The sequence below is a fragment of the Lissotriton vulgaris genome, chromosome 2_1 (genome assembly GCF_964263255.1).
Source record: "Lissotriton vulgaris chromosome 2_1, aLisVul1.2, whole genome shotgun sequence".
Classification (NCBI taxonomy): domain Eukaryota; kingdom Metazoa; phylum Chordata; class Amphibia; order Caudata; family Salamandridae; genus Lissotriton; species Lissotriton vulgaris.
Window position 1 is genome coordinate 1,946,808,718 of NC_141687.1, and position 144,179 is coordinate 1,946,952,896.

Here is a 144,179-nt window from a genome sequence, read left to right on the forward strand (position 1 = left end):
TTGTTGATCAAAACTGAAGGCCGAATTCAGAGTTCATGGGAACGCTGTGCGCCGGAATGCTTTTCCAAAAAATCATTGTTGTTGTTCAGGGGAGAACATCATATCAGACAGGCTCTTAAAGAATAGGTCTACATATTCAGGTGACAGCTCGACCAAGTTCTATAATGCTGTAACTTGGCAGGTGTGACAATGATTGCTATCATCGATGTCTGGATCAGCAATGCTTACAGAAGGCCGTACCTGGGTGATGTTGCTTTCATGTATCGCTTCACTGCCGCCACCTAGTCGTAGCGCAGGAGTCTCAACGAATGCAGTCATCAGGATTGGTAGCCGCTGGGGATAACACGATGTATGAGCCATTACAGGACTTAGCAAAGTATCGATATCCATTGGTACTGCTGATGGTAGTGCAAGACAGGTGTCTAACACGCATTCTTCTCCGCATAGCATACATCGAAGCACAGGTAAGATGCAGGTCTTCCATATAGGTCTGAATGAAAGAAACCAGGTCATGTTCAGATCTCTCAGCCTGGCCAATCCAAGGACTCTAGTTATGCAGTCCCTGTAGCGTACTGCTAGGATTGTTTCTTCCATCCTTGCCGGAGTCATGTCTGTGTTTTGGCTTGCCATATCGGAGCAGGAGGGTCAAAAATAAAATGCCTGCTACAAGTCCCAAAGTTAGGGGTATGTTGCCAAAGACTGAATGGACAAAATTAGGAATAATTCCCAGAATTGCTTTGAATGGTGTTAACAGTCCCGAAAAAATACATTTGAGATACCTACAGCATCCGACATATTTAGAATTTGGATAAGCATTTCTGTGAAATGCACGGGGCAATTGGTTGATAAAAGGTCATGTATCTCTGATGTTGTCCTTGCAACTTGGAGATCATACGTCTCTTTTGATGACGTTATGGGCACTGTTGTCTGTAAAAGCACAGACTTCATTCTGCTTAAAGTATCAATTCGTATAGAAGAGACATTCAAAGGAGGCCAAATCGGCGTCTCCGAATCTCCAGGGCCGTTTGGAAACAATGCTTGCATACAGCAAGTGACCATAGAAGTTATGCTTAGGAGATATGCTTTCCCTGGCACCAAGCACACAATTAATTAATTAATTAATTAATTAAAAGCCACAACAGCTGTGATCCGTTATTAGAATGTAACTCCCATTAGAAAGCTGCCTAAATAAGGGCTCTATCTGCGTTGCAGGTGTGACATGTTGGTGGCATGAAAGGTTGTTTGAAGTTCCTTCACAGGCCCCGTGTAAATTAATACCCTGGCACAAAAGTATACAGCTTAGTGAATGTTTGCAATTTTCACCACTAAGAAATACATTTTTGTTGCGGTCACTATAGCATGTGTGTGTATATGGTAATTTCCATGCTGGCTTAATGTACCCTTTACCCAATCGTTCATACTGGCCAGTCGGTATATACTCAAGGCAATTTTTAAATTGGAAAGTTTTTATCGGAATTGTGATAATCCCGTGTATTATCCATTCAATGACAGGTCTTTCTGCATTGTCAATGGTAATCTCTCAAGTTTTTCGATGCTCAGGATTGTATAGTCTGCTCCTTTCTGTGCCAAGCTGATTTGTTTATCAGTAAGGTTAAAGATGGAAAACAATGACGTTGTGGTGATTAAACGCCATGGCACATAGCCTGAACGAAGATTTTGCAGCGTCCAGCCTAGCTGTACAATATAACGTAATTGGGACTGGCCATGTTGTAACATTAGCAAGTCTTTATCTATTATATCGATGGCAGATGATACAATACTGTCCAGTGAATATATTCTGGAGGGCAGAGTCATTAACCCATTGTCCACAACAGAAAGTGATTTTTCCAAATTAATACGATCAATTTCTCATATTTTTTTTGCTGTTTCAATTTGTGTTACTTTCCATGCCTCGTTGTAAGCCGCATATACACTTGAAATGTTTTTGACGCTGCTTGCGTGGTCCCATAATGAAATCGCACAAATCAGCACCATCTTTAAGTAAGTTTAAGTGTTGCTTAATCTCTGCCAGTGTGGATGATTCTAGCCATTCAAGGCACAGTTTCCCTACACCATATGTTGTTACTATCCCTGGATGTTGTCTCTGGGGGTATCTAGGGTCTGGTCTGGTCATTTTTAACCCCTGTGTTTTGTTCAGGAATCTATCTTGACAGTTATTTGTGTCAGTAGGTCAGATTAACCACTTTTTCCAATCAGGATGTGTTCTGTTTAGATGTAAAATTTTTGATACGTCTATTTCAACTTCTGTTGTTGCATTATCAGGTATTGGCTTTGGAATAGACGGTTTGTTAAGGTATTTAATCTTAGCTAGGCCAAGGCAGGTTGTTTGGTGAATTGTGTCATTTAAGAACATTATTTGTTCTGGGATCATGCAGGCTCGAAATAATGCTTCTAGGCCTTGTACCTGCCAATCTTTCGTACCCCAGATGGTTTTTGTTTCAATGTTGTTTTTCCAGAAAACAAAACCAAATGTCATCATTTTTTCATAAAATGCTTCTGAATATATCAATTTAGAATTTGTCAGCATTGTTTTCAACCCTGTTTTATCCAACAGTTTATAATAAAACGTTTCTGCATCACTTGTGTTAAACCCTGAGAAGTACTGGAATTTCTCATAGAATGTTTTCAAACTACTTTTTGGTGGAGTAGCACAATGTTCCCATTGGTTATATTTAAAAACATTTTTAGGTTGTGCAGATTTATGTAAGTAGTGGTCTGCGTAACGTGAAAAGCAGTACATCTGTTCATAATTAGACAAACCTTGTAAATAATCATGTTCTGTAAATCTTGCTAACAACACTAAATCCGACATCATGTTATTTATACTTTCAAAATCCCAATCATCAGAGAATGTACTTGGTTTTACAAAGTCACTTAATGAAACCTTGAACTGGTGAGGATATTTCAAGATCTCGACCGGGCCATATATTTCATAGTCAGTCTTGTCCCAAACTATCCCGCCGGGTATTGGAATGGCTGTGACATTTACTGATGATAGTTCTCGTTTCTTGACGTGGGATGATCTGTGTGGTTTCAGGACTAAGTTGATGTTCTGACTTGCTGTGTCCATTGAACTGTATTTTCCCTCAATGAATTTTCCCAAACAAAGTACCACGATGAGCCAAAGCAGGAGGAAAAATACACCTAGCCCAAACCAAAACTCTAACCATGGAGAAATAAGGTAAGTTTCCTTGAGTTGATGAAAGAGTTCTGTTGTTTTTTCTTTAAAAGTCTTTGTTTCTGGCGTCACTTCAGGGTCGTTTTGATCTTCAGAAAAGGTATTGAAGTTGATGAAGTAGCCAGAGGCAGTTCTGTCAATTGTTGGAATTGTTTTCTCCATTTGCTTTTCATTAGCACATTCTGATGCCACATCATTGTAGACTGGTGTTTCATGACGAACTGTTTCAATCTGTGTTTCAAGAGGCACGAGTTCCATGGCATTTTTGCATAGTCCCTCTCTGTGCACTGCAGGTTTATCAAATGTGATTAGTCTTTCAGTTTGAACCTCTTGGATTGTTGCAAATTTGGGTATTCTGTTATTTCTTGGAAGTCCACTTGGCCTACTGTTGATTATAGGCCACATGCTTGTGGTTTTACCAGGTCGATTGATACAACTCGGTTCTCCTTTTTACCAGCAAGAGGCGGAAGTACTACTGATCTTGTTCCGTTGATTGCCAAGACAGGTACTGCTTTTCTGTAAGAAGGCCCAAATTCCTTCTTTACCGCTATTTTCTCTCTGACTAGATCCCCAATCTTTGGAATCCAGACAGGTCTTGCTGGGACTGGTGGTGTATCTTCAGTGGTAGTTGGCTGTTGCTTTATTTTTATGTTGCTTAAGGATTTTCTTGTTTCATTGAAGTCCTGTAAAACAGCCAAACGATCTTTGATGTCAAAGTCTTTATTCTTATCTTTTACCACTGAAGCCTGACTATCAAGGTCCTGAACATGCATTCTAGTTCCGAACAATAGTTCGTACGGGCTGAAACCTTTTAGAGAATTTCTTGGCAAATTATTTAGACTAAGTTGGACACTTATTAAATGTTTGACCCACCCATCACCCGAACCTAATACCTTCGCCGTTATAGATTGCTTTATGTCTCGGTTTTTTCTTTCCACTACACTGTTCCCCTCAGGGTGGAATGGACAAGAGAATCGCAACCCAACGCCCATACTGGCCACGGCCTCCTTATAAACTCGAGAGCTGAAACCAGGACCCTGGTCAGAATGGAACATGGCTATTGCGTATGTGCCGATAAAGACTCGCAGATCTTTTGTAACTGTTTTGGCGTCAGCCGAGCGCTGGGGCCACATTTTTTAAGTGAATGTAGTCTTAAACAATTAATAGGACGCTGGATTGCATATAGACCGCATTACCCTGTCCATAAACGGTAACTGGGCAACAGACTGGACCGGTTCATTACTGCGATCTCTGCTGCAGTCTTGACAGTTTTTTACATATTTATAGTAGTGCAGGCTCATCTCCGGCCACCAGTATACTGATTGTAATTCATTCAGAGATTCCTTCATCTGTTTGTGCCTTGGACCTTCACCCATGTGTGCGTCTGCTATTAATAACTTTCTCTGGTTCGTGTTTGGAATTACCCTATCCCCCACTCCAGGGATTCGAGCAAAAGGGACGGAGTTTGCATCAATTACGTATGCATAATTGAGTGGATAGTTCACGGGTAGTGCTGCACAGTCTCTTTTTAAGGACGTTTTTACTGCCAGCATGGTTTCCCCGTCTATGTATTTTTCTGAACGCTTTTTTGTGGCTATGGAAGCCGGTTTAGTTGCTTCCGCTGTGGCTGTAATAGCCAATGAATTCCCTGCAACGTGAACGCCATCACGTTGATGACTCCGAGTGTGTATCACGTGAGTCTTTTGTAGTTTTCTGTAAAAGAACTTCCTGTTTCCAAAGCATTTTATGCTTGATTGTGGCACCTGTGTCATCTTTGTAATCATTTTGAATCCAGCTCTGCAACTCATTATTGTAAGAGTTGCGCAAAAATGCGAATCGCACACGATAAGTGTCGGGAATTCACGTTCTGCATTTTCAAGGGCCACCTTCAAAGATCTGATTTCAGCTCGCTGAGCCGAACATTTTCTCAGTGATTCAGTTTTTGTTATTTTCGGTCTGAATTTACCGCAGAGCCAGCGACCTTTAACAATCGCACAGGCTGCATCGTAGGATTTATTTTCTATATTGTAGTGTTGTACAAATCTGTCTGTGTAGATTATACAGGAGTATTGTTGTAGAGGAAGAATTTCGATTGGCAGAGGATATTCTTTTTCATAAGTTAAATCATTCAGTTTTTTCATGTGCGGGGCGAAGTAGTATTTCACGTCTTACGCAGCAAGAAAATGTTCCCACTGTATCCATTTCGGATCCAGTGACACTGTAGGCAGGTTTACTGGGCTGAATAGTGCCTCGAAAGCGGATTCTGCTGTGAGAACAGTGATCCTTTTGCCTTGTGCTAGTTCTCGTTCTTTAGCTATAGCAGTTTCCACTGCTTTCACAGTATTTTCTGTGAGACTGAATGTTTTTTCTGCTTGTGTGTACAAGTGATATTTGTAAGCTATTGGTACCGTTTCTCCCTCATTAGAGGTCAGGTATGTGAATCCGCATCTTCCTGGGATGACTCGGATTACAAGGTTGATTGTATTGTCACGTGTATCTAATTTCGTTTTTGCTAACATGTCTGTTTGCAATGATCTCAAAATTTCTGTGTGTTTTTGAGTCCAGTTGATTGGTTTAAAATCAGGTTTAGTTAGTTCGTAGAGGTTTAACCCTCTCAGCATAATTTAGAATGTAAGTTCTTCCGAAATTCAGGAAGCCTAGAATCGATTGTAAGTTCTTCCGTGTTTTTGGTGCTTGGAGTACAGCGCACTTCTCTAAGAAGTTGTCCGCTAGGCTTTTTCCTTCACTTGATGATTCGTATCCTAAAAATGATACCTTCAGATGGGCAATTCGAGACTTTTTAAAGTTGAATTTGTAACCCTATGCAGCGAACCCAAGTATTATGGTGTTCACCCTTTTCAAGTGAGTCTCCAAGTCGTCGTCTGTTAGATAGATGTCATCGACGTAAGATAATGCCTCATCATCGTATATTTGTAGTAACTCTGTTACTCTGGCTGAGCATAGTCCTGGGCTGTTCTTGAATCCCTGTGGGAGCCTACAGAAATTTTTCTGTGACCCCATTACTGAGAAAGCGGTAAAGTACCTGCTTTCTGGTGCAATATTTTGACAAAAGAACCCATTAGATATGTCTAATGTTGTTTTATATTTTTTTCGAACTATGTTATTCATTAGTGCAGCACTATGCGAATTTTGTACTGCAAAAGTTTTGCAACATGAGTTTAGTTGTCTGTAGTCCAAGACTAGACGATATGAATCGTCCGGTTTGGAGACAGGAAACAAAGGATTGTTCATTTGAGAGGTGCATGTTTAAATCACCCCCTGGTATTCAAGTTGATCTAAAATCTCCCTGACCTGTTTTTTAGCTTCTTGCTTAATTGGATACTGCCTTTGTGCAGTCGGTTGACCTTTTAACTGGATTTTGTGAGGAGGAGAGTCCTCATCCCATCCTACATGATTTTTATATAATGCTGGTGCCTGGGCTACTGCCCATTTCCTTGCATATATACATTTAGTGTGAATCGGAATGTGATTCAAGAAGGCAGGCATAATCATTTCTTCGCCACGAGGGCACTCCCTGACAAACTCTGGGGGCCAATCTTTTTCAGCTAACAGGATGTCATAGCCTTTTGAGAGTTTATCCCAAAATAGACCCCTTATTTTCCTAGTCTTATCTCCCTCTATACGCAGTGTTATTTTGTATATCTTATGAGGTTCGCTAACTCTGGTGTCGGCAGTTTCTACTTGAAGTATTCATTCGTGTCCACTGTCTCCAGATGACTCATCAGGATCTTACGAGCTATGGTGATTTCTGCTGCACTGTCTAGCATTGTCTGTGCCCACTCCCCGTTTTTCAGCTGTGTCCTCAGTATTCTCGGCATGTTCGATTACTCTAATACTGGCTACCTTCTTCCTTGGAAATTGTTATTTTTTACTTTGAGCAGGTTCCTTGTCTTTGGACTTGGTGTGCTCTCCTGGGTCTGACTGTCCTCTTCTTTCCGATTTCTGCGAAAAAGATCGAGAGGGACGTGTATCAATACTTTGATATCTATCAGGCTTCTTCAAGTTATCCCTATTTCTAAGGTAATACCTTTTCTCAGAGGGCTCCCTCTGGGGAGATTGGTGTTCTCGAGTCGGAGTTCTTTCCCTCCGTCGAGGAGACCTTCCTCTGGACTGGAAAACTTTTTCCTAGGGAGTGGATTGTCTATTTCCATCCCAGCTCTTTTTAGGAGTGTTTAAATTATTTTTAATAAATAATTTTTCAGGATTTTCGAGTAGTTGGGGTTTTACTGGTTTCCCACCCAAACTATCTCTACCTAATTCTTCATAACATTTTTCTATAATTCTGGCAAGCTCAATTGGTTGATCTGTTATATCTGTTTCCTTCAATTTCTGGCGGATCGCCACAGATGCTGCTTCTCCTTTTATATTGGCTAGTAATATAGCTGAGACCTGCTTGAAGTCTTTCAGTAATTTCATACGAAGAGTTAAAGCAAGTTCTGGACCGTATTCATTCTGAAACTGTTTTAGCACATCTTGTATTACCGCCATTGATGGAACACCATGTGTTTTTGTGTAAATGGAAGCAAAAACTGTACCCCAAGTGTCACAGTCCTCCACATGAGGTGCGACCCCCATTGGAAGGCAGATGGTCAGAATTCTGTGTTTCTCAATAGGAGTTGTATTCAGAAATACTGCCTCTATTGGAGTAATTTTCTGCGCTAACCAGAAAGGAATTTGTTCCCGTTTTATGGGTGTTTTAACCAAGACATGATTGTATGTTTTGTGGTGTAATTTTATTTGTGTTCCCCTGATGAGGGGTCAGCTGTGGGACATTAACAGCTGTTTGGACTGTTGCAATCCGCATTACATATTGGACTAATTGTCTATGTATTTTAATTAATGTTTTTAGCTGTGCTAAAAGTTCTTCTTTAGACATTTTATCAATGTCCGGATGTGGTGTGTAGCTGGCTAGAACCGGCCACGTTGCTCCTGGTCTACCTAGTAGACCGAGCCTGGTAATATGATCATTGTGTTTTAGGGCGCCTTTAAACCAGAGCAGATGCTCTTGGTATTTTAATGGGATTTCAATCTCCTTGAAAGGAGCATACTCATCCGGTGGTTCCTCTATTTTGTAATAGTGGAACTTGTGTGTTGCAGCGTTTGCCGCTGGAAATTTTATCCATGAATGGAATACCTCTGTCTGCCGATATTCCTGTGCCTCTATCACGAAAATTACGGTACCACCTTGTGAGGTCAGTCCGTTTTCTATAGGTTTTAACGTTATTGTTTTTCTTAAGTTCACTGGGATGATTTTTGCATCCGGTTATTATTATTATTATTGCATTTATTGAGCGCACAGCTACCCGGAGGTTTCCCGGCGCTTGCCTTGGGAACCCGTCCTGGCTTTTCCCTGTGAGATAGCCCCTACAGGGCACCCCCAAGGTGAAAGCCAGGCATCCCGCCGCAGGGGGGCCGTTGTGGAGATTAAGCAAGCTTAATACCCAGAGTTGCAGAGTGAGAACCCATGATTAGAGCAGGCACCAAAGCGAGAATTATCGAGTCCGTGGACATTTAAGCTCAAGACCCTGCCGCGTCAGGAATTGAACCCTGGTCCCGGGTCTGACCTCAGCTTCTGAGTCTGCCTGCTCTACACCGTGAGCCACACTTCTCCTGTAGGTTCATTCTGTAGGAGACTCGTGTCGTCCTCCATTAGTTGAATTGCTAATATAGTAGCATCCCTTTCTTCATCACTCATTTTACTGTCAGAAAAGGTTTTTGTTGCAGATCAGGTTTCAAGGAAACAAAGATTAGGTGCACAATATTTTGGAACACTGTATCCTTCAACGTTGAATAAACCAGAGCTTTACATAGGAATCTCTTCCTACTAAGTTCGGGCGGATTTTTGCCTTTCACCCACTCCAGACTTCTATTGGAGTATTTACGGGAGAAAGGGTCTGTGTGAAACGTCTTGCGTTAGTTTTATCGCCTTACCAAACGTTGGGCGCCATATAGTGTAGTTCCTATTTTCCCTATAGACCCTGCACATTGGAATAACATAAACAGCAGTGTAGACGTAGAAGTGCGGTCTTCCAGGTCTCTACTGACTATGTTAGACTTAATTGGGTTTGTACCAACTAGCTCAGAGGTCACTGGAAACGTTCTTGACTGAATAGGAAGTGATCAGCTTCCCTGGCTCAGACAAGAAGGGATTCAGTTTTCCAACAACCGCATAAACATGACAACTTTGCTCCTTAGAATAAGAGTCAATCTCTAGAGTCGTGTGAAACAATAGACAGCTATTTCACTCAGTCAGTTGTGCAAGAATTACTTTCACCAGGATGCAGAGAATAGAGAGACGGGCGTTTTCAATAAAAAAGTATTATTTATTGAACAGTCTTCTCATGCAAGAGAAATGAATTGCCACAATTGCAAGACTTGTTATTATAAAAAGTGCGTACAGTAAAAGGAGGATTGCGAAATAATAATGTAAAAGCATTGATATGGTTTCTTAGCCATACGATAGATAAAATGAGTAAAATATATATATTCATATATACATTTAGCTAACGTCCTCAACTGGTGCTTCTAACAACGCCTACCCCAGTGTACCTGACCAAAGCCCAATACTTGGGAGGGAGTAAGCAAGTAGCAGTTTAAGTTAAGTTGGTTTTGCCAAGGGTTTGCTTCAAGAATTCTCTCTAAGGGTTTAGTCAACACTGTACCTCTGGAATAGAATGTTGGCGGTCTGGTATCTCCCCTCAGGACTCAATATCCCAGTTACCCGCAAGGGTAGGCTGGAAACGCCGGAGCTGGATTTTCTCGGCAGGAGAAAAGACAGCGTCAAGGAGGAAGAGGGGCAGCGTCCGTGGGCTTCTCGCATCTGCTGGGCTCTGCAAGGGACAGCTGTTCTGCTCCTGTATTCACCACCACCGCTGTGTTTGCTTAAGGCAACGTTGGTAGTATTTATACCTGAAAGGTGCAGAGTTTGACGTAAGTTTTTGGACATAAGACGTCAATAAAGATGTCACTAAGAACTGGTCGTTCTTACAGTGCTCATTAGAGTTCTATTACTAATCAAAACATAGCAAGCGGGGCTTTCCCAGGTTGCTGGGGGTTTTATCTGTTGAAAGAACTTGGTGTGTAATCTAGGAATCTAAGATAGTGGCTTCTGCTGTGTCATCTACTGTAATGAGCTGCAGAGACGAGTTTCTGAAATATTGCTCTGATCGTTTATGCCATTATAGGGGTATGGATTGATTACAGCCGTATAGGGGCATAAGGTCACAATATTGATCGGGGTCCTAGATAGAACACGACAATAGCTGTAGCTTATTAAGTGATATTCTCGGGTTCTTACCCTGCCAGAGGAACGTATTGAAGAGCTTGTAAATCAATCAATCAATCGATACTTGTATAGCGTGCTACTCACCCGGAAGGGTCTCAAGGCGCTAGGGTAGAGGGGTCTGTTACTGCTCGAACAGCCAGGTCTTGAGTTGCTTCCTGAAGGAGAGATGGCCCTGGGTTAGCCGAAGGTGGATGGGGAGGGAGTTCCATGTCTTGGCTGCCAGGTAGGAGAAGGATCTTCCTCCGGCGGTGGCTCTGCGGATGCGTGGAACGGCGGCGAGGGCGTGGCTGGTCGATCGTAGCTGGCGGGTGGGCGTTTAGAAGGTCAGGCGGTCGTTGAGGTACTTGGGGCCCAGGTCGTGGAGGGCCTTGTGGGCGTGGGTGAGGAGTCTGAACGTGATCCTCTTGCTGACGGGGAGCCAGTGCAGGTCTCTCAGGTGGCCGGATACGTGGCTGTGTCGGGGGATGTCCAGGACGAGTCGTGCGGATGCGTTCTGGATGCGTTGGAGTCTCTTCTGAAGTTTGCTCATGGTTCCAGCGTAGAGGGTGTTTCCGAATCCGTAGTCCAGTTGGCTGGTGACGAGTGCCTGGGTGACCGTCTTCCTGGTTTCGGTGGGGATCCATCGGAAGATCTTTCGGAGCATGCGCAGGGTGTTGAAGCACGATGATGAGACGGCGTTGACTTGTCTGGTCACCGAGAGGGAGGAGTCCAGGATGAAGCCCAGGTTGCGTGCGTGGTCCGTAGGCTTGAGAGTGGTGCCCAGGGCGGATGGCCACCACGAGTCGTCCCAGGCGGAGGACGATGACCACAGGATGAGGACTTCCGTCTTGTCTGAGTTCAGTTTCAGGCGGCTGTTCTTCATCCTTTCGGCGACGTCTTTCATCCCTTCGTGTAGGCTAGTTCTGGAGGCGGCGGGGTCGAGTGAGGGAGAGGATCAACTGGGTGTCGTCAGCGTAGGAGATGATATTGAGGTTGTGTTGGGGTGCGATGGCTGCGAGGGGGCTCATGTAGACGTTGAAGAGGGTTGGGCTGAGCGATGATCCACGTGGTACGCCACAGATGACTTTGGTGGCCTCGGATCTGAATGGGGGAGGCAGACTCTCTGGGTTCTTCCGACGAGGAACGAGATGATCCACTCCAGTGCCTTCTCTTGGATTCCGATGTTGCTGAGGCGCTGCACTAGGGTGCGGTGGCAGACAGTATCGAACGCTGCAGAGAGGTCCAGGAGGATGAGGACAGCTGTCTCCCCGTTGTCGAGCAGGGATCTGTTTAGAAAATCATCTGTGACATTGGTAACATGCTAGCTAGATAATTCTCCAAAGGAGTCACCATCATTTTAAAAGTTTCGGCCCTGCCCCACCATGAGAGATATTTAGGGGACCAACCATCCAGTAATGTGGAAATCTTTTTGAGAACTAAGGTTTCGTTAGTGTGGAGGGTAGAGATCAAGTCTTTGTCAAAGTCAAGTCCCAGATAATTAAAACATTTAGGTTGCCACGAGTGCCCGGAGTCTCCCATAATCTCTTTGCTACCGAGGTTATTTTGGAGTTTTACTTCAGTCTTATCTTTGTTTAGTTTGTACCCGGATACGCTAAAGAAGCTTTCAATTGAGGTCATGAGAGCAGGGATAGCTTTCTCAGCATCTTCAGAAACCACTAAAACATCATCGGCGTAAACCGTAATCTTGACTGTATAATCATTAAAGTGGACTCCTGAAATACGCTCATTATTTCTGATGTGATATCAAAACGGTTTAATGGCGAGTAAGAATAGTGAGGGAGAGAGGGGGCAATTCCTTAGTATAACTGGAATGACGGCGCGATCGAGCCACCTGTTCGGACTTTGGCAGAGGGGCTCAAATATAGAGACATTTCCATCTTTGTGAAATTTCCTCCAAGTCCAAATGTATTCAGTGTCGCTTCTAGATATGTCCAATCAACTTTATCGAATGCCTTTTCGGCATCGAGTGTGATGGCTACTGTATGTGAGTTAGTAAGTTTAGCCTTTTCCAATACATGGGCTAAGATCCTAGTATTATCGCTAGATAGTCTATTCTTTAGGAAACCAACCTGTGATGGGTGAATACGTTTAGGCAAGAATTTTTGTAAACGGTTAGCCAGAATCATTGCAAAAAGCTTACAGTTTAAGTTAATGAGGGAAATCGGTCTGTAATTTTTGGGGAGTGTCTGGTCTTTTCCTTCTTTGGGTAAAACTGCAATAATGGCCTCAGCCAGCGTTCCTGAAACTTTACCTGTTTCACTGAATTCATAGAACAGATGTAAGAGTGGAGGGACTAGAAGCGTGGGGAAACATTTATACCATTTTGCACTAAAACCATCGGGCCGGGGGCTTTCCCACACTTAAGCAATTTAATTGATTTTTCAATTTCCATGGTAGTTATAGGGCTGTTGAGTTCTGATTGTTCTGATTTTGAGAGGGCTGGTAGGTCACACTCGTTTAGATACTCCTGAGTTTTAGTGTTATCTACATCTTTATTTTTGGAGTATAAGGTATTGTAAAATTCTTTGAAAATGTAAGCAATCTTATCTGGGTCAGAGTGAATTACACCATTGTGATCTTTTATACTATTAATCGTGTTCTTTTGTACTTTAAACTTTAAGAACTCAGCTAGGCTTTTACCTGCTTTATTTGATTCACAGAACCTGAATTTCTTTTGCTTGTTAATCCATACACCGGCTCTATTACTTATTTTTTTTATTATATTCATATTTTTTGTTCAATAATTCATTCATTATTGACTTATCTCTAGATGCTATATGCTTACTTTCTAGGGTTGAGATCTCCTTTTCCAATTTGTTAAGGACCTTATTGTGTTCCTTATTTCTGGTAAATCTGATTTTAATTATTTCACCCCTAATGGTACTCTTCAAAGCCTCCCAGCGGGTTAAGTTAGACGTGTCGTTCCTCTTGTTGTTCAGAAGATAATTCTGGATTGCCTTTTCAATGAGTTTCCTATGTTGTTCTTTTTCTAACACTTCTTCATTCAGTCTCCAGAAGGACTGACGACTGGACGGTTTTACGTTGGATATAGAGAGGGAGATACAGGAGTGATCTGATATCACCCTGGGTTCTATTGACGTCCCTACAATTCTAGCATTGGCGTTCTTGGTAATAAATAGGTAGTCAATATGTGTGTAGGAATTGTGGGGTGGTGAGTAAAAGGAGTATTCTCTACCTGTGGGGTTTTGCAGTCTCCAAGAGTCCAGCAGATTGAAACGTGAGCAGAGGTTAGTAAAGGCTTTTTTTTGGACTTGTTGCTGCGAAAAGCACAACGTGAATCTGTCTAGAGCCGGATTTAGGGGTAGGTTATAGTCTCTGGCCAGGATATGCATTGCTGAATCTGGGATAGTCTCGATCTGTTTAGTTACGTCATTTCAGAAGTCTAAGTCGTTACTTTCTGATGGATACCTCTGCCAGTGGATTCCTCACCTTGTGAATATCCCCCTGCGCAGCAGCCAATTGGAAACTTTTGTAGCTCTGCACGCCGTCGAGGTCAGGGATGCTACTCCCGGTATTTCCTGAGTCCCAAGAAGGATGGCAGGTTACGTCCAATCCTGGATCTCAGGATCTTGAATCTTTATCTGAAACAAGAGAAGTTCAAGATGCTTACCCTTGCGCAGGTTCTTCAGGCGCTGCTGGAAGAAGATTGGATGGTGTCGATCGACTTGCAGGATGTGTATTTTCATATTTTCATCCTGAAGTCGCACAGGAAGTATCTCCCTTTCACTGGGGTATCGCAACATTATCAGTTTGCGGCTCCCGTTTGGTCTTACTACTGCACCTTGACTCTACACCAAGGTGATGGCAATGGTGGCAGCCCATCTCAGAAGATTGGGGATTTCAGTTTTCCCCCATCTGGACGACTGGCTGATCAAGGCAGAGACTCCAGAGAAGGTGCTTCATCATTTGCAGGTGACAACCCAGCTGTTGTACACATTGGGGTTTTCGCTAAATGTACCCAAATCTAACCTAGTGCCCTCACAGCGCAACCTGTTTATAGGGGCGGTACTGGACACTACTGTCTGTCGAGCATTCCCTCCACCTCAAAGGATTCTCGACATTCAGTTTTACAACGGAGCGGTCGTTCCAGTCCTGAATGTCCTTCGCCTGCTCTGTCTGTTTGCTTCCTGCATTCTGTTGGTCAACCTGTAGTGTAGTTCCTATTTTCCCTATAGGCCCTGCGCATTGGAATAACATAAACAGCAGTTTAGACGTAGGACTGAGGTCTTCTAGGTCTCTACTGACTATGTTAGACTTAATTTAGGTTTGCGCCAGCTACCTCAGAGGTCACTGGAAACTTTCTTTACTGAATAGGAAGTGATCAGCTTCCCTGGATCAGACAAGAAGGGATTCAGCTTCCGACAACCGCATAAACATGACAACTTTGCTCCCTCAGAATAAGAGTCAATCTCTAGAGTCGTGTGAAACAATAGACAGCTATTTAACTCAGTCAGTTGTGCATATTTAATTTTACCAGGGTGCAGAGAATAGAGAGACAGGCGTTTTCAATAAAAGGTATTATTTATTGAGCAGTCTTCCTTCTCATGCAAGAGAAATGAATTGCCACAATTGCAATACTTATTGTAAAGTAAAGTACGTACAGTAAAAGGAGTATTATGAAATAATACTGTAAAAGCATTGATATGGTTTCTTAGCCATAAGACACTTTAAAATGGATAAAATATATATACATATATACATAGGCTAACGTACTCAACTGGTGCTTCTAAACTACCCCTACCCCGGTGTACCTGACCTAAGCCTAATACATGGGAAGGAGTAAGTAAGTAGCAGTTTAAGTTAAGTAGGTTTGTTGCCAAGGATCTGTTCAAGAATTCTCTCTAAGGGTTTAGTCAGCACTGTACCTTGGGAATAGAATGTAGGAGGTCTGGTATCTCCCTCTCAGGACCCGATATCCCAGTCACCCGCAAGGGTAGGCTGGAAACGCCGGAGCTGGATTTTCTCGGCAGGAGAAAAGACAGTGTCTTTCTCAGCGCGTCAAAGAGGAGGGGCAGCGTCCGTGGGCTCTCCGCGTCTGCTGGGCTCTCGGAAAGTAGATTAGCTGCTCTGCTCCAGAGTCACCACCGTGTGTTTGCTTAAGGCAACGTTGGTATATTTATACCTGAAAGGTGCCGAGTTTGACATAAGGTTTGGACATAAGACGTCAATAAAGATGTCACTAAGAACTGGCCGTTCTTACAGTGCTCGCAGGAGTTCTATTACAAATCAAAACAAAGCAAGCTGGGCTTTCCCAGGTGGCTGGAGGCTTGGTGTGTCGAAACTCGGTGTGCTCTCTAGGAATCTAAGGAAGTAGCTTCTGCCGTGTCTTGGACTGCAGGGGCGATTTACTGAAATATGGTTCTGATTATTATGCCATTATAGGGATATTATTGATTATAGCTGTATAGGGGCATAAAGCCACAATATTGAATCAGGTCCCTAGATAAAACACATCAGACAATGCACGCTGGCACATGAGGTAGCTCCAGTTGCGCCTCCGCAGGCAGTGGTATCAGCACAACGGAGATCTCAGCGAGTCAGTCAAGATCTACAGAGAAACTGTGGCGGATCTGTCTTGGTGGAGCGTGGAGGGTAATCTGTCTCAAGGAAAGCCCTTCAATCTGCCTCCATCGGTTGCCACAGTGATAAAGGATGCATCCTCCCTAGGGTGGGGTGCTCATCTGGGGGATCTGGAGGTCAAGGGTCTTTTCAGAGGAAAGGTTGCTTCTCATCAACCTTCTAGAGTTACGGGCGATAAGTTTGGGGCTCAAGGCCTTCTTTCCTTCCCTTCGCGGTCGGTCGGTTCAAGTCCTAATGGAACACGACCGCGATGTAGTATGTCAACAAGCAGGGAGGAGTGGGGTCGCAGTGTCTCTGCAGAGAGGCTCTGCGTCTCTGGTCCTGGGTTCTGGACCACCAGATTTGTCTGATAGCAAATCATTTGGCCGGAGTTCTGAATGTGCTTGCAGACCGTCTCAGTCGGCAGATCTGAAAGAAACAGGTTAGTATTAGATTCCTTACCTTAGAATATCCCCAGGCGTCAGACTGGAACCGGAAAATTTTGCGTAGCAGTACCCCTGCGCGTCGGTAGGCGTCATCTGAGGCTCCGCATCCGTCGTCTGCGTTGTTTGGCGCTGGGATGACGTCTGAGTACCTAGACGCCGCCCTCGCGCGCTGACGTCAGTTCTTTTTTCCGCGCCAGCAAGCGCAGGTCCAGAGAAAGTGGTACCCTTTAGTCAATTTTTGACTACACTTTTTGGATCTTTTTGATCTGTTTTTCGAGTCGAACGACTCCGACTGTGCCGGTAGGGATGCCCGGGTTCAAACCCCGTGTCGACTGCAGCCGACTGATGTCGGTTACCGACCCCCTTCGCTGGTGTCTTCATTGCCTGGGGCCCGACCACGATGACAAGTCGTGCCCCCACTGCCGGGCCTTGACGTTGAAGGCTAGGCGGGAGCGGTCCCACAAGCGCCTCGAGCTCCGGCAGTCGGCCCGCGCCGTTCGAGGTCCCGGTCCGGAAGGAGGTCGAGAGACCGGTTGCGGGTTCAGAGTCATCATAGCTCCGGGAGTCGTCACCATTCCTCTGGCTTCAAGTCCTCAGGTAAGAGGCACAAGAAGTCGAAGAGGCGTCATCGCTCTTCTGACTCCCCCCCCTCGCCGGAGCCGCAGGTGTCGCGTCCTGTTCCATACCCGCTGGTCCCTGGGCAGAATGCGACACCGGAAGAGATCGAAGCCTTCATCATGGCCATTAGGTTGCTCACTCCTCCGTCGGGTTCCGCAGCACCTTCGGGCCAAGCGGCTCGACTGGGTCTCCAAGCGGGCCGGATGCTTCAGGCCCGGCGGCGACTTTGGTCCTGACGCCGCAGGGTCCCACTGGATCCGGGTCGTCGCCGGTCGACCTTACCACCTCGCCGGCGCCGGCCCCCAGGGTGTCGCCCCTGGCACTGTCCTAGGACGACGTCGTCCCTGGTCCTACCCTCGATTCGGGTCCAGCGCCGGAGCGGCGCCGCTCGGCGCTGTATTCGACGCCGCTAGGAGATTTTTACTTCTATGACCCGGCCCCATCCTTTGAACCTGATTATCAGGAGATGGGTGGCGAGGAGGATTTGGAGGGGCCTGAGGACCCTCTGGCACGTGAGTGCCAGCATTATCAGGACTGGGCAGGTGGGCTAGGGGATGCCAGTGGTCTGGACACTTCGCCAGACACTGGTTTTGTATCCCCTCCTACAATGGCTACGGAGGAGGGGGCTGCCTATAGTGTGGTGTTGGCGCGGGTGGCCAAGGCCTTATCCCTTGAACTCCCCATCGGGCCGTGAGGACCAACCTCCTCACTGAGGTCCTTAAACCGCCGACAAGCTCCTCGGAACCTCTGCTGCCATTTAATGAGAACTTATCTGACCTTCTTTTGGGCACCTGGTCCAGGCCCGCTAAAGGACCCCCCTGTAGATAGGAACCTGGCCAGACGCCACCGCCAGGCACCGGGCGACCCTTGCTTCCTGTCCACCCACCCCACCCCCGAGAGCCTGGTCATACAGGCCTCTAAATCCCAGACCGCGTTCCCGAAGGCTCCCCCGATCGGGAATCCAAGAGGTACGAACAGTATGGCAAGAAAATGTTCTCCTCCCTAAGTTTGGGGTTGTGGTCCGTTAACACAGCGTGCCTCTTGAGCCGTTATATCCACTCTCTGTGGGACACGGTCGCGGCCGTGCTGCCACAATGTCCGGAGGAGGCCCGGACTAAACTCGCCCAAGCCCTGGCGGAGGGTTGAGATGCGGCACGGTATTCCATCCGGTGTGGACTGGATACAACTGACTCGCTAGGTAGAGCGATGGCAACGACGGTGACGATTCGTCGCCACGCCTGGCTGAGGTGCGCCTACTTTTCGGCATGCCATTTGATGGCGACAAGGCAGGCAGTGCGCTTGAGCACTTTAAGGACTCTAGGTCTACGGCCAAGTCCTTGGGCCTGTTGGCCCCGCACTAGCAAACTGCTGCCTTTCACTCCTTTCGTGGCCAAGGAAGGGGTGCCCCACACGTCCTGCCAGCCACGGGCCGCAGACTAACATCCAGCACGGTGGAGGACGTGGTAACTGCCGTGGCGGTGCCCAGAGACAACGGCGAGGCAAGTCCACATCCACCCCTGCAGCATCGGCCTCAAAGCCTTTCTAGTCCGAGCTTTCAGGCCCACATGACGCCAGTGGGGGGCAGGGTTCGCCATCACCTCCTTCATTGGCGCAACATCACTTCGAACAGGTGGGTGCTGCAAATCGTCCGAAGGGGCTACTCCCTTCCCTTCGAGGCAACCCCTCCAGCCATGCCACCGCAGTGCCAACACCACAGTGTGTCGGGGGCATCACTTGAATCTTCTGCGAGAGGAAGTTATGGCCCTCTCGGCCAAGGGGGCCATTGAGCGCGTTCCTGGGCCAGAAGTAGGGTGTGGTTGTTACTCCCACTACTTTCTGGTTCCCAAGAAGGGCAAAGGGGGCCTACGCCCTATTTTGGACCTGCGGAGCGTCAATGGCTCCTCCGGAAGGAGAAGTTCAAGATGCTGATTTTGTTCAGGTCTTAGCTGCCCTGGACCCGGGAGACTGGATGGTAGCGTTGGACTTGCAGGATGCTTATTTTCACATCCCCGTCCTGCCGGCCCACTGGCGTCACCTGCGGTTCACGGTAGGCCACGAGCACTTTAAATTTACCGTGCTCCCCTTCGGCCTTACCAGCGCCCGAAGGGTGTTCACGAAAGTGATGGCGGTGGTCGCAGATCATCTGCGCGGGTTATGGGTTTCAGTCTTCCCCTACCTCGACGACTGGTTGTTGAAGGCGGGCTCGCCCCCGACAGTCGCCAGCCACCTCCAGACTACGGCCGACCTCCTGCACCTGCTGGGGTTCTCCATCAATGTGCCGAAGTCTCACCTGTGTCCCTCTCAGAAGCTCCTCTTCATCAGAGCCGTTCTAGACTCGGCGCAGTTTTGGGTTTATCCTCCCGAACAGCGGGTTCGGCATATTCAGGCTCTGATTCCGATCTTTCAGCCGTTATCCCGAGTCTGTCAGGTTGATGCTGCGGCTTCTGGGGCTGATGGCCTCCTGCATCCTTCTGGTGCTTCACGACAGGCGGTGGATGCGGGCTCTGCAGTGGGAGCTGAGGTTTAGGTTTAGGTTGCCACGAGTGCCCGGAGTCTCCCATAATCTCTTTGCTACCGAGGTTATTTTGGAGTTTTACTTCAGTCTTATCTTTGTTTAGTTTGTACCCGGATACGCTAAAGAAGCTTTCAATTGAGGTCATGAGAGCAGGGATAGCTTTCTCAGCATCTTCAGAAACCACTAAAACATCATCGGCGTAAACCGTAATCTTGACTGTATAATCATTAAAGTGGACTCCTGAAATACGCTCATTATTTCTGATGTGATATCAAAACGGTTTAATGGCGAGTAAGAATAGTGAGGGAGAGAGGGGGCAATTCCTTAGTATAACTGGAATGACGGCGCGATCGAGCCACCTGTTCGGACTTTGGCAGAGGGGCTCAAATATAGAGACATTACCATCTTTGTGAAATTTCCTCCAAGTCCAAATGTATTCAGTGTCGCTTCTAGATATGTCCAATCAACTTTATCGAATGCCTTTTCGGCATCGAGTGTGATGGCTACTGTATGTGAGTTAGTAAGTTTAGCCTTTTCCAATACATGGGCTAAGATCCTAGTATTATCGCTAGATAGTCTATTCTTTAGGAAACCAACCTGTGATGGGTGAATACGTTTAGGCAAGAATTTTTGTAAACGGTTAGCCAGAATCATTGCAAAAAGCTTACAGTTTAAGTTAATGAGGGAAATCGGTCTGTAATTTTTGGGGAGTGTCTGGTCTTTTCCTTCTTTGGGTAAAACTGCAATAATGGCCTCAGCCAGCGTTCCTGAAACTTTACCTGTTTCACTGAATTCATAGAACAGATGTAAGAGTGGAGGGACTAGAAGCGTGGGGAAACATTTATACCATTTTGCACTAAAACCATCGGGCCGGGGGCTTTCCCACACTTAAGCAATTTAATTGATTTTTCAATTTCCATGGTAGTTATAGGGCTGTTGAGTTCTGATTGTTCTGATTTTGAGAGGGCTGGTAGGTCACACTCGTTTAGATACTCCTGAGTTTTAGTGTTATCTACATCTTTATTTTTGGAGTATAAGGTATTGTAAAATTCTTTGAAAATGTAAGCAATCTTATCTGGGTCAGAGTGAATTACACCATTGTGATCTTTTATACTATTAATCGTGTTCTTTTGTACTTTAAACTTTAAGAACTCAGCTAGGCTTTTACCTGCTTTATTTGATTCACAGAACCTGAATTTCTTTTGCTTGTTAATCCATACACCGGCTCTATTACTTATTTTTTTTATTATATTCATATTTTTTGTTCAATAATTCATTCATTATTGACTTATCTCTAGATGCTATATGCTTACTTTCTAGGGTTGAGATCTCCTTTTCCAATTTGTTAAGGACCTTATTGTGTTCCTTATTTCTGGTAAATCTGATTTTAATTATTTCACCCCTAATGGTACTCTTCAAAGCCTCCCAGCGGGTTAAGTTAGACGTGTCGTTCCTCTTGTTGTTCAGAAGATAATTCTGGATTGCCTTTTCAATGAGTTTCCTATGTTGTTCTTTTTCTAACACTTCTTCATTCAGTCTCCAGAAGGACTGACGACTGGACGGTTTTACGTTGGATATAGAGAGGGAGATACAGGAGTGATCTGATATCACCCTGGGTTCTATTGACGTCCCTACAATTCTAGCATTGGCGTTCTTGGTAATAAATAGGTAGTCAATATGTGTGTAGGAATTGTGGGGTGGTGAGTAAAAGGAGTATTCTCTACCTGTGGGGTTTTGCAGTCTCCAAGAGTCCAGCAGATTGAAACGTGAGCAGAGGTTAGTAAAGGCTTTTTTTTGGACTTGTTGCTGCGAAAAGCACAACGTGAATCTGTCTAGAGCCGGATTTAGGGGTAGGTTATAGTCTCTGGCCAGGATATGCATTGCTGAATCTGGGATAGTCTCGATCTGTTTAGTTACGTCATTTCAGAAGTCTAAGTCGTTACTTTCTGATGGATACCTCTGCCAGTGGATTCCTCACCTTGTGAATATCCCCCTGCGCAGCAGCCAATTGGAAACTTTTGTAGCTCTGCACGCCGTCGAGGTCAGGGATGCTACTCCCGGTATTTCCTGAGTCCCAAGAAGGATGGCAGGTTACGTCCAATCCTGGATCTCAGGATCTTGAATCTTTATCTGAAACAAGAGAAGTTCAAGATGCTTACCCTTGCGCAGGTTCTTCAGGCGCTGCTGGAAGAAGATTGGATGGTGTCGATCGACTTGCAGGATGTGTATTTTCATATTTTCATCCTGAAGTCGCACAGGAAGTATCTCCCTTTCACTGGGGTATCGCAACATTATCAGTTTGCGGCTCCCGTTTGGTCTTACTACTGCACCTTGACTCTACACCAAGGTGATGGCAATGGTGGCAGCCCATCTCAGAAGATTGGGGATTTCAGTTTTCCCCCATCTGGACGACTGGCTGATCAAGGCAGAGACTCCAGAGAAGGTGCTTCATCATTTGCAGGTGACAACCCAGCTGTTGTACACATTGGGGTTTTCGCTAAATGTACCCAAATCTAACCTAGTGCCCTCACAGCGCAACCTGTTTATAGGGGCGGTACTGGACACTACTGTCTGTCGAGCATTCCCTCCACCTCAAAGGATTCTCGACATTCAGTTTTACAACGGAGCGGTCGTTCCAGTCCTGAATGTCCTTCGCCTGCTCTGTCTGTTTGCTTCCTGCATTCTGTTGGTCAACCTGTAGTGTAGTTCCTATTTTCCCTATAGGCCCTGCGCATTGGAATAACATAAACAGCAGTTTAGACGTAGGACTGAGGTCTTCTAGGTCTCTACTGACTATGTTAGACTTAATTTAGGTTTGCGCCAGCTACCTCAGAGGTCACTGGAAACTTTCTTTACTGAATAGGAAGTGATCAGCTTCCCTGGATCAGACAAGAAGGGATTCAGCTTCCGACAACCGCATAAACGTGACAACTTTGCTCCCTCAGAATAAGAGTCAATCTCTAGAGTCGTGTGAAACAATAGACAGCTATTTAACTCAGTCAGTTGTGCATATTTAATTTTACCAGGGTGCAGAGAATAGAGAGACAGGCGTTTTCAATAAAAGGTATTATTTATTGAGCAGTCTTCCTTCTCATGCAAGAGAAATGAATTGCCACAATTGCAATACTTATTGTAAAGTAAAGTACGTACAGTAAAAGGAGTATTATGAAATAATACTGTAAAAGCATTGATATGGTTTCTTAGCCATAAGACACTTTAAAATGGATAAAATATATATACATATATACATAGGCTAACGTACTCAACTGGTGCTTCTAAACTACCCCTACCCCGGTGTACCTGACCTAAGCCTAATACATGGGAAGGAGTAAGTAAGTAGCAGTTTAAGTTAAGTAGGTTTGTTGCCAAGGATCTGTTCAAGAATTCTCTCTAAGGGTTTAGTCAGCACTGTACCTTGGGAATAGAATGTAGGAGGTCTGGTATCTCCCTCTCAGGACCCGATATCCCAGTCACCCGCAAGGGTAGGCTGGAAACGCCGGAGCTGGATTTTCTCGGCAGGAGAAAAGACAGTGTCTTTCTCAGCGCGTCAAAGAGGAGGGGCAGCGTCCGTGGGCTCTCCGCGTCTGCTGGGCTCTCGGAAAGTAGATTAGCTGCTCTGCTCCAGAGTCACCACCGTGTGTTTGCTTAAGGCAACGTTGGTATATTTATACCTGAAAGGTGCCGAGTTTGACATAAGGTTTGGACATAAGACGTCAATAAAGATGTCACTAAGAACTGGCCGTTCTTACAGTGCTCGCAGGAGTTCTATTACAAATCAAAACAAAGCAAGCTGGGCTTTCCCAGGTGGCTGGAGGCTTGGTGTGTCGAAACTCGGTGTGCTCTCTAGGAATCTAAGGAAGTAGCTTCTGCCGTGTCTTGGACTGCAGGGGCGATTTACTGAAATATGGTTCTGATTATTATGCCATTATAGGGATATTATTGATTATAGCTGTATAGGGGCATAAAGCCACAATATTGAATCAGGTCCCTAGATAAAACACATCAGACAATGCACGCTGGCACATGAGGTAGCTCCAGTTGCGCCTCCGCAGGCAGTGGTATCAGCACAACGGAGATCTCAGCGAGTCAGTCAAGATCTACAGAGAAACTGTGGCGGATCTGTCTTGGTGGAGCGTGGAGGGTAATCTGTCTCAAGGAAAGCCCTTCAATCTGCCTCCATCGGTTGCCACAGTGATAAAGGATGCATCCTCCCTAGGGTGGGGTGCTCATCTGGGGGATCTGGAGGTCAAGGGTCTTTTCAGAGGAAAGGTTGCTTCTCATCAACCTTCTAGAGTTACGGGCGATAAGTTTGGGGCTCAAGGCCTTCTTTCCTTCCCTTCGCGGTCGGTCGGTTCAAGTCCTAATGGAACACGACCGCGATGTAGTATGTCAACAAGCAGGGAGGAGTGGGGTCGCAGTGTCTCTGCAGAGAGGCTCTGCGTCTCTGGTCCTGGGTTCTGGACCACCAGATTTGTCTGATAGCAAATCATTTGGCCGGAGTTCTGAATGTGCTTGCAGACCGTCTCAGTCGGCAGATCTGAAAGAAACAGGTTAGTATTAGATTCCTTACCTTAGAATATCCCCAGGCGTCAGACTGGAACCGGAAAATTTTGCGTAGCAGTACCCCTGCGCGTCGGTAGGCGTCATCTGAGGCTCCGCATCCGTCGTCTGCGTTGTTTGGCGCTGGGATGACGTCTGAGTACCTAGACGCCGCCCTCGCGCGCTGACGTCAGTTCTTTTTTCCGCGCCAGCAAGCGCAGGTCCAGAGAAAGTGGTACCCTTTAGTCAATTTTTGACTACACTTTTTGGATCTTTTTGATCTGTTTTTCGAGTCGAACGACTCCGACTGTGCCGGTAGGGATGCCCGGGTTCAAACCCCGTGTCGACTGCAGCCGACTGATGTCGGTTACCGACCCCCTTCGCTGGTGTCTTCATTGCCTGGGGCCCGACCACGATGACAAGTCGTGCCCCCACTGCCGGGCCTTGACGTTGAAGGCTAGGCGGGAGCGGTCCCACAAGCGCCTCGAGCTCCGGCAGTCGGCCCGCGCCGTTCGAGGTCCCGGTCCGGAAGGAGGTCGAGAGACCGGTTGCGGGTTCAGAGTCATCATAGCTCCGGGAGTCGTCACCATTCCTCTGGCTTCAAGTCCTCAGGTAAGAGGCACAAGAAGTCGAAGAGGCGTCATCGCTCTTCTGACTCCCCCCCCTCGCCGGAGCCGCAGGTGTCGCGTCCTGTTCCATACCCGCTGGTCCCTGGGCAGAATGCGACACCGGAAGAGATCGAAGCCTTCATCATGGCCATTAGGTTGCTCACTCCTCCGTCGGGTTCCGCAGCACCTTCGGGCCAAGCGGCTCGACTGGGTCTCCAAGCGGGCCGGATGCTTCAGGCCCGGCGGCGACTTTGGTCCTGACGCCGCAGGGTCCCACTGGATCCGGGTCGTCGCCGGTCGACCTTACCACCTCGCCGGCGCCGGCCCCCAGGGTGTCGCCCCTGGCACTGTCCTAGGACGACGTCGTCCCTGGTCCTACCCTCGATTCGGGTCCAGCGCCGGAGCGGCGCCGCTCGGCGCTGTATTCGACGCCGCTAGGAGATTTTTACTTCTATGACCCGGCCCCATCCTTTGAACCTGATTATCAGGAGATGGGTGGCGAGGAGGATTTGGAGGGGCCTGAGGACCCTCTGGCACGTGAGTGCCAGCATTATCAGGACTGGGCAGGTGGGCTAGGGGATGCCAGTGGTCTGGACACTTCGCCAGACACTGGTTTTGTATCCCCTCCTACAATGGCTACGGAGGAGGGGGCTGCCTATAGTGTGGTGTTGGCGCGGGTGGCCAAGGCCTTATCCCTTGAACTCCCCATCGGGCCGTGAGGACCAACCTCCTCACTGAGGTCCTTAAACCGCCGACAAGCTCCTCGGAACCTCTGCTGCCATTTAATGAGAACTTATCTGACCTTCTTTTGGGCACCTGGTCCAGGCCCGCTAAAGGACCCCCCTGTAGATAGGAACCTGGCCAGACGCCACCGCCAGGCACCGGGCGACCCTTGCTTCCTGTCCACCCACCCCACCCCCGAGAGCCTGGTCATACAGGCCTCTAAATCCCAGACCGCGTTCCCGAAGGCTCCCCCGATCGGGAATCCAAGAGGTACGAACAGTATGGCAAGAAAATGTTCTCCTCCCTAAGTTTGGGGTTGTGGTCCGTTAACACAGCGTGCCTCTTGAGCCGTTATATCCACTCTCTGTGGGACACGGTCGCGGCCGTGCTGCCACAATGTCCGGAGGAGGCCCGGACTAAACTCGCCCAAGCCCTGGCGGAGGGTTGAGATGCGGCACGGTATTCCATCCGGTGTGGACTGGATACAACTGACTCGCTAGGTAGAGCGATGGCAACGACGGTGACGATTCGTCGCCACGCCTGGCTGAGGTGCGCCTACTTTTCGGCATGCCATTTGATGGCGACAAGGCAGGCAGTGCGCTTGAGCACTTTAAGGACTCTAGGTCTACGGCCAAGTCCTTGGGCCTGTTGGCCCCGCGCTAGCAAACTGCTGCCTTTCACTCCTTTCGTGGCCAAGGAAGGGGTGCCCCACACGTCCTGCCAGCCACGGGCCGCAGACTAACATCCAGCACGGTGGAGGACGTGGTAACTGCCGTGGCGGTGCCCAGAGACAACGGCGAGGCAAGTCCACATCCACCCCTGCAGCATCGGCCTCAAAGCCTTTCTAGTCCGAGCTTTCAGGCCCACATGACGCCAGTGGGGGGCAGGGTTCGCCATCACCTCCTTCATTGGCGCAACATCACTTCGAACAGGTGGGTGCTGCAAATCGTCCGAAGGGGCTACTCCCTTCCCTTCGAGGCAACCCCTCCAGCCATGCCACCGCAGTGCCAACACCACAGTGTGTCGGGGGCATCACTTGAATCTTCTGCGAGAGGAAGTTATGGCCCTCTCGGCCAAGGGGGCCATTGAGCGCGTTCCTGGGCCAGAAGTAGGGTGTGGTTGTTACTCCCACTACTTTCTGGTTCCCAAGAAGGGCAAAGGGGGCCTACGCCCTATTTTGGACCTGCGGAGCGTCAATGGCTCCTCCGGAAGGAGAAGTTCAAGATGCTGATTTTGTTCAGGTCTTAGCTGCCCTGGACCCGGGAGACTGGATGGTAGCGTTGGACTTGCAGGATGCTTATTTTCACATCCCCGTCCTGCCGGCCCACTGGCGTCACCTGCGGTTCACGGTAGGCCACGAGCACTTTAAATTTACCGTGCTCCCCTTCGGCCTTACCAGCGCCCGAAGGGTGTTCACGAAAGTGATGGCGGTGGTCGCAGATCATCTGCGCGGGTTATGGGTTTCAGTCTTCCCCTACCTCGACGACTGGTTGTTGAAGGCGGGCTCGCCCCCGACAGTCGCCAGCCACCTCCAGACTACGGCCGACCTCCTGCACCTGCTGGGGTTCTCCATCAATGTGCCGAAGTCTCACCTGTGTCCCTCTCAGAAGCTCCTCTTCATCAGAGCCGTTCTAGACTCGGCGCAGTTTTGGGTTTATCCTCCCGAACAGCGGGTTCGGCATATTCAGGCTCTGATTCCGATCTTTCAGCCGTTATCCCGAGTCTGTCAGGTTGATGCTGCGGCTTCTGGGGCTGATGGCCTCCTGCATCCTTCTGGTGCTTCACGACAGGCGGTGGATGCGGGCTCTGCAGTGGGAGCTGAAGTTTCACTGGGCCCTGCATCAGGGCAACTTGTCCGACCATGTCTTGATCTCGGAGGGCACTGCAAGACAGTTGTAGTGGTGGCTCATGGACCGCGATTGGGTCAGCGGCAGTTCCCTCTTCCTACCCCAACCGGAGCACGTAGTTGTGACTGACGCGTCCCTCCAGGGCTGGGGGGGGCACATGTGAGAGGCGGAGATCAGAGGCCTCTGGTCTCCGGCGGGGTCCCGGCTCCACATCAACCTTCTGGAGCTGCGGGCGATCCGGCTTGCACTGAAGGTATTCCACCCCTCTGTCTGGGGGAGTGTAGTGCAGGTGTTCATGGACAACACCACCTCCATGTGGTACTGAAACAAACAGGGCGGGGTGGGGTCATGGAACCTATGCCAGGAGGCTCTGCACCTCTGGCAGTGGCTGGAACATCAGAGCGTGCCCCTGGTGGTTTAACACCTGGCAGGTTTGTGGTATTGGGTTCCCAAGGCCTACACGCTCCGCAGAAATACCCACTTACACCACAGAACTGTTGGCACGGAAACTGAAAAGTACAAAAGACAAGTTTATTAAGACCCCATGGGGTGGTGGTACATTCCTACAGCACCCTTCGGTAATGCAAGAAGTATCACACCGAACGTTGGTGCGAATCCTTCTTTTATACACTTTACAGGTAATAAAAAGATAGGCGGTACAAGGTTACAGAGTTTAGGTACATATATGGTCATTTTTGGAACACAGCCAGCTCATGGGAGGGGTTACAATTCCACTGGTCAGTTTTGGCGGAACATTCCTGAGGGGTGACTGGTCAGCTGGGACTGCGCATGTACAGGCTTGACCGTTACTAAAAATAGCCTGTTGCTGGGCAAACTCGAGTGGTCAGCAGCACGGACAAAGGACTAAAGGACATGCTGACCACGAGGCCGCTCATTCCCTAAAATGGCCGCCGTAACATACAAAATGGCGTTTCCGAGTAAAGCTAAGTTAAGGGAAAAAAGTGTAGAAAAGCTAAGCGCTAACCCGGCCATTGTCAAATTACGACAGACGACCCTTTTAGCGTTTAGCTGAAGCTACCTCATAGTGGACATAGTCGGAATACTCATCTTCGATATCTATTGACATTATTTGCGCTACTTCTTTATGAAGCATCAATTCCTTTTGAGCAAGAGCTCGTCTAGATGGAATACAGGCTGATAAACACATGGAGCATAAGGCAGGGCCGCATTGTATACATAAACACACAAAGAATAGTATCCCAACTATGATACATAAAATTGTCAGTAGCTTCCAGCCCCAAGTACTAAGCATTGACCAGAACCACCCCGAAAGAGTCCATGTACCATTGTCCGGGTGTATTTCAGCAGCGATTTTGTGGAGTTTGGAAATCGCATCATATACAGATGGCGAGTTATCAGGCACGTAAACGCAACAGCTACTTCCGATAATTCTACATGCCCCCCCCCTCGATCAGCTGGAACCACATCAAGAACCATTCGGTTCTGAAGCGTAACAATTCTAGATATTTGAAGTTCTTCTGTTATATTCCCCAATGCAAAAGCAGTGTCATTAGCTACAGCCTCAACAACACGGGTCAGTCGTCGTATTTTCCGACTATTCAAAGCAGCCCCCACAAAGGAAAACAATCCCAAATTAAAATCTACATATTGCTGTAAGGCAGTATCGGTCTGGTAGATATCATCCAAGACCACAGCACGTCTAACTCTATTTAACACAAAGTCGTGGTAGAGCACATAATCATTGTGGTACATTGGTGGGGCGATAAATACAGGGGGCAATACAAAAGAGATATAGCAAGTACCTAGCCATCCTAAAGGGAGCTGATGATAACCTTTATTACCACAAATGAAGTATGTATTTCGAGATGCGACAAATGATATGCCATTTGGACTGTCAAATGTAAGTGTAGTGTTACATTCACTTTTTCCAACCGGGATTGTACCTTTATTACGTATGCAAAGATCAGCCTTAGTATCCATAACATTAATGACATGCGAGCTGGACATATTAATGTTCCTTTGATTGCTGTAAATTCGGGGTGCAGACACATTATCGGGGCGGTACTCTTCCCATTCAAATCGAGTACCCTCAGCTCGTGGATAGCCATCCCGGTCATGATAACATATCTTATTTAAACGGAAAAGCACCCCCCCTTTTGTTGGCCATCGCAGAGTGAATAGAAGAGTATACCAGGCATTACAGGAACCATTATGGGAAAACGGGAGTGGGATGAGCGGGGTGCCCCCTTTCTTCTGATGCCCAGGCAACATCCCACACACCCAACAGTTAGAAGTGTTCGTCATATTATGAGTATGATGTAAGATTTGAATAAAGCTATTGTTCAAGTAAGTCTGTTGGTGCCGTTCTTCGTGATAGGGTAAGGTGAAGTGAAAATGTTCAGATGGAGCCGGGGTAGTCGGCAGCAAATGTTCTCGTACAGGCACCACAAGTTCTACTAACCAGGCTATCACCGCTATCACCACAATTGTCAGTACGAACAAGATGGCACCAAGAATTCTCTTGTCTCGTGATGCAGAAGACGCCATAGTTCAAGAGTTCACAATGTCTCAAATACACAACTACAAAAACGTTAGTGCTGAGTTCCGAGGTAGCCGTTGTTTTCTTCTCCGGGGTCAAGACGGGTGTCGCTACTCTTGGCAGAACTGATCCCCCCCCCTTGAGATTCCCGGCTTCCGTTTCACAAACCCCAGAGCGGTAACCAACCAGTCTCGCACAAAAAAAAATCTTCTTCTTATCTTGGCCGCAGAGCGTAGCGCTGTCGTCCAGAAACAGTGTGGTCCGGGAAGGCTCCCTCAGATTCTGCCGACGTCACAGCTGGGCTCTTTTCTTTGTCCAAGATCTCTTTGTAGTCGGACAGCACAGTAGGATTCACCAGGTCCGGAGAGACGCGACAGCAGTCAGTTGAATGCACCCACCGCTTTCTGTTGGTCACTCGCACAGCCGTTCGAGTCGCCAAGAGGACCTGCTCGGGGCCACGCCACCTCGGTTCCAAGCTGTTCGCCCTCTCAAACGACTTCACCATAACATAGTCTCCAGGACGGAGACTATGGGCCTCTCCAATGGAATTGTCAGGGAGCGCTTCTCGAACCTGTTGATGAATAGAAAGCAAATCATTTGTTAATCGTGCCAAATAATCGTTCATCATTATACAAGGCACATCATGTAACAATCGCGGCTTAGGAACTCCCCATATGTTCATAGGCCTGCCAAACACCACTTCATACGGTGTGAGGCCAGTTCGAGAGTGGGGCACTGATCTAAGAGAGAGTAATGTTAGCGGCAAAGCATCCGGCCACTTCAATGACGTGGCAGAACTGATCCCCCCCCCTTGAGATTCCCGGCTTCCGTTTCACAAGCCCCAGAGCGGTAACTAACCAGTCTCGCACAAAAAAAATCTTCTTCTTATCTTGGCCGCAGATCGTAGCGCTGTCGTCCAGAAACAGTGTGGTCCGGGAAGGCTCCCTCAGATTCGGCCGACGTCACAGCTGGGCTCTTTTCTTTGTCCAAGATCTCTTTGTAGTCGGACAGCACAGTAGGATTCACCAGGTCCGGAGAGACGCGACGGCAGTGAGTTGAATGCACCCACCGCTTTCTGTTGGTCACTCGCACAGCCGTTCGAGTCGCCAAGAGGACCTGCTCGGGGCCACGCCACCTCGGTTCCAAGCTGTTCGCCCTCTCAAACGACTTCACCATAACATAGTCTCCAGGACGGAGACTATGGGCCTCTCCAATGGAATTGTCAGGGAGCGCTTCTCGAACCTGTTGATGAATAGAAAGCAAATCATTTGTTAATCATGCCAAATAATCGTTCATCATTATACAAGGCACATCATGTAACAATCGCGGCTTAGGAACTCCCCATATGTTCATAGGCCTTCCAAACACCACTTCATACGGTGTGAGGCCAGTTCGAGAGTGGGGCACTGATCTAAGAGAGATTAATGCTAGCGGCAAAGCATCCGGCCACTTCAATGACGTGGACGCCACAATCTTAGCCAGTTTCAATTTCAACGTGGCATTGCACCGCTCTACAAGACCTGCTGACTGAGGGTGGAACACAGCATGAAACTTCTGCTGGATCCCCAGTCCCTTTAGCACATACTCCACAATTTTCCCAACAAAATGAGGACCATTATCGCTCCACAAAAATTTGCAAACTCCGAATCGAGGGAAGTACTCTTTGAGCAAAACCTTAGCTGTTGTCAAAGCTGTATTATCTTTCGTGGGGAAGGCCTCGACCCATTTGCTAAAAGCACACACCACCACTAAGACATACTTGAGGTTATTGCAACGCTCAAGCTGGATGTAATCCATTTGAAGTACCTCGAATGGTGCAGAAGGTGGAACGAAACCTCCTTTCGGAGTATGCGTCCCTTTTGCAGGATTGTGCTGTAAGCATATCAAACAGGTCTGCTCTACTCTGTTAGCAGTATTGGCAATCTCAATCGAGTAATTGCAAGAGCTCCCACATGTGCTAACCCATGTGTCATCTGGACCATCGCTTGCAAGTAAGCTGCAGGCAATTTCCATCTCTCCATGTCCTTGCTCCTCCAACAACCCTCGTCATCCAGTACCCCTTCTGCTGCCCATGCTACAAGTTCTGCTTCGGTCGCTGATTTTTGGATATCTAGTATCTCTGCTCTAGCATCATGCCATCGCTCGGCCTGCGACTTCACTACATACATGGGGGAGTCATTTCGAGACATAGCTGTTTGTCGTGCTATACTGTCTGCAAACGAAATGGGGAGGGTGAAAATCACCCTCCACTCCCTGGCTGCACAGCATTTATGTAGTAAATCCAACCATTTTCAATCAGTTAATTTAGTCCTTGTATAAACAATAGTGCCTTCTTGTCCATAATTTAAACAACCAAATTTCATTTCTTTTGACTTATCCACACAAATTCAAATTGTAGTTGAGAAGTTTCTGATATTCACGTATGCCAATCCAGGCTTCCATTACGAAAATATGATCCCAGTACAACAGAGTGTTCCAAGCAGTAGTTCTTTATTCATAACCCAATGCATTTCGGGAAAATCACTTCCCTTCGTCAGGGGACACTGCTGTTTTTCATTCAACCCGCATCTCAAATTCCTTCCTTAAGTGCGAGGTAGCACTTAAGGAAGGAATTTGAGATGCGGGTTGAATGAAAAACAGCAGTGTCCCCTGATTTTCCCGAAATGCATTGGGTTATGAATAAAGAACTACTGCTTGGAACACTCTGTTGTACTGGGATCATATTTTTGTAATGGAAGCCTGGATTGGCATACGTGAATATCAGAAACTTCTCAACTACAATTTGAATTTGTGTGGATAAGTCAAAAGAAATGAAATTTGGTTGTTTAAATTATGGACAAGAAGGCACTATTGTTTATACAAGGACTAAATTAACTGATTGAAAATGGTTGGATTTACTACATAAATGCTGTGCAGCCAGGGAGTGGAGGGTGATTTTCACCCTCCCCATTTCGTTTGTATTTAAATAGGTGCATTCAGGGCATGGCACTACCCAAGCTTGCACGCAAAGCGCAATTTCGGATCAAATAAAGATGGACAAAAAGAAACGTCTGCAATTAAAAAGAAGAAACAGGTGTGCACACCACCCCCTCTGATACTGTCTGCAAAGGCATTGCCTTGTCCCACTTTGTCAGTGACCTTTTTATGTGCACTGCATTTAATTATCGGTACTTTCTTTGGGCAAAGCAACGCGTTTAGGAGATCACGCACTAGTTCTCCGTGCATAATATGTACTCCATGAGAGGTCAAAAACCCACGCTCTCTCCAGAGTAAGCCGAAGTGATGCGCTACTCCGAAGGCGTACCGGCTGTCTGTGTAGATGTTCACACATAGGCCAGCACTCAGTTCGCAGGCTCTCGTCAAGGCTATCAGCTCCGCTGCTTGAGCCGATTTCTGAGGTATTCATGCTGTTTCAACCACAGTCTTAAGTGTCGTGATCGCATATGCTGCAGAGGTCGTGCCATCTGGCAGCCTCAAACACGATCCATCAACCCACAGTTCCCCATCCACATCTGGAAGTGGCACATCCTGTAAGTCGACACGACCCTTTGTTTGTTCCTCAGTCAGGAAAACACAATCATGATGTTTTCCCTCCTGGCCCTCTTCAACCGGATATGGCAATAAAGTGGCAGGGTTCAGAGTAGCGCATCTTTTCAGTGTGATATGTGGCGCCAGGAGTGTGAGCTCATATCCTGTTAAACGTGCGCTCGTGAGATACTGTGTTTTCGTTTGATTCAACAGGGCATCTACTGCATGGGGAGCTAACACCAACAGTTTGTGTGATAAAACTATTCCCTCACTCTGTCGTATCGCTACCGCTGTCGCTGCGACTGCTCGAAAGCACCCAGGTAACCCTCGTGCTACAGGATCAAGAAGGGCTGAGAAGTACGCACATGGCCTCTGCTTATCCCCGTGCGCTTGCACTAACACTGATAACGCGCACCCATCTTTCTCGTGCACGTACAATGTGAAAATCTTTGTATAATCTGGTGTACCTAACACGGGTGCAGAGCAAAGGGCTTGTCTCAACTGTTAAAAAGCATTTTGACATTCATCTGTCCATTCAAGGGGCATTGGTGTAGTTTTAGACAGTAGCGCTAACAAAGGTTTTATAATGTGTGAAAACCCCATAATCCACTGTCTACAAAAGGACGTTAATCCTATGAAAGCACGTACATCTCTCTGAGTGCGGGTGACTGGTGTGTCTAAAATCGCCTGAATTCGATCTGATGTTAATGCAGGCCCCTCCTTAGACAAAAGATGACCGAGGTAGGTCACCTTGGGTCTACAGTATTGTAGCTTTTTCTTAGAAACTTTATGGTTGTTCTGAGCCAAAAAGGAAAGTAAAGCAAGTGTACTCTCCTCACATTGTGCATAAGTGTCTGCAGCCAACAGGAGGTCGTCAACATACTGTATAAGGGCTACTCCGGATTGCAGTTCAAAAGAATCAAGCTGTCTTTTTAAAGCCTGGCTATAGATGCTAGGACTCTCTGTGTAACCTTGAGGAACACGACAAAATCTATACGATTTATTATTTAACGTGAAGCCAAATAGGTATCTGCTGTTGGGATGGATAGGAATGGAAAAGAATGCATTTTTAAGATCAATGACGGAAAAGGTCGTCGCTGTTGGAGGGACCAATGTAAGCAATGTCGTGATATCAGACACCACCGGATATTGAGGGATGACAATTTTGTTAATTTCTCTCAAATCAATAATAAATCGATAGACTTTGTCGTCAGTATCTTTCTTAAGGATCGGAAGAATAGGGCTGTTACAAACATTATAAGGAACTTCCTCCACTACTCCTGCAATGATCAAATCCTGAACAATGTGCGTCAGAGCGAGTTCACCTTCCCTAGAAATCTTATACTGTGGTACACGTGGCAAAAGTACTCCCTCCTTAACAGTAATTCGAATAGGTGGAATAAGCATCTGTCCCACATCCGTATCTGAGGTCGCCCATAACGTGTGCGGGAGAGAGGCTAATGCTTCGATTTCCTTTATTGTACAAAATCTGTCTGAATCTGTGTAATTGTCATTCAAAATAACCCGCACTCCTTCAGGAGCGCAGCGTATCGTTGCTCGAAAGTATTTGAGCAAATCAATGCCCATAATGTTATCTGGAGTGTGGGGTGACAACAAAAATGGACAAAAACTAAAAAATTTGTCAATGCAAAGAGCAAGAGGTTGTGATAATGGGCTAGGAGAGGGTGTGCCATCAAACCCTATACATGTTATCGTTTCGCCAGACAGGGGAGCCCTTGGAACCAAGTTTTTGGACAAAGCACTACGAGTAGCTCCTGTGTCAACTAAAAACTGATCAGTAGAACCCAAAATGCCGCTGATATGGACCTCTTTGATCTACTGGCACTTCAACTGATTCCGCACCCCATCCTACCAGTCCTATGCATGCACATAATCCTGATGCTCCACATTCTCACCCTCCGATATCTGATATTGATTTCGTCTATCAAAAGTATTTCGTTCATCCTGACCACGGCCCCTCGCTTCAAACCTACCACGATCACTTCCGCCACCTCTCGCTCCCGAATAACTATTCCTCGACCTTCCATCTCCTCGACCACGCTGACTACGTTGCTCACGAAGTACCGGACAATCTTCAGCCCAATGCCCAAACTCTTTACAATATGCACATTGGTCCTCCGCAATATCAGTACGACCGTACGACGCATTACCCCCTGCTCGCCTGCCTCTATCATTCCCTCTGGATTGCGCCCCGCGAACCTGCGCCAACATCACCTTCGTTTTCAATTCCTTTGTTTTCTTATCTACACTTTCTTTAGCCTCTAGTTCCTGCCGTTCATAATACTGGGCCATAGTTAACAAAGACGCAGGGGTCGCCGTGGTCCAGGAACTTTCACTTGCTTTCAATCTTTTTGCAATCTCCAGTAGGAGATTAGCCACGCACTTATCAACAAACAGATGCCTACCCGTATCATCTGTTAACGATTGACCACTGTAATCATGAAATGCTTCTTCGAAACGTGTGAAGAAATCAGATACCGATTCATCTGGCTTTTGTTTGCACGAAGCTAACATAGTCCAATCGATCTTTTTAGAAGGAACAAGCGTTTTTAATTTGGTCAAAATAGCCACTGGGAGTTCTAATATTAAATCACATGGTTTGCATGCAGGTTCCCTGTCTAAGTCAGCCTGATTTAGTTCTTTCCAGGTTGCCCCAAGCATCGCTTGATCATTAGTTTTACGAATCGACCTCCACATATCAGGCGGAAGAATTAACCCAAAGAAGAGATCTATATCAACAAGAGTCATAACACAAGAGGAGATGGCCCCCTCTACCCCTTCATAGAATGCGGCTGGATTTTTACAAAGGTCAGGTAAAGCGTTTTTCAATGCCATAACGTCTGCTCTATTCCAAGGCGTATACACCCAATTATATACAAAATACTCCTTTGAGTTTGCTGACGTTTTATCATCATCTGTACCGTCCCCCTTAGGGGGAACATACAAAGGTGCAGCTTCACGCATAGGCATAACATGCACTTTAGAATTCTTATCTGAGCCCCAGAGAGAACACTCTTTAGACTGCTCCGTCGACCCCGGCACGGACTCCTTAGCTTTTTTCCCTTCTTCCCGCAATCTGGACGCCTCATCCCGTAGCTGGAGCAGCCGCGTGAAAAAGTCATCTGCATCTGTAAGAACAAATACACCTTTACCCAAATTTTCACGGTGAACTGACATCTCCTTAGGCTCTAGAGTCTCTGAGTGTTTACGAAAACGAGTAATAACTTCTTCTGCAAAAGTATTCAGAAAACACATCAATTCTCGTTCTTTCCACTTATTCTTTGCATCTACAACTTCTGACACAGTTATCTGATTCAAATTTAACTTTCTAGCAAAACTACGCAACTCCGCTGCTCTCTGCGCAGATAACCTGACACTCGACTTATCCGACGTATCCCGTTCTTCATCGCCAGAATCTTCGGTCGGAGCCGTAGGCTGAACATACGGAGGCGGAGACCAATCTAGTAACAAAATAATCATCAATTTCATTATTAAGGACAGGATAAAGCGGTCGTCGAATAGGAAATTGACCGGTCGTTTGCAAATTACGTTCCCGTGCCTCCCTCTCTTTCTTTTCCTGCGCCTCCTTTTCCTCAAGCTGTAAAGCTTTATCTCGAGCAGCCTTGCGCTGCTCTTTGTCCGCCAAGGCAACTTCACGCTTCATACGTTCACGCACAGCTTTCTCCCACATTCGCACGCAATCAAACATATCCTGTCTAGACCCGCGCTGAAACAAACATTGCTCCACAAACTGAACCTTTCGCAAATCAAAAGACCCATGTAGTGGCCATTGCAACTCGGGATCAGTTCTAGTATATTTATGCCATAATTTACTGTACAGTATAGGGGGAAGGCCGAATTTCACATACATCTCACGGTTGGGAGTTCCCTCTGGGGGAGCCGGCTGAGATTCCGCTAACCTAATTGTGGTACCATTTCCAAGACAGCACATCCCTCGGAGTGTGCTTAAAACAGGCATGTTCAAAGAGTACCACGAAAGCGTGATACCATAAAAATGGCACTTACAGTACTTCACACAAATGTGCCGCTCAGAGTACAAACAAAATTAGAGAAACATCTCTACATGCCTGCCTATGTGGAGTGCACTACACATATATATTCAAAGTTCACAAAGTCAAAATGTTAGCTAACTCAAATCATAGTCACAATCATAGAACTTCAGTAAGCGTCCGTAGACTACCTTACCAATCACAAATCTTACCCAATCTCAAATATCCAGATTCCAACTGCCAAGGTCTTTAACCGAATCAGCCAAACGGGCACTGTACAGCAACACAGACGATCAGGATCTCAGTCGGAGACCGGCGCCACCTGGAAGGTCAGATCAGAAGGAAAGGAAGAAAACACCGTGGATGCCAAGACTCGGGTCACTCAGTGGCAGCGTACGCGTCCATGGCGAGTTTCCAATCCTTCGTCACGACCTCTCCTTCGGGCATCCGAGTCGCCGATGAGTCCCTTCGTGGTCGCCAATTTGTGGTATTAGGTTCCCAAGGCCTACACGCTCCGCAGAAATACCCACTTACACCAAAGAACTGTTGGCACGGAAACTGAAAAGTACAAAAGACAAGTTTATTAAGACCCCATGGGGTGGTGGTACATTCCTACAGCACCCTTCGGTAATGCAAGAAGTATCACACCGAACGTTGGTGCGAATCCTTCTTTTATACACTTTACAGGTAATAAAAAGATAGGCGGTACAAGGTTACAGAGTTTAGGTACATATATGGTCATTTTTGGAACACAGCCAGCTCATGGGAGGGGTTACAATTCCACTGGTCAGTTTTGGCGGAACATTCCTTGTTGCGTGCTTATCTAGGTTCCTGATCGATACTGTGACCTTATGCCCCTATTCGGCTATAAATCCATTTATTCCCTATATTGGCATAACCGTTCAAGTGCGATTTTCTGAAAAGTCATCTCTGGCCTCACACGAACAGAGCCACATTCCAGCATGACTCTCTGCTACTTCCTTTGCGACCAATTAGTGCAATGACAGAGCAGCAGTCACTATCTGATATTCCTAGATAACACTCCGAGTTCTTCAACAAGATAAAAACTTAGCAAACTTGGAAATCCCCGCTTGCTATGTTTTGATTAGTAATGGAACTCTAATGAGCAACTGATAACTATCACTTCCTAGTGACATCTTTAATTGACGTCTTATGTCCAGCAAACTTGCGTCAAACCCGGCACCTGTCAGGTATAAATATTACCAACGTTGCCTTAAGCAATGCGAGCGAGAACCTGTTGCTGATGCCAGCTGCCTGCAAGACCCCGTGTTGGTAAAAACTAGCACTCTGTCGCTGCAGCCTGCTATCCTGTGGTGGTGAAGCTGCTGATTACCATTATCGCCGCTACAGCGCGAACTATGGTGCAGTACGCTTAAGGAGCTGAAACAGCCGTCCTCTGCGAAGACATCCAGCCCAGCTGCCCGCGGACGCTGTCCCCCGCCTCCTTCCTCGACGCGCTGAAGAGAAGCCGCTGCATTTCTCGTGCAGAGAAATCCAGTCCTGGTGCTTCCGGTTTACCCTCGCAGGGTGACTGGGATATCGAGAGAGACCCCTGAAGGAGATACCAATCCTCCATCATTCTATTCAGAGGTATGGTGTTGACTAAACCCTTAGATGAGAATTCTTGAAACAAACCTTGGCAAAACCAACTTAACTTAAGCTACTTACTTACTCCCCTTTTCACGTGTTAGGCTTAGGTCAGGCACACTGGGGTAGGCTTAGTTAGAAGCATCAGTTGAGTATGTTAGCCTAATGTATATATGACTGTATATATGTTTTATTACTTTTAAACCATTGTATGGCTAAGAAACCATATCAATGCTTTTACAGTTCTATTTCGCAATACTTATCTTACTGTACGTACTTTTTATAATAACAGTTATTGCAATTGTGGCAATACATTTCTCTTGTACGAGAAGAAAGACTGTTCAATAAATGTTAACCCTTTATTGACAAACGCCCGTCTCTCTATTCTCTACTCTCTACATACCGTGAAAGTAAACTGCACTAGACTGACTGAATGAAATCTATGTCTATTGTTTCACACGACCCTAGAGATCGACTCTTGATCTGAGGAGCAAAGTTGTCATGTTGCACGGTTGTTGGAAAACTGAATCCCTTCTTGTCTGTGCCAAGGAAGCTGATCACTTCCTATGCAGAGAAGAAAGTTTCCAGTGACCTCTGAGCTAGTTGGTAACACAACCCAATTAAGTTTAGCATAGTCAATGGAGGCCTGGAATATCCGCAGTTCCACGTCGATACTACTGTTTATGTTATTCCAATGCGCAGGGCCTAGTGGGAAACTAGGAACTACACTACATGGCGCCCAACGTTTGGTAAGGCGATAAACTAACGCAAGACTTGTAGAGTAACTCAGTCGTGCATATTTCACAGACCCCTTTCTCCCGGAAAAACTCCAATAGACGTCTGGAGTGGGTGAAAGGTTAAAATCCGCCCGACCTTAGTAGGAAGAGATTCCTATGTAAAGCTCCGGTTTATTCAACGTTGAAGGATACAGTGTTCCAAAATATTGTGCACCTAATCTTTGTCTCCTTGGAGACCTACTCTGCAAACCTGCATTTTTTGAAATGTCAGTAGAAAACGGAACCTCTGGGGCCGCAGTAGATGCGACTCAGCAAGGTCCCGAACAAGCAGACCCAGATGCTATTATCATCCCGGTCCAGTTAAGAAAATCTATAACGAGTATCGGCAGACAGAGGTATTCTATTCATGGATAAACTTTCCAGCGGCAAACGCTGCAACACAAGAGTTTCACTATTACAAAATAGAGGAACCTCCGGAAGAGTACGCTCCTTTCGAGGAGATTGAAATTCCACTTAAATTTCAAGAGCACCTGCTCTGGTTTAATGGCGCCCTAAAACACAATAATCACATAACTAGGCTCGGTCCTCTAGGGAGACCAGGAGCAACGTGGCCGGTTCTAGCCAGCTACACACCACATCCTGACATTGTAAGAATGTCAAGAGAAGAGCTGTTAGTACAGCTAAACACATTAATAAAAATACATAGGCAATTAGTCCAATATGTAATGCGGATTGCTACAATCCAGCCAGCTGTTAATACACCACAGCTAACCCCTCATCAGGGGAACACAAATAAAATTACACCACAGAACATACAATCATGTCTTGGTAAAACACCCGTAAAACGGGAACAAATTCCTTTCTGGTTAGCCCAGAAAATCACTCAAATAGAGGCAGTATTTCCTGATACTACCCCTATTGAGAAACACAGAATCTTGACCATCTGCCTTCCTATGGGAATCGCACCACACGTGGAGGACTGTGACACTTGGGGTACAGTCTTTGCTTCCATTTACACAAAAACACACGGTGTTCCGTCCATGGCGGTAATACCAGAAGTGCTAAAACAGATTCAAAATGAATTCGGTCCAGAGCCCGCTTTAAATCTGGGTATGAAATTACTGAAAGACTTCAAGCAGGTCACGGCTATATTATTAGCCAACATAAAGGGAGAAGCAGCATCTGTGGCGATTCGCCAGAAGTTGAGGGAAACAGATATAAAAGATCCTGTTGAGCTTGCAAAAATCATAGAAAAATGCTATGAAGAATTAGGTAGAGACAGCTTGGGTGGGAAACCAGTAAAACCCCAACTGCTCGAAAATCCTGAAAAATTATTTATTAAAAATAATTTAAACACTCCTAAAAAGAGCTGGGATGGAAATAAACAATCCACTCCCAAGGAAAAAGTTTTCCAGACCAGAGGAAGGTCTCCTCGACGGAGGGAAAGAACTCCGACTCGAGAACACCAGTCTCCCCAGAGGGAGCCCTCTGAGAAAAGATATAACCTTAGAAATAGGGATAATATAAAAAAACCTGATAGATATCAAAGTATTGATACACGTCCCTCTCGATCTTTTCCACAGAATTCGGAAAGAAGAGGACGGTCAGACCCAGGAGAGCACACCAAGTCCAAAGACAAGGAACCTGCTCAGAGTAAAAAATCTCAATTTCCTAAAAAGAAGGTAGCCAGTATTAGAGTAATCAACCATGCCGAGAATATTGAGGACACAGTTGAAAAACGGGGAGTGGGCATTGACAATGTTGGACAGTGCAGCAGAAATCAGTATAGCGCGCAAGAACTTGATGAGTCATCTGGAGACAGTGGACACGAATGAATACATTCAGGTTGAAACTGCCGACGCCAGACTTAGCGAGCCCCATAAAATATACGAAATAACATTGCGTATAGAGGGTGATAAGACTAGGAAAGTTAGAGGCTATTTTGGGATAAACTCTCAAAAGGCTATGATATTCTGTTAGCTGAAAAAGATTGGCCCCCAGAGTTTGTCAGGGAGTGCCCTCGTGGCGAAGAAGTGATTATGCCTGCCTTCTCGAATCACATTCCGATTCACAAAAAATATACCTATGCAAGGAAATGGGCAGTAGCCCAGGCACCTGCATTATATAAAAATCATGTAGGATGGGATGAGGATTCTCCGCCTCACAAAATCCAACTAAAAAGTGAACCAACTGCCCAACGGCAGTATCCCATAAAGCAAGAAGCTAAAAAACAGGTCAGGGAGATCTTAGATCAACTTGAATACCAGGGGGTGATTGAAACATGCACCTCTCAAATGAACAATCCTTTGTTTCCTGTCTCCAAGCCAGACAATTCATATCGTCTAGTTTTGGACTACAGACATCTTAATACATGTTGCAAAACCTTTGCAGTACAAAACTCGCATAGTGCAGCCCTAATGAATAACATAGTTAGGAAAAAATATAAAACAACATTAGACATATCTAATGGTTTCTTTTGTCAAAACATTGCACCAGAAAGCAGATATTTGACCGCTTTCTCCGCATTTGGGTCGCAGAAAAAATTCTGTCGACTCCCACAGGGGTTCAAGAACAGCCCAGGACTATTCTCAGCTAGGGTAACAGAGTTACTACAAATCTATGATGATGAAGCATTATCTTACGTAGATGATATCTATCTCACAGATGATGACTTGGATACTCACTTGAAAAGAGTGAACACCATTATACTTGGGTTCGCAGCAGAGGGTTACAAATTCAACTTTAAAAAGTCCAGAATTGCCCATCTGACAGTACTGTTTTTAGGGTACGAATTATCAAGTGAAGGGAAAAGCCTAGCGGACTCCAAGCCCCAAAAACGCTGAAGAATTTACAATCCATACTAGGTTTTCTGAATTTCGGAAGAACTTACATCCTAAATTATGCAGAAAGGGTTAAACCTCTCTACGAACTAATTAAACCTGATTTAAAACAAATCAATTGGACTCAAAAACACACAGAAATTTTGAGATCATTGCAAACAGACATGTTAGCAAAAACAAAATTAGATACACGTGACAACACGATCGATCTTGTAATCCGAGTCATCCCAGGAAGATGCGGATTCACATACCTAACCTCTAATGAGGGAGAAAAGGTACCAATTTCAATCAAATCTCACTTGTACACACAAGCAGAAAAAACATTCAGTCACACAGAAAGAACTGTGAACGCAGTGCAAATCGCATTAGCAAATGAACGAGAACTAGCACACGGCAAAAGGATTAACATCCTCACAGCGGAATCCGCCTTCGACGCGCTATTCAGCCCAGTAAACCTGCCTACAGTGTCACTGGATCCAAAATGGATACAGTGCATAGATTATCTAGGAGCGGAAGATGTGAAATACTATTTCGCCCCGCAATACGAAGAACTGAATGATTTAGAGTATGAAGAAGAATATCCTCTGCCAATCGAAATTCTGCCTCTCCCACTATATGCCTGTATAATCTATACAGATAGCTCTGTACAGCATTTCAACGTAGAGAGAAAATCCTACGATGCAGCATGTGCGATCATTAAATGTCGTTGGCTGTGCGGTAAAATCAAACCGAAAATAACAAAAACTGAATCAGTAAAGTACTGTTCGGCTCAAAGAACTAAAATCAGATGTTTAAAGATGGCGCTCGAAAATGCAGAACGCGAATTCCCCACACTTATAGTGTGCGATTCTCATTTTTGCGTCAACTCTTACAACAATAAACTGCAGAGTTGGATCGAAAACAACTACAAAGATGACACAGGTGCCACAATAAAGCATAAAAAGCTCTGGAACGAGGTAGCTCTTTTACACAAAGAACTACAAAAGACTCACGTGATTCACGCACAGAGTCTTCAACGTGATGGCGTTCACGTTGCAGGGAATTCATTGGCTAAAACAGCCACCGCGGAAGCAACTAACCCGGCTTCCGTAGCCACAAAAAAGCGTACAGATAAATACATAGACGGGGAAACCATGCTGGCAGTAAAAACGACCGTAAAAGGCGACTGTGCAGCACTACCCGTAAACTATCCACTCAATTATGCATACATAATCGATGCAAACTCCGTTCCGTTTGCTCTAATCCCTGGAGTGGGGGATAGAGTAATTCCAAACACGAACAGGAGAATATTTTTAATAGCAGATGCACATATGGGTTTGGGTCTGAGACACCAAACAATTAAGGTTTCTCTGACTGAATTACAATCAGTATACTGGTGGCCGGGAATGAGTGTAGAACACCAATATATGCAAACAACTGTGAAAACTGCAATAGGGATCGCAGTAGCGAACCTTGCTACCGGCTACCAGTCAGAAAGAGCGTAACGCTGCCTGCACCCCAACCTGCGTCCTATTAATTAGTTAAGACGAAAAGCACTCTTTAAAAATGAGTCCTCCAGCACTCGGCTGACGCCTAGAACTGTTATAAAAGATTTGCGAGTCTTTATCGGCACATACGCAATTACCACGTTCCATTCTGACCAGGGTCCTGCTTTCAGCTCTCGAGCCTATAAGGAGGCCATGGCCAGCATGGGAATTGGGTTGCGGTATTCTTGTCCGTCATACCCCGGAAGGGAATAGTATGGTAGAAAGAAAAAACCGGGGCATAAAGCAATCTATAACAGCGAAGGTATTAGGTTCAGGCGCTGGGTGGGTCAAACATTTAATAAGTGTCCAGACTAGTCTTAACAACATGCCAAGAAATTCTCTAAAAGGTTTCAGCCCATACGAACTATTGTTCGGAATTAGAATGAACGTTCAGGACCTCGATAGTCAGATGTCAGTGGTACAAGAAGAAACAAAGCACTTTGATGTAAAAGATCGTTTGGCTGTTTTACAGGAACTGAATGAAACAAGAAAATCATTAAGCAACATAAAGTTAAAGCAACAGCCAAGTACCACTGACGAGGCACCACCCGCAACAGCCCCAGCAAGGCCTGTCTGGATTCCAAAGATTGGGGATCTAGTCAGAGAAAAGATCGCGGTTAAGAAGGAATTTGGGCCTTCTTACAGAAAAGCAGTATCTGTCTTAGCAGTCACCGGAACAAGATCAGTTGTGCTACCGCCCCTTGCTGGTAAAAAGGAGAACAGAGTCGTGTCTATCGATCTGGTAAAACCACAAGCATGTGGCCTATAATCAACAGTAGGCCCAGTGGACTCCCAAGAAACAACAGAATACCCAAACTTGCAACAATCCAAGAGGTTCAAACTGAAAGACTCATCACATTCGATCAGCCTGCAGTGCACAATGAAGGACTATGCAATAATGCCATGGAACTCGTGCCTCTTGAAACACAGATTGAAACAGTTCGTCAAGAAACAACACCAGTCTACAATGATGTGGCATCAGAAAGTGCTACCGAGAGACAGATTGAAAGAACGATCCCATCAATTGACAGAACTGCCTCTGGTTATTTCATCAACTTCGACAACTTCTCTGAAGATTTAAACGACCCCGAAGTGATGCCAGAAACAAAAAAGTCTTTTAAAGAAAAAGCAACGGAACTCTTTCATCAACTGAAGAAAATCTACCTTGTTTCCCCTTGGCTAGAGTTCTGGTTCGGTCTAGGTGTATTTTTCCTCCTGCTTTGGCTCATCATGGTACTGTGTTTGGGAAAATTCATTGAAGGAAAATATATTACAATGGACACAGCCAGTCAGAACATCAACCTAGTCCTGAAACCACACAGATCATCCCATGTGAAGAAAAGAGAACTGTCAACAGTAAATGTCACGGCAATTCCAATACCTGGTGGGGTAGTATGGGAGAAAACAGACTATGAGATCTATGGTCCGGTCGAAATCCTGAAGTATCCTCATCAACTAAAGGTTTCCTTAAGTGACTTTGTGACACCAAGTACATTCTCTGATGATTGGGACTTTAACAGTATTAATGACATGATGTCTGATTTAGTAATGTCAGCTAGATTCACAGATCATGATTATTTACAAGGTTCATCTAGTTTTGAGCAGGTATTCTGTTACACCCACTATGGGGATCATTACTTGCATAAATCTGCACAGCCTAGAAATGTTTTTATGTATAATCAATGGGAACATTGTTCTGTACCACCTAAAAGCAGTTCTAAAGCATTTTTTGAGAAATTCAAATACTTCTCAGGGTTTAACATCAGTGATGCAGAAACGTTTTATTACAAACTGTTAGATAAAACAGGAATGAAAACAATGCTGACAAATTCTAAATTGATATATTCAGAAGCATTTTATGACAAAATGATGACATTTGGTTTTGATTATTGGAAAAATAATATTGAAACGAAAACAATTTGGGGTACAAAAGATTGGCAGGTGCAAGGCATTGAAGCACTATTTAGAACCTGCATGATACCAGAACAAATGTTATTTTTAAATGACACTGTACACCAAACATCTTGTCTTGGCCTAGCTAAGATCAAAGACCTTAAAACACCGTCTATACCAAAGCCAATACCTGAAAATGTAACCACAGATATTGAATTAGACGTGTCACAAATTTTACATTTCAACAGAACACATCCTGATTGGAAAAAGTGGTTAATCTGGCCTACAGACACAAATAGCTGTCAAGATAGATTCCTGAATAAAACACAGGGTTTAAAAATGACCAGATTAGACCCTAGATACTCACAGAGACAACATCCAGGGATTATAACAACATACAGTGTAGGGAAACTCTGCCTAGAATGGCTAGCTACATCCACACTGGCTGAAATTAAGCAACACTTGTCTTTATTAAAAGATGGTGCTGATTTGCGCGATTTCATTCTTGAACCACGCAAACAGCGTCAAAAGCGTTTCATAGCGACCAGTATCTATGCTGCTTACAACGAGGCTTGGAAAGTAAAGCAAATTGAAACTGCTGAAAAGATACGAGAAATTGATCGTATTAATTTGGAGAAATCACTTTCTGTGGTAGACAATGGTTAACGACTCTGTCTTCCAGAATATATTCGTTGGACAATATTGTATCCTCTGCCTTTGATGTGATAGACAGAGATTTGCTAATGTTACAACATGGCCAGTCTCAATTGCGTTCTATTATAGAATTAGGCTGGACGCTGCAAAACCTTCGTTCAGGCTATGTGCCTTGGCGTTTAATCAACACAACGTCATTATTTTCCAGTTTTAACCTTACTGATAAACAGATCAGTTTGGCACAGAAAGGAGCAGACTATACAATCCTGAGCATCGAAAGACTCGAGAGATTACCATTGACAATGTCAGAGAGTCCTGTCATTGAATGGATAATACACGGAATTATCACAATTCCGATAACAACTTTCCGATTTAAAAAGTGCCTTGAATACATACCTGCTGGCCAGTATGAACAATTGGGTAAAGGATATGTAAAATCTACATGGAAATTACCATACACTCATTCTTGCTATAGTGACAGTGACAAAAATGTATTCCTTAGTGGTGAGAATTGTAAACATTCACTAAGCGGTATACTTTTGTGTCAGGGTATTAATTTACACGGAGCATGTGATGGGAATTCAAACAACCTTTCATGCCACCAGCTAGTCACACCTGCAACTCAGATAGAGCCCTTCTTTATGCAACTCGCAAACGGGAGTTACATTCTTAGAACGGATCACAGGTGTTGTGGCCTCGCGCCAGGGACAAGTTATCTAGTACAAGTTACGTCCATGGTCAAATGCTGTATGCAAGCATTGTTCCCGAGCGGGCCTCCAGACATAGTGACTCCCCTCTGGCCTCGTCTGAATCTCTATTCTATACGAATTGATACATTAAGCAAAGTGAAATCTGTGCTTTTACAGACAACAGTGCCTATAACGTCATCTAAAGAGACGTATGATCTTCTAGTCGCAAGGACGGCTACTGAAGTCCATGACCTTTTATCAACAAATTGCCCCGTGCATTTCGTAGAAATGTGCAGCCAACTCCTTAACATGTCTAGTGCAACAAGCATCCCAGGCATATTTAAGACAGTCTTTACGGGACTGCTAACACCCTTCCAGGCAATTTTGGGAATCTTTCCTAATTTTGTACATTCCATTTTTGGCGGCATACCACTATTTTTGGGACTCGTTGCAGGGATTCTATTTTTGACCATCCTGCTACGTTATGGCAAGCCTCGGCTCAGACATAGCTCCCATGGGAATGGAAGAGACAATCCTAGCAATGCGCTACAGGGACAGGATAACTGACGTCCTCGGATTGGCCAGGCTGAGAGATCTAAACATGACCTGGTTCCTTTCATTCAGACCGATATGGCAAAATTGCATTTTACCTGTGCTACGGTGTATGCTTTGCGGCGATGAATGCGTGTTGGACATCTGTCTTTCACTTCCATCAGCAGTACCAATGGACGTCGATACTTTGCTCAGTCCAATAACGGCTCACGCATTGTGTTGTCCCCAGCGGCTACCAATCCTGATGACGGCATTTGTGGAGACTCCTGTACTACAGCCAAGTGGTAACAGTGGAGCGAGTGACAAAAGCAACATCACCCAGGTACAGCGAGCTGTGAGCATTGCTGCTCCCGAATATGATGACAGCAATCATTCTCACACCTGCCAAGTTACAGCGCTATCTAATTTGGTTGAACTATCACCTGATTTTGTAGACCAATTCTTTGCGAGCCTGTCTGATACGATGTTCTCACCCACAGAGAAACAATAACTTTTTAGAAGCTTTCCGACACACAGCGTTCCCATGAACTCTGAATTCGGCCTTCAGTTTTGATCAACAAAAACTGCCAGGAGCTTTGGAAATCTATTTTCTTTGAATTGGACAATTTTTTCTAATATTGACCTTTTTTTTGGCACGAACAATTCTTTGCTTAACGTAAAAATTATTCTTAGAGAACAGAAGCTTCACACTTCTATTTCTAAACACATCTAGAGACATAACAACATAACACCAGCCTCTAGCACACATGTTATTACAATGCATTTTTATGTGATGATTTATCTCGCATTTCTTCTGTCAGAGATACTTCATGTGTAATTCTTTATGCATAATCGTTCATTTGATTTCATATGCAATAATTTTTGAATGATTACTATGCTTTAAAATACGTACAGTACCTAAATTCCATGTATTACAAGTACGCCTATTTCGAATGCATTTATGTATTTTGGGGTGGGCAATGTTACACATGCATCTAATTGCTTAGTTTTAGTAATTTTGATGGACATTACCCGTGGAGTGGGTGTTGCGTGCTTATCTAGGTTCCTGATCGATACTGTGACCTTATGCCCCTATTCGGCTATAAATCCATTTATTCCCTATATTGGCATAACCGTTCAAGTGCGATTTTCTGAAAAGTCATCTCTGGCCTCACACGAACAGAGCCACATTCCAGCATGACTCTCTGCTACTTCCTTTGCGACCAATTAGTGCAATGACAGAGCAGCAGTCACTATCTGATATTCCTAGATAACACTCCGAGTTCTTCAACAAGATAAAAACTTAGCAAACTTGGAAATCCCCGCTTGCTATGTTTTGATTAGTAATGGAACTCTAATGAGCAACTGATAACTATCACTTCCTAGTGACATCTTTAATTGACGTCTTATGTCCAGCAAACTTGCGTCAAACCCGGCACCTGTCAGGTATAAATATTACCAACGTTGCCTTAAGCAATGCGAGCGAGAACCTGTTGCTGATGCCAGCTGCCTGCAAGACCCCGTGTTGGTAAAAACTAGCACTCTGTCGCTGCAGCCTGCTATCCTGTGGTGGTGAAGCTGCTGATTACCATTATCGCCGCTACAGCGCGAACTATGGTGCAGTACGCTTAAGGAGCTGAAACAGCCGTCCTCTGCGAAGACATCCAGCCCAGCTGCCCGCGGACGCTGTCCCCCGCCTCCTTCCTCGACGCGCTGAAGAGAAGCCGCTGCATTTCTCGTGCAGAGAAATCCAGTCCCGGCGCTTCCGGTTTACCCTCGCGGGTGACTGGGATATCGAGAGAGACCCCTGAAGGAGATACCAATCCTCCATCATTCTATTCAGAGGTATGGTGTTGACTAAACCCTTAGATGAGAATTCTTGAAACAAACCTTGGCAAAACCAACTTAACTTAAGCTACTTACTTACTCCCCTTTTCACGTGTTAGGCTTAGGTCAGGCACACTGGGGTAGGCTTAGTTAGAAGCATCAGTTGAGTATGTTAGCCTAATGTATATATGACTGTATATATGTTTTATTACTTTTAAACCATTGTATGGCTAAGAAACCATATCAATGCTTTTACAGTTCTATTTCGCAATACTTATCTTACTGTACGTACTTTTTATAATAACAGTTATTGCAATTGTGGCAATACATTTCTCTTGTACGAGAAGAAAGACTGTTCAATAAATGTTAACCCTTTATTGACAAACGCCCGTCTCTCTATTCTCTACATACCGTGAAAGTAAACTGCACTAGACTGACTGAGTGAAATCTATGTCTATTGTTTCACACGACCCTAGAGATCGACTCTTGATCTGAGGAGCAAAGTTGTCATGTTGCACGGTTGTTGGAAAACTGAATCCCTTCTTGTCTGTGCCAAGGAAGCTGATCACTTCCTATGCAGAGAAGAAAGTTTCCAGTGACCTCTGAGCTAGTTGGTAACACAACCCAATTAAGTTTAGCATAGTCAGTGGAGGCCTGGAATATCCGCAGTTCCACGTCGATACTACTGTTTATGTTATTCCAATGCGCAGGGCCTAGTGGGAAACTAGGAACTACACTACATCCTGAGGGGTGACTGGTCAGCTGGGACTGCGCATGTACAGGCTTGACCGTTACTAAAAATAGCCTGTTGCTGGGCAAACTCGAGTGGTCAGCGGCACGGACAATGAGACTAAAGGACATGCTGACCACGAGGCCGCTCATTCCCTAAAATGGCCGCCGTAACATACAAAATGGCATTTCCGAGTAAAGCTCAGTTAAGGGAAAAACGTGTAGCAAAGCTAAGCGCTAACCCGGCCATTGTCAAATTACGACAGGTTCCCTGAATGCCAGGGCAGACAAACTCAGCCGTCGGTGCATGATGGATCACGAATGGCGTCTGGACTCAGACGTTTAGCAAGGCCTCTTTCAGCAGTGGGGAGAGCCTTGGTTAGATCTATTCGCCACAGAAGAGAATGCGCAATGTCATGACCAGGCAGAATGGAGAATTCATCAGGTACTCCTCCCTCGAACTGCATTCTCTTCAGAATTCCGCTCTCCCATCCCTCGACCCGATCACACATGCTCGCCTAAAGGCCAGCAATATCCTCCCTCACCATCACATGCAAGAGCCACCTCCTATCTCATCTCAAAGTCCTAAACCCACTAAGCTCCCCCCTAACCCCAATATCCTGACCCTCCGCTGTCTTTATCTTAATACCAGATCCCTGGTTAACACCAATTAGATATATTCCTACTACTGAAGTCGGATAGACCAGACATACTATTTGTCTCTGAGACTTGGCTCACTGCAGACTCCTTGCCAGATATTCTCACTGCCATACCATCAGAGTATTACATCCTGTCAGCAAATAGAAAACCAGGAAAATTTGGTGGAGGCGTCGCCGCCATCATTCATAAAGACCATACGTTTACCACCTTACCTCCCCTAGACTTATCAGATACGGAAAACTTAGTCATTAAATCTGACACCGATATAGGCACCATGGTGTTAGCACTGATCTACCGACCACCTACATACATGCCTTCCTTCCCAGCCTCCCTGTCTGAGCAACTAGCAGGTCTAGTCGTTGACTATGACAAGGTCATGGTCATAGGGGATCTCAATTACTGGTACAACAATTCGGAAGCCGGACCTCATGCCATAGAACTTTTCGAGCTCCTCTCTAATCTAAACTTCCGTCAACACGTCCTGATCCCCACTCACGAAAAAGGACATATCCTAGACCACATTTGGTCTCACAATATCCCTACCTCCTGTCCCACGGCCTCACCATGCATTTGGTCTGACCACCACCTATTGAAATTCTCCATCACCACTCAGGGCCACCCAAAAAACCGAGCACTCTCGGGGGGGGGGGTCAGCCAGGAAATGGAGATCCCTAAACCTCCAAGATTTCCTATCCACCCTGACTAACTCCATCCCTACCCCGTCACAAGACATCAATTTGATGGATAAAGCGCACACATTGAGTGGCTTCTTTCTGCATGCAATGAACATGCTCCTCTCACCAAGTTCTCCCGCGCCCGTCGCATGGACGCCCACAGGTGGTTCTCTGCTGACTTAAAAAAGCAGAAATTAGAACTCCGCCAACTAGAGAGAAAGTGGAGACATAACTACCACGCCACAGACAGATCATTATACACGACAGCTCGCAAAAATTATAAGAGCGCCATCCTATCTGCCAAAGCAACTTTTTTCTCCGAAAAAATCTCCAATGCCCAAAACAAATCAAGGGAAATTTTCAGAGTCGTAAACGGCTTATGTAACGATTCCAGAACCTCTCCCTCTCAACCAGCATCCCAAATGATGTGCAACCGGCTCAACGATTTCTTCAAGGAGAAGATCGACAATATAAAAAATAGCATTCAAACCAAACCACGTCATGGCAGATTATCCAGACATCAGTAGAAACCCCAATACACTCCAGGATATCCCCCCCATCGATCCACCCAAATTGCTGGAACTGATGAACCGAGTAAAATCTGGCTCCCCCAACGATCCCTGCCCACCGCATATACTGAAGGAAGTTTATGCTGCACTCCCTCAGGGCATACTCCCCATCTTGAACACCTCCCTATCACGAGGAATAGTACCCGATTCCTTTAAAAACGCCACCCTAGTCCCTCTAATTAAGAAACCGGGTGCCGATCCCTCCAACCACTCTAATTACCGCCCCATTTCCCTTCTCCCTTACGGCGCCAGGCTGCTTGAAGCCCATGTAACCAGCTGCATATCCAACTTTATCGAAACATCAGACTACCTGGAATCCAACCAAGCTGGATTCCGCCAGGCACACTCTACCGAGGCGGTGATCCTCGCTGTGCAGAATACCCTAAGGACCAACGCCGACAATGGAATCCACCAAGCCCTCGTACTCCTTGACCTGTCGGCCGCGTTCGACACGGTGGATCACACTATCTTATTACACCGTGTCGAACAAGCCGGCCTTAGCGGCGCGGCTCTCGCTAGGATCAAGTCCTTTCTGACGGATAGATCCCAGGCTGTAAAGCTGGAGAACTTTATAGCACCTATACTCTCCACCACCTGCGGTGTCCCACGGGGCTCCTCATTATCTCCCCTCCTTTTTAATTTATATCTTAAACCCCTACTGCACTCTCTGAAAAACAGGAAAGTCACCATTTACACCTATGCAGATGACTTGCAGCTGGTATTCCCCCTCAACTCACCGGACTCCATCGAGGAATTCCAAAAGACCATGCTGCACATCCAGAGCTGGATGGATCAGAACCATCTCAAGCTCAATCCAGGAAAGACTGAGCTTGTACTCCCCAGTAACACTCAGTTGGGGCCCCCACTTCTGGCTATCCTCAATGGGCACCCCTCCATCCCCCTCTCAGTCAGTAAAGAGCCTTGGGGTCACTCGTTGCGCCGACCTCTCACTGAAAACCCAGGCCGGAACAGTGATCTCCTCCTGTTTCTTTCAGTTAAGAAAGATTAAGAAAATCGCCCATCTGCTGACTCACTCCGCTCTCATCCAGGTAGTACTCGCATTGGTCCTCTCGCAATTAGATTTTTCCAACTCCATCTACCTGGGCCTACCCCTCGCCATTGCCAAACGCCTGCAGATTGTTCAAAATCAAGCGGCCAGATTAATATTCAAGAGCAATCGCAGGAAGTCAGCCAAACCTCTGTTAGCCTCCCTTCACTGGCTCCCCATAGCCCAACGGATTACCTTTAAGATAGGCTGCATAATCTTCAAGGCTCTCCACGGAAAAAGCCCCAGGTTCGTAAATCAACTCATAAATAAATACGAACCGACCCGAGACCTTCGCTCTGCTCACCTGTCCCTCCTCACGCTGCCGACATTTAAAAAGAAACGACTCGGCGGATCCTGCTTCGCATACCTCGCCCCAAAAACATGGAATTCCTTGCCCCTGTCTATTCGGAACTGTACTAAGCTGACAGAGTTTAGGGGAGCTCTGAAGACCTGGTTATTCAAACAAGCGCACGGTTAGAGCACTGTTCCATCTGTCTCTTCATTTACCATCTGTCTCATTCAGCGCCATGAAACCCCTGGGTGACCGTGCGCTTAACAAGTTCCGAATAACATAACATAACATAACATCAGTTCTGCGCGTTGGAATATCCAAGGCGGCACTCGCTCGGAGATGCTTTTTGACGCGAGTGGAGCTGCGATCTTTTGTACGCCTTTCCACCTATACCACTTCTACCCAGAGTGCTGAAGAAGATCAGACGCGACCGGGCCCAAGTTATCCTTGTGGCTCCAGACTGGGCACAAAGATACTGGTATCCCGAGCTACTCAGCATGTCTGCCGATCCCCCGATTCGTCTGACTCTTCAGGAGGACCTTCTGTCGCAGCAGCAGGGGACGGTCCTCCACCCTAACCTGTCCAGTCGCCACTTACATGCGTAGAGATTGAGCGGCGGCAGTTGAGGCCATTTGACTTGCCTCCTGAAGTCTGTAATGTGATTCTGGCAGCCAGGCGTCCCTCCACAAAATCGGTATACGCCTGCAGGTGGACAAATTTGAGGCATGGTGCACAGCAAAGGCTGTGGATCTCCTTTCTGCCCCTCTTTCAGAGGTTCTCCTCTTCCTTCTCTCTCTTGCCCAGCAGGGCTCTGCTCTGGGCACTATCAAGGGCTACCTCTCTGCTATTTCCTCTTTGTTCAAGTCCCCAGTTGTAAATAGGTTTTTGAAGGGCATCACTCATATGTTTCCTCCTGTTCCTTTCGTGATGCCTCAGTGGGACTTGAACCTGGTTCTAACTTATCTGATGTGCGCTCCTTTGGAGCCACTTCATAACTGTCCTCTTCGTCTCCTTACTCTGAAGACTGTATACCTGGTTGCATTCACCTCTGCCGGGAGAGTGAGTGAGCTCCAGGCTCTTTCCTCTAAACCTCCTTTCCTTTCTGTCCATCCGGACAAAGTTGTGTTGCTGACGTGACCCTCTTTCCTGTCCAAGATAGTCACAGCCTTCCACATCGGGCAGTCCATCACCTTGCCCACCTTCTTTCCGCCTCCGCATCCCTTGAAAGAGGAAGAGAGGCTCCACCGTCTGGATCCAAAATGTGCGCTCTCATTCTATTTTGATCGCACACGCCAGTTCTGGGTGGATGACCAACTCTTTGTTGGTTACGTGGGCGCTAAGAAAGGTCGGGTGGTGCACAAGTGGACCATCTCTCGGTGGGTCGTGTTGTGCATCAAGGTATTTTACTCTTTGGCTAAAAAGGAGCCTCCTGTTGGGCTGTGGGCCCATTCCACTCGGGCCAAGGCGGCTACTAATGCCATGGGTCGGGGAGTCCCCTTGCAGGACATCTGTCAGGCAGCTACATGGGCCCCGCGGCACATGTTTGCAAGACACCACTGCCTGGACAGCCAAGTCCGGAGAGATGGCTTTTTCGGCCGTTCCGTTCTCCAGGGCTTTCTGGTGTGATCATTGGTTCGCAGACCCACCACCGGGGTTGGTATTACTGGGGTATCTAGTTAGTATTAGATTCCTTACCACCCCACCCATCCTCCCTGTTCTGAGAACCGATATCTAGGGTTAAGGTCATCCCCTTTCAGGGCCCTAGTTTCATGGCACCAGTGTTGGTTTTCATCATGGCTCTGCGTTTCTGGCGCGGAAAAGCTATGTATAAGAACTGACGTCAGCACGCGAGGACGGCGTCTAAGTACTCCGCCAACGTCATCCCGGCACCAACGATACCGACGACGGACGTGGAGCCGCAGACGACGCCTACCGATGCGCAGGGGTACTGCTACGCAAAATTTTCCGGATCCAGTCTGACGCCTGGGGATGTCCTAAGGTAAGGAATCTAATACTAACTACTGTTTCTTACAGATATATCGTTACTGAAGGTAAGTAACTTGTGCTTCTCAGCCGACCACGAGTGGAGGCTTCATCCCCAGGTAGTTCATCACGTCTTCCGGACGTAGGCAACTCCTCGGGTGGACCTGTTTGCCACTCACGAGAATGCTCACTGCCCGTCATTCTGCAGTCTCCAGTATCCGATGCAGGGAGCTTTGGGGGATGCGTTTCAGTTGAGTTGGGACTCAAATCTCCTTACACCTTTCCTCCCATACCCTTGATTCCTCTGGTTCTGAGGAAGATAAGCCAAGACCGGGCCCAAGTTATATTGATCGCCCCGGATTGGCCAAGCAGGGTATGGTCCACCTCTCCTCGTGCCCACCGCTCTGTCTCCCTCTCAGGGCAGACCTCCTCTCTTAGATGGAGGGGCAGGTTCTACACCCTCACCTTCAGAGCTTACACCTTCATGCCTGGAGATTGAACGGGGCAACCTGAATTCTTTTTCTCTCCCGCCTGACGTGGTGGATGTTATTCTTTCTGCCAGGCAGATTTCCATCAAGTCGATCTATTCTTATAGATGGTCTAAATTTGTTTTGTGGTGTGGAGAAAAATATATTGACCTCTTAAGGGCTTGTTTGTCCAACATTCTTCAGTTTGCTCTTTCTTTGGCCCAGTAGGGTTTTGCTGTTGCAAGTGTAAAAGGTTATTTATCGACTTTGTCAGCATTCCTTTGTTTGCCGGACCAGCCGTCTTTGTTTAAGTCACCTATTGTGTTACGTTTTATAAAGGGTTTTACCAACAAATTCCCTCCTACACCATTTATTGTGCCTCAATTGAACATGAATATTGTTTTAACATACTTGATAGGTTCACCTTTTGAACCTTTACACAAGTGTCCCATGAGAATTCTGTCTTTTTAGACTGTTTTTCTTGTAGCAATTACCTCGGCAAGTAGGGTAAGTGAGCTTCAAGCTCTGAGTTCAAAGCCCCCCATTCTTGACCATTCATGCTGAAAGAATGGTACTCAGGACCAGGGCTGCTTTTCTGCCTAAGGTGGTAACTCCCTTCCATTTGGGGCAGTCCATTACCCTTCCTACCTTCTATCCTCCCCCCTCACCCTTCTGAGGAGGAGCGGCTTCACCATCTGGACCCTAAGAGGGTGGTGAGTTTTTATCTCGATAGGACTAAAGACTATCGTGTGGATGACCATCTCTTTGTTGGATTTGCTGGCTGCAAGAAAGGAAGGGCGGTGCACAAGCGCACGCTGTCAAGATGGATTATCTTGTGTATTAAGATCTGCTATGCTCTGGCTGGTAAGGAACCTCCAGAGGGTATTAGAGCTCACTCTACTAGAGCAAAGTCTTCTATATCTGCTTTGCCTAGGGGTGTACCTGTTGAGGACATTTGTAGAGCGGCAACTTGGCCCTCCCTCCACACATTCGCGAAACATTACTGCTTAGATTCCGAAGTGAGTAGGGATGGTCACTTTGCGATCTCTGTCCTACAGGATTTCCCGGTATAGAGGAGTGGACACCCTCCTCCAGGAGTGGGGACTGCTGTGGGATTCTATTCACAAGGTGAGGAATCCACTGGCAGATGTATCCATCAGAAGAACAAGTTACTCACCTTTGGTAACGCTTTTTCTGGTGGATACAGTATCTGCCTGTGGATTCCTCACTGACCCACCCGCCTCCCCGTTGTCCACTCTTCTATATCTGATAAATGTATATTTGTACTTTTCAATGGAAGTGTTTAATTTTTCTTGTTTATTGCATTAGTTTCACACTATGTGTGTTGGTCTGAATACTGTGTACTATGTATACTGTGCCTATTTATGTTGGTCCGTCCGTGTGCCTCGGGGGCACAGAAAAATGGGCGGAACTGACGGCATCACGCCGATGAGGCCCTATTATGGATCCAGTGACGTCAGCGGGATCGCGAGCGGAGTCGTACCCGCTGTGACGTCGTCCATGACCTCGTCGGCGTGGAGAGCTACAAAAGTTTCCGATTGGCTGCTGCGCAGGGGGATATTCACAAGGTGAGGAATCCACAGGCAGATACTGAATCCACCAGAAAAAGCATTACCGAAGGTAAATAACTTGTTCATTAGGTGCATAGATATTGGTCACAAAAAAACTCTGTGTTGTCCTTAATCAGTTTGGTCGTGAACCACCTCCCGGTGCCGTCGGGCATGTGTGTTCCTATTTCAATGTTAGATTTTTTTGCTATAAGGGTCAGAACACCGTTTTTCTTACCTACTGCCTCAGACCCAACAACCTCATTTTAAAATCTATTTTTAAGTGTGTTGAATTGTTTGGCATCATTCCTTGTTTCTTGTAAAAGGACAACCTCCCCTTTCTGTTTCTGGAGATAATCCAAAATCTTCCTCTATTTAACCGGATGCTTAAGACCTTTAACATTAAGTGAGAGTATTTTCAGGTTATTCAGCAAGGAGTTCCCTTACGGGTTTTTGGTCAAAGTGTGTGACGTCATAAGTATGATCCGAGCTAAATCAGACCCGCTGTTGCCATTTAGGTCTCAACACCATTGCCCAATCTAAGTTACCAGTGTGTACAGGTAATATGTGATGGTATGTAGCAATGAGATAGCAGCTATGCAGCTAGTGGGGGCACTAATGGAGAGCCCATCACAACTCCTGATCCACACATTGAGTACGTGCCATAGTAGTGGGAATTTAACATAGAGGAACACCAAGACTAGGCAGGAAGACCTCTTGTCTGCCTTGTTATGACATGTAACCTGAGGACCACATGTACCCGGTAGGCCTGTGCATTTGTCTCAAACAGACAGTATGCGTTACACATTGGTTCACAGTGGAAGATGGGTAAGTGCTAAAGCACTCCTTCAAGTTGGCACGAGAGGCTACAATTAGAGTTTGGAAATTGGCACCTGAGCGCAGAAAATAATAACATACAGAAAGAGGAAAGCAAAATGTGTTAACAAAACACAAAAGTATCCAAAGTGCAGTCAAACCCGTACCCTTCCCACCCCTCCCCCCAACCCCTTCCACCCCACCCCGAAATAAACTAGTTGACATGGTGACAAGGGGTAAATAGCTCCCCTCCCATGGCAGTTAACAAAAACATCTTAGACTATTAAAGGCAATTCCCATTTTCAGAACAGCTGGTGTTAATTGCAAAACTATAGTTAACTGAATGACTAGTATTAACTAAGTGTGAAGCAGTCATTAACGTGTTCTAGGTCATTAACGTGTTCTAGAGGCAGTACCGAAGGTACCTAGTGTGTCACCAACATTTCTCTGACTGCTAAATTGACAAATATGTATTTAATATGAACAATTGCAGTATTAAAGGCATTTGAACCATGCCAGAGTTATGTTAAGGTATCGTCTGATGTTAGGCATCATGGATGAGCAACACCAAAGTGCAACTCCAAAATAAGCAACAATGAGTTAACAACGATCTAGCGCTAGGATGATGGTCACATATAAGAGGTAAACCACCTATTAGCGTTTAAGTAGGAATTCGCAAATAAGTAGGAAACCAGGAACTAGTATTGTCCCCATCAGCTAGTTGAACGAGTATAGAGTGACTTAAGTGAGACCACATTATCCCCATCAGCAGGATAAACAAGCATAGAATTACTTAAGTAAGACCGCATGAAATGGTGAGTGCAAGGAAAAATGGTCAGAACCAGTATGAGTGATGAACCTAGTTGAAACTCTGTTAAGACATTCCAAGCGATTGTGAAGCAGTTGCAACTAACCATAGTTTAAGCACCTCACATAGTAATGAACCACAACCATGTATTAAAGTAATTCAGAAGAAATTTAGAAGGATACGCAGAAGGGTACTCAAGTGCCGCAGGGAGAGCACCAGTCGTTATCATGGTCATAGATAGATCATCTGAAAGTTCGAAACCTTTACGAGGAAGGACCTAATTGAAACGCTAATAAGACCTTTCAGACAATTGTGAAACAGCTGCAACAAGCCAGAATTGTGCATACATTACAGAGTAGTGAAATCACAATCATATAGTGACGAAATTTAGCAGGATACTCAGGTACTTGCAGCAGAGGTTCCAGGCGTTGTGTCCATAGATAGTTCCTCTGGACCATCTATGAATCTTTTGAGAGTTAGGGGATCTGTAAACACCTGGGGCACCCCTTGGATGACCCCACGAAACCTTGCTGGGCCTGCAAAATCTAGGTCGAAGGGCAAGAAAGCCTTTTCTAATGTCTACTGTCTCCTTGCTATTGTCCTGAGAGATAAAGATTTTGTTAGATTTCCATAGGATATGGTTGTTTTTACGCATGAAGGCCAAGATTTGTTCAACATGTTGGTAGCGCAGTGGTTTACATACGATTGGTCTTGGGCCTTTTTGGTTTGGAGTAATTCTGGATGGAACCCCTGTGAGCCCGGTCGAATTCAAGCGGATGGTGGAAGGATAGGTTAGTTGCCTGTGAGAGCTGGAAGCATCCTACGAACCCCCCAGTATTCCGAAGATGGGTAGGTTCCCTCTTCGATTTCTGTCTTCTAACTCAGATAGCCTCCTACCTAGTCAAGGAATCCGTTGTGGTTGATAAGTTTTTGAGGGATTTGCAGACTGTAGACTCAGTATCTTCTAGGTGACTTATCCTGGCCTCTGTTCCGGTTAGTCTGGTGTTGGTTTCTCTGATGTCTTGTCTAATCGCGGAGATTTCTTCCTTCGTGGATTTCGCCAAGTCGTGAACTTCTGCTAATTTATTCAGTATTGTATCCATTGTAACATTAATGTCCTTTTTAGGTCGAGCAAGGTGTAGCAGCGCGAAGCGCTGCGCCCAGCGAAGCATCTTTTGTTAGCCACTTCCTGGGAATGTGAGACAGGGGATGGGCACGCGCAAGCCTTCGGCGATTTTACCTCGTGGGCGCGCACGTCCAGCCCGGCGCCGTGCACATCTCCTGTCCCACATTCACAGCAAGTCAGCCTCTCGCCTCTCTCAATTGCGCACGCGCACACACAGCCACACTCACGCATACACACACACACACACACACACAACCATGCACACACACGCAGGCACACACCACACACACCCCTTACAACTAAGCCCCACCCGCCCCACTCACCGGGCTACAGGCTCCGTCACGCAGGGCTTCCCTCACTTGCATCGGCGGCCTCTGCTCCTCCCACATGCCTACAGCGTTTCACAACCTCCCCTGGGGCGGGACTTCGGCCTTCTGCCCTTCTCATCCAGTCACTTTATCGGATGCGGGCTTCCCGCAGAAGGTGGAAGTCCCGCCCCAGGGGAGGCTGTGAAACGCTGTACGAGGCATACGAGTGCTGGTTATTTTCAGTCGTGGCCTTATTGAAAGAGGAACTCCGCTAGGAGATGAAGTTTGCTGTATAAATGCAACAGTCTTTTACCACTTCACTTCTGGGCAAATTACAACCCCATACAAGGTTTTGCAGGACATGACAAGGTCAATTTGCCAATCCGCTCATCATTTTAAATAACCTTCTTCGACTTCCATTTTTTGCTTTTCATTTGGATCAACCGTTACAAATATCCTACAGCTCTTAAGTCGTTTAGTATGTTAGAAGTATGGTTGAAAGGTATTACCTGTGGGAAGTGATCACTCTACAGCCTTTTCTCAATGGCAAAATCACCAGTTCGCTTATGTAAAGGCAACATAATAAAAATATAATCCAAGACCACCTACCTATTAATGGAGATGCGCATCTATTGGCCGAGGGTCTGCACGTGCATCGCATCCCTCCCCTCCACATACCCACCCTCGGCCCTGCTGATTGTTTGCATTGAAGCAGGCGTCTCCCTTGCACTGCCCCCCCCCCTCCCGTTCACAGTCACACACCCAGCGCCATGCTCATGGCACCCCGGGGCCGGCTGCACCCCCTGACGCCCCCATGGCCGTGCTGCCAGGCTACAGCATCCTCATCCTCCCTCTAGGGAGCGGCCTGGACAGCTGGGAGGCCCTCAACTTCTTCCTCTGGGTGGGTCTGGGCTGCGGAGGCAGATCCGGGGGCAATGCACCTGCTGCCAAGATATGCGTGTCAACTACTTGTTTTTATAAGGCCATTGATATAGCGCTTCATTGTGACACGTATTTAGGCGTTGAGCAATCGATGTTATTGGTATAGGTGGGATCTTGGGGCAGAGGAGGCTTGCTGCCACGCCTCGCGTCATAGGTTGAGGTCAAGGAGAGCGCCTCATGCGATCTACGGTGGATTCCTTTGTCTGCCTAAGGCGCTGCAAGAATGAAAGGATTGGGACAGCAGTGTCTAGAACTCCCCTGGGCACCCTAATAAAGCTCGATCACCCCACCCCTGACCCACCAAGCACTCCCTTCACAGTGCCTCCCGCCAGATGAATGCTATTTCTGCAGCGAACGTGCCTTATGTCCAACGGGCCCCCTCCCGGCTCGGCCGCTTTGGAAATGACAGGCAATTGCAGCATGTTCCCGCTCTGTGTTTTTGTTTATTTTGGGACCGCTGCCGTTACCTCCTGGGAAGAACATTTCCAAAGTGACTTTTGAAATATTCAGAGGCCCGCGTTGCGTGAAATTAATATTTCTTTCTATTACCTTTCATAAATACTGTGTAAACATTGGGCGGGGCCAGTGGAATTGATTCCGCGGCGATTCGAGGTTTACTACACAATTTTGCATTTGCCTCACACACACACACTGCGCTGCCTCACACACACTGCGCTGCCTCACACACACACTGCGCTGCCTCACACACACACACACTGCGCTGCCTCACACACACACTACGTAGTCACACACTGCTGTCCTATCACACACACTGCGCTGTTACACACACACACTGCACTGTGAGACACACACACACTGCACTGCCTCACACTCACACTGTGCTGCCTCACACACACACTGTGCTGCCTCACATACACTGTGCTGCCTCACACACACTGCGCTGCCTCACACATACACTGCGCTGCCTCACACACACTGCGCTGCCTCACACACACACTGCCCTCCCTCACACACACACTGCCCTCCCTCACACACACACACTCTCTTCCCTCACACACACACTGCCCTCCCTCACACACACACTGACCTCCCTCTCACACACTGCACTGCCTCCCACACACACACACACACACACACTGTGCTGTCTCACACACATAGACTGCGCTGCCTCACACACATAGACTGCGCTGCCTCACACACATAGACTGCGCTGCCTCACACACAGGCAGTGTGAGGCAGTGTGTGTGTGAGGCAGCGCAGTGTGTGTGAGGCAGCGCAGTGTATGTGTGAGGCAGCACAGTGTGTGTGTGAGGCAGCACAGTGTGAGTGTGAGACACTGCGCTGCCTCACACACACACACACACTGCACGGCCTCACACACACACACACACACACACACACTGCGCTGCCTCGCATACACACTGCGCTGCCTCGCACACACACTGCGCTGCCTCGCACACAACACTGCAGTGCCTCACACACACACTACGTAGTCACACACTGCTGTGTGTCACTCACACTGTCCTATCACACACACTGCGCTGTTACACACACACACTGCACTGCCTCAAACGCACTGCGCTGCATCATGCACACACTGCCCTGCTACACACTGCGCTGCCTCACACATGCTGTGCTGCCTCACACAAGCTGTGCTGTCTCACAAACACACACACACACACACACACACCACGCTGCCTCACACACACACACACACACTGCACTGTCTCACACACACACTGCGCTGCTTCAAACACACGGACTGCGCTGCCTCACACGCACTGCGCTGCCTCACACACACACACACACACTGCACTGCCTCACACACACACTGCGCTGCCTCACACACACACACTGCGCTGCCTCACACACACACTGCGCTGCTTCCCACACACTGCTCTGCCTCACACACACTGCTCTGCCTCACACACACACACTGCGCTGCCTCACACACACACTATGTAGTCACACACTGCTGTGTGTCACTCACACTGGCCTATCACACACACTGCACTGTTACACACAAACTGCACTGTGAGACACACACTGCACTGCCTCACACACACACTGCGCTGCATCACACACACGGCCCTGCTACACACTACACTGCCTCACACACACACTGTGCTGCCTCACACACACACTGCGCTGCCTCACACACACACTGCGCTGCCTCACACACACACTGCGCTGCCTAACACACACACTGCGCTGCCTCACACACACACTGCGCTGCCTCACACACACACTGCACTGCCTCACACACACTCTCTGCGCTGCCTCACACACACACTCTGCGCTGCCACACACTGCGCTGCCTCACACACACACTGTGCTGCCTCACACACACACTGCGCTGCCTCACACACACACACTGCGATGCCTCACACACACACACACACTGCGATGCTTCACACACACACACACACTGCGATGCCTCACACCCACTGCGCTGCCTCACACCCACTGCGCTGCCTCACACCCACTGCGCTGCCTCACACACACACACACACACTGCTGCCTCACACACACACTGCGCTGCCTCACACACACACTGCGCTGCCTCACACACACACTGCGCTGCCTCACACACACACTGCGCTGCCTCACACACACACTGCGCTGCCTCACACACACACTGCGCTGCCACACACACACACTGCGCTGCCTTACACACACACACTGCGCTGCCTCACACACACACACTGCGCTGCCTCACACACACACACTGCGCTGCCTCACACACACACACTGCGCTGCCTCACACACACACACTGCGCTGCCTCACACACACACACTGCGCTGACTCACACACACACACTGCGCTGACTCACACGCACACACTGCGCTGCCTCACACACACTGTACTGCCTCACACACACTGCACTGCCTCACACACACACAACCTGTGCTGCCTCACACACACACACTGCTGTGCCTCACACACTGCTGTGCCTCACACACTGCTGTGCCTCACACACTGCGCTGCCTCACACACTGCGCTGCCTCACACACTGCGCTGCCTCACACACTGCGCTGCCTCACACACTGCGCTGCCTCACATACTGCGCTGCCTCACACACAATGCACTGCCATATAATTACACAGCTCTCAATGCAACATACACTCCAAATACCACTCAGTGCCACAGTTATATGCAACATAATTACACTGCACTCAATGCAACATACACTACAAATACCGCTCAGTGACACATAATTACACACCACATAATTACTCTACTGAATGCAACACACACTCCACACAATACCACTCAGTGCCACATAATATTATGCTACATAATTACACTGCACTCAATGCTCTCTGATCAAAGGGGGGAGGTGAAAAACGGATCCATTCAGTTTCCTGAGGAAATATACTAATCAAAAGGGGAAGGATCACTAGTCCTGCACAACCTTAGGTATGCAGGAGAAACGTGGGGTGTCCCAGTTAAAAAGACCCTCATGCACGTGATGGGTATGGTGGTAACTTAGCGGTATATCTTGATTCTCCGCTATCTAATCACATGTGTGCATAATCATCAGGTCGGTTAGGTTATGCAGCCTCCACCAGGAGGTTCTTACCCAAGGTTGATACAGTAGTGAGGTACTTTACACTAAAGAAGTCTGTGTCAACTCATCCAAAAACTATAAAGAAACATAGATAAGTAATCTGTGATCCCTAACAGGATACCCATCAGTCACCACTCGGAACCGCCCTTCATCATTTGGGATTCCTGTTAATCATATAATGGGTCCACTACCGGGTAAGGTGGAAGGTCAGATGTTATAACCTCTTATAAACCTAGTAGTGACCAATATGGTTTAGAGTGTCATAAACTACCCATCAATAAAAATAAGAATACTAAAAAACGACATCACGCACTTTCCCTGAATGGTGAATAGATAAACACGAACCTCTGGACTATTTCACGCCTTGAGACATGTTTGTACGACATTCTTACACATGTAAAACATGCATGCATCACCAATTCTAAGCATGCTATAGCCCTCTGCATGATTTGAGAGAGACAAAGAGAGAGTTGACATTGCCATATACTTCTGTTGGTCTATGAAGTATTGCCATTTTTTAGTTGTTATGTAGTCTATCATTGAATAGACGATGTCTAGCAGATTTCTGCTAAGTATGTGTCCCACCGTACCCCCATCCCTTGTATGTTGAAAAACATTTGTGTTTATTTTTCCCATAGGTACATTAAGACCTCCACTGCAAAGAAACAGGTTGATAATTTCCATATTTCTCACCACAGTTTTTAGAGCACTTTATATTTATAATTTTCTTCACATTATTCACGTAGTGGTCCTGATGAACGCCCGTAAGTCCTAATTCAGGCAATTGAGGCAGAAACATGTCGTCCAATTTTAAGCTCCCTCACTATTTTTGATTCCTATACTCTGAGTGCATCTGTTACTCTTAACAAGTCCACGATATGCACTACTCAAGAGTTTACCAGACCCGAACCCAGACTTAATAAAATTTTTCTATCTGGTTCTCCGGGCTTTTTAAATATCCTTTTCCTCACTGGCTAACTACTGTATCAACCTTGGGTAAGAACCTCCTGGTGGAGGCTGCATAACCTAACCGACCTGATGATTATGCATACACGTGATTAGATAGCAGAGAACCAAGATATACCGCTAAGTTACCACCATACCCATCACGTGCATGAGGGTCTTTTTAACTGGGACACCCCACGTTTCTCCTGCATACCTAAGGTTGTGCAGGACTAGTGATCCTTCCCCTTTTGATTAGTATACTGCACTCAATGCAACATACACTCCAAACAATACGACTCAGTGTCACAAAATGACACACCACATAATTACTGTACTGAATACAACACACACTCCACACAATACCACTTAGTGCCACACAATTACACGCTGCATAATTACACTGTACTCAATGCAACATACACTCCAAATACCACTCAGTGCCACATAATTGCACACCACATATTTACACTGTACTCCATGCAACATACAATCCAAATACCAATGAGTGCCACACAATTACACACCACATAATTACGCTGTTCTCAATCCAACATTCACTTCAAATCCCACTCAGTGCCACATAAGTACACTCCACTGAGTGCAACACACAATCCACACAATACCACTCAGTGCCACATAATATACTACATAATTACACTACACTCAATGCAACATACACTCCAAACAATACCACTCAGTGCCATATAATTATATGCTACGTAATTACACTGCACTCAATTCAACATACACTCCAAATAACACTGTGCAACATAATTACTCTACTGAATACAACATACACTCCCCATATTACCACTCAGTGCCACATAATTACTCTTCTCAATGCAACGTAAATACACTCCACATAATACCACTCAGTGCCATATAATTACACACCTCATACTTACACTACTCAATGCAACATAAATACACTCTATCTATCACACTCTATCTATCGCCATCACTCTATCTATCTCCCTCACTCTATCTATTGCTTCACCACAGCATCACTCAGCCCCACCACAGCATCACTCATGTGAAATACAACATCACTAGGCGCTACCACAGCATCACTGAACGCCACAGCATCACTCGTCGCCACCACAAGATCACTCAGCGCCACCACAGCATCAGTCTGTGAAACCATTCAACAACTGGTTCAAATATGTGCTCTCAATGTTTCAAGCTTTATTACAAATTTCACAGAAAGATGTTAATATTTCACTTCTGTTGTTGGATTTTCATCACAATAAAATACAATTAACATAATCTTCACAATTTTTTTACAAAAGTTTAAGCTATTGCTATTATAAATTACAATAACTTTTATTTAAGTATTAATTATTAAAAAATGTAAAAGCCATTGTTATTTGGAGTATCAATACATCTAAGTCACGTAAATACAACACATATTGCATTACAAATGCTATGGGTGTAAAATTTGCGAAAGTTAAAAATATTGGCATTGTAAATGACAAAGCTATTACACGCTCCCATGAACTCTGCGACAAACTCAGCTCCTATTTCCACCTGAAGATCAAGGCCCGTTACAACAACTTCAGCGAGCCAGCAGAAAACATCACCACATCACCCACCACCGCCGAGAAACCGATCCTCACCTCCTGGGCACCCGCATCCATCAAACTCATCTCCTCTACCCTGAAGAAGACTCACTCAGGAGCCCCAACAGACCCCTGCCCCCTCACATCTTCCAAAGGGCCACCACAGTCATTGCACCCGAACTAGGACAAAAAATCAACTCCTCCCTCTTATCCTTCATCTGCCCAGACAAATGGAAGCGTGCCGAGGTTAAACCCCTCCTCAAGAGCCCAACGGCCGACCCAACTGACCTGAAGAACTACCGGCCCATCTCTCTTCTCCCCTTCACGTCCAAAGTAACCGAAAGACTCCTGAATGCCCCGCTGACCACCTACATCGAAGAAAACTCCATCCTAGACCCATCCCAGTCTGGCTTCCGCAGCAACCACAGCACCGAGACTGCCCTCCTCTCCGCCACCGAATACATACGCCTGCTGCTAGAGCAGTGACACACCGTGGCTCTCATCCTCCTAGACCTCTCCACAGCCTTCAACACCGTCTCACATCTCACACTAGCCACCAAACTCCACAACGCAGGAATACAGGGATCCGCCCTCGACTGGATCCAATCCTTCCTCTATGGCAGAACCCAGAGGGTCAGACTCCCCTACCCCACCTTCCGCTCCAACCCCACTGACATCGTCTGCGGAGTACCTTAGGGATCTTCACTAAGCCCAACGTTCTTCGACATGTACATGGCCCCCATCGCCGCCATCGTCAGACAGCACAGGCTCAGCATTGTATCCTATGCCGACCACACACAATTCATCCTCTACCTCACCAAGAACCCAGAAATCACCAGACTCAGCGTCCAGGAAGGAATGAGGAACGTAGCTGCCTGGATAAAGGACAGCTGCCTGAAGTACAACACCGAGAAGACCGAGGTCCTCATCCTCGGACCCTGTACCTCTGCCTGGGACAACACCTGGCGGTCCTCTGCCCTCGGGAGCCCACCCACCCCGACAGACCAATGCTGCCGCGTCCACCAGCTTCAACTGCCTCTGCATCCTCCGTAAGACCTTCAAATGGATCCCACCTGACTGCAGAAACACCATCACCCACGCACTCATAACCAGCAGACTAGACTACGGCAACTCCCTCTACGCCGGAATCAACAAAACTCTTCTACACAAACTCCAAACCATCCAGAACGCCGCAGCCAGGCTCATTCTAGGGACACCTCTCCACAAACATATGACGCAACATCATCGTAGCCTCCACTGACTCCCCGTTGTGAAGAGGATCGCCTTGAAACTCCTCATCCATGCCTACAAATCCATCAACAACATCGGACCCAAATACCTCAATGACCGAGTTTGTTTCCACATACCTAAGAGGAACCTCCGCACCGCTGACCTCGCCATGGCATAGGTCCCCCGCATCTGCAGAAACAGAACCGGCAGGAGAGCCTTCTCCTACATAGCAGCCAAATCCTGGAACAAGCTCCCGGTCAACATCAGACGCTCCCCAACCCTCCACATGTTCAGGAATGACCTCAAGACCTGGCTCTTACACTGACCCGGACCTGCTCCCCCTCCCCCCAGCGCTTTGAGACCCTCACGGGTGAGTAGCCACTGATTGATTAGGCCTTGCTCTTTGGCCAACGCCAAACCCACAGACTGTGCCAAGACATGAAGGAGGAGGAGCTGATAGTCCTTTCGGATGCGAGTCTGCAGAAACATCTCCCAAAGTCACACACCCCTCCCCCTCTCAACCGTTCCTCTAAGGTATAGGTTCCCTGACCAACATGTTGACACTGATGACACCTCGTAACTATACAATGATGAAAACCTTTGTGGACCTACACTGGTCTCCACTCTTTCTCCTGGCTTCACTACTGAGAAGTCTGCCTCCTTTGCAATGATCATAAGAAGAGCAGCAGTGGTTTTAGACCTATAATGATCCACTATGGAGGTCAAGATGCATGTCCTAATGGGTTGTGCATCCAGGGCACACCTCACAAGAACCACTCCTGGCCACCCGACGTGCGGCATCGGGTCTCCATCCCAATCAATAGGAGGGTCCCGGGATAGATCGCAGAGCCTTGCCTCACTCTTAGTTGTCGGAAAAGTCCCAAAAGTGCTAGAAGAGGCCTTTGGCTTTACCCTGTCTATCAAATTTATCCGATGAGACATGGAAGTGTCCTCGTTCAAGGCCTGGCTCCATGGTGAGCGCAGGCTCTGCGCCTCTCCTAGTTTCTGGGAGCCGGACCGACCCCCGCCCAACTCTGAGTTTTATAGCGCCATGCACCTCATGTAGGAGTGGCTGATTCCCTCTGGCATGCTTTCATGACCCCAGGTTGGGGAGGGGCCTCCACTTGTTCTACACCAATGGTTCCAGTCCGGGCTCCACTCCCATGGATCCGCGCCAGCACCGGGCGTACCACTTCAACTTTCCTGAGCATTGGTCTTGATGCAGTTGCCACAAATGATGCCATCCCCATTCTCATTGCTGACTCCGACACGGAAGCGGATGGCCGTCGTCTGACTCTGGCGCTGACTGGAGCCATGCCTTGTAGGCAGGAGCCCAAGTGCTTTTCTTATGGGCTGAAACTTGGAGAGGATTAGAAGGGGCTGCTGGACCCTGAAGAATACCAGCACCTAGACCCCACATGGACTGGTGCGAGGAATGGGCAGACACCAGCGGATTGGACACCTCTCTAGGTACTGGCATGCACTCTCCCTCTAACGGGGATTTGGAGGAGGGGGAAGTCTTGAAGGAGATGCTTCAGCTGGTAGTGCCATTCCACCATCAGAACCACTTAATGAATCCCTCACGGAAGCCCCTGGGGAATTGGTTCAAACTCTGCACAAGGGCTCCTGTAAACAGGACAGTTGCCCGCTGCCTGCGTGACTCACAAGAGAACCTCAATTTCCTCAGGCAACACCCTACCCAAGTCAGCTTGGTGGGCCAAGTCTCTCGCTTATTCCCTACCACCCCACTAGACAAATTAGTAAAGAAAATGTTTACTTCCACCATTCTGGAACTGAGGTCTGTGAACACCTCTTGCCTTTTCTGCTGTTATTCCCATTACTTGTGGGATTCAGTTGGGCAGGTGCTGCCTATGGTTCCTGAGAAGGCCCGGGCCATACTCTCTCAAGCTAAAAGCTGATGGGAGGGATGCAGCTAAGTTCACGATTCAATATGGGCAGTGCATGACTGACTCGCTGGACAGAGCTGTTTCTTCATCTGTGGCCTTAGGGCACTATGCCTGGCTGAAAACAACGGGCTTCTCCGGGGTTGTCCTAGCGATACTGCATGGTAGTGTTGGACTTGCAGGAAACATAGTTCCATGTTCCTGTCCTGCCTACTCACACACGTCGCCTGTGGTTCATGGTGAGCCACAAGCACGTTCAGTTTGTTTCCGTCCCTTTGACCCTACAAGCACCCCTGGGATGTTCACCAAAGTAATGATGGTGGTCGCATTTCATTTGCAGAGATCAGGAGTGCTAGTCTTCCCTCTCTCAACAGCTGGCTGTTGAAGGTGGGCGTGCCCCAGGCTATTGTCTCCCACCTCCTGACTATGACGGACATCCTGCACTTCCTGGGGTTCACCTTACACATATTGAGGTCACACCTGACTGCCTCTCAGATGCTCTCTTTCATCACAGGCGTTCTGGACATAGAGTAGTTTCGGGCCTGTCCTCCTGAACAGCGAGTCCAGGATGTTTAGGCTGTGGTATATTATTTCTGCTTCTATCCTATATTTCAGTGAGACTGACTCTGAGGCTGCTGGACCTCATGGCCTCCTACATCCTGCTTGTGACATGCCTGCAGGCAGACTCATGCCCAATGGCATTTGTGGAGCTCTGCATTGGAACCTGAAGTTTTTATGGAGGCTCAGCATCAAGGAAATCTTTCCAATATAGTCCAGATCTCAGAGAGAACTGCAAAATATCTTGCAGTGGTGGTTAACGAACTGCGATGGGTTTAGCTGCAGACCCCTATCCCTTCCCTAACCATATCTGACAGTGGTGGCAAATGCATCTCTCCTGGGATGGGGCCCATATTGTATGTGTGGTGATCAGAGGCCTTTGGTCTCAAGCGAAATTTAGACTCCACATCAGCCTACTGGTTCTCCACTGGTCATCCGCCTGGCTTCTAAAACATTTACCCTCCATCAATGGAAGGCCAGTGCAAGTGTTCACGTACGAATCCATTGCCATGTTACCACAAAAGGTGGGGTGGGGTTGTGGACCCTCTGTCAAGGAGATGTGCGTCCCTGGAGATGGCTGGAACGTCAGGGCATTTCTCTCTTGGTTCAACACCTGGCAGGCTCTCTGAATGTGAGGGAAGACTAACGTAGCCAAAGATGCCTATTTAATCACACGCGGCGTCTCCATCCAGAGGTAGTGCAAGGTCTCTTTCAGGAGTGAGGAGAGCCTCGGTTAGATATTTTCACCATCGCCTAGAACATGCAATGTCAGCTTTGTGCGTGCTGGGGTTTCCAAGGCTGTTCTCCCTTGGAGCTGCTTTTAGTCTTGAGTGAAGCTCAGTCCTCCTCTACACCTTTCCACCTACACCATTCCTGCCCAGAGTTCTCAAGAAGAACAGGAATTGAGAATGTTCTTACGGTTGATTCTAGCCGCAAGCTAATTACTGTAATCTACACTATCACACTGTGCGATTCCCCAATCAATATCCCGGGGGCTCGCAGGGTGTGGGGGGCAGCTATGGGGGCAGATATCACGGACTACCAGTGGAAGCTTATCTGCGGGCAGTTGGAGATGCTATCCCCTAACTATTGCCTCAGACTGATCCACTTCAAGTATATTCATAGATTATATTGGACCCTGGTGCAACTGCACTGCATGTGACTGCGGCCCGATGATCGCTGTTGGCGGTGTGGGCCACTCAGCTAGCGTTCCTTCACCTACCATGGCAGTGCCGACCTATAGCTAACTTCTGGTCACAAATACTACACCACATAAACCACATAATTGGTGGCGCTGCTGGGTGCTATTTCGGATGTCCCGCCGCAGTTGAAGAAATTAACAGCGATGCTTTTCCTTATGGCCATACGTCAGGTGGTTCTGCAATGGGGGGCAGCCTCCCCACCAACAAAAAAGGGATGGATCTTGAGTGTCACTCAATATAAGACCCAGGTAGAGGGTTTCTAAGAGCTAATGCCACCACAGTCTCGCCCCCCAGACATCTGTGACACGTTTGTCAACTGGTTAAGCACAATAGATACAGACGCTCCCTAATATGGCTATTGGGAAGTGCTGTCACGTATGTTGCATTGAAATGCTTGGGGCCTCATTTATGAGGCCTTGCGTCAGTTTCGCGCCGCCGGTGCGTCACTTTTTGTGACGCACCAGTGGTGTAAAAAATGCGCCTTGTTGCGCCATATTTAAAAAGTGACGCATCTAGGTAGATGCGTCACTTTTTAAACCCCTGCGCCACATTATACCTGCGTCAGGTATAGTGTATGCAGAGGGGGTGTTCCCCAGCAAAAAGCCTCGTAATAGTGACGCAGTGAAATCTATGAGATTTCACTGCGTCACTTTTAGGACGCTGTTGCGTCAAAATCTTGCGCCTGCCTCACAGCAGGCGTAAGACTGACGCAAGCCCTTTCACATGGGGCTTTCCCCATGTGAAAGGACGCATTGCTGGAGTTGCGTCACTTTTGTGAAACACTCCAGCAATGCGTCACTTTTGCGCTTACAGATACGTCAGAAATACTGACGTATCTGTAACTCCTTGCGACATGATGCGTCATACATTAAATATGACGCATCAGGAATGTCGCAAGGAGTGCGCAGTGAAAAGTGACGCATCGCTGTTTTCACGCAGCGATGCGTCACTTCTCATAAATGAGGCCCTGGGTATCCTATCTACTGAACCGAGTATCTATGAATAGACAGAGTGAAAAAGACTGTATAACAATATGCCTCGAGTGTTGGTCTAAATTCATATGTACTGTACCTACTAGGACGTCACCTTTATATCACCGACCAAGATGTCTACAAGCATTGTACTGCTGTTTTGTTCTACTGTTGTTTGTAACTTCACAAATACAAAAAAAAATTAGAAAAAAGAGAACAGGAATGACTGGGTCCAAGTAATCCTTGTGGCTCTGACTGGTCTCGGAAGGTTTGGTATCCCGAGCTGTTGAACATGGCCATCAGTCATCCGTTAAAGCTGCCCTTTCGGGAGGGTCTTCTGTCGCAGGAGTCGGGAGGGATTTTCCACCTGAACCTGTCAAAGTTCTGCCTTCATGAGTGGAGATTGAGCGGTGACAGTTGACAGCTGTTAACCTTCGGCTCGCAGTCTGCACTGTTATCTTGGCAGACAGGCATCGCTCCACCAAGGCTGTATATGCCTGCTGTTGGGGAAAGTTTATGGCATGCTGTGCATCGAAACAGGTTGACCCTCTTTCTGCTTCCCTTTCTCAGGTCCATCTCCTTTCTCTTTTCATGGAGGGCTCTGCTCTGAGCACCCTAAAGGGCTGTCTTTCTGCCATCTCAGCCTTTCTGTGGTTGCCTCATCAGCCAGTCCTCTTCAAATCCCCTGTTGTACTTAGGTTCTTGAAAGGTTTGCAACACGTCTCCACCATCACCCTGCATCATGCCTCAGTGAGGCCTTAATTTGGTCTTAACTTTACTTATATGCACTCCATTTGAGCCATTGAACACTTGTTCTCTCAGGCGCCTTACCATCAAGACTACTTTCCTGGTGGTAATATCTACCCAGAGGCTCAGTGTGCTGCAGGCTTTGTCCCCCAAGCCTCTGTACCTGAAAATCTACCCAGAAAAGCTGGTTCTTTGCACTAGGGCTTCCTTCCTGCTGACAGTTGTCACTCCTTTTCATGTCGGCCAGTCCACCCTTCATATTTTTTATGCTCTGAAACATCCCTCCAAGGAAGAGGAGCGAGTTCACCTTCTGGGCCCAGAAAGAGTGTTGCCACTCTACCTTGATTGCATGAAAGAGTTCCAGGTGGACCACAACTCTATGTGGAGCATGTCATAGTGAGAGCTGTGCAGAAACACAGCTAGTGTTCTGCATTATAATCTACTACGCATTGACCAAGAAGCAACGCCCCCCTGAGGACTTGAGTGCTCACTCCACCAGAGCCAAGGCTGCAACCACTGTGTTAGCAAGTTGAGTAACAGTCTTTGACATCTTCCAGGCAGCAACGTGAGCCTCTCTGCGCCCAATCACAAAACACTACTTCCTGGACAGTCCGGTGCATCGGGATGGGCACTTTACCTGTTCAGTCCTGCAGTACGTTTCGGTGTGAAATTGTTTTGCAGACTTTCCTAATAGGAGGCATTGCTTGGGTACCTATTTTAAGGTAAGGAATCTTCGACTAGAAGTCTCTATCAGATGAACAATTTACTTGCCTTCAGTAACACTTTATCTGGTAGAAACGCATCAAGCAAGCAGAGCTGTAGTATACCGTTTGTGATAGCACCAGTCCTAGTGTTCTGATTTTATCATGTAGCGCTACATCTCAGAAAAAGGGCCCACCACTGAGACATGACAATATATAAGTAAACCAGAATTGGGAGCACTCTCCAAATAATCACTGGGGCATTGGAATAATATCTATATAAACCCCTTTGCTGCTAGCCCCTTTCCCCTGCTGTGCTAAGCCTTTTTTCGGGTATTTGGGGTAGTTCGCGCTTAGGTCCCGAAACTTGCTGTCCACATAATGTATCCACGCCAAATTTGCGCCCTTTTTTCCAATGTCCTGAAGATTCTAAAGATACCCAGGGTTTGTGGAGTCCCCTACAGAGGACTGAGAAAATAGCCAAAATACAGTTAAATCTTGGGATTTTGGGGAAAAAGGTGCTGCAGAAGAAAGATTTTTTTCCCCTGCAAATGGTATTGATGAAGGGTTTGTGATACTAAAATCACCATCTTCCAGGCTTCAGGAACAGGCAGACTTTTTTCAGAAAACCACATTTCTTTACCCAGCTTTGGCATTTTACTGGAACATAGCCTATTTTTCCTATTTGTTTATGCTTTCTACCTCCTTCCAGTTAGTGGTGGGAATGAGTGTGAAGCCAATAATGGACCCCGGAAAGCTATACATTGCAGTACAGTGCACACAATTCTGAATTCAGCAAGGGGTCATTTTGTAGGTCCTTCAAGGTCTTCCTATAGTAAGTAACAGTTGAAAAAAAACATTGAAATTGAGCTGACAAAAACGGCCACTTGTGCCTACGTTTTCACCTGTAGCTTCTTCTAAATATGACAATGTTTGAAAGCAATATACTGTTACATCTGCTGAACCCTTATGGTTGCAGGGATATATAGCACTTGTAGGTTCACCAAGAACCTGAGGTTCCGAGAGCCAATAACTGTGCTGTCCCTTGCAATGGTTTTTCATTGTAAACCGGGTGTATAGCAATTGATTTGGTAAAATATAAAGAGTGAAAAATAGGTCTCAAGAAAACTTGTGTGTATTTCCGAAATGGGAACAAGATATGAAGTTTAGAAGCAGTGGTAATTTCTACATCTCTGAGTTTGTGGGTATCCATGTGAATTGAAGGGCATTTTTCAAAATGACTTCTTTTTTTACACTCTGTCTTACTTTTGAAAGGCAGAAATGCCTAGAAAGATAATTGGCATTAACACTTGTTCTACTATTCTGTGTTCCCTATGTCCATGATAAAAATGATACCTCACTTGTGTGGGTAGACCTAATGCCCGCGTCAGGAAACGGGCCAGAAGGTAATATGGACACCTCATTCTTTTCCACAGAAAACTGACCCCCTTTTTTTTTTTTTACAATGTGCCTAGCTGTAGATTTTGGGATCTAGCTCAGTCTACACCTAGGGAAACCTATACATTTTTTTAACTCTAGACACCCAGGGGAATCTAGGATGGATCTAGGATTACCCAGAATCCCTTGCAAATCTCTAAATGTGTCTAAAAAACAAATTTTCCTCTTGTTTCTGTGATGGAAAGTTAAGGAATCTGCGGGGAGCGTTGCCGCCGGTCTCCCGATAAAAATGGTACCTCACTTGTGTGGGCGGGCCAGGTGCCCATGATAGGTAAGGGCCCAAAATATATTTTATAGACATCAAAATTATCTATCTCAAAATTACCTGGTTTTGCAAGGTAGTCATCTGCGTTTTTGGTCCTGGGCTTGGCGGCCATCTAGGAAAACCTACGAAATCTGGAGATTTATGAAAACTAGACACCTGGGGCAGTCCTGGGAGGTGTGGCTTGCATGGATCCCCCAATGTTTTTCTTACCCAGAATAACCTGCAAACCTAAAATTTGGCTAAAAACAAATCACATTTTCCTCACATTTCTGTGGAGGCAAGTTGAGGATCACTGCACCGGTACAAAGGAAAAAATTGTCCCTGGTGCCTAGTGGGCTTTCTTGCCTCCTGGGGGACAGATCAGGGGTTATTGCCCAAATTCTCCCCCAAATGGGAGGCAGAAAGACTGTGCCCATTTTTTTGAGGGGGATGGGGGGTTGAGACATTGGTATGCCCATTCTGAGCAGCCCCCACCCATACATGTTAAAAAAATGATCCCTGGTGCCTAGTGGGCTTTCTGACCCCTAGAGGGGTAGATTGGGTGCTAGTGCCCTATCTGCCCCATGGGTGGGGCAAAAAGACTTTGGTTTCAATTTATTTTGGGTGGGGGCATGTTCTTACCCTTTGTGGGCAGTCCCCACCCCACTTAAAAAAACCTGGTGTCTAGTGGGCTTTCTGCCTCCCCCATCAGAGATAATAACCCCCATTCCCCCCCCCCCCCCCGGGGGCAGAAATACTGTCCCTTTTGTGTTTGCAGTGGTGGGGGCATTGGCATGCCCATTTTGGGTAGCCTTCACACTACATATTCCAAATAAAAAATAATCCCTGGTGCTCAAGTGTTCTTTCTGCCCCCTCCCGAGGGAGATCGGGGGCTATTGCTCCATGGGGTAGAAAGACTGAACATGCCCATAATAATTTTGGGGTGAGGAAAGGTCCTTGCCCAAGGGGCTTCTCCCCCCTCTCTGCACCAAGAACAGCATGCGCTTTCAACATGTGAAGCGCCCGAACTGGAAGGCATTTAAATTTCACATGTTCTAGCAATGTGTTGAATTGTACGCAGAACCCGCGAATGGCAGAAAGTTATTTAAGACGCTTGCGCCTCACTTTCAGTGCTTGGTCTCTTTTGACTGAAAGTCATTTACCTGTATCACAGGCTCCCTTTGTGACATCCCTTCAGGAGCTTGCTGTCTCCACGGTTTTGGCATAGTTCCTCTCGCTTCCTCTGACTTCAGCTGCATTCCTTTTTCTCCCTCGAGCTTCCAATGCAGCTTTCCTTCTTCCTGTGTCATCGGAGATTCTTCTTCCATTTCCGGATCCTCAACCCTGTAAGAAAACAAACGAAGGAGAGTTAAGTAACAGCTTATTACAAGGCCTTGTGAAAATAAAGCTGAAGACAATTGGTGAGTTTTTTCTCACGTTGTTTTAAACTGTGTAACAAACCTTGGAAAACTTTATTTATATAACAAAGGAAACAAGCATTGGACATTGGTGAATTAAAACCTATTCAAAGACATTGTTTATTTCAAGATTCGAAGACTCAGAGACATTCCCAACATATATTATTTTATGCATAATGTGAACTTGGTGGTAAGAGTGATTACCACGAAAAAAGGTAATATTTGAAAGCATGTGTAGACATAATGTGATGGCTAAAGTGCTATCTCTAAAATAAGGTGTTACTAGGCAGTGTTGGTGTTCTTGTTTGCAGGACAAAAGAATGTAATACAAAAATCGATAGAAAAGTTTCAAGAGGTGTTGAAGAAACGCTGATTCTGTTTTAGTTAACAACGTGAATGACCTTAAGCTATGCCTTGATTAGCTAATGCCTTATGTAGTTGAGTACCTATTGTATGGTTTGTTTATTTAGATACAATCCTGGATACTACTAAACCCAGGGTCGGTTCTTGATATCAAAGATCGTTTGGCTGTTTTACAGGACTTAAATGAACTAAGATAGAAACAAAGCAACGTGTTCCTGAAGCCAACCACCACTGGGGCAAATCCAGCCGTCCCAGCAAGGCCTGTCTGGATCCCAAAGCTTGGGTATCTAGTCAGAGAGAAGATCGCGGATAAGAAGGAATGTGGGCCTTCTTACTGACAACCAGTACCTGTCCTAGCAATCCACAGATCAAGAACAACATTTCTGCCACTTCTTGCTGGTAAAAAGGAGAAAATATTTGTGTCCATCGACCACATCAAACCACACTATGTGGCCAATGCTAAGCAGTAGGCCAAGTGGACTCCGACCAAGTAGCAGATGCACTCCTTTAGCTACTATCCAAGAGGTTCAAACTAAAAGACTCATCACCTTCGAAGAGTCAGAAGTGAGAAATGAAGAACTAAGCAACAATGCTAAGGAACTTGTTTCTCTTGAAACCCAAATAACAGTTTGTCCTGGTGCACATGTCTACACCAACGTAACACGTGATCAACTGGTTCCAGCGATTTGAACGAATCCTGATGCAATTCCAACCAGTGACAGAACTGCCTCTGGCTATTTCATTAACTTTGACACGTTTTCTGAGGATCCAAGCAAACCTGAAATGACACCAGCACAAACATCTTTTAAAGAACAAGCAACAAACTTTTTTCATCTCCTGAAAAAAGACTTATCTGGTTTTTACCATGGATTGTTTCTCGAATATTTCTCTTTCTACTTTGGCTAGCTTTTGTAATGACTATGAGTATGCTGATAGATGGAAGATTATTCAAATGGAAACAGCAAGTAAAAAAGTGAACTTACTTCTGAAACCACACAAATCATCCCATCGTGAAGCAAGAGACTTGTCAACAGGGAACATCACAGCCGTTGCTATTCAAGATGGTATAGTTTGGGACAAAACTGAATATGACATATTCGGCCCTATCAGAACTTTTAAAGATTCCACACTTATTTTTTAAAAAATTATTAAGTGACTTTATTACCTCTAGTACCTTTTCTAATGATTGGGACTTCAAGACTGTTAATAAACAAGATGTCTGATCTAGAAAAATCAGCTGCATTCTCTACTCATGAATATTTAGAGGGTTCATCAGACTATGAACAGCTTTATTGTTATAACAACTATGGTCATCATTTCTGCATCATTTAGAAATGTATTTATGTATAACCAATGGGAACATTGTCCTACACCACCAAAGGGTAGCTCAAAAATGTTTGCAATGAAGTTTCCATATTTTTCAGGGTGCAACATGTCCAATCCAGAACCGTTTTATTTAAAAAATGTGAACAAAACAGGAACGAAAAATATGTTACCCAATACAAAACAGATTTATTCTGCAGCCTTTATTTCCCAGCTGTCTAGACAGAGTTTTGACTTTTGGAAAGGCACAATTGACACAAAATCTGTCTGGAGTACAAAAGATTGGCAAGTGCAGGGGATAGAAGCTTTGGTTAGAGCCTGTATCCTCCCACAGCAAATAATGTTTTTGAATGACACTGTCCAACAAACGTCTTGCCTTGGGTTAGCCAATATGAAAGACATGAACACTTCGTCCATACCTACACCTACAAGTAATAGCACTACACAGGGGGTACTATTTTTCATCACAACAGATCAGATTCCGAATGGAAAAAATGGTTGCTCTGGTCCATAGACACAAACAACTGTCAAAAACGATTCCTGAACAAAACACAGGGTTTCACTATCAATAGGCCAGACCCACGCTATGTTCAAAGACAGCATCCAGGGGTTGTAACAGAGTAGGAAAATTGTGCCTTGATTGGCTCCAGAAATCTACATTAGAGGATGTGAAACAACACTTATCTTTACTTAAAGAAGGCAGAGACCGAAGGGATTTCTTGCTAGGTCCAAGAAAATTGCGTCAAAAATGTTTCATATATGCCGGTATCTGCGCTGCTTATAATGAAATATGGAAGATTACCCTGGCAGTAACTGCAGAAAGAATACGAAAAATTGATTGTATTAATTTAGAGAAATCTCTCGCTGTAGTCGACAATGGGTTAACGACTCTGTCATCCAGGATATATTCATTGAGCAGCATTGTATCCTCTGCCATAGACATTATGGAATAAGACTTGGTCATGCTGCGACAAAGACAGTCTCAACTATGTTCTATTTTGCTATTAGGCTGGACGCTCCAAAACTTGTGTGCAGGCTATGTGCCTTGGCGTTTAATCAACACAACGTCTCTGGTTTCAGAATTCAATTTCACTGATAAACAGGTCGAACTGGCACAGAGGGGAGCAAAGTATACAGTGCTGAGCATTGAAAAACTGGAAAAATAGCCATTTACAGTAGCAGAAAAAACAGCTACTGAATGGATCATTCATGGCAAAATAACTCTGCCTGTTACAAATTTTCATTTTCATTATTGCCTAAAAAATTTACCAGCAGGCAAATATAAAAGGTTGGGTAAAGAATACATCAAGACATCCTGGGATTTACCTTACACACACAGTTGTTGGAGTGGGGGCGTGAAGTGTTTCTTACAGGTACACACTGTAAAAATGCACTAAGTGGTTCTCTCCTATGTCAGGGTATTAATTTACACGGGGCTTGTACGGGTTCCAGTGTAAATGTGTCCTGTCACCTGCAGGGTTCACCAACCGCAGTGATTAATCAAATCTTTGGACAACTTTCGAATGGGAGTCACATTATGTTGAATGATCACAGCTGCTGTGGCATGTCGCCAGGCATTCCGTATCTAGTAACGGTTACTTCCAGGGTCACTTACTGTATGCAAGTCTTGTTCTCCAAAATAGAACGTCAGGGAGTCGCTTTTATGGCCTTCACTGAACATCTCTCCTCATCTCTCATGTTGGGGAGAGAGTGCCTGCTTGCTGGGGTTCTTTACTGACGTTATATATGCCCGACTTTATGTCAAACTAGGCACCTTCAAGGTATAAATATGCCTTCACTTGCTCTAGCAATACACAGTGGTTCGGAGCAGTTCGACTATATACTTGCCCGGCGCAGCTTGCTACAGCAATTGCCGAAGGAAGCCGACCCTCCAGCTGATGCACTGATCGAGAAGCTGTCCTTTCCCTCGCTGAGAATTCAGATCCAGTGTTTCCTAGCTCCCTTCATGGGGTGTTGGGAAATCGAGTCCCAAGACAGAGATACCAGACCTCCTTCATTCTAAACTAAGGTATGGAGTTGATTAGACGACAATAGAAATCTTGAATAGATTCTTGGCAAAGAAAACCAAACCTATGCTACACAAATACTTACTCCCTTCCGCGTACTAGACTTAGGTTAGTTACATTGGGGTAGGCCTATTTTAGAAGCACCAGTTGAGTACTTTTAGCCATTGTTTTTATGTATGTACTTTTATATGGCGTAGAAACCATACAATGCTTTTACAGTATTATTTTATTATTCTATTCTCGCTGTACGCATTATACTTTGCAGCCTGCATTACGATTGTAGCAGTTCACTTTACTTGCATGAGAAAGAAGACTGTTCAATAAACCTTTTATTGAAAATGCCCATCTCTCTATTTCTCTGCACCTCTGTTGAAACGAAGCATACACGATTGACTGAGTGAAATACTTATCTATTGTTTCCACGACTGTAGAGATATATTTCTTATCCTTGGGAAACAAAGTTGTCATGTTTTATGCGGTTGTCAGAAACGAATCCCTTCTTGTAAATTCGAGAAAGTTTCTAGTGACCTCTGTGCTAGCTGGCGCTCACAATTAAGTTTAGTATATTCGATAGAAACCAAGTAGACATAAGTCCTACGTTAAATCTATAGGATATATTATTCCAATGCGCAGAGCCTATTGGAAATATAGGAACTACACTACATGGCACTCAACGTTTGGTAAGGCACTCATTTAACGCTAGATACTAAAGTAACTCAGTCGTGCTTTTCACAGAGACCCCTTTTTCCCGTAAAATACTCCAATAGACGTCTGGAGTGGGCCATAACTGAGTAGGACGAAAATCCTATGTATTAGTTTTTGGTTTGTTCAACGTTGAAGGATACAGTGTTCCAAAATAGTGTGCACCTTATCTTTATTTCCTTGAAACTTGGTCTGCAAACTCTCATTAAACAATGTCCAATAACGACGGCAATAACGCAACCGGTGGAGCTGCAGCAACTGCAAACCAACCGGGCTTAGACGTTACAGGTTTCCAACAAGATGACCCGGATGCTATAATTATCCCGGAAAACTTAAGAAAAACCATCACTATAAAGCTTATAACAAATGGCCTATCACCAAGAGGTGGTAGGGTAATTTTTGTCAAAGAGGCACATGAATATCGGCAGACAGAGGTATTCTATTCATGGATTTTCTTCAGTGGAGCAAATGCAGTATCACATGTGTTTCACTTCTACGAAGTAGAAGAACATTCAACGGAATACACTCCTTTCGAGGATGTTGAAATTCCACTAACATACCAAGAGCATGCACTCTGGTTTAAAGGAGCCCTACAACATCAAAATCACAATACCATGCTCCGTCCACTAGGTAAACTAGGAGCAACTCGGCCGGTACTAGCCAGCTATACACTACATCCTGACATTGAAGAAATGACAGATGCAGAACTATTAGTTCAACTAAAACAACTAATCAAAATCCATAGACAATTGGTTCAATATGTCATGCTAACAGTCCAACCTCCTATAAGGATTCCACAACAAACCCCTTACCAGGGGAACACAAACAAAATCACACCACAGGCTATACAATCAGTCATTGGTAAATTGCCCACAAAAAGGGAACAAATTCCATTCTGGATAGCTCAAAAAATTACTCAAATAGAGGCAGTATTTCCTGATACTACCCCTCATGAGAAACACAGGATTCTAACAATCTGTTTACCAATGGGGCTCGCACCACACCTGGAGGACTGTGACACTTGGGGTACAGTCTTTGCTGCAATCTACACAAAAACACATGGTGTTCCGTCTATGGCGGTAATACTAGATGTCCTGAAACAGATTCAAATTGAATACGGGGCAGAGCCTGCTTTAAATCTGGGAGTGAAATTATTGAGAGATTTCAAACAGATCTCAGCTATAATATTAGCTAATATCAAAGGTGAGGCAGCATCTGTGGCGATCCGCCAAAGATTAAGAGAATTTGATGTAACTGAGCAACCATATGAACTGGCCAGAATAATTGAAAAATCCTATGAAGAACTACGTAGAGATAGATTGGGTGGGAAACCAGTTATACCCCAACTAACTGAAAGTCCTGAAAAGGTCTTTATTAAAAATACTCTCACTTGGGGGTGTGGCTAGTCGAGCCAGCATGGTGGACGTGTCTTAGCTGTGCTCCGTCCAGCTCGATACTTATCCTGTATGTATCCTGACTTTCTCCACGCGTTTGAAGCCTTAAGGGGACACCCCTGCACCTGCAACCTGTCGTGACTCTCCAACAGCATTTCTGGCTGTCTGGCGTGGCCGGAGACCGGAGCTGTGATCCCCGTGAGGGGGGCCTGATACGGATCGGAGGACCCAGGACTTAGAATTTTGCGTGCCCCGGAGTGTGGTGAGCAGACGGCGCTGTGACCTGCGCTCTGCCTTGCGCGTCCCCGAGGCAGCGGGCCCCACGGCGGGTGATCAAGGGGCATATCGGCCCCCTGGGGATCCCGCAGTGCAGCGGCTGAGTGGCGATACCTGCATGGGGTCCCTCTTCCATTGTCCTGGGGTCCTGGCGAGGTGGGGCCTAGTGCCGAGTGGAGGAACCGGGAGGTGGAGTCTGGCGCGGCCCGGGAGTGGGCTGACGGCATTGTGCCCACACTCTGCTTGGAGGGCTCTTGAGGCAGTGGGCCCCGCAGTAGGAGATCGGAGGCATATCGGCCCCCAGGGGGACTCCGCAACGCAACAGTGGTTCAGCTGGTCCGGAGTGGAGGGCCCCCCGCTTGTCCTGTGTCCTCCCCTGGATCGGGCTGTGTGGAACGGCCTACATAGCCCCTGATCGGTGGATCCGGCGTCTTCTGCTGCTGCGGGCCTCAAAGATTGGGCAGCGGAGTCTGGCCTCCACAGTGGTGGTGGGGGTCGCGGCATCGCCAGTGGATTGGGCTTGTGGTGTGTCCTCGAGGTATGGGGCGCTTGGCGGCCTCCTGGGTGGTGCTGGCCTGCAGGACGTTCCACGGTGGTCGGATCGGGCCGCAGAGGTGAGGAGTGTGGCGTAGGGGCTGGAGCAGTGTCCCGCGGCCCAGTACTGATATTGGCGTCATCCTAGCCGAAGAACCCGGAGAGAGGAGTGTGGAGTGTCTGGCCGGACTGCGGGGGTGCTGGCATACGATCGTTCGTGCCCCTCCTTGCCCCCGAGTGGTGCCTTCGGCGAAGGTCTTTCAGACCGGAAGGGGGTCTTGGTGGTGGTGGCGGCCAGACCCTGCAGATACGTTGGGGCATTGGGAGTAAGGTGGGCCCCCCCAGTGCAGAAGATCCGGGTACTGACACCTGGACCCACCTGGGTGGATTGTGGGCCCTGGTTCGAGGGTAACTTCCTTCCGGTGGGCAGCGGTCCAGTTTGGATTCTGCGGTGTCCGTGTGGGATTACGTGTGGACAAGAGAGCCAGATCTTACTGGGGTGGATACCTGCGACGGGTGGCCATGACGCGGCACAAGGGCAGTAGTGGGGCAGCAAAACATGGGCCCATTAACAAATTTACTGGACCCGACTGGGTGGGGGCAGGAGCAGCAGGAGGGCAGCAGGCATCCGGGCTGGACAATGCAGCGTTGATGGCAGTAATCACTAATCACTCAGTCCTGGGGTATGCTGGACGCTAAAATAGGTGCAGTAGGCTCAGATGTCATGCTACTGCGTCAGGACTTGCGGAATACCGTGTCCCACTTCACGGAGGCTGAGACCCGGATCTCAGGGGTAGAGGATGACGTTGTGGACCTGAAGCGTAAGGTGGCTAGTATGGAAAGTATTCAGAAGGGCCTGGCGCTCCGAGCCGAGGATGCGGAAGGGCGGGCCCGGCGGAACAATTTGCGCTTTGTTGGGTTTCCAGAGGGCTATGAGAAAGGCAATATGGAGGGTTTCCTGATGCAGTGGTTGAAAAGCTGGCTTCCCCCTGATGCCCTATCTCAATGTTTCGTGATAGAGCGTGCCCACAGAGCTCTCATGCAGAAACCTCGGAGGGGGCTCGCCCACGGCCTGTGATTTCAAAACGTTCGAAATATCATGACCGTGACACCATCTTGAAACAGGCCAGGGCCAAGGAACCCCTGCTCTATGAGAACCAACGTATCCTGATCTTTCCGGATTACACACGTTTAGTACAGCAGCAGCGGCAGTCGTTCATGGATGTCAAGGCCCGTCTCAGAGACCTCAGGCTCCCCTATGCCTTGCTGTTCCCGGCCCGCCTGCGGGTGGTGTTTCAATCGCGCACCCACTTCTTTGATACTCCGGAGGAGGTGTTCAAATGGAATGACGAAACAGTGAAGGTGAGGGTGCACACACCGCCGGGTCTGGAGTCGGATTCTTCTCTGAGTGAGGCACAATCAAAGACATCCAGAGGGACGTGCCGAAGGGGGACGCGCCGAAAGGGGAACTGGCGAACTCGGTCCCGGCAGTGGTGCCTCCGACCGGGGGACAGGGGCTCCTGAGCAACAGACAGTAGACCCTTGACTTTCATTCCCAGCTGTCGGGAGGATGTTGGGGTGTTCCCTCTAAATAGGCTTATGTCAATGTATGCTGCAGTGGGATGGAGGAAGTTGTAACATGGGCGGACTCCCCCTCAGTCTAGGGTAGGCCTAGGAGCTATGGGCTGTAGGTTGGGGATCCATTGGCATGGGCGGCCTCTGGTCCCTCGTTGGGGGCAGAGTGCCAATCTTGCCGCAACAGGTACTTCAACGGTTTTGAGGTATGGGGTGGGGGGGGTTTGTTACATTTTGGTGGTGGGGTTTGTTCTGGTTGGGCATGAGTCGTACAGCCGCGAGGGGTTCCTTACACTTACTTGGTGCACAACCGCACAGCCCTGTGCCCGGGCTATGGTCCTGGTCGTTCCCTTATGGCAGGTCATACTGACAATGTTCTAGGGCCCCAAGGTTCCCTCCGTATCCTCAGTTGGAATGTGCATGGCGTTCTGGATAAAATCAAGAGGGGACAGTGCTACGCCAGGCGAAGAGGGCTAGAGCTGACATACTATTGCTACAAGAAACCCACCTGCTGGGTACTAAGGCTCTGTGCTTGCAGCGCTATGGCTATCAACAAGCCTTCCATGCAGGCTTTACAAGGGGCTCCAGGGGGTGGCCATATTAGTGCATCGTAGAGTCCCTTACATTCATTCAAAGCAGTGGGTCGACTCAAGGGGGCGATATTTGTTTATCAGGGGTATGGTCGGAGAGGATCCTCTGGTGTTGGGATGCGTATATGCCCTGTCCCCCCTATAGTGGTCGCTGGTTGAGAAACTGTTTGCAGTATGGGCAGATATCCCCAACGCGGTATCGGTGGTGGGAGGGGATTGTAACGATATTCTGGTCGTGCTCAGAGACTGGTACAGGCCTGGGGGAGACCCGGGTATAGGCCATACCACCAAATTACGTGATATGGTTGAGGGCTTGGATTGGGTGGACACATGGCGGCACTTGTACTGCAATGTACGGGAATACACATTTCTCTCAGCAGTCCACAAATCCTTTTCTAGATTGGATTATATTGTTGTCCCCAGAGAGATGGCTGGTAGAGTAGAGTCGGCGGACATACTTCCGCGTGGGCTCTCGGACCACTCCCCTATTTCTGTTGATCTCCGGTTGGGCAGGGGGCAGCAGCTGTTTCGTTGGCGCCTCTCAGTGTGGCGCCTGCAACAGGAAGACTACGGGAGGCACATGGGTGAAGCAATCGCTGATTATTTGGGCGAAAATGTTGGGATCATCACCAGTGCCGGGACACTGTAGGAAGCTCTAAAGCTCACGCTCTGGGGGGTGGATATTGCTTGTTGCGCAGCAGCCCGAAAGAGGCGCAGGGCGGACTTGGTGCGGGCCGAGGCTGAGATAGAAGCGCTGTAAGGCCAGTGCCGCGCGGCGGGAGAGGATCAGGCGGTGGGGCAGCTGCTCCTAGCACAACAGTCTTATGCTTCTCTCCAGATGGATGAGGCGCAGCAGATCTGGCTTGCAAGGCGCAGCATAATATGTCAGTGGGGGGACAAATCTGGCAAAATGCTTCATCGGCTCTGTCACTGTGCCTTCGCACAGACCGGGGATACTTGACGGAGTGGGTGCCCCGATTACGGACCCAAGGGAGTTGGTAGAGAGCTTCGCCGAGTATTATGCAGACCTATATGCCCCGAGAGAGTTCCTACCAGAAAACATGGTGGACAAGTTGATTGCCGATTTGCTGCCTAGAGCTGTGTCTGATGAGGTGCGGGAGAGGTTGGAGCTCCCGCTGACAGACGAGGAGCTGGGCATGGCCCTGGGTGAGCTCAACTCGGGAAAAGCTCCTGGATCAAGTGGGTTCCCCAGTAAATTCTTCAAGAAATATCACCTACAGCTAGGTCCTCACTATAGGGCGGAGTTGGAAGAGACCAGAGAACAGGGCAGCCTCCCCTTGGACTGGAGACATGCGGAGGTGGTGGTGTTTCACAAGCAGGGCAGACCCCCAGAACATCATACCTCGTACCGCCCAATCTCTCTTTTGAACGTGGAGGCCAAAGTCCTGGCCAAAGCGTTAGCCAACCGGCTTCTACCTCATATCTCAGCGCTCGTACACCCAGATCAGGCCGGTTTAGTGCCCCAGAGGGCGACCAGGCACAACATCCAGAAAGCGCATGTGGCGGTGGTTCAACGAACTGGGGAGCAGGCCGCACTTCTCCTGGCAGATATCGACAGGGCATTCGACTCGCTGAGCTGGGTCTATCTGTTCGCGCTCCTGCCCCGACTTAACCTCGGACCTCGCTTCCTGTCCTACCTGCATATTCTATACACTGATTTGACGGCTTCGCTCGAGTGGTGGGAGCAATCTCCTCCAGATTTCCTATCAGGCGTGGCACCCGGCAGGGCTGCCCTCTCTCGCCATACCTATTCCCCCTGGCAATGGAGCAGTTGGCGGCATGGGTGCACATGGATGCGCAATTAAGTGGGTTTGAGTGAGCACAGGAACTGTCCGATAGGATCGCACTGTATGCGGATGATGTCCTGTTCTTCCTCACAGATCTCAATAGGTCGGGCCGTGCCTCCTGCGGATAATGCAGATCTTCGGAGAAACATCGGGGCTCTACATGAACCCTCGCAAGTCTACCCTATGGGTGTTTGGGGAGCGGTCAGTAGTGAGTGATTGGGCATCTACACTTCAGGTGGCAGTGGGGGGTATTAAATATCATGGGGTGTTTCTATCGGAGGTGCCTACAGTCTCTTGGGAGCGGAATCTGGTACCTGTAAGGGAACGAGTTTGGGCGGATCTCAAGACCTGGTCCCGTATGCCGCTGACGATCTACGGCAGGTCAGTCATTTTTAAAATGCCACCCCAGTTCAGACATTGCCATATGCAAATCAGTCTGACCCTGTGCCTCATGGGAACAGTGCAACCCGAACTTCCAAGCCATGTCTTCCCTGGACCGGAATCAAGCTTCCCAGGACCGGTTTCTGGCATTACAGCCGTCTTCAGCCGGGCTTGCTTGACTCCAATGGCAAAGTGAGCAAGGGACTCATGTCTGAGCATACCCTGCCAACTTAGGGCGAACAAAGAAAAACCAAAGGTGATGATGGACGGAGCGTTAACAATACAAACACTCACCCCCAGTCAACTGATCTGGGTTTAATCCATCACCGTTCTTTAGCTCACTCCGCCACCCCAGTTCAGACATGGCCATATGCAAATCGGTCTGACCCTGTGCCTCATGGGAAAAGTCCAGCCCGAACTGCCAAGCCATGTCTTCCCTCGACCAGAATCAAGCTTCCCAGGACCGGTTTCTGGCATTACGGGAGACATGGGAGGAGGATGTGGGCGAACTTGAGGAGGAGGATTGGAGAGAGGCGTGGGGTGCAGCTATAGCAATGCACCTCCATCTCATCCAAATTAAATACTTACACAGAGTTTATTTCACCAGGGTTTGGCTGTGGCGGGCGGGAATTATTGCCTCACCGGAATGCCTCCGCTGCGGCAGGGAGGAAGGGACGTTCTTGCATACAGTCTGGAGTTGCGGAACCCTAGGTCAGCTCTGGAGGGGGGTATTGGCCTGTCTGTCCGAGGTATTGGGGTGGGAGCTCCCACGTACGCCACAGTTTGTTTTGCTGCATGTGATGGATGGGGTGGGTGGCAACGCTTATAAGAGGCACTTGATGCAACTAGGCCTCACGTTGGCCAAGAGAGACGTGGCCAAAGCATGGAAAGATCCACGGACCCCATCGGGTGGTCGTATGGAAAAAGGGGTTGGATTTTTGTATGGGGCTGGAGCAGCCGATTTGTGTAGTCAGGGGGTGCCCGCGAAAACATTATAAAATTTGGAAATGCTGGGCTGATTATAGGGCCCTGTGGCTTGAGCCTCCAGTGGAGCTGGAAGACCTCCCCGGGGTGTGATGCTGGGATCGAGAGGCGCAGGGGAATGGGGTGTCAGGGGGTCTAGAAGACGGGTGTGTGTATGCAACTATCTATTCGGTGCACGTTTTGTTGTGTGTGGGTGACATGTGGCAGATCTTGTGCGACCCTTGGGGGGCTGGAGCAGAGGTGGGGGGTGTTGGGGGGTGAGGGGGCAGTTGGGAGGGGGGAGTGATAACTTGTTAAGTGTTGCTCTGTTCTATACTAGCTTGTTCTTGCTTGTAAAGAAAAGTCGATTGCATTTCAGTTGATGTCATGCCTCTGGTGTACAGAGCCCTGCGAAATATGTGCATTCTGTCAATAAAATCTGTTTAAAAAAAGAAAATACTCTCACTTCCTTAAAAGAAGTGGGAGAATACTAAAGCAACTTCTAAAGAGAAGCGTTTTCAATTCTGAGGTAGGTCTCCTGAAAAGGAGCCCTCTGAAAAGAGGTATAACCTCAGGAACAGGGATAATTTGAAAAAACTTGATAGATATCAAGATACTGATAAACATTCCTCTCGTAACTTTCAGACTTCCTCACAGAAATCGGAAAGAAGATGACGGTCGGAACACAAAGAAGAACGTGTGAAGTCAAAGACGATCAACACGTTCCAAAAAATAAGAAAACCCAATTCACCAAAAAGAAGGTAGCAGGTCTAAAAATCAGACATGCCGAGGATCTTTAGGACACAACTCAAGAACGGTGAATGGGCCCAGACAATGCTGGACAGCGCAGCAGAAGTAACCGTAGCTTGCAAGATCTTGAAGGATCATCTGGAGACAGTGGACTTGAATGAGTACATCCATGTTGAAACAGCTGATACCAGGGTTAGTGTACCCCATAAGTTATTTGAAGTAACGCTCCAGATGGAAGGGGACATAACTAGGAAAATAAGAGCACTCTTTTGGGAGAAGCTCTCTAAGGGTTATGATATTCTTCTAGCTGAAAAGACTGGCCACCTAAATTTGTCAGGGAGTGCCCACATGGCGAGGCCATCATTATGCCAGCCTTCTCCAATCATATTCCAATACATAAAAAATATACCTATGCCAGGAAATTGGTAGTAGCCCAGGATCCTGCATTACATAAAAATCATGTAGTATGGGATGAGGATTCTCCTTAACATAAAATCCAGTTAAAAACTCAACCAACTGCACAGAGGCAGTACCCAGTTAAGCAAGAAGCTAAAAAACAGGTCAGGGAGATATTAGATCAACTTGAATACCAAGGGGTGATTGAAACATGTACCTCGTCAATGAACAATCCTTTGTTTCCTGTCTCCAAACCAGACAATGCATATCATCTAGTTTTGGATTACAGACATTTAAACTTGTGTTGCAAACCTTTTGCAGTACAAAATGCACACAATTCAGCACTAATGAATAACGTGCGTAAAAAATATAAAACCACATTAGATATTCTAACGGTTTCTTCGGTCAAAACATTGCACCTGAAAGCAGGTACTTGACCGCTTTCTCAATTATGGCGACACAGCGTCACTTTTCTTGTCTCCCCCAGCGATTCAAGAATAGTCCGGGGTTATTTTCAGCTAGAGTAACAGAGTTACTACAAACGTATGATGATGAGGCATTATCTTATGTCGATGACATCTATCTAACAGACGATGAGTTGGACAGGCACTTGAACAGAGTGAATACCATTATACTTGGATTCGCCTCTGAAGGGTATAAATTCAACTTTAAGAAATCAAGAATGGCCCACCTCAACCTCCTTTTTCTACGATACGAGTTATCAAGTGAAGGCAAAAGCCTGGCAGCCATCTTTTCAGAAAAGTATGCGCTACTCCAACCTCCAAAAACTTACAGTCAATTCTAGGTTTCCTAAATTTCGGAACAACTTACATTCTAAATTACGCAGAAAGGGTTAAACCTCTTTGCGAATTATTCAAACCTGATTTCATTACAGTTAATTGGACTCAAAAACACACAGAAATTTTGCGTTCAGTACAAACAGACATGTTAGCAACAACACATCTACGGACACGCGTAAACGTATGCAACCTTGTTATCCGAATCCTCCCAGGAAGATGCGGATTTACATACTTAACCTTTAATGAAGGTGAAAAAGTACCAATTGCTTATAAATCACACTTGTACACACAAGCTGAAATGAAATTCACTTCTACAGAAAAAATTCTGACAGTAGTTCAAACTGCAGTAGCAAAAGAGAGAGCCCTCGCACAAGGAAAACGCATAATGGTCGTTACTCCTGTACCTGCCTTAGAGGCGGTGACAAAAGCAAGCATTCTGAATGCAAAGGCTTTACATCCGAGATGGATACAATGGGTTGACTCTCTTGCTGCAACAGACGTTGAATATGTTTTTGACCCATATTTTAAAACACAAGAATTTCTAAATATGAACAAGAATGTCCTCTGCCCACTAAGATTGTGCCTCTAGAACAGTACGAATGTATAATTTATACAGATGGATCAGCACAACCCACAACTGGGGTAAACAAGCTTTTAGTGGTGCGTGTGTGAGTGTTAAAGGTCGCTGGCTCAATGGTAAATTCAGACCTATGGACACAAAATCTCAATCTCTCGGAGATTGTACAGCTCAGCGAGCTGAACTACAAGCATTCAAGATGGCACTTGAAAATACCGATCACAAATTCCCCATACTCATAGTGTGCGATTCCTATTACTGTGTTCAATCTTACAATGAATGCATGCAGAACTGGATTCAAAACGGTTTCAAAGACGCCAAAGGTGGCACAATCAAGCATAAATTGCTTTGGAAACAAGTAGTTCAGTTACAAAAAGAACTACAAAAGACTCACGTGATCCATATACTGAGTCATCAACGTGATGGCGTTCACGTTGTAGGGAATTAATTGGCTGATGAAGCCGCGAAGGCAGCTGTGCAAACGGTTTTCGTAGCTGCAATCACTCGTTCTAAAACAAAAATAGGCGGCAAAATAATGCAAGCTGTCAATGCTTCAAGCAAAGACAGTGGTAAAACATTACCGAAAGGCTTTCCACTCAAATACTCATATATAACTGATGCAAATAATGTTCCTTTTGCTCGAATCCCTGGAGTGGGGATAGAGTTATTCCAAACAAGGAACATAGATTAGGACTAATTTTAGCGGCAAATGAAGGTCTTGCCTCTGCACATGCAGGTGTTTCCGCCACAGTATCATTATTAAAACAAAGATACTGGTGGCCACGCATGAGGAAACAGACCAGAAACTATGTTTTGGAATGTGAAATCTGCCAAAAAATAAAAGTCTCAACAGTGAAACGCCCGGTGCAGACGCCCCTGATAATTTCAGATAAACCACTAGCTTGTGTTTACCTGGATCACTGCGGTCCCTTACAGAGGAATGGTAACTATAAATATATCATGGTCACAGTGGATTTGTGCTCAAGATTCATTTGGATGTGGCCTCAGCGCTCGTCTGACGCCCGAACAGTTGTAAAAGATTTACGAGTCTTTATCGGCACATACGCAGTCGGCACGCTACATTCCGACCAGGGTCCTGCGTTTTGCTCCAAAGCTTACAAGGAAGCCATGGCCAATCTGGCCGTTGCATTGCGGTATTCTAGTCCAGTCCATCCTGAGGGAAATTCTGTAGTGGAGAGAAAAAACACGGGACATGAAGCAATCTATAACAGCTAGGGTATTGGGCTCGGGTGATGGGTGGGTCAAACATCTAATATGTGTCCAACGTAGTCTAAACAATCTGCCAAGAAGTTCTCTGGGTGGAATCACTCCAAATGAAATCCTTTTTGGTGCTAGAATGATTGTCCAGGACCTTGATCATCACACTTCAGTGGTGGAACAAAAACCTTTTGATATCCAAGACGGTTTGGTTGTTCTGCAGGACTTAAATGAAACAAGGAGAAGTCAAAGCAACACATTGCAGAAGCCAACGACCACTGAAGGGGAACTACACATCCCAGCAAGGCCTGCCTTGATTCCAAAGATTGGGGATCTAGTCAGAAAAAAGATCGCAGACAAGAAGAAATTTGGGCCTTCTTACAGACAACCAGTACTGCAGTGTAGTTCCTATATTCCCAATACGCTCTGAGCATTGGAATAACATATCCTATAGATTTGACGTAGGACTTAGGTCGACTGGGTCTCTATTGAATATTTTAGACTTAATTGTTAGTGCCGGCTACCTCAGAGGTCACTAGAAATTTTCTTGAATAAACAAGAAGGGATTAGTTTCTGACAACCGCATAAACATGACAACTTTGTTTCCCCAAAATAAAACGTATCTTCAGAGTCGTGAAACAATAGATAGATATTACACTCAGTCAATCGTACATGCTTCGTTTCATCAGAGGTGCAGAGAAATAGAGAGACAGGTGTTTTCAATAAAAGTATTTATCGAACAGTCTTCTTTCTCATGCAGAAGAAACGAACTGCTACAATCGTAATACTGGCTGTAAAGTATAATGCGTACAGCATGAAGAGTATTATGAAATAATACTGTAAAAGCATGGTATGCTTTCTAAGCCATAAAATACATACATAAATGCCAAAGACTAAAAGTACTCAACTGGTGCTTCTAAAATACGCCTACCCTGATGTACCTAACCTAAGTCTAGTACGAGGGAAGAAATAAGTGAGGTGTAGCATAGGTTTATTTTCTTTGCGAAGAATCTCTCCAAGATTTCTCTTAGGTTCTAATCAGCTCCGTACCTTGGTTTAGAATGAAGGAGGTCTGGTATCTCTGTCTCGGGACTGGATTTCCTAACACCCCGCAAGGGGAGCTTGGAAACACTGGAGCTGGATTCTCAGCGAAAGAAAGGCAGCCTCTCTGTCCGTGTGTTTGCTAGAGCAAGTGTAGGCATATTTATACCTGGAAGGTGCCTGGTTTGACGTAAAGTTGGACATAATAACGTCACCAAAGAACCCCAAGGGAATGGTAGTTCTTTGAAAACGCCATGATTTCTAGGACAAATCAATATCCAAGAAAGGGGATGCCCCTGACTGCTGAAGCCAAGTTTTCCAAGAAATTGTTGTGGCTTTTTGGAACTAGTGTAAGTAGCCATGCCTGTATTCGGACAGGATGGGTTATGTCCAAATATGGTTATGATTTCTATGCCTATATAAGGTCAAGGTGAATTATACCTATATAAATGCATGGATCGGTAAATTACACTAGGGTCCTAAAACGCTATACATCAGTACCTGTGCTAGCAATCCGCGTATCAAGAACAGTGTTCCTGCCGCCCCTTGCTGGAAGAAATGATAGCAGGTTCATATCTATCGACCTGGTCAAACCACATCATGTGGCCAATCATAAGTAGTAGGCCAAGTGGATCTGGCTAGTATCGAAGAGGTTCAAACTGAGAGACTCATCACCTTTGAGGAAAAGAAGGACTAAGCAATAAAGCCATGGAACTTGTGCCTCTTGAGACCCAAATAACAGTTTGTCAAGAAACACCTGTCTACAATGATATAGCATCTGACTATACTAATATGACAAGGGATTCAGTAGCTCCAGCGATTTCGAGTAATCCTGATGCAATACCTACCATTGACAGAACTGCCTCTGGCTATTTCATTAACTTTGATATGTTTTCCGAGGATCCCAGTGAGCCTGAAACTATGCCAGCAAAAAGAACTTTTAAAAAACAAGCAACAGAACTTTTTCATCAACTTGAAAAAACTTATCTGGTTTCACCATGGGTTGAACTTTGGATTGTACTTTTTCCCCTACTTTGGCTAATTCTTGTATTAAGTTTGAGAAAGCTGATAAATGGAAGATATAGTAAAAAGGACACAGCAAGTAAGAACAGCAACTTACTCCTCAAGCCACACAAATCATCTCATCGTGAACAAAGAGACTTGACATCAGTGAAAATCACAGCCGTTCCTATACTTGGTGGTATAGCTTGGGACAGAATTAATTATGACATCTTTGGTCCTGCAGAGCTGTTGAAGATTCCACACCAATTCAAGGTTTCCTTGAGTGACTTTGTTTCACCCAGCAAATCTTCTGATGATTGGGACTTTGAGACTGTTAATAATATGATGTCAGACTTAGAAATGTCTGCAAAATTTACAAAACATGAATACTTACGAGGTTCATACTAGTGTGAACAAATGTACCGTTATAATCACTATGGTCATCATTATTTGCACAAATCTGCAAACCCTATAAATTTTTAGTTTTAATCAATGAGGACATTCTCCGACACCACCAAAGGGTAGCCCAAAAACATTCTATGTAAAATTTCAATACGTCTCAGGTTTTAATGTCTCAAATCCAGAAACATTGTACTTTAAAAATGTTAATAAGACAGGAACGAAAAGTATGTGGACTAATACTAAGCAAATTTATTCTGCGGCCTTTTATGCCCAGCTGTCCACATTAGGTTTTGACTTTTGGAAAGACAATATTGGAACGAAAACTGTCTGGGGCACAAAAGACTGGCAGAAGCTTTATTTCGAGCATGCATCATCCCTGAACAAATAATGTTTTTGAACGATACTGTACGACAGACATCCTGTCTTGGCCTAGCTAAGATAAAAGATTTAAACAAACCGTCCATACATGCACCTACACCTGATAGTAAAAACACTGCCGAAGGGTTATCCAACGTAAAATCAATTTTACTTAAAAAAAGAACTGATCCTGATTGGAACAAATGGTTAATCTGGCCCACAGATACAAACAACCGTCAAGATAGATTCCTGAATAAGACACAAGGGTTTACACTCACTAGGCCAGATCCAAGATATGCCCAGAGACAACATCCAGGGATAGTAACAACATGCAGTGTAGGAAAACTGTGCCTTGAGTGGCTAAAAAAGTCCACACTAACAGAGGTAAAACAACACTTACCTTTACCTAATGATGGTGTATATTTAAGGGACTTCTTACAAGGTCCTGCTAAACGGCGTCATAAACGTTTTATATACGCTGGTATATATGCCATTTACAGTGAAGCTTGGAAAGTGACATAAGCAGAGACTGCAGAACGAATACGAGAAATTGATCGTATTAATTTAGAGAAATTTCTCTCTGTAGTTGACAATGGGTTAACGACTCTGTCATCCATAATGTATTCTTTAGACAGCATAGTATCCTCTGCCATAGACATAATGCAGCAGGACTTGCTCATGCTACAGCATGGACAGTCACAATTACGTTCTATAATGCTTTTAGGCTGGACATCACAAAATCTTCGTTCTGGATATGTGCCATAGAGTCTAATCAACACCACTTTATTGTTTTCTGTATTTAAACTTAGAGATAAACAAATCTCTTTGGCACAAAGAGAAGCAGACTATACGGTGCTGAGCATTGAGAAACTGGAAAGATTACCATTAACTGTTTCAGAAAAACCTGCAACAGAATGGCTAATACACAGGACAATCACTCTGCCTGTCACAATTTTCCATTTTCAAAATAGTTTGAAACATATACCAGCTGGCGTATATGAAAGGTTGGGTAAAGTATACACAAGTCAACCTGGGAATTACCATATACACACCGATGTTGGAATGGGGGTGAAGAAGTATTTCTTAGTGGTACAAACTGCAAAAGCGCACTAAGCGGTACACTTGTATGTCAGGGTATTAACTTACACGGGGCCTGCGATTGTTCTTCAACCAACTTATCCTGCCATCTGCAAGGTTCTCCAGCTGCAGTGATAGATCCAATTTTTAGGCAGCTTTCTAAAGGAAGCTATATTATGTTGAATGATCACAGCTGATGTGGCATGTTGCCAGGAATAGCCTATCTCGTAACTGTGTCAGCCAGGGTCACTTGTTGTATTATTAATTATTATTAGTAATTTTGTAGAGCGCACAGCTACCCCAGCAAAGGGGCGTCCCGGCGCTGGAGGCAAAAAAGCAGAGGCAACAAGACTATCATATTAGGAACAAAAACGTTTTGATGGCTAAAAGGAAGAGAAGAAGCCCATCCAGATGGCGAATCTGTGCAGGAAGAGAGTACCACAGATTGGCGGCCAAATGGCCAAAATACCTCCCCCCAGCTCTAGCGCGTTTTACACGAGGGACCACAGCCAAAAGTTGCTTCGCAGAACGTAATTGGCGCTTGGGAACATATGGGATCAGTAGTTTGGATAAAATTTCAGGGGATGATAGTTTAAATATTTTAAAAGCTAAGCAAAGTGCTTTAAACTCAATCCTTCTCTGTACGGGCAGCCAATGGAGTCACCTAATGGCGTCCGACGTAGGGCAAGATCTAGGGAGCCTAAGCAAGACCCGTGCAGCAGCATTTTGGTGTCTCTGCAAGCGGTTCACATCCGCCTTGATAGCCCCTAACAAAAGTGAATTAGCGTAGTCTATGCGAGACAGAATGGTAGCCTGAATGATCAGTTGGCGTGTGGCCGGATCAAAAAACCTAAGGCCGCGTAGGAGCCCGAAACAGGTGCCAGCGTGTGTTCCTGGAACCCAAGGGTGGAATCGAGCCGGTTCCCAAGGTTTTTTACCACTGACTTAGGGATTGGGGTGCTACCCATAGATGACGGCCACCACTGAGTACTCCAGAGGTCCTTGTTTCCTCCCACCAGCAGAACCTCAGATTTACTAGCATTAAGCTGTACACAATTAGTGGTCATCCACTTGGCAATTGCCTCGAGCCCGGTTCGAAACCGCATTGAGCCACCACCAGTTGTGTATCGTCGGTTGTTTGTATCTGTGGGCCAAGAGAGCAGTCTCGGTGCTGTGCCCAGGGCGAAAGCCCGTCTGTGAGGGGTCCAAGATGTTGTTGCTGTTCAAGAAGTTAGAGAGGATGTTATTAGCATGGTCCTCCACCACTTTGGCGGCCCAGAGAAAAAGGGATATAGGCCTGAAGTTTTCAGGCTTATTAGGGTCATGGGAGGGTTTTTTCAACAGTGGGACCACCCTAGCTAGTTTCCAGGCCTGAGGTACCACCGCCGAAGTAAAGGAGGAATTAATCACTTGGCAAAAAGGGTCGAGAAGGACCGGAAGACAGTCCTTAAAGAGATCCGGCCACATAGGGTCTAAAGGGGACCCAGATTTGACCCTAGTGCTTAGATCGAAGAGCTCATCCTGAGTGATGGTGGGTATAACCGATAAAGTACTAGCAGGCCAAGGGGCCGCAGCAGCTACCTGATCTGAAGGGCAGCTGGGGAAAGATTTATAAATAGCTTCCACTTTCTGGACAAAGAATTTGGCCAGTACTTCAGACTGCTCGCCCGAGGTGAATGTGTGGGGAGGGTTTTTTTCCTGCTTTTAAAATCACAAAAAATTTTAAAAATGCATTTGACATGGTTTTTGCTAGCCTTAATTTCATTAGTGAGGTGGGCGGCACGTGCCAAATGTATCGCTTTATGGTAGACTTTGATCCCATCCTGATACCGCTTTTTTGCCTCCGGGTCATAGTTCTTTCTCCAGACCCGTTCGTTTTGCAAGTACTACGCAAACTAGCAAGGGAGTTGTACCAGGGGTTAGAGCTAGTGCAGCGACCAACAGACTGCTTTGCCGGGATGAGGGAATCTAAAGCACATATAAGCCAATCGCAGAATGCTTTGTAGGCTTGTTCCGGATCCATGCTTAGTGTTGGAGGGCAGGCCTCTAGGGTGACGAAAAGCTCCTCCAACCTAGGTTTGTGGCAACAACGTCTAAGCGTAGATTTAAGATTAGCTCTGGGAAATAAGTTAGGAAGCAGAAGGGAGAGGGTATCTAAAAAATGATCTGACCAGCACACTGGGCTGGGTGTCTTAGCAGTAAGGCCCTGAAGGTTTGAAAAGACCGGATATAGCAGATGTTCAGCAGTGTGAGTGGTCGCCACCACCAGTTGACTTAATTGGCAGGCAGTAAGGTCGGCAAGTAAACTGCCAATTTCAGGGTCTGCCGGGAGATCGATATCCGAGGAGAGTGAAATTTGCCGAGGTCAAGGCTAGGGAGCTTACCGCCTCAACAATGGCGGATTTAAATTCAGTGGTGGGACCAGGAGGGCGGTAAACTAAGAGACCAGCGAGGGAGAAGTGAGCGCTAGGGAAAAAAACAAAGCGAGCGCATTCACACCCCGCTACGGGCTCTCTAACCAAAGAACAAGGGAACCTGGACCTAAAGATGACTGCTAAGCCTCCCCCTCGCCGCCCTATTCTCAGTTAAAATGCTGTACTCAGGAGGAAGAGCAAGGCCATGTGTCATCGGATAGCCAAGACTCTGTGAAAAAGAGCACATTGGGAGCCTCATCTTCAATAAGATCGTAAATTTCCATATAGTGTCTCACCATGGAGCGGACATTAAGTAGGAGGATTTTTAGGGTAGGTATTACAGGGGCAGGGGGTTGGGGGGAATCGTAGGGGCAGGCGTCAAAGCCACAATAGCGGCAGCAAAAAGGCCCTTCCATTTCCTCTCCTAAACACATACAACGGGGGTTGGACTGTGAACCAAGTGACAGCAGGTGCTCTCTGGAATAGGCCAAGTATTGTTTCCTAAAACGAAGACAAACGGGGAGTCTCCATTATGGCCTTCACTGTACATCTCTTCTATACGAATTGATACTTTAAGCAGAATGAAAGCCATTCTTTTACAAAAACCGGTGCCACTGACCTCGTCCAAAGAGACGAATGAACTACAATTTGCAAGGTCCTCTGCAGAGATACATGCCCTTTTGTCGACAAACTGACCTATACATTTCGTAGACATTTTAGGTCTTATCTTAAACATGTCTGATACCAGCGGTATTGTACATGCATTTAAGACCATTTCTTCGGGACTGTTAGCACCTTTTGTAGCAGTCCTCGGCATATTTCCAAACTTCGTGCACTCTGTGTTCGGTGGCCTGCCTCTCATTTTGAGACTCGTAGCAGGAATACTATTTTTGTTCCTTTTGCTCCGATATGGCAAGTCCCGTTACCAGCGACACCCTGATTACCTTAGAGAACACTCTCCTGGCAATGAAGTGTTGTGAGCGCATGATACAGATTCTGGGCTTGGCTCGTTTAAGAGATCTGAATACCACATGGTTTCTATCATTCCAACCAATCTGGCAAGATTGGATCTTACCTGTTCTACGATGCCTGTTATATGGAGAAGAATGCGTGTTGGACATCTGTCTGACACTACCATCAGTCCTGCCAACGAATGTTGATACTTTTCTCGGACCGGTGACGGATCGTGCATTGTGTTGTTCCCAGTGGCTACCAATCCTGATGGCGGCATTCATTGAGGTCTCACAGACGCAAACAGTTGACGGTGAGATACGTGGATCGACAGGCACACAGGTACCATCTCCATCGAACATTGCTAATGCGGCTGACACTGACGGCGATGCTTTTCATTTTTGTGCAATCGATCTACTTAACAAAGTAGTACAATTTTAACCTACTGGGGTAGTCGAATTCTTTACCAGCTTAGAAGATTTGATGTTTTCTCCAAACAATGAGAATGTCTTTTGAAGTTAGCACACAGCGTTCTATGTGACTCTGTATTCGACCTTCACTTTTCAAAACAAACTTCTAACTTTGGAACTCTATTTTTCCACGATTTAACCTTTTTCCAAAAACTGAATTTTTGTTTTGCCACAAAGTACTCTGCTTAAAGTAGAACTATTCCTAGATAACAAGAATTCTTTGAATACGTCCAAGAGACAATATTTGACCTTGTCCACAACTAAACAAATTATATATTTTGTCATGGAATGGTCTCGACTTTTTCTTCTGTATTTAGGAGCCATTTCATGAATGTAATTTCATGATTCATTCGTGTAGCATTTCTAATGTCATAATATATGCTTTGAATGAAACCTTGCTTTTAAAATGCATACAGCACAAATGCTCTTTTCGTGTACAACCATTTTGGATGCATTTCATTGTATTTGGGTGGGATTTTTTAACACATCATGCTTTTGATATGTTTTATGTGCTTAGAATTTAGTAAGGTCAAACATAATAAAGTGGAGTGGTTGTTGTATGGCGTTTTAGGATCGGAGCGAATTTTCCCCGATTCATGCGCTTATATAGGTACAATTCACATTGCCCTAATATAGGCATGGAAATCATACCCATATTTAGACATAGCCCATGCAGTCCAAATACAGGCATGGCTACTTCCACCCGTACCAAAACGCCACAACGATTTCTTGGAAAATCGGCTTAAAAAGTCAGGGACCTCCCCTTGCTTGAATTTTGACTTGTCCAAGAACTCATGGAGTTTACAAAGAACTACTATTCCCTTGGGGTTCTTTACTGACGTTATTATGCCCGACTTTACGTCAAACTAGGCACCTTCAAGGTATAAATATGCCTTCACTTGCTCTAGCAAGACACGGTGGTTCGGAGCAGTCCGACTATCTACTTGCCCGACGCAGCTCGCTACAGAAAGTGCCGAAGGAAGCCGACCCTCCAGCTGATGCACTGATCGAGAAGCTGTCCATTCTCCCGCAGAGAATCCATCTCCAGTGTTTTCAAGCTCCACTCGCGGGGTGTTGGGAAATCGAGTCTAGAGACCGAGATACCAGACCTCCTTCATTATAAACTAGGGTATGGAGTTGATTAGACCCTAAGAGAAATCTTGGATAGATTCTTGGCAAAGAAAACCAAACCTATGCTACACAAATACTCACTTCCTTCCGCGTACTAGACTTATTTTAGAAGCACCAGTTGAGTACTTTTAGCCATTGTTATTTATGTATGTACTTTTATATGGCATAGAAACCATACAATGCTTTTACAGTATTATTTTATCATTCTGTTCTTGCTGTACGCATTATACTTTGCAGCCTGCATTACGATTGTAGCAGTTCACTTTACTTGCATGAGAAAGAAGACTGTTCAATAAACCTTTTATTGAAAACGCCTGTCTCTTTATTTCTCTGCACCTCTGTTGAAACGAAGCATGCACGATTGACTGAGTGAAATACTTATCTATTGTTTCCACCACTATTGAGATATATTTCTTGTTCTTGGGAAACAAAGTTGTCATGTTTATGTGTTTTTTTTGTACATTCGAGAAAGTTTCTAGTGACCTATGAGCTAGCTGGCACTCATAATTAAGTTCAGTGCATTCGATAGATTCTAGTAGACATAAGTCCTACATCAAATCTATAGGTTATATTATTCTAATGCGCAGAGCCTATTGGGAATATAGGAACTACACTACAACGGTTCAGTTCTCAAATGGTTTTCCTCCTTTTTCCAGCACATTAAAATTCACGACTGCCTTTCCAAACTAGTGGCTGTCTCGCTGGGTGTCCCACAGGGCTCTGTTCTTTCTGCCTCTCTTTTCAGCCTCTTTATGGACCCCCCGCACCCTTATTCTTAAGCATGCGGGAATCCAGTATCACTTCTACGCTGATGACACGCAACTTTATCATAAGATTCAATCACGCTCTGTCGTGCTTCACCTCAATGACGCCTTGACTAAGATTCAATCCTGGCTCCACTACAACCACCTTGTCATATAGCTACTTCTTTTCTATATATTGTGTTAAGTTAGCATGAGTTTATTAAATGTTTGCACTCCGTTTTTCATTCTTGCTTCACTTTTGCACACAACACATAATTGTTGTTTTAGCTTTCAACCCAGAAGAGCTTCGTGATTTACTAGAGAAATAATATGTTATTGCTCTGATATCAGTTTTGTTCTGCACTCTGTCTGCACACTGAGTGCTGAAGGCTACACGGATAACTTAACCCAGTGTTGTTGTAAGGTCTGATCTTCGCACCCTTATAGACATAATACACATGCTGTTGCCAAAATCGGGCTCTAGGCGAGTTTTATATTGTGATGCTGAACGCACAAAAACACACTTGATATGCTTCGCATGCAGAGAGCTGATGGGAGGTGATGTGTTCGTCCTGCCACTGAGATTTTAAGGTATGGGCCCGCCCTGCTAAAACCCAAATGAGACCTTCATAGATATAATATACTATTCTAAATAGGGAGAGTGTGAATTAGACATTGTTAATTTCTATTCATTTCAGCATATTGGTATGCTCTCACCTTTCGCCTTTTATGGACTGATAACTATGCTGATAACTTTGTTGCTTATAATATGTTTGCTAGTATTATGCAAGATATTGCGTTTGAGAACCTTGCATAAGTAAATAAATATTTCAAACGTGCACGTGTCCTCTTTTACTCCTCATTCTGGTTTGTGATGATTATATAACGAAAGAGTGTTCATGTGTTCCACGATTCCTGAGGTACTCTAAGTTCATGTTCTGGTCTGTCTAAGCATTGGGAGTTTCTTATGACCAATGAGACACTGTAGCTAGCTCGGTAAGGGGATTTTGGGTACTAAGGTGAGTTTTGGGCCATCCTAATTCACCGAGGTTCCAGGTCTCTATGCACAGTTCTGTAGGAGAACGGAATTCCCACTACATGGCGCCCATACGTTGTTGGCCTTATATCATGACACTCGAGTAGTATATCATTCAATCCTTAACCCCTTCACTGACGTTTCCGGTAAACGGTGGTGTCGGAAAAACCTACCTATTTTTGACATAGGTCTTTTCAAGCTTGAATCTTTCTAAAAACGGTTTCCTTGAATTACAACCCAGTTGTGCTATAAAGTTTACTTTGTTTTTTTCTACTTCCTGTGCTGTCATGGCCCAACCCGTGGACATTCCGCAACATAGTCGCATTGCGGTGCAAGATCATTTGCGGGCTAACAATGTACCTTTGGAGGGCTTGGCTGTGATTATGGTGGTGAGTGCGGAACATGCTTACCCTTACAAGCTCTTTTATTCGTGGGTGAAATTTCCGGCAGTGGACGCTAATTCAGGCGCATTCCACACATACACTCCCACAGTTGCACCTGCTGAGTATACTCCGTACAGAGCACAGGAAGTACCTATTGATGTTTGGCAGCATGGAGTTGGGTTTGGTGGCGCCCTACCCCATTCTTTAACCGCTCCGAGGTTAGGTCCTTTGTCCATTCCAGGCGCTAGTTGGCCTGTTTTGGCTGGATTTACTCCTCATCCTCTACACGGCAATTGTAATGTGGCTGAACTACGACGACTACATGTAGTCGCGATTGCCGTGATTAGAGCCTTAGTGCATTACATGGGCCGTAATCTTCTGGGTGGAGCGCCGGGGGGTGCGGCGCTTCCGGCAGGGCAGGGTGGTTTGAAAATCAGCCCTTTCATGGTCAATGCCGTAATGGGCAAGAAGCCCCAGGAAAAGGATGATTTTCCTTTTGTCAGGACTAGGGTGGCTTGTGGTCTAGGGCCCGCCCCACGTCATGTACCATGTCCTAGGCATTTGTGTGGAAAGGTACATTGCTTTCCTTCAAAGGGGCATTGGTGGTACAATTGTACAACACTGTGATGTACTGTGATGTAATGTACTTTTTATGTTCTGCAATGTACCCTTTGTATGAAGTTTATCTTCCCCTGTCCGGCTAATGCGTGAGACTTGGCACCCTGAACGCGTCCGCGAGATGCGTGAGGTTTGGCAACCTCAACGTGTATGCGAGATGCGTGGGATTTGGCAAGCGGCTTCAACGCGTCAGCGAGATGCGTGGGAATTGGCAAGCGATCGCATCCGCGAGATGCTTAGGCATTTCCTATGGTCGCGTGTAAGGAGAAAACACTGGGCGTAGTCACCACGCCCAGACCCCTTTGCTCACTATTCGAGGGATTTTGAAGGTGTGGCAGCTTCCTCCTGATGCTCTGGTTTGGAAACAGAGCTTTGGGAAGCATTTTTGGTTCTCGTTGCAGAAGGCGAGTTGTATCCAGCCGAAGGTCCTTTTGAGAAGGCGATTCCAGTTGAAAGGTTGCAGTGGAGAAGTTTGCAGTTCCTGTAAGTTTGATCTCCGAGGTTTTGGATTTCTGCAGCCACACCCTTCTATTGAGTAGAGTAGGTCGTACTCTACAGGTAGGACCAATTAGGTTATTTAAAGGCTCAAATTTGGCGCAATCATTGCAAAAGTGTTTATAGAATGTTTCTTTGGGAAAATTAAAACATTCATTGTTTCCTTTGATATAATTCCGTGAGAGTTTAGACTCAATCTTCTTGAGTTCATCTTTGAATAGTTTAGGTCGCTATTCTTAACTGGCGCAATTCAATTTACAGTGTATTAGCAAAAGGATTCATTTTGTTTAAAGAGTTATATTCATGTGCAGTTTTTGGGTTTGAAGATTACCAATGTAAAGTGAATATTTACAAGGTAAAGAGACATTTGAGGTTACCAATGTAAAGCAAATATTTACAAGGCAAAGAGATATTTGTGGCTATCAATGTAAAGAGGATATTTACAAGGAAAATAATCATTGAGTCCTTTGTAGCCCTGAAAAGCGAATGTGTTTGTTAATACGCAATTCAAGATATTGTTACCTTTTGATGACTTTGGAGCTAAGGCTGAATTTAAAGTCAAATAGTCTTTTAATTTAAGAAGCTATTTTAGTTATTTGATTTGTTGCATAGTTTCGAAAATATTAGGAAAACTTGCAGCATTAACTTTTCCTTTTCAGATCTCCCTCCCTGCTTTTCCCTACCTAACACCCTTTTCCCCCCGCTTGAGCACTTCAATATTCTGTGTATTTACTACAATCAGAATTGGAGGTATCGAGAGGTGGGCCCTTATATCAACTCAACAGATTCTGAGGAAGACCTCGTCTGACAGAATAGTGAGCCCACGAATTCCTTTCCTCCCGATCTGTCTGAGTTTCCATAATGGCCACCATTGATGATTTAATGGCTGTTATTGTAAAGATGCAGGCTGATTTAAATGAAACCATGAATGCAACCACGTTATTGGCCGAAAAGGTGGAAAATATACAACTTCAGAGTACTCCACTTCCTGATGAGGTTCAGGATACTGGTGTTAGAGCTTCTACTAACATTTCAGTCATTGTTCCACCGCAAATTCCTTTAGCTTCTCCTGAACGTTTCTCGGGGGATCCTTCGAAAGTGCAAACATTTTTAACACAAATTGAGTTACATTATTCCTGTAGACCAACCGCCTTTCCTACCCCTCAATCTAGGATTGCGTTTCTAATTTCATATCTGTCTGGAGATGCTGCTAATTGGGCGGTTCCATTAGTTAGGCAAGATAGCGCTTTATTGTATAATTGGAGACGCTTTGTAGAGGAATTTGAAAAGGTGTTTGATAGGCGAACTGTCACTCTCTCTGCTGATCGAGAACTACTACAGTTAAGACAAGGAAGCAGAGACCTCATTACATATCTGTCTCATTTTAATAGACTGGTTGCCGAAACCTCTTGGCCTGAAGAAAAAAGGGCTGCTCTCTTTTATCAAGGTCTGAAAGACGAGTTAAAGGATGTTCTGGCCCAAATTGACCCACAACCAACAGCTTGTTCAGATTTGATAAACTTAACCTTACGTCTAGATCATCGACTCTCTGAAAGAAGATCAGATAAAAAAAGAGGCGAAAAACCAAGTTGGAAGAATGAACCAAGATATCGAACCCCATTTGCCAATTCCGAATCAAGTTCAGAACCAATGGAAATCGGAACTCTCCGGCAACCTTTATCAAAGGAAGAAAAAGATAACAAACGAAAAAAAGGTGAGTGTCTTTACTGTGGTCGTAAAGGGCATTTTGTGAAAGAGTGCATGATGAAACCCAAAAATAAATCTCCTAATATCAATAAGGCAGCAGTCATCGAAAGAACCGATCAAACGTCGGAAAACTAATTTGCCCAAGATGTTTAGAAGGGGATCTCTTGGGTACCTTCGCTTACCCTTCCATAAACTCTTGTGTATCTAATTATAAAGCTCATTTTAGATTAGCAGTTCAAATACAAATAACTCTAAAAATCTGGCAAATGGAAGTCTTAATTGATTCTGGAGCCACTGGAAATTTTGTCGATCTAGAAACTGCTCAACGGCTAAGTATCATCTGTGAAAAAAAAGAAACACCAGAAATTGTGAAAGCAGTGGATGGGAAAATTTTGTCTGGAGGGCCAGTCACGATGCAAACTTCCAGGGGGATTATGGTTTGTGAAGATTCAAAGAAACAAAGACATAGAGAAGAAGTGCAATTTGATGTAATACAAGCTCCCCAATATGGATTTATTTTAGGAATGCCCTGGCTTTGTTTACATAATCCTTTGATTGATTGGCAAAAAAGAGAACTTGTATTTCTTTCTGATTTTTGTCAGTCATCCTGTCTAAAATCTTTGGAACCAACTGTGAGTCAAATAGCAACTGCGGAAGAAAAGGAGACAATATTACCCATAGTCTACAAAGAATATCAAGAAGTATTCAGTGAAGAAAAGGCTGCAAAACTCCCACCTCATCGTAGTTATGACTGCCAGATTGACCTCATACCAGGATCTTGTGTACCAAATTGTAGAATTTATGCTTTATCGGAAAAGGAAAATCAACATCTGAGAGACCATTTAGATCAATATTTGGAAAATGGTTTTATCCGCCCTTCTAAATCACCAGCCGCCTCCCCTTTGTTTTTTATCCCAAAAGCCAATGGGGAATTAAGAACTTGCATTGACTATAGGGCGTTGAACAAGATAACAATTAAGAACAAATATCCCTTGCCTTTAATCCCTGTCCTTTTAGATCAAGTTAAGACAGCAGTGATTTCCACTAAACTTGATCTTAGAGAGGCTTATCACTTGGTACGAATAAGGCAAGGAGACGAGTGGAAGACTGCTTTCAAAACTTGATATGGCTTATTTGAATATTTGGTAATGCCATTGGCCTTTGCAATGCTCCAGCGGCCTTTCAGTTTTTCCTCAATGATGTTCTAAGAGAATTTTTGGACCTGTTTGTAATCGTTTATATAGACGATATTCTAATCTATTCAGACTCAGTGGAAAAACATGAAGGTCATGTTAAACAAGTTTTGAAAACCCTGCAAGCACATAATCTGTATTGTAAGTTAACTAAATGTGACTTCCATGTTTTTGAAGTAGAGTTCTTAGGAGTGCTTCTCACACCAACTAGCATGAAAATGACTGATAGAAAGATTCAAGCAGTAGCTGAATGGCCCATTCCAAATTCTGTTCGAGATGTACAATGCTTTTTGGGATTTGCAAATTTCTATCGTCGTTTTATTGATCACTTTTCAGCAGTGGTTGCTCCTATCACTCGATTACTAAGAATGAAGGTGAAATTTGAATGGACTCCAGAAGCTAATGATGCATTCCAGAATTTAAAGAAGGCATTTACAGTAGCTCCAATTTTGATGCACCCAGATGTTAATGAACCTTTCATTATTGAAGCCGATGCCTCAGATGTAGCTATAGCAGCCAGTCTTTCTTAAAGACATCCCAAAACTGGTCAAATGCACCCAGTTGCATACATGCCTCGGAAATTGAACTCAGCAGAGCAAAACTATGTTATCGCAGAAAAAGAATTGCTTGCTATTCTTGAAGCGCTCAAAGAATGGAGACATTATATAATGGGAGCAAAATTCACAATAACAGTATATACAGATCACAGAAATCTGCAATTCATGAGTTCAGCCAGAATGTTGACACCAAGGCAGTTAAGATGGATGATGTTTTTTGCAGAATATGATTTTATAGTAACTTATCGTCCAGGACAAGATAATAAAAAAGCAGATGCTCGTTCCAGAAAAGACTCCTCTTTGCAAAGATTTGAAGGAGCTCCACAGGCGATCATAGATCCAGATAAAGTACTTTGTTTGTTGTCTGCTGATCAATTCCTAGAAAATATTTATGAAAACTTTCCTCTCTCTCAATGGAAAAAAATGGGAAAATAAAGGGGAGAATCAAACAATCAAAGAAGGAATACCATTCCATGGAAAACACGTTTATCTCCCTACCAAAGAACTGTATTCAACTGGTTACACTCTCATCCAATGGCAGGGCATCCTGGTCCTAAAAAGACTATAGAAAAGATACAAAAAATATTCTGGTGGCCAACTCTCCAAAAGGATGTAATTCAAATGGCTCAGAATTGTGAGACTTGTGCAAGATTTAAAACGGATCACAGTAAACCAAAAGGGCTATTACAAGTTTTACCTACACCAACCAAACCATGGGAACATATTTCTCTAGACTTTATTACAAATCTCCCACAAGTCAATCAGCATTCAGTTATCTTGGTTGTTATAGACAGTCTAACTAAGTATGCACATTTCATTGCTTGTAAACGATTGCCTACGGCAGGACAATTAGCGCAAATCTTTCTGGAGAATGTAGTACGATAACATGGCTTGCCGTCAGTATTGTTATCAGATCGAGGTTCTCAGTTTTTCTCCAAATTCTGGCAGCAATAGTGTCAATGTCTACTGATCACTTCAAATATGTCTACCAGTTATCATCCACAAACGTATGGTCAAACCGAACGTTTAAATCAATCATTAAAACAATATTTGAGATGCTATGTAACAGATTCCAAAAGATCTTGGTTAGAATTGTTGTGAATTGAAGAAATAGCTTATAATTCATCACCTCACTCATCTACAGGATCATCCCCTTTTGAAGCTCTTTATGGATATTTACCAAAGACAATCCCTTTAACACTGCCCAAAGAGGAGAGTAATGCACCAGCAGTACAAGACACAGTACAACTCATGCAGACTGTTCACCAGAAAATTCACAAAAGATTATTACAAAGTAAGGAAGAGTACAAAAGACAATATGATAAACATCATCGATCAGGACCAACGTATGGATCAGGAGACAAAGTGTGGTTGTCCACAAAGAACTTACATTTCAAACATAAAAACATATTTCACCCCAAGTTAATCGGTCCATATCCAGTGATTCGTCAGGTCAATCCAGTAACATATAAACTACGACTTCCCAAGACCTTACGAATTCATCCTGTGTTTCATACGTCTTTGCTAAAACCAGCTAGACAAAATATAACTCCCAAACCAGCACCGATCTTAGTTCATGGCAATTGGGAGTATGAAGTACAAAAGATACTAGACTCTAAGTGCAGGGGTACAAAGCTATTGTATCTGGTATCCTGGAAAGATTATGGATCTGAGAACGATTCTTGGGAACCAGCTGAGAACATACATGCCCCTCGTTTGTTACGCAGCTTCCATCTCCTCCATCCTATAAGGCCGGGCCCTAGACCGCTCTTGGGAGGGGGGAGTACCGTCAGGACTAGGGTGGCTTGCGGTCTAGGGCCCGCCCCACGTCATGTACCATGTCCTAGGCATTTGTGTGGAAAGGTACATTGCTTTCCTTAAAAGGGGCGTTGGTGGTACAATTGTACAACACTGTGATGTACTGTGATGTAATGTACTTTTTATGTTCTGCAATGTACCCTTTGTATGAAGTTTATCCTCCCCTGTCCGCCTAATGCGTGAGACTTGGCACCCAGAACGCGTCCGCGAGATGCGTGAGGTTTGGCAACCTCAACGCGTCCGCGAGATGCGTGGGATTTGGCGAGCGGCTTCAACGCGTCCGCGAGATGCGTGGGAATTGGCAAGCGGTCGCATCCGCGAGATGCTTAGGCATTTCCTATGGTCACGTGTAAGGAGAAAACACCGGGCGTAGTCACGTCAACGTACGCGACCACGCCCAGGCCCCTTTGCTCACTTTTCTAGGGATTTTGAAGGTGTGGCAGCTTCCTCCTGATGCTCTGGTTTGGAAACAGAGCTTTGGGAATCATTTTTGGTTCTCGTTGCGGAAGGCGAGTTGTATCCAGCCGAAGGTCCTTTTGAGAAGGCGATTCCAGTTGAAAGGTTGCAGTGGAGAAGTTTGCAGTTCCTGTAAGTTTGATCTCCGAGGTTTTGGATTTCTGCAGCCACGCCCTTCTATTGAGTAGAGTAGGTCGTACTCTACAGGTAGGACCAATTAGGTTATTTAAAGGCTCAGATTTGGCGCAATCATTGCAAAAGTGTTTATAGAATGTTTCTTTGGGAAAATTAAAACATTCATTGTTTCCTTTGATATAATTCCGTGAGAGTTTAGACTCAATCTTCTTGAGTTCATCTTTGAATAGTTTAGGTCGCTATTCTTAACTGGCGCAATTCAATTTACAGTGTATTAGCAAAAGGATTCATTTTGCTTAAAGAGTTATATTCATGTGCAGTTTTTGGGTTTGAAGATTACCAATGTAAAGTGAATATTTACAAGGTAAAGAGACATTTGAGGTTACCAATGTAAAGCAAATATTTACAAGGCAAAGAGATATTTGTGGCTATCAATGTAAAGAGGATATTTACAAGGAAAAGAATCATTAGGAAAATTTGCAGCATTAACTTTTCCTTTTTTAGATCTCCCTCCCTGCTGTTCCCTACCTAACACCCTTTTCCCCCCACTTGATCACTTCAATATTCTGTGTATTTACTACAATCAGAATTGGAGGTATCGAGAGGTGGGCCCTTATATCAACTCAACAGATCCTGAGGAAGACCTCGTCTGACACCTTTCTGGCTTGCTGAGAAATTTGACCAGCTGGAAGCTGCATTTCCTAATACGACTCCTGGTGAAAATCACTGGATTCTCACGCTTAGTTTGCCGAAGGATTTGGCCCCTGAGCTCGTTGACTGTGAGACCTGGGGAAAGACTTTTGCGGCGGTCTATGCTCGGTGCTACGGCACCCCGTCTATGTCCGTGCTGTCTTCGGTCCTTAAACGTGTTCAGGATGATCACGGACCGGAATCTGCGGTCGAGTTGGGTATGCGCCTGTGTGGCACCTTTGACGTAGTTTGCGATCTAATCCTTGCTAATGTCAAGGGAGATGCAGTGAACTTTCAGGTTGCTAACGCGTTACCGGCGCTTGCCGAGAACGAGAAACCCCGTCAGTTAGCGAGGATTATTGTTGCGGCTTATAAAACCGTTGGTCGCAATAGTAGGGGCGTTAAGCCTTTTTCTGCTAAAGATAAAAAGCAGCCCCAGGGACAAACTTCGGAGACTAAGGTTCAGCCCAAGTCCAATAAACAAAATTGGCCTAAAAAACAGAAACAGGGAAAGCAACAGCAACAACATCAGGCACAGGTTTCTCACCTTGCGTCTCCGTTACCTGCGCAGTCGGAACGTGTTTATGAATTGCGCGAACGCGCGACAATTAAGACTCCTGATCGATTTCAGGCTTCTGACCAACGCTCTCCTCGTTCCTTTCAGGACTCATCGGCTCCGTCGACCGGTGGTGGAGGGGGCGGCAGAGGTCGGGGTGGTCAGCAAGGACGTGACCAGCCCCGCCCAAGGAACGGTGCAGAAAAGCAGGAGGGCTCTACGCCTAGGAGACCACAATTTGCAAAGAAGCGCGGCTTCAGAATCTGACATGGGCTCTGACCTTGCTGGACAGCGCGGCGGAGATAACCATAGTGAGAGAGGCGCTCCGTCCACTACTGAAGGTGACAGCGACTGATACTTATGTTGTCATTGAAACAGCTGACACAAGAGTTGCTCCCCCTGATAGACTTTTTGAAATTGTCCTGTTAATTGAAGGTGACATAGAGCGAACCATAAAAGGGGTATTTTGGGAAAATCTTTCGTCTACATATGACATTTTGCTTTCGGAGGCTGACTGGCCCCCACCTTTTGTGCTTGCAGCTCCGGGAGGGGAGAAGGTGATCCTCCCCAGTTTCGCGAACACAGTCTCGAAAGAGAATGCGCAGCATTTTGCAGAAGAGTGGGCTCTAAATCTGGCACCGGCTGTGTACCGGAATCAATGTGGGTGGGATAAATTGTCGCCACGAGATACCTTTACGGTCTCAGCCGCAGCCTAAACCACAATATCCCATAAGACGTGAAGCGAAAGCTACCGTCGCGGCAATCCTTGAACAATTGAAATATCAAGGTGTAATTGAAACGTGTGTGTCATCGATGAATAACCCTCTTTTTACTGTAAACAAGCCTGACGGTTCGTATCGTTTGGTTTTGGATTACCGGCATTTAAACTCGCATTGCTGTAACTGTGCAGTACAGAATACTCACGGCTCTGCTCTTGTGAATAGTCTTGTGCGTAAGCGGTTTAAGACCACGCTTGACATTTCTAATGGTTTCTATGCCCACCAATTGGATACTATGAGTTCCCAATGGACCAGTTTTACATGCGGCGGTGTCCAAAAATACTTTCGGTGTCTCTCTATGGGCTATAAGAATAGTCCTGGGGTTTTTTCCGCCCGCATAGTCTCCCTTTTGGAGAGAATCAACCCGGATGCTTGTTCGTATGTGGATGACATATATCTCACAGACGACGAACTTTGGGAGCATCTGTGTCGTGTCAACGGAATTATTTGTACCTTTGCAAATTTAGGTTACAAATTCAACTTTGCAAAGTCACATATTGCAGAGTACACAGTGTTGTTTCTGGGCTACGAGCTTTAAAATGAAGGAAAGGGATTGGCTCCTCACTTCCTGGAGAAATGCGCACAATTGCGTGCTCCAACAACACTGAAAAAATTACAATCTTTACTGGGCTTTTTGAATTTCAGGAGAACTTACATTCTGGAATATGCCCAGCGTATCAAGCCTTTGTATGCTTTGATACAACCATCTTTTTCCAAATCATGCTGGCTGCCTGAGCATTCAGCTATACTGCAGACTTTGCAGACTGATCTGCTTGCTTCTAAATTATTAGACTCGTGATAATCAGACCAACCTGGTGATAAGAATAATCCCTGGGACGGTAGGTTTCACGTACCTGACTTTTAATGAAGGAGACACAGTACCTATCGCTTACAAGTCACACTTGTACACTTCGGCTGAATTGCGCTTTTCCACTGTGGAGAAAGTTTTGACGGCTGTGCAGATGGCTATTCTTAAAGAACGTGCCCTGTCACAGGGGAAACGCATGTCCTGCCTTGGAGGCAGTCACAAAAGCCAGTGTACCTAATTCTAAGGCTTTGCACCCTCGGTGGATTCAATGGGCAGCGTCCTTGTCATCTCAGGATGTCACGTTTATTTTTTACGCCACATTGAGGTCGCAGGAGTATTTACAGTATGAATTCGTTCATCCTGCTCCTTTAGCAATGCGACCCCTGGAGGATTTCAATTGCATCATTTACACCGATGGTTCGGCGCAGGTTGCGCATGGCTCTAAACACGCCTACGTTTCCGCATGTGCCATTGTGGTCGGTGCCATGGTGTTCAAGTCTAGTGTCGTGCACACGCAGACGCTCGGAGACTGCACTGCACAATTGGCAGAGCTTTGTGCTTTAATGCTTGCATTGGAGTACGCAGATCCTAGGGTGACTACTCTTATCGTAAGTGATTCTTACTACTGTGTCCAGTCTTACAATGAAAACTTAACCTACTGGATTCAGAATGAATTTCATGATTCCAAGGGTAGCACAATAAAACATAAAATGATCTGGGTCTGAGTGGCTGAGCTTAAAGAGCAGTTGCCACTTGTGTTTGTGATTCATACTCTCGGCCATCAGCGCGTGGGAGTCCACGCTGCCGGTAATTTGCTTGCTGATGAAGCAGCGAAATCAGCAGTATCTAAATATTTAGTTGCAGCAGTTACACGGTCCAAAAGTAAAATAGATGATGACATCTTGGCGGCTGTTGCTGCCACTGAGAAGGGAGGTAAATATCCTGCGGGGTTCCCTTCAAAGTACACATACCACTTAAATCCCGATAAGGTTCCTTACGTGAAAATTCCTGATGTTGGCGAACGTTTAGTTCCCAACTCGGATCGCAGAGCTACTTTGATTACAGCGGCTCATAAAGGTGTGGCGTCTGCGCATGCGGGCGTCTCTGCCACTGTAACTCAGTTACAACAGAGGTTCAGGCGGCGGGGACTGTACAAACAGACGCGTGATTATGTCCTTCAATGTGACATTTGCCAGCAGATCAAGCCTTCAACTGCTGCGCGTCCGCCACAGACACAGTTGTACATTTCTAATAAACCACTAGGATGCGTTTATTTAGATCACTGTGATCCTTTTTCTTCTGATACTGCACTGTGGCCTCCAAACATTCCCAGCCCGAAAGAGATGGGGAGACCTGCCAAAAACCTTGGCATCTGGTTCACAGAGGATCTCAGATTCGAGGACCATATTAAAAAACTTACAGGCACCTGCTTTGCCACTCTGAGAATGCTCCGCAAATTTTTCCCCTTGCTCCCTAGGGATGCTAAGGAGACGGTTGCTCGGGCACTTATACTGGCAAGGCTGGACTACGCGAATGCCCTGTTCAGTGGCATTCCGGCCTATCTGGTGAAACGCCTGCAAATTATCCAGAATGCGGCTGTCCGTCTATTATTTAACATCCCTAGATGGAAGAGCGTCCGTGCAGAGATACGCACGCTCCATTGGCTTCCTGTTGCACAACGCATTTTGTTTAAATCCCTGGTGCTTGCGTTTCGTGCTACTCACGATCAAGGCCCCCTGTATCTGAGAAAGAGATTTACCAGCTATGTCCCTGCACGCACCCTCAGATCTTCCTCTCTGTTCAAATTGTACCTCCCCCGTTTCAAACGAGCAAGACTCGGTGGCCAATCGATCTCCGTGATCGGGGCTCGGGCCTGGAATGCTCTCCCTCTCCATCTGCGCTCTATGCCTTCAGTGGCTGAATTCAAAAAACACCTGAAAACACATTTGTTCGAGAGTGTAAGCTTAGATGCCTTCTTTTTGTTTTGCTGTCTGCCTCTCCTGTACCCGCGCCAGGATACTCTCTAGTAACGGAGCGCACTATAAAATAGTTTATACATACATACATACATACATAAGTACATCTTAGTAGCAGTTGATTCATGCACACGCTTTGTGTGGGTATGGCCCCATCGCAGCGCTGATTCACGGACTGTCATAAGAGATTTGCGTGTCTTTGTAGGGATTTTTGCCTGTGGTACCTTCCATTCGGATCAGGGTCCGGCTTTCGCCTCTAAGGCGTATAAGGATGCTATGGTTTCGTTGGGGTCCAAGTCAAGTTTTCGTCTCCGTACAGACCTGAGGGTAACAGTGTAGTGGAACGAATGAACCGTGACTTGAAGCAATCTTTGACAGCTCGAGTTATAGGCACTGGCAGAAACTGGCTGGCCCACCTCAATGACGTGCAGCGTGCTCTTAATAATCTCCCTAGAAGGTCTCTGGGTGGGCGGACCCCGTACGAAATGCTCTTTGGTTTCAAGATGTACATCCCTGACCTCGACGGTCTAGACTGCGTGGCTCAAGCCACGGCCTTTGACGTAGATGCACATTGTGCTGTTTTACAGGATCTACAAAAGTCGAGAGACAGTCTTGCAAAAGAACATTTGCCCTACACATCGGATGATGCGTTGCAGATCCCGGTAGTTGGCTGGCTACCCAAAGTTGGAGAATTGGTTCGAGAGAAGATCGACAACAAGAAAGAATTTGGTCCTTCCTATCGAGCACCAGTCCCCGTTCTTGGAGTGAAGGGCACAAGAACAGTCATATTACCACCACTTCCAGGTCGTAAGGAAAACAGGTTTATCTCAATTGACAATGTCAAGATACACAGGGTGGCCGATTCTTCATAGTATGACACCGGCAGTCTCATGTCCTTCGATAGTGAGAAATTCTGTTTTGGCCATTACTGCAGCTGCTGAGCCAGAAGTGGCCTTAGAGATGCCTGTCATTTCCAATCCTATACTGCACACTTTCCCAGTTAATAACAATGATGACCTCGATTATTCCTTTCCTGCTGATTTATCGATGCCTGATTTACAAACACGTTTGGCTACAGACTCTAGATTCTCATTTGACTCTGATTCAGTGACTTCGACAAAACCCTCAAGTTGTGCAATCTTTGCCTCTTTATTCAAAAAACATTTTTTGGTTCCCCCTTGGACATATATTTGGCTGATGCTTTTTTCAGTATAACTTTTTATGTCATTTGGTTTTGTGTTTTATTTTTTTCGACTCATGGATGGACACTATGTCGAGGAGAGAGCATGCATTCGGCATCTTAATGGAACTTTGGCCCCCTTATCCTCTTCACATTCTGCACACATGCTGAAAAGAGACTTGAACTTTGTTACCATCACAGCATGGCCGTTTCTTGATGGGATTGTGTGGGATGCAGTTAAATTTCAATTTCATGGCCCAACTGAAGTGGTTAATGTCCCAAATGTACTTAGAGTGAACATGGGGGATGTGGTTAAACAAAACATACGTTCTGATGATTGGAATGTTCAGGCCGTAGAATCATTATTTACTGATTTAAAATATTATGCTGCCTTTGATGCTGAAGATTTATATTTATAATCTGCTAATTATGGTGACTTATTTTGCTTTCAATATCATGGTAATCATTTCCTGCATAAAACGGGTTCTAGAAGAAGTCCTGTAAATTACACACAGTGTGAACATTGCCCAGCACCATTACAAGGCAGCTCCAGTACATTTTTGAAGAAGTATACTTACTTTACAGACTTTAATCAAACTAGTCCTGAGTCCTTTTATTTTAAGATGATACAGAAACCAATGCCCAAAGTTAGACTTACCGATACTAAATTGTTGTATTCAAAGTCCTTTCTAGACAAATTAGCTGTAGAAGGCTATGAGCTATGGAAGGAAACCATTGACCTTAACTCGGTTTGGGGTTCTAAAAGTTGGCAGGTACAAGGCACTGAGGCTTTGCACCGTGCATGTCTCATCCCGAATCACATGTTGTTTTTGAATTCTACTACTTCTCAGACAACGTGCTTTGGATTGGCTACTTCAAAAAAGTTAAATTCCCCTGCTGTCCCTGATTTGGAAGAATATCCTGGTTGGGATAATTACACCAAGTTTTCCATTAGAGAATTGCAGACATTACTAGGTAATGCATCATTTAATGTGTCCAGTTTTGATCCAAAGGGTTGGCTGCTATGGCACAGAAGCTCTGACTCTTGCCAGCATCACTTTCTGGGTTTAACTGAAGGTTTTACACGAACCAGGCCTGATCCACGTTTTGATCCTGACCACACTGTCACAACATATTCAGTTGGCAAATAACATTGTTTCTTCTGCAGTTGATATTGTAAATGATGAGGTGTCTGTTTTATACCATGGCCAAAATCAACTGCTTTCTGTAATGCAGTTTGCATGGACTCTACAGACTCTCAAATCTGGCCGTGTGCCATGGAATTACATGAACGTTTCCTCCCTCTTTGCCCCATTTAATTTGACTGACAAACAGCGCATGCTTTCAATGCGAGATGCATCATTTTCCATGTTACACATTGAGAGGTTGGAATCTTTACCATTTTCTGTTGCTGAGGCAGCTGATGCAACGTGGCTTATCCACGGATTAATTACATTACCATTCGCGCTGTACAAATCCACTAGTTGTATGCATAACCGTTAGGAGGTGCCTTAGGAGGTGCCTTCCTCCATGAAGCATGGTCTCTTCCCTTCACATATAGGTGCCTGAAAGACGGCAGAGAAGTTTATCTAAATGATGAAGAATGCACAGAGTCCCCTGACCATTCATTAATATGCAGACACATTCAATTGCATGGTTCCTGCAACCAGGAATGGCCTAACCTGGCCTGTGTTTTGAAAGGGACTCCTGTGCCCGCAATAGTTCCCACGTTTACACTTTTGGCAAATGGTAGTTATTTGCTGTTAAATAACGAGGAGTGTTGTGGTCTTATTGTCGGTATCGCTTATGTGGTAACTGTATCTGAACGTGTTGTGTGCTGCAAAAATGTAATGTATCCCCCTACGCATGGGAATTCAGATGTTTCCATCTGGCCGCGCATCCCAACCTTGAAAGCAGAGTTCAATGGTATGACTAGAATAAGAGCCCTTTTGTCTCAGAAAGAGGTGTCCCTGAGTTTGGCCTGAGAAACATTCGTCCTTCACATAGCTAACACACGCACAGAAGTGCAAGCGCTTTTAAATACTGATTTACTGTTACATTTCAGCGAGTTGGTTCATAAAATCTTTAATGCCTCCTTCACTTCCGGCCTGGCTCCCTTTTTTAAGTTAGTTTGCAGTGGTCTCGTGACTTCATTTGAAAAAATATTTGGGGTCATCCCTGCCTTTTTTCATTCTATTTTTTCGAGCTTGTTCGGAGGATTCCCTGTCTTGCTGGCTTTAGCTGTGGGCGTTTTGGTGATATTTTGCTTTATTACAAATGGCTGCCCATCCTGCATTAGGAGCTGAAGAGCCCCTCCTGTCACTGCTGCGCAACCGGATGCTTGATTACTATGGCACCCTGCCGCTTGCGACTTTAAGCATGGCGTTTGGATTATCGTTTAGATTTTCCTATTTCACATGTGTCCAGCCTGTGTTTCATTGCCTGAGCTGCGATTTCCACTGGGCCCTTGATTTGTGTCTCTGCTTGACAGTGTCTCCTGAAGTTGACTTTAATCATCTGATGAGCCCCGTAGTTGCTCACGAGTTGGTTTGTACTGGCGAAAGGATTATGGCATGGCATGGCCTGGATGCATGGATGCATGGCATGATGGCATGGATGCATGGACTAATGGGTCGTTGGGATGTAATCGCAGCAGCGCATGAGTTCTTGGCAAGAAGCTTTCTTGAGAACCCACTGAGTTGTCCTCTGATGTTAATAGAGGATCCAGTGCCGGAGCAGCATGTATGTTCCTTCCCACTACTTAATTGGATGGCAGAACTGTTTTCAGATGATGACAGTGATTTCATATTGGAAGCTGTGGCTGCATATTTTGCATATTCAATTCTATTGTGAGATGCCATGGATTTTATTTTACTTATTTAGGCATGTGCTTTTTATATTTTTGGACAGTGCCTTTTTATTTATTTATTTTTGAAGCTTATAAAGCGCACGGCTACCTCCGGCGGAAGTGTCCCGGCGCTAAGATTATAAGGGAGTCCCCAAAAAAAGTAGACCAAGGAGCATCACAGACAGAGAAGGAAATACTGAGCCTAAGAGAACTTCAGCCCTAATGAATAGTAAACAACCAGGTCTTAAGTTGGCGTCGAAAGGCTGGTTCAGAGTCAGAAAACCTGAGATCAAGAGGAAGGCTATTCCAGAGCCTGGCAGCAGTGACGGTGAAAGATCTGCCGCCACCACGAGAAAGCCTAAATCTTGGCACCGTAAGAAGACGCAGGCTATTAGATCTCAGGTGTCTGACTGACGAAGAGATCATAAGACGTTTTCTCAGATAGAGAGGGCCAATTCCGTGGATGGCTCGGAATGTCAGGGTCAGAATTTTAAAATCAATGCGACGGGCTATAGGGAGCCAGTGGAGATCAGCCCGGTAGGTCTTAACCGAGGTACGGGCGGGAATGTTACCAATGAGCCGGGCTGCCGTGTTCTGGACGATTTGCAGGCGGTCAATTAGGTATTGAGGAGAACCTGCATATAGACTATTCGCATAGTCTAGATGAGTGGTAATGAGTGCTTGGATGACTGTTTTGCGAGATGATTGAGGGAGGTAGGGGAAAATTTTCCTGATCATTCGCATTTTGGAGAAACAAGCACCTACCACTTTGTTGACCTGAACCTTTCCAGACAACGCGTTGTCAAAGGTAAAACCAAGGTTACGGGCTGCTTGAACAGGAGAGGGGGGAGGATTCAAAACGGTGGGCCACCAGAGATTTGCAGGGGGGGGAGATTTCTTGCCAAAAAAGAGAACCTCCGTTTTGTCAGTGTTCATGGCAAGATGATTTGATGCCATTCATGTGCAAATATTGCCAAGGCAGTTTCTGAAGTTGGAAAAGGAGGAGTCAGAGTGGTCTCTAAAGGAAAAAACAAGCTGAGTATCATCAGCATAAGAGACCACTCTGACACCCCAGGACTCAACTACCCTGGCAAGAGGAGCCACATAGGCATTAAACAGTAAAGGGCTCAAGGCCGAACCCTGGGGGACACCGCATAAGAGAGGCTTGTCCTCAGATTCAAAAGGGTGCAGCGTAACCCTCTGGGAACGACCGGACAAGAAAGATTTAGTCCAGGCCAGCACTGTACCTCCTACCCCTAACTGTTGCAGGCGGGTGGCAAGTATGGTATGGGATACAGTATCAAATGCAGCGGATAGGTCGAGGAGGACCAACATGGCCTCCTCGCCCCTATCCACTGATTCCCTAATGATCTCAGAGACTTCTACCAGCGCCGTCTCCGTGCTGTAACCGGTTCTGAAACCGGACTGGGAGTCATGTAGGAGCTGGTTAGATTCTAGATACTGCGCCAGCTGTTTCTGTACCACCTTTTTTCATGTGTGAAAATTTCTGTACCACCTTTTTTCATGTGTGAACAATTTTTTATTATATACGTCCCAGACCTATTGACTTATATTTTCAAAGGTTGGATCAATTACGTTTGGCCACTTTAGGCCTACATATATACGTTTGGAGAATAGACTAGTTCATTATTATTGAACTCTGTTTTCAGGTTAAGCCCCTTCCAGGTTCTGCCTTTAGACGATTTTTTGACAGTGCTCTGATCATTGGGGGTGTCATATAGCTACTTCTTTTCTATATATTGTGTTAAGTTAGCATGAGTTTATTAAATGTTTGCACGCCGTTTTTCATTCTTGCTTCACTTTTGCACACAACACATAATTGTTGTTTTAGCTTTCAACCCAGAAGAGCTTCGTCATTTACTAGAGAAATAATATGTTATTGCTCTGATATCAGTTTTGTTCTGCACTCTGTCTGCACACCGAGTGCTGAAGGCTACACGGATAACTTAACCCAGTGTTGTTGTAAGGTCTGATCTTCGCACCCTTATAGACATAATACACATGCTGTTGCAAAAATCGGGCTCTAGGCGAGTTTTATATTGTGATGCTGAACGCACAAAAACACACTTGATATGCTTCGCATGCAGAGAGCTGGTGGGAGGTAATGTGATTGTCCTGCCACTGAGATTTTAAGGTATGGGCCCGCCCTGCTAAAACCCAAATGAGACCTTCATAGATATAATATACTATTCTAAATAGGGAGAGTGTGAATTAGACATTGTTAATATCTATTCATTTTAGCATATTAGTATGCTCTCACCTTTCGCCTTTTATGGACTGATAACTATGCTGATAACTTTGTTGCTTATAATATGTTTGCTAGTATTATACAAGATATTGCGTTTGAGAACCTTGCATAAGTAAATAAAGATTTCAAACGTGCACGTGTCCTCTTTTACTCCTCGTTCTGGTTTGTGATGATTATATAATGAAAGAGTGTTCATGTGTTCCACGATTCCTGAGGTACTCTAAGTTCATGTTCTGGTCTGTCTAAGCATTGGGAGTTTGTTATGACCAATGAGACACTGTAGCTAGCTCGGTAAGGGAATTTTGGGTACTAAGGTGAGTTTTGGGCCATCCTAATTCACCGAGGTTCCAGGTCTCTATGCACAGTTCTGTAGGAGAACGGAATTCCCGCTACAACCTCAAACTCAACCACAAAAAAAACTGAAATCATTCTTTTCTCCCCTAAAAACAGCTCACTCCCTATCCAATCCTCACCTTATCCAATTCTGTTAAATCCCTCAGAATTAAGATCGACCAGAACCTTTCGCTTATGTCCCACATAGAAAACTCAGCCAAATGTGCACTCTTCACTCTCTATCACCTCAAAAAATTAAAACCCTTCATTCCTGCTGATTACTTTAGATCAGCTATCCAATTTCTGGTCCTGTCTAAAATCGAGTACGGAACCATTCTATCTGGAACACCTAAAGCCCACTTAGCCCCAATCAAATCTGTCCTTAACCTAGCTGCTAGGCTTATCACGACCTCAAACGGCTCGATCACATCTCCCTACCCTTAAAGCCCTCAATTGGCTTCCCATTGAAGGAATATCTACCTATAAGACCGTCTGCATTACTCACAAAGCCCTGCATCAACTCACCCTGCTTTACCTCGCAAATAAACTCATCAAAGTGGGTTGCTCTCGAACACTGGGGAGCTCAAACACACTTGTTCTTGTTCCTCCTCTGTTAAACAAGAAATCCACTCAATCACGCTCCTTCTCCTGAAATGCGCCTACCATCTGGAATGCACTCCCTAAAGAACTTCAGTGCAACCCCTCCTACTTCAGCTTCAAAAAAGACCTCAAACTACCCTTAAGCCCTTCTCTGGGTACGTATCCCAACCCGGTTTCCTACTGTTTAGGATCCCCCCTCCTGATCTCCCGATTCCCTTTCTCCACCCCCTTTTTCACTTCCTTCTTTTCTTCTCCCTCTATCTCACTAATCCCTTTCATAGGCCCTTACTGATGCACTTTACTTTTCTAAATCAATAGTAGTTTTGATTGCGTACAAGCTTCTGTGTATTCGTTTGAAAAGTTGTTGCGTGCCGCAGAGGTTTCACTGTCTTGACCATAAAGTGTCTCCTTTAAATCAATACATTTATCCTCTATTCTTAGAGGGCAACCCTCTGGGCGCAGCTTTATGAATCGCGTCTGCAATTAATATTCTTTCTTCATGTGTATCTAAAAAAGATTTTTGAGATAGTTCTTCATTGAAAATAATCGTATTTATTCAATACATGAATATATCCTTCTGTATGTGCTATTTTTCACACTTTCCTTCGATTTTCTCCAATTTTTAAATGGTGTTCTCAATGCATTTCGTGCCACCCTGGGCACTTAATCAGGGGAATCTAAATGAAAACAAGGTTTACTAAATGAGGATCCACACTTTCAAGATTAGTGCTTGTTGTCATATTCAGCAACAGGGTACTATCATGACAGTACAAAATCAAGCTCTATGTTAAGATGTTCTAAAACCAGATGGCATTGTCTTATGTTGAACTATAGTCTCATGCTGTAAACGTGCTAGTCGCTCAGGTGAACCAAAAAAGGTGCAAATTAAAACTGAGGACTCACAGACTGTGCTAGAAGAACATATTATGCAAAACGCAATTGTTGATCAGTCTTCACAACTGCTGTTGACGTGGTGCTGTTAGAAACATACGTGTTGAACATGACGAGGGTTTTTACGCTAACAGTAATTGGTCAGAAAACTAACTGGGTGACCGCGTGTATCGGGCTGTACATGCAGTGATTATGACCATTATAGTGGTCGGGTACTCGAATATACGCACTACCGTATTGCGAGTTATTTGGTGCTCAATTCGAAAAACGGCCTGATTGAACAAAACAAGTTCAATAAAGTTAACGGGCATGCAGTGCAAGGCGTTAATATATTGCTACGGCGGTGTCTCAGAAAAAAGTCATGCTGCTCGTCATAATTGAAAAACTGGATCTTACCTCCCAAAAGAAGTAAACCCGCTTAGGCAGTGTGTTGTAGGATTCCTGTTAGACGCCATAGAAATCTGGCGTCTTTTAAGGAAATAAAAGATGGGTTCGCAACTGTGTGATTTTTAGGTCGAAGCCTGCATTGCAGGGCATGCCCTGCTGCAGGCAAAGAGATATTGTGAGCAGGGGATTTCAGTATGGCGTGAAGCCACGCCCCTTTTTTCCATTGGCAGGCCTCTGGAAACGGAGGCCTGCCATTGGAAAAAGCTTCTGTTTAGCAGATATGTCTGCTCTGGATCCCGCCTCTCTAAGACTCCATGACCTGCCTTACGGTAGGACGACAATATTTTTAGAAATATTGCCTTGGCAACCATGAGGCAGGTCAGGGAGTCCTGGAGGGGCGGTATTCAGTATCCTGTTCCCGCCCCTTTTTTAAATTTTGTGTGCGTATGGACCCTCCTTGTTTCTTTAGAGGCTGTGCAGCTCCTAATGGGCTTAAAGTTAAAGTGACATCTACAATAAGCTTTAGGGGGAAGGGTGAGAGCATAAAATAAAAGCTTTCATTCGTTATTCCATGGAGTTTTCCACCCGTTTGCTGTATCACAGATGCAGAAATAATACACATAGAAGCCCTGTTCCAAGACTTTATTAGAGAAAGCCCCTTGCTAATCCCTGGGCGTGGGCCGTCTGCAGAGTGCGCACTAATAATGAGAGGGCGAGTGATGTAACGGCCTGGCTCGGTGTGTTTCTTCCATTACCGGCACTGTGAGAAGGTGACTTGGGCTGCAGTTCCTCTGCGCGTCACAGCGCACACAAGGGACTCTCCATTTCCGGATAATTATGCAATTACTGTCGCTCACTACATGAAACTTTGAGCTCCATGTGGCAGTCTGTTGTACTTTGGGTCATCTCCTTGTTAGCTGCCCAGCCAGTATGAATGTGATGTCTGCGTGGAATGTTGAATGCTGGATGATAGAGTGAGTAGAATGTTAGTGTGCCTGGTGTGTGTGGGGAATGACAGTTGAAGAGAGTGGGCTGAGCAGTAACCATCCTGCTCCTGGTGGGGTTTTCTCCTTTATTCAAGTAAGATGGTAATAGGATATACAGGAGAAAACCCCACCAGGAGCATGACCATCCATCTTTTATTCACAACACAATCCATGTCGGCCTGGCGCGGGGAAGGGGTGGCAGGCACGTGTGCCCCCTGCACATGTATGTGTTTTCTTTGGGGGGGAGGGTAGTGATTAGAATGAGTACATAGTATGTGAGGAAGTGTGCGTGCATGTGTCACTGTGAGTGTGTGCGCGAGTCTCAGTACGGATCTACGGTGTCTAAGTGGCAGTCACTATCATTCTGTGAGTGTGTGGCTAAATGTGCTTGTCTGATATAGGTTGGTTCGTGTGTGACGGTATGTGTGTGTGTATATGTAGTTCGTATGCGTGTTGAGTGAGTAACCGTGTAGGTTTACTCGGCTGGTTTACAGTAAAAGACGTGCCACTGAGACAATGAAAGTGAATATAAAAAAGCTTGTTGTCACAATATATCCCAGTTCCCCATTTTCGCAAACATGGTGATGTGTGTGATTTTCTGTAATCAGCCGGCACTGAGGAAAAACGAAACCACAATTAAGTGACTGGATTTCAGGTGCCACTGGAGTGACCGAACTTGTGCTCTTGGGCGTAATATCATCATGGGCGCCCAATACTTGTAGGCACCTTCCATACGGCGTTTACACACCACTAGTGCACTGCACACACCCCCACACAAGTGCTAGTTACCGGGCGCAAATGGTCTGAGTATGAGGTACCCAGGGAAGTTCTCGTTCTGTGGGGTACACCCCTCAGAGTGCATCTGCTAAAAGCAGCAGCTAGGAGAAGGCAGTAGTCAAGGGGAGGGCGCTAATCTCAGTGACTCACTTGGTGCTGGACCCCGGGCTTCTCTTCCTTTCCCTCTCTCGTCCTCTATCCCTCTTCCTTTCTCTCCCCCTCCCTTTCATGCTTTCTCTCTCTCTCTCTCTCTCTCTCTCTCTCTCTCTCTCTCCCTCCCCCTCCTTCTCTCCCTCCCCCTCCCTCTCATGCTCCTTCTCTCTCCCTCACCCTCTCTGCAAGACAAAGCAACACTCTCAAAAGCATTTGCAATGCAATAGGTCTCACTTTACTGAAGTTTGAGCTATAGGTGTTGCATTATTTTAGCAATGCCAATAGCTCAAACTTTAATAATGCGAGACCTATTGCATTGCAAATGCTTGTTTACCAAGGCATCAGTTTAAGAGCCATCTTGCAGTGGATACTTGCAATCTGACAATCGGTTGCAAGTTCTCAGTATGTCAAAAACGGATTGTACACGCGCATAAAAACAAAGGGTGAAAAACAGTGAATAATGCGACCATGCTGGTGCGAATTTTATCAAAAAGTGTAGAAAAGTGAAGGTGTAATATGTAGTAAATATAGTGCTGAATGAGTACATGTCTGTGGGATAAAAGGGGGAGTGCGGAGCGGAAAGTGTGTCAGTTTCATGAGGCTATGAACAACTAACATTTCAATACATAACAGGTTTGTGTGTAAAGTAACCATATGGTGTAAATTGCATGAGATTAACCACAATCTGAACATGATATTCAGTCTATTAAATTACTAATTTTAAATTCGTAACAGCTTTATCAGAGGTAACACGCAAATACCAAGCGGTCATTGAGTCCCTTAGGCTTCATAGAGTCTAGCCTATAAATCCAATCATTCTCCCTCTGTAAGAGGACTATGTTGTTATCTTTCCCTTCGGTTTTCATCACAACTTCCAAGGTGGTAAGTTTCAGTTGTGCGATGTTGTCTTTTCTCTCATTGAAGTGAGTTGCTACCGTCGATTTGACATTTTTTGTCCTGATGTTACTTTTATGTTTTTATATGCGGGTTTTTATTTTTCTGTTTGTTTTCCCTACATAAAACAGGCCACATGGGCATTTTAACAGATAAATGACGTTTGAAATGTCACAGGTGGTGTGACGTTCAATTTGATTGGTGTGCCTCTCATCGGATGCATGATGGTGTTACCTTTGATTATATTATGGCAGTTGCTGCAATTGTGACAGGGAGTGGTCCCTTTGTGGGGAACTGCGTCAGATATGGCTGTGGGTTTCAGAAGTTCTTGGATATTTCTGCTCCTAATGTAGGCAAACATTGGTTCATTTTCAAAAATACCTTTGAAGTCTAGTTTACTGGCCAATAATTGCCAGTGTCTATGAATGGCACATTTATGTTGATGACTCATAGTAGAGTACTTTGATACTACGACCATTCTGGTTTGTTCAGATTTTTTTAATGGTTGTAAAAGTTCTCCTCGAGTTTTAAAAGAGCATTTGGTCACCGCTTGTTATAGTATCTCCCTAGGGTATCTTCGTTCATGAAATCGACATACCATATTTTCCGTCTGTACCTGTAATTCTGTGGTTTCTTTTTTTTTTGGGTATAATTTTTATTTTATTAAAGAAAAAGAAACAATACACAATACACAAGGCAATAAGACAATACATGCGGTCATGGGTTCAAAGAGGAGTGCAACTGCAACACAGTGAAATACTGAGCTCATCGATGCAATAAAGGGGGGGGGGGCAAGTGGGGAAACAAAATCAATAAACATAAGTTACACCTGGCAGGAATGTCGGATCAGGGGGAAAGGGAACCTTCCGAGGTCTCCACGAAAGGAGGCATGCATATATTTCCACGGTAGGAGTTCCATTGGCTCCAAACTTTATTCCATTTCCTGGGTCTATCCCGTGCCACATACACCGTCTTCTCCCCCAACATACACTAGTCCATGTTCTCCTTCCAAGCCAGAACCGTGGGCGGCCGCTGGGCGCCCCACAACTGGGCGATATCTCTCTTGGCAATCATATTTCCAAGGGTCGCCCACTGCGTCTGCGCCACATTATAGTCATTCGGTTCCCAGACATTCAACAGGCAACGCCTAGCTTCAGGCAATAAGGCCACCCCCGTGACTCTTTCCATAACCGCATGCACACGATTCCAGAACAGCACCACCTCCGGACACTCCTAGATTATGTGGAAGAAGGTTCCAATCAGTCTACAACCACGCTTACATAACCCATCCTCTGAATAACCCATATGCATCAGGCGCGGGCCCTTGACGTATATCCGATGTAAGATTTTAAGCTGGACGAACCGGAGACGGGCCGGAATCGCGACCTCTTTGGGCGAGGACAGGGCTGACTGCCAGTCCTCGTCATCCAGCTCCAAGCCGTCGCTGGTCCAAACCTCCCTGAGCCGCACCAACAGATCCGTTCGATTATTAATCAGTTTCTTGTATATCAATGAGATAGTGCTGTCGGGAACGTATCCGTCAAGCACCCGGTCTTCCAATGGGGAGGATTCGGGGATGTTGGTACCCTCAGGAAATATCGAGCGCAATGCGTGGGTAATCTGGGCATAACGGAAGAATTCCCTATCACTCAGCTCATACTCCACCTTCAGTGCCTCGAAGGTCTTAATTTTACCCTTGACCCACAGATCATTCACCCTACTGATACCAATCATGTCCCACTTTTCAAAGCCTTTCGTCTTCCACAGGCAACCCAATCTTTCAGACGCGTAACGCGGAGTCGCCCGGGTCAGTCGATCCCTCCATCCCGTTGCCGCATTCGCATCATGCCACGCTCGTACCGCTATTTTGGTAGGTCCCGAGAGCCCCCTTACCGCTGCCTTGGAATAAAGGGCTTTGTAATAGTTCCCACCAGGTAACAAGTACTTGTCCATCTCGAATGCAGGATTAGAGGCGGGTCCATACATACCATGGTTAATTTCTCCCAATTGAGAGCCCAGTAATATCGCCTGATATCCGGAAGGGCGATCCCTCCGTCATACCAGGGAAGTGTGAGTTTGGTGAGGGCGATACGCGAGCGTCCCTCCCAGATCAATCGTGTCTGCAGGCTTTCCACCTCCCGAAAATAGCTCGCCGGGACAACATCAAAGGTATTCTGGAGTGCGTACAGAAGTCATGGTAAAGACATCATTTTAAAAAGAGATGCGCGCCCGAGAGGAGAAAGCGGTAACCTGAGCCACCCCGCAACATTGGATTTTAACCTCTGTAGAGGAGGGAGCAGGTTATGATCGTAACGAGCAACGGGATCCAATGTTGTGAAAATCCCCAAGTACTTAAATCCTGTATGCGACACCTGGATAGGACATCCGCGTGGTAAAGGGGGGGGCGTCACCCGATAGCACATACACACAGGACTTGGTCCAATTAATCACCAGGCCAGAGTTCCTACCAAACGAGGTAAGCACATCAAACAATACATTCAACGACTTACGAGAGGACGTGAGGTACAGCAAAATGTCATCTGCATAAATCGATATACGGTCCTCGAATTCCAGGGTCCACCGAATACCCTTCATCGACGGCTCCCAACGCAGCCAGGCAGCCAGGGGCTCCAAGGTAAGGGCGAAAAGAAGCGGGGACAGCGGACAACCCTGGCGCGTACCCCTATCAAGAACAAAAGGCTTAGACACCCGACCATTCACTACCACCTGCGCCAATGGCTCCTCATACAAAAGTTTTACCCAGCCAACGAAACCCGGACCAAAACCGAATTTCACAAGAGCAGCCCAGAGGTATGGCCACTCCACCGTATCAAAGGCCATCGTAGCGACAAAGGAAGCCAAAATGGCCGGCTCGCGCAACGACGCTGCCCTCGCGAGAACACCGTGTAGGCGCCTCAGGTTAAGTGCTGTATTGCGGTATGGGATGAAACCGGACTGATCCGGATGGATCAAATCACTAATCACTTTTATCAAGCCGTTTGCAGCAACTTAGCAAGGATCTTCGGTTCGGCGTTTAAGAGCGAAATAGGCCTGTAGGACGCGCAGCAATCCCGCGGCTTCCCCTCCTTGTGAATCACCACAATGGTAGCAAGACGCTGATCCCGAGGAAGGGAGCCGATGTCTCGCGACTCCAGAAACATATCTCAGAGATACGGCACCATTTTGTCAAGACGCAACTTGTAAAGTTCGATGGGAAGACCGTTAGGGCCCATAGCTTTGCCCGAACACACAGAGCAAATAGCGATGGTTACATTGTCAGCTGAGAATGCAGCGTCCATTAGGTCCCTATCTGAATCCGATAGACGGGGTAACGCAATGTCACGCAGCAACAAATGGGAGTCCTCCTCTGGTCTATCGGAGACTGAGGTATACACCTCTAGGAAATGATCCGCGAAACACTTGACAATCTCTGCCGGGTCAGTCACACACACTCCATCCGGGTTCTCAATCTCAGGAACCACACGACTCGCTCCCTCCTTTTTATCCAGCCAAGCAATCAATTTCCCTGCCTTGTCCCCCACGTCATACAGTCTACCCTGCTGCTCTCTACTCATGACTTTGGCGACATCCGTCACCAGGGCCTTTTAATCCTGTTGTTTGAGACTAAGGGTATGGAGTTTGCTACGAGTTACATCTAGTTCCAGATCGCTTTCTAGCTCAGTTATTTCGGTCTCTAAACGGACCACCTCCTTGTTTCTCCTTTTCTTGGCATCAGCGATTAACCTCTTAAGCGCTGCGCCTATACCAGCGGTCGACGGCACCACTACCTCGGGAGTGCTGCCGTCGGCCGTTGGACGTTCCAACTGCACCTGCGCAATGGAACGTTCAGCACTGGAGCTGGACGTTCCAAAGCAGCTAAGGTGTTAACAATAGTGCCTGACCTCGGATAACTGTCTTGAACGCCTCCCACAGTGACACAGAAGAGGACAAAGACCCCTCATTCTCAGCAAAGTACTGATCCAGGGACTTAATCAATTCGGCAGGATTTTTGGGGTTGCGAAGGTACCAAGGATTGATCGGGGCAACTCGTCCATCGACACCCATACTAGTGCCAATCTGAAGCCATAGTGGGGAGTGATCCCCCGGGCCAAATGCCTGATTACCCTGACAGAGGAGGCCTGTGCCACTGGCATCAAAAGATAGTCAAGTCTGGAGAGACTACCGTGGGCACCGGAATGGAAGGTGTATTGTACCTGTCCCGGGTGCATCAATCTCCAGCAGTCTACTAAACCCAGTGTTTCCAAACCCACTTAACCAAGACTCTGACCTAGGGAGGTCTCTGGGGGGGAAGCGATCTACACCACCGGAGACTACCGAATTGAAATCTCAGCCAATCAACAGGATACCATCCGGAAGTCCCAGTACCACACGCCCAAGCTCAGCAAAAGTTGAGGTCTGTAGACCGGGCGGGACATATACAGAAATCAACGAAATAGTCCTCCCCTCCCACCTCCCTGTGAGAGCAGCGTAGCGCCCCCTTTCATCAAGGATCACTTTATCTATTTCCAAGGGGAGAGAGTTTTTGACTAAGATGCCCACGCCCCTAGAGCCAGTAGTGAACCCAGAGTGTGCAGCGAGACGATATCCTCGCCGATTCATAGCGTAACAAGTATTTCCAATTAAGTGCGTCTCCTGCAACAACACAACATCAGGGGAGAGGCGTCTCAGCAGTTGCAACCCTACTCCCCGCTTTATCCTGTCCCCCAACCCATTTACATTCCAACACAGAAGTTTCAACCCACTACCCCCATCCCAGAAATGAACGCAGAAACCACCCCATAGCGAACACAATACCCAGATCCGAAAATAGAACAATACGTTGCCTTGGGAAAAAACAAAACATACCCAAACTCCCCCCTCCACCCCCAAACACACACCCGTTACAATACCCCCCACACTGCACCCCTGCTTTAGACTCAAAAGCCACCCCAACTTGCAGTGTGCCTGTCGCCCTAACATTAAACTAGTCTACAAAAAGAAACCCAGAGGAGGAAAGAGTCCCACTTCCCCCTTCATCCTCAGGTATGTCACTATGAATCGCAAAAGTGCGATAGATGTCAAACCAGCTGTAAAGTATGATAATTGTTCGGAGATCAGGAACCACATTGTCATTGTCATTCTTGCTCCGGCACGCCACCCTCTGCTCCACCCAAATGCTCTGTTTGATGGCTCCGCATTGGTAATGTATCCAGCCAGTCACTCACACTCTCAGGACTTTTAAAGAAAAACGTCTGATCCTCGTATTCGACACGGAGCCTGGTTGGGAATAGCAACGCATATTTCAAATCCATGTCTCTCAATCGTCGCTTCACCCCTCTGAAACCCCATCCTCTGCCTCTGAACAAACTGGGTGAAGTCAGGGTTGAAGCTCACCGTTGCGTTTTCAAACTTCACGGGGCCGCCTGTCCGAGACGTCTGCAGAATAGCGTCTCTGTCCCTAAAGTTGAAGAGTCTGGCGATAATCGGCCTCGGAGGGGCACTCGGCTTCGGCCTCCCACCTGGCACATGGTGCGCGCGTTCTACCGCAAAGAATTTACTTAGGCCTTTGGGGGCGAGGTGATTTAGGATGAGGTCTTCTACAAGGAGATCTGTAGCAGGATTTTCCGATTTTTCAGGGACCCCAATAATATGAACATTATTGCATCTGGCCCTATTTTCAAAATCGTCCAGTCGACGAGCCATGAGGTTGTTGGAGGATCGCAGATTGCCGACCTCCGCCTGTAGGTCGGAAACGTCGGTCGTGAGGCTGGAGGTCTTCAGATCTAAGGATTTGACCTTCTCATTAGTCTTTGATAAGTCAGCTCTAACCAAGTTGACGTCAATGGCAACAGTGTCGAGCTTAAGGAAGAGAGAGCCTCATATTGCTGGCCAATGGAAGTCTTGATACCAGCAATGGCGCCCATGACATCCTGCAGGGTCAGATCGGTCGACGCAGCCGGGTCCTCCCTTGCCTCATCTAGGCTCCTCGTAGCGCCACCGGGGGACCCCTTGGGATGGGTGTATCGATCCATGACATTCGTTTGAACGATTCCCCCCCTGAAGAGGTGTCTTGGTCTTTCGCTTCTCATTGTCAGGCCTGCCCGCCATGTTGGGCAGTGTGCCCCCGAGGGGCCTGTGAGACCTGGTGAAAATGGCCCTGCACGGTCGTCCCGCCGGAGTAATCAAAAGCAGGCACCAGCAGCTCGACACACCGTCTTTCGCGACCGTTGGCACACCGTGGAGTCACAAAGTTCTGCCAGACCTCGAGCAACCAGATCGATCTGGAGGCGGGGTATGGCCAAAGACCCAGAAACAAAACCGAAAGTTAACTCAGAGGCAATGGGCAGAGCCCCACTTGCCGTTGTTGTTCAACTTCTGCCTGGGCGTATCGACGACTCAAGCCCCAGGCGTCGCCATGGGGCGGGCCTCAAAAGTTCAGAATGTCGTAACTGCAGTTCCCGAAGTCCGAATAAATTTTTGAAAGCGGCTAGTATATTAGCTGAGGTTCATCTTCAATAACCCATCTTCGTAGTCAGGATGACGATCAGGATATATGCGGAGGATGGCGAGGGTCTCGGGAGCCCTGTGCTCACACGGCCATCTCGGATGCGCGCGATGCTCCTCCCCCAATTCTGTAGTTTCTGATACAATTCTTTTTACTTTGTACAGTTGTGAAAGTGGTAGGTGATTCTTCAAAGGGAGCTGGTGAAAGCTTCTGCAATGCAACAGATTGTTGCGATCCGTCGGTTTCTTGAACAGGGTGGTTTCAATTCTATTTCATTTTCTTATCAGTAGCACATCCAAATATGGAATGGAATTGTTGTCAATCTGATAAGTGAATTGTAAGTGTTTGTTGATTGTATTCAAATGTTCAAGAGCTTTTCTCAAATCTGAATGGGGGCCTCGCCACAGTACGAAGATGTCATCAATATAGCTTAGAAATAGAAGAGTATGTTTCTTCCAGGTGTCTAAGCTCAGAATATGTCTGGTCTCAAATATGTTCATAGAGGTATTCGCACAGCATGGAGTTGCACAGTTGCCCATTAAAGTGCCTGTGAGTTGTAGATAGTGCTCGCCTTCCCATCTAAAATAACTTTGACACAATGTAAAGGTTAATAGTTCCATGAGGAATACTTGAAAGTTGTGGTTGAGCTGTGATTCTAACGGAATTTCTTCTACTGCTTCAATCCCCAGGTTGTGTGGGATCGAAGTGTAGAGGGATTTCACGCCGATGGTACTCATCCATACTTCTTCATTGTCAGGCAATTCAATGTGTTTAATTTTGGTTAAAAAGTCTGTGGTATCTTTCACAAAGGTATTTGCTTTTGTGACAAATTCTTGTAAATGTACATCCAAAAACTTTCCTATGGGTTCATGAATGCTTCCTCTGGTTGTAATGATTGGATGGAGGGGTGGGTGTTTCAGATCCTTGTGAATTTCTGGAAGCAGATAAATGATGGGGGTTCTTGGGTGTGATTGTGTAAGGAACTTTTTGCTTTTCTCTGATATGGTTCCATCTTCACAAGCCTTAGTTAGGATCTGAGACAGTCGTTCTTGAAACTTCTCTGTAGGATTGTGTCCTGATGGAATATACATTCCTTTGTCATTGACATGTGCATTAACTTGAGTTAAATAGAAACTTGTATCCATTAGTACTAAGGCTCCTCCCTTATCTGCCCTTTGGGAAATGATGTTGGGATTGTTTGACAGTTTCCTCAAAATGTTAAGTTCTTTCTTATACAGATTTTGTAATTTCATACATTTCCTAATCATTTTTCACAAGATTTTTTAAGGAGTCCAGTGTTTTATGACTCACTGGTGTCTGATAAGTGCTCTTGATCCTTATGTTTTTTAGTTGTTTGTCTTCTTCTTTGTTAGGATCGGGTTGCACAATGTTCTCAAAGAATAAACGCAGTCTCAAGTTGCGCATCAATTTGAATAGACTGATGTCTAATTCTAACCTATTAGTGTGGTGAGTCGGTACGAAAGAAGTACCTTTTTGTAATGTCTGAATTTCCATCTTGCTGAGTTGATAAGATGAAATATTGATAACTAGTTGATTGTCATTCAGGTTTTCTTACCCCTGTTGCGTTTGCCTGTTTGTATCTGTGCTTTCAGATTTGTGATTGCTTGGTCTGTGTCTTTCGCCCCTACTGGGTCTTCGCTATCTTTTTGGCATTACCCCTAAAAAAGGAACACTTGTGGATTGATGTATAGATGTTGAGTTTGATGGTCAGTCCTCTGTTCCCTTTTGTCTGGTGGTTCTAGATTCACCCTCTGAGGAGGAAGTTTCAGTTTCTGTATTATTATTGTATGGTTTGCTCTACACTTTACTTTTCCTTACCCCCCTCACAGCCTCTCACCACTCTTACATCCTGCCCCTCTCTTTTCTATACCCCCTTTCTCAGCGATATACCTCTCTTCTCTTGACTTGCTGTTGAATCTCGCACTTTGTTTTAACCAGATCGTATAAATTGCGGTAATCTATTGATTTTTGGGACGTGTATGCTACCTCATTGTATTTTTTGCTATTTTTATAGCTACTCATGTGAGCCTTGTAAAGCGCTCTGATACCCTTGGGTCCAGCTAGCGCTATATGAAACCTTTAAAATAAAATTAAAAAACAAAGGTAAAGCAGCTTGTTTTACCAGATCAGAACCTCCTGAATGACCAAATGAAAGGAGAACCACACAAGGAATATATAAAATATATGTATTTATTACTCAACACTCTCAACAAACCTCTTCATGAGATTAGAGAACAAAGCACACAATTTTAATTTAATAGAACGACAGCAAATAGCACAATACACAGTGGGATCCGGGGGGAGACCAAATCATATACTAAGAAAGTGGTATAACAACAACAACTTGACTAGACACAGTGCCAATAGCACATAGAATCGCTGGGACCCCAAGAAACCACCCAAGGTAGTTTCACAGGGGACCCACGGAGGACGGGTGCAGTGTGAGAACACAGGCGCGAGCTCCGTACAACTCTAAGGGAAAGTCGGGGTTGGAATTTTAAAGATTAAGGACACTTTAGAGAGTACTTTGAGCAAACCCTTTCAAACATAGAAGGTTCTAAGGCCAGCACCCTTGTGAGCACCGGAGTACTCGTGTTACCTAACCTAGGGAAGCCGGGTGCATAGGTGGCCAGTGATGTCAGGAATCTTCGCCGTGTTCAATGGTGTGATGCTGAAAAGTGCTGCTGCTATGAAGAGGAAAAGAGTCTGGTGTGATCCAAGCCTGGATCGGAGATGAAAAGAACCTGAAAGCAGAGGGGACATAGTCTGGGTCACTTCAAGATGGCCAGGGGCTTGGTAGATAAATGCCCACGATGTCGGGTGCTTCAGGTGAGTTGACGCGATGCTTGACTCTGCAGCCACAGGGACCAGGAGATGTTGAGGACAACCAAAGTCTGGAGGTGAGCTGTCCCATGAAGGATGTCGAGTGCTGGGGGGATCAGTGTTTGGATGCAACACTAACAAGCCTTGGCAACTGCAACCCACGCGGTCAGAGGTGATCAGCTTCGGTGAGGACCAGCAAGGTCCTGGGGACTCTCCACGCAATGGAGAGTCAGGGCTCATCTAGATCAACCAGGAAAGCCCATGGAAAGTTAAAGTTACCTTCACAGGGACCCACAGGCCAACGTACCAGGGATCACGAAGATACCTTGAGAGGCATCACAAAATACCAGCCCACGGAACACTCGTGGAGTGTAGGCCGGAAATCTTCAGTGGAAACACTGCTCAGAGTCAGGACTACAAGTAGCCCAAGGCACAGCCTCAGGGGTCGCCGGAAAGCAAATGCTGCTGCAAAAGGGCACTGTGCACAGGGGTTTGGGTTGCATGCTCGCAACGAAGGATACAGGCCTCAGAATTGCTGAAATGCAGATGAACCTTAGAGACCAAGGGAACCCACCTCCTGTGTTGCAGAAATCTTCGGAGTCTTCAGGAGCTTCGGAGCTTCGGAGATACAAACCAGTCAGATGCGTTTAGGTGTCTGCCTTGCAAGGGGTAAATCCTTTACTCCAAGGGAGATTCTTCAGGCATCCAGCGGTGTGCAGATTTTCGAAGTCCGTTTCTGTAGCAGTGTTTAGTCCAGGTAATATCTAAAGTCCTTTAGTCAGGGGTTCCTAATTTTTTACTCAAGAAAGGGGCGGGACAAACTCTGGAGACCCATCTATGGGAGGGTCAGGACAGAGCAGGAGCCAATGGCTCCTGCAACCGGTTTGAGCTGGGCTTTGCACAGGGACGCCAAATATGCCCCCAGTGCAGACATCAAAGCACATTGAGAGTGCACCCACCCAGCCCCAATACACTTAAGCCTGGCTGGGAGCTAGTTACACCTCCCTGTGACAGGAAGCCTATTGTCAAGCCTTCCCCTGGTCGAGCTTGGCTCAGCAGCAGGAGGGCAGACCCGTGTCTGAGGCTGGCAGCATCCATTTTGTGATGCCAGAGTCAAGAAAACTGGTACCGTGTGTACCGGTGTGTCGCATATGTCCCTTTAGGAGGGTGGAATCATACCTCCCTCGCCAGTTACTGGCGGGAGGTATGATTTCAAGGTTTTTGACACCAAACACGTCATGTTTCCTTGCAGCCGTTTTAAAGTTAGCATTTACCGCGAGGTTATAATACATTAATGAGTATATGGTTGGCTACATCACAGAACAACCCCGGAGAATAGATTCCGAAGGCTGCAGAGGGGCTCTGCTCATGAATGGGCACCCCCTCACATAAAACCCAGCACCCTGCCTTCAGGATTGATAAGGCCTGCAATAGGTGTGACTGATAAGTTTATATGTGTAGTGATATGAGGTAGACATAGTGAACCTATATCTAAGTACGGGGTGCATGCACCACCTTACACAGGCTGCAGTAGCAGACCAGTTGTGTCATTTTGAATGGTCTAGCAGCGGTGGCATAATACATGCTGCAGCCCTTGGGAGGCCTCTGGGGTACCAATGCCCTAGGTACATAGTATACCATATACTAGGGACTTATAAGGGTACCCCAGAATCCAATCTGGAGTGTACCTAAAGTACATGCAATCAATTTAGAGGAGAAAGCAGCTAGGCTGGGGTCCTGTATAGCAGTATCCCTGCCAGTGTAAGTCGAAAACAGTGAAAAATCGGCAAAAAGTGGGGGTAACTATAAGAAGCAGATCCTACTCTCCTACAAGTTTTCTTCTCTGACCTGTAGCCATATATTATTTTAGCCTTAATGCCGCTTTCAGCCTTGGTGACATGCTTTCCAGGATTATCCAAAGTACAGCTCTGAAAGTGTACTGTATTGTGTTTCCTGTATATATTGCTTATTAAGATTTGAGGGAATATTGATTTATTGTTGTTTAACAGGAGTCTGATGGTGCTGTGATTGGAGGGAAAGAATCCTGGGAGCATGGCCAATTTCCGATAAATAAATATGCTGTTGTTTTTTTATTTCATTATTGTTTGTTTATTGACTTCATGAATTTGTGAGCATTCTAGACTCATTTGATTTAGACCCTGTCTTTATGTACTAAGCCACACCCATTATACAGCACTCTTGAAAACTCCTATTGTCAAATGGATGACTATTTTGCTGTTATTTTTTGTTTGTCCTCTTGATATTATATGATAAAACTCAATAAAATAATTTGAAGTGAATGTGGTGTCTTAAAGGGTTGTGGCCCTCTTAAGGGTTTGGCTGGGGTGACCAGGCCTGCCGAATTTGCTGAGACAGTCCTGTTTTTTCACCAGCTGTCCCACCAGATTTCAGCAATTTTGGGTCAGACCCGGTTTTCAGTGAGGGTCGACTGTAAACAAGGGAGGCATGGTTGTATGTGTTACAAAGCTGTACTAGTTAGCAGCTCTTATTAGAAAGCTATTTAAATATCAAATATGATAATGCGTTTTAAAACTGAATTTTTATAAATTTCCTTAGTGCTTCATTTGTGTTTCTATATTGATGAGTGCTGTCATTCTGTGCCCCGCGGATAGTCCTGAATAAGTCTTTCTACTTTTTGTGCAATGTCCCTGGTTTTGGCTTTCAAAATCTGATGCAAGAGCAGCAGTGGGGGGCCTTGATTTTTACCTGCATACCAGCTTCTGGGGAGTGACCCCGTCCCCCAGAGTGCAGCCTGTTGTGGGAAGGACCAGCACAGGAAGGCGCACTTATAAGTGCAGACAGAGTCCTGCCGCGTGGGGCTCAAGCAGGTTGCACACAGGCTTGGCCCGGGTGAAGACTGGGCAAAGAGCGGTCGCACCTGCACCCGTACATGGCCAGAGGGGGCCGGGTTGGATCAGGTATCTTCTGTTTTCCACCGAACAAGTTGTGCAAAAGCTACTGTGACTCCTATCTTGTTACTGCCACGCCTGTAGCTTGACTTTTGAAGTGTTTAACAAGTAGCTGATGGTCCATGGTGGGGCTTAGCTATTGACTGTTCCCAGACGGAGGGAGAGTGTTTGAGGCCCACTTTGGATGTCAAGACTAAATACAAATTGCGCTGCACACCCAAGTCCATTACAGGTGCCAGGAAAGATATTTCCACACCATGTTTTATGATTGATGATGCAGCCCCCGCATGTGTTGAGAGAGATGGCGGAAGTAATTCCGAGTCCCCTTGAGCCTTGTGCCTAGTAAGAAACATTCTAGCGCAAGTCAAAACCATCCTGCTTGATGAACTTACTCCTCTTATATCTCAATTGGACACATTGGGTCAATTGTGTGGGGATGTTCTGTAGTATAGTATCCGGGGAGAGGGGGCAGAGCGTAGAGTGGATGTAGGTGGCCAGACTTATTTTGTTCACCTGGTTGATGCACCACCGGTTAGCAAAGAGAACACAAGGGGGGAGGCAATAGTGCCAGCAATCATGGGGTTGTAGTGGAGTCTAATGGCTTGTGCTTGAGGGACCCTTCATTGATAGGCACTAACAGGGCAGCTCTATAAGTGGGCCAACGGGGACCCCTGTTGAAGCTCCCTGGGTCGATGTTATAAAACCTCCAATTATTAATTTACCTCCTGCTTCATGTCCCTATGTTGTGAATCTCTCATGGGTCCTAGAGTCAAAATCAGGCCAGAGGGAATCTCACGAGGAGTTGACAAACAAATGGCTGTACTGCTTCACTAGATATTGACACTTCTCCCTATGATGAGCCTAGTGATATCCTAAAGACTCGTAGGGTGAGCTGGATTGGGTCCCATAGTAATAATAAGTACTATCTATCTATCTATCTATCTATCTATCTATCTATCTATCTATCTATCTATCTATCTATCTATCTATCTATCTATCTATCTATCTATCTATCTATCTATCTATCAATCTATCTATTTCTTGTTCCTGTCCCTATATCCAGTATCCTGATTAATCTTTGTTCCCTGAATCTATCTCAGGGGGCCCCTGCTATCCCTGTGACCAGGGGGTGGTATTTCTCTATTGTCCTTAGGTTAGTATAGCTAAATGATCCATTCTTTGCATAATAATTTGCAAATGTATTTTGTCTCCTATCCACTCCTTCATTTGCATTTATTCATTTTGATATGAGTTTTACATTGTTTGCATTGGTAATGTTCTCTCTCTGTGATTGATGCTTTGTTTGCTTTGTAAACCTGTACATGTTGAGCTTTTTAGTTTCACATTATTTGGTGATAAACATTGTTAACCTTACACTGAGTTTGTGAATATTTGGTAAGATAGATAGATAGATAGATAGATAGATAGATAGATAGATAGATAGATAGATAGATAGATAGATAGATAGATAGAAGGTACTTATTATTACCATCAACTTCTCAACTTTAGGTCCATCAACCAGAGGAAAGGAGTTGATATGCAGGCTCAGTTATGTATTTAGAGTGTTAGATACGAGTCTGTATTGTGAACAACTGTTTTGTTTTCAGACTTTGAATCACAGCGCATTCAGGGATTTTGCATGTTTTTTTGGTAAATGTGTATGGGGCTGTGTTATGTGATTATTATTGATTATCGATCCCTGATTGGCACTGGATCAGGTCCAATCTTTTATGATACCTGTAGCTAACAGATTTGATATCTTGGAAGGGGTGGATTGACAACTTGGGTTCAAGGTGTGCAAGGATCCTTGGTCAGCAGAGGGAGATTGCCAGGGAGAAGGGTTATGTGACTGTGGACTTTTCACTAACCCCCAGACCGGCACTCACTCTGTATATGTAGGCGTATCTCGACTGTGGGGAATGGTGGGGGGGTAGCTTACTTGGAAGCCTGCCCAAGTCCAGCAGTGGACAGGGGCATGAGTAAGAGTGATCTCTTAGTGCCTTCTGGCCTACATTACCCTTATCAAGAGCATTTTCCTTCAGGTAGGGCTAACAATAGGGAGGGGTGCAATCAAGGTCTTGGAGAACCCATACGAAGTGACAACATAAGGTACACAGGAAATTCCAAAATCCTTTAATATGATGTCTTGGAATGCTGCTGGACTAAATAATAAATTGGATTGCAGTGACTGGGTGTCATTCATAGACCAGTATGATATGTGTTGATTTCAGGAAACCTGGTTACTAGAAAAAAACTCTGCACCCAGGATATGTGGTCTTTAATAAGGTTGCAATTGCTTGGGGGAAGGGCAGACCATCAAGGGGGTTAACCACATGTATAGCCACCCACTTAGGTTGCAAGGCCATGATGGTGGAGACCGTCTACGACAATATACTATGTGTGTCACTAATCTTTGCGCCCAAGATTGTTGTATATGTGTTTATTCTAGGCCAATGAGCATTGGGAATGAATCCCTAGTTGTGGAACAACTATCTTCTTTTCTGTCCTCTATACCACAGAGTTCTTTGAAGATAGTGGGGGTGATTTTAATTCCCAATTTGTACCCCTAGATATTAATTATGGCAACAGCCTGTGTGATGAGGATTGGTGTGGACTATCCCGGCGCTGTCTATTCCTTTTGTCAAAAAATTGTCCTCTCTGGCTCTCCAAATTAAAGCTCTTACTTTGAATCATTCAATGAGGGCTTGTAATGGACAGACCAAGTCAGATAGTCAGGGGGCTAATACGTTTAATCGGATAGGGTGTTCATCCCTAATCGATTATATTCTTGAGGACACAAGGCTATGGCCTTTGGTCATAGACTTGGAAATATAGCCCAGACAATATAGAGATCATAACGTCTTGTCCCTTGATCTAGTCTTTCCTCCCAGGAACACTTTGGCAACTTACTTGATCTTAGGCTAAGACTGTTTTCATCTAGGTATAGATTGAAATAGACTGCCGAACAGCAGAACCCAGATCTAATTGATGCCCTGTATGAGGCAGTGGGCAACTCTCTAGTGGACTAAGTCATACTACAAGATGGTAGAGTTTGCTCTCCGCAAGGGAGGCTGAGAGCCATACATCGCCAGCTGGTTCATTAAAGGATCTCTTCTTTATAGAAGTGCGGAGTGGAAGTCAAAGGAAGAACATCCCCTCATAGTACAACAGGCAGTGAAGAGATGCTAAACTAGCCTTAATAGAAGCTCTAAAGTCGAAAGACAATAGTCAGGTTCGAACTTTGAGGGCTACTTAAAAAAACACCATTAACAAATCCAAAAAGGATTGGGATGTGGCAAAATGGGATTCCTTCCTCCAGACCACTAAGCGTAAGGACTTCAAAACTTTTTGGAATATAGGGCCCGTTTTAGGTGGCCCAAATACCGGTTGGTAAGGTTAAAATCTGGTAAATTTCACTATTACCGACTGGTATTTGGGCATTCCTGATGTAGGGAAGGATTCGGTATTAAGGAATCGGTAAATACCGATTCCTAATTGGCTTTGCATTTAAGGAATCGGTAATACCGATTCCTTAAATGCAATGTAGGAAGCACTTTTAAGAGTGCTTTTGGAATTCATTAATTACCACCAACTTCAAGTTGGTGGTAATTACCGAATTGCTTTAAAAAAGCAAATTTTTGCTTTTTTAAAAGTTTAAACCAAATGGAACTACGACTCCGCACTCAAGTGTTTTTGACGGTGTAAGTTTGTTTGAGCCAGATTTCTGAAGTGTGATTGGTGCTTGATGTGAGTACCCTTCTGAGTCACAGGGTCAAGTATAAATGTCGATGCGTGTTTCTTGAACCTCAAGATTCACTTTCACATCCGCACTCTCTTTACTTTCATATGAGGGTGAACATAGTTAATCCACTAGTTGTTCGAAA